Source organism: Diadema antillarum, unplaced genomic scaffold, assembly GCF_040938485.1.
Source record: "Diadema antillarum isolate AM-2024a unplaced genomic scaffold, OU_Dant_1.0 scf00000066, whole genome shotgun sequence".
In the NCBI taxonomy this organism is placed as follows: Eukaryota; Metazoa; Echinodermata; class Echinoidea; order Diadematoida; family Diadematidae; genus Diadema; species Diadema antillarum.
The window spans coordinates 1-102,500 of NW_027270955.1; the positions used below are offsets into that span (position 1 = coordinate 1).

General features: G+C 38.2%; 4 protein-coding genes across 4 annotated transcripts; 3 read left to right on the forward strand and 1 right to left on the reverse strand.

Annotated features, from left to right (window-relative positions):
- Positions 1-3,962: 3,962 nt before the first annotated feature.
- On the reverse strand, positions 3,963-63,521 carry LOC139716568 (ammonium transporter Rh type B-A-like; the record flags this gene model as incomplete). Its single annotated transcript, XM_071628099.1, has 5 exons — positions 63,365-63,521; positions 52,330-52,513; positions 9,516-9,666; positions 6,266-6,410; positions 3,963-4,190 (listed from the first exon to the last, which is right to left on the reverse strand). Coding segments are annotated over exons 1-5 (865 nt in total), but the record flags the coding sequence as incomplete, so codon positions are not given.
- Positions 63,522-71,837: 8,316 nt separating this feature from the next.
- On the forward strand, positions 71,838-73,149 carry LOC139716529 (TLC domain-containing protein 5-like). The gene is made up of 2 exons (XM_071628069.1): positions 71,838-72,090; positions 72,817-73,149. The coding sequence occupies exons 1-2, from the start codon at positions 71,862-71,864 to the stop codon at positions 73,116-73,118; spliced, it is 531 nt and encodes a 176-aa protein (XP_071484170.1). The 5' UTR covers positions 71,838-71,861; the 3' UTR covers positions 73,119-73,149.
- Positions 73,150-75,277: 2,128 nt separating this feature from the next.
- On the forward strand, positions 75,278-75,740 carry LOC139716485 (TLC domain-containing protein 5-like). The gene has a single exon (XM_071628027.1). The coding sequence runs from the start codon at positions 75,278-75,280 to the stop codon at positions 75,659-75,661; it is 384 nt and encodes a 127-aa protein (XP_071484128.1). The 3' UTR covers positions 75,662-75,740.
- An 11,031-nt stretch (positions 75,741-86,771) lies between these two features.
- Positions 86,772-97,016, forward strand: LOC139716486 (uncharacterized). Its single transcript, XM_071628028.1, has 4 exons — positions 86,772-86,841; positions 92,673-93,020; positions 94,404-95,768; positions 95,819-97,016. Exons 2-4 carry the CDS (start codon positions 92,682-92,684, stop codon positions 96,869-96,871), a joined length of 2,757 nt encoding a protein of 918 aa, XP_071484129.1. The 5' UTR covers positions 86,772-86,841; positions 92,673-92,681; the 3' UTR covers positions 96,872-97,016.
- Positions 97,017-102,500: the final 5,484 nt, after the last annotated feature.

Sequence of the window (102,500 nt, forward strand, 5' to 3'; positions counted from 1 at the left end):
GGAATTTTCACGAGTTGATAAACGCAAAGCTGTTTTGAAAGCCCTTTAGGAAAGCCTTTTCGAAAGCCCGAAATTTGTGACGATACAAACAGGTTTCCTAAACAGGTTATCAGAAACCTGTTTGTAAAAGCCTTTCGAAGTTGATAAACGTAAAGCTGTTTTGAAAGCCCTTTAGGTCGCCCTACTGCGGTTACGCAACCATGCGTTTCCACTTTCTGAAAAGACGCGCGCCACGTAAAGTGCACACGAGTACGTGTACACAGGTGTACAGTGTGTCTCTAAAAAAGTAAACCCAACTTCAACGGCAAATTTTCAGAAAACTATGAAATATTTACACATTATTTTTTCATGGTTAGATAGTCCAATAAGTCCTCGATTCAATGTTACCACGTAGGTTATGTAACTCTCATGCATGACTGAGCATGATTCAACTTAGTGAATGGGTGTGAAATCATCACTGTGGCTAGTTCCGTGATCAGCATACTTTCTCACATTATACCAGATGGCTCTTTTTGTTGGAGGCTGCCTGTCGGGGAACTGCACCCGAAAAGCCTCTTGAACTTCCACGAAACTTCTTGTTTCCTGGTATCGAGTTACCAGGAACACTCTCTGCTCAATTGTCAACTGTACCGTGTTTGGAAAGCATGTGGAGTGTGAATGTGTCAGGAACAACCTTTGCTGAAGTTGTTAAAGTAATCATAGGCCTAACATGTGACAAAACTTTAACTTCAAATATGCCCTTCATGCATGACAATAGCAAGAAATAACTTGTCACAGTGATGATTTCACACCCATTCACTAAGTTGAATCATGCTCAGTCATGCATGAGAATTACATAACCTACGTGGTATCATTGAAAAGAGGACTTATTGGACTATCTAACCATGAAAAAATAATGTGCAAATATTTTATAGTCTTCTGAAAATTTGCTGTTGAAGTTGGGTTTACTTTTTTTAGAGACACCCTGTATACATACAGCTGTGTGTAATGCACCCATATGCCTGGAACAAGGAGGTGTTTCTCTCACTAACAAGGTTTGAGAAATAAGCCCTTTTTACACGTGTGTTTCTTAACCCCGGACTTTCTCTGACCCAGGACTATCGTTAGTCCCGTACCAATTTTTTCAGCTTTTTACACTCGCCAATTAGTCCCATACCATCTCTTGTCCGGGGCTAATGAGAAAACTGACCTTTTTACACTCGTATTTCTTAGCCCCGGACTTTCCAAACCACATGAATATTCATGATTACGCTGTGTACTGTATACGTACACACACGCACCGGCAGCACTTGATTACCTCGTTTCTGATTGGTCAGTGGGGGTCGGACTTCGTCTCCGTCGCTTAGCCCAGGATTATTTTTTTCGTTCTGTTTACACTCACTTGCTTGGCACCGCAATTGCGGTGCTAACCCTGCTATTTTGCAGGGCCAGATAGTACCGGACGTACTATCGGTGGGGCTAGCCCACTTTGGCAAAAACGAGTGTAAACAGAAAGTGGGCTAAGGATAGTCCCGTACCAACGGTGGGGCTAAGGGGGGGGGGGCCTTAGCCCCACCGTTGGTAAGGGGGGGGGGGGCCTTAGCCCCACCGTTGGTACGGGACTAAGCAAAAAATTTACAAGTGTAAAAAGCCCTTATAGAGTAACAACAGTCTCATTCCCTTTGATCCCATGTCTCATGCCGCCACTCAGAAATATTTGAAGTATGTGCTAAACTGGAGCTGCCTCACAGATAGGAAGACAATTGATTCATGTGGCATTGTATCACGACTCGTCACTCTCAAAGGAAGATTATGTCTTTATGATGGTAATTGCTTTTCGCCGTCCCTTCTTAGAAAACAAGCGGCACATTAATAGTACAGGCAGTCAGGGCTTTGGAAAGGGCTCTCGAAAGGCTATGGAAAGGGCTTTCGAAAGGGCTATCGAAAGCCGTTTAAACAGGGGAAGTTGATAAACGCAGCCGACGAAACCAAGGCTGCGTTTATCAACTCCTTTTCTCGGCAGAAACAGGTTATCCAAACAGCTTTCAAGGAATTTGTACGAGTTGATAAACGCAAAGCTGTTTTGAAAGCCCTTTAGGAAAGCCTTTTACGAAAGGGTGCGTTTATCAACTCTCCTTTCTCGGCAGAAACAGGTTATCCAAACAGCTTCCAAGGAATTTTCACGAGTTGATAAACGCAAAGCTGTTTTGAAAGCCCTTTAGGAAAGCCTTTTCGAAAGCCCGAAATTTGTGACGATCCAAACAGGTTTCCTAAACAGGTTATCAGAAACCTGTTTGTAAAAGCCTTTCGAAGTTGGGTGCGTTTATCAACTCCTTTTCTCGGCAGAAACAGGTTATCCAAACAGCTTTCAAGGAATTTTTACGAGTTGATAAACGCAAAGCTGTTTTGATAGCCCTTTAGGAAAGCCTTTTACGAAAGGGTGCGTTTATCAACTCTCCTTTCTCGGCAGAAACAGGTTATCCAAACAGCTTTCAAGGAATTTTCACGAGTTGATAAACGCAAAGCTGTTTTGAAAGCCCGAAATTTGTGACGATCCAAACAGATTTCCTAAACAGGTTATCAGAAACCTGTTTGTAAAAGCCTTTCGAAGTTGATAAACGCAAAGCTGTTTTGAAAGCCCTTTAGGTCGCCCTATACTGCGGTTGCGTAACCATGCGTTTCCAGTTTCTGAAAAGACGCGCGCCACGTAAAGTGCACACGAGTACGTGTACACAGGTGTATACATACAGCTGTGTGTAATGCATGCATATGCTTGAACAAGGAGATGTTTCTCTCACCAACAAGGTTTGAGAAATAAAGTAACAACAGTCTCATTCCCTTCGATCCCATGTCTCATGCCGCTACTCAGAAATATTTGAAGTATGTGCTAAACTGGAGCTGCCTCACAGATAGGAAGACAATTGATTCATGTGGCATTCGACTCCTCACTCTCAAAGGAAGATATGTCTTTATGATGGTAATTGCTTTTCGCCGTCCCTTCTTAGAAAGCAAGCGGCACATTAATAGTACAGGCAGTCAGGGCTTTGGAAAGGGCTTTGGAAAGGGCTATGGAAAGGGCTATGGAAAGGGCTATGGAAAGTTGATAAACGCAGCCGACGAAAACAAGCGGCACATTAATAGTACAGGGAGTGGACAGGGCTTTCGAAAGGGCTATGGAAAGGGCTATCGAAAGGGCTATCGAAAGGGCTTTCGAAGGTCGTTTAAACTGGGGAAAGTTGATAAACGCAGCCCAAGTGGCACATTGATAGTACAGGGAGTGGACAGGGCTTCCGAAAGGGCTATGGAAAGGGCTATGGAAAGGGCTATGGAAAGGGCTTTCGAAAGTCGTTTAAACAGGGGAAAGTTGATAAACGCAGCCTTAGACAGTGAGCACTGATGCAAGTAATTCAGGCTGGGGAGCCTTTTGTGAGAATGACGGCTCCTTTGTTCAAGCTAGGTGGTCGCAAGACGAATCACTTTTGCATATTAATGTGCTTGAATTCCTCGCAGTATATTGAGGAATCCAAGCGCTCTGTGATGTAACTACCAATACACACATTCACGTGAAATCGGATAGTAACAAAACAGTGGTTTACGTGAACAAGATGGGAGGAAATACCCCAAATCTAGAGTACATCGCAAGGGAAATTTGGTCGTGGTGCCTTAGTAGGAATGTTTGGCTGTCGGCCTCTTACATACCAGGCATTCATAACATTGAGGCCGACACTCTGTCTCGAAAGGACATGAACAAAGAACTTAGCCTTCGACCACATATTTTTACGACAGTTCTGTCTATTTAAAGTCATTTACACCTGATGTTGATTTGTTCGCTAGTAGACACAATGCCAAATTGCAGATGTTCGTGTCATGGAAACGCGATCCACTTTCATGCGCTGTTAACGCATTTTCTTTATCATGGAGTTCGCTAACCCCATATATATTTCCACCTATTTGCATTCTTTCTAGAGTCCTGCACAAGTTACACCAGGACAGCTGCCAGATGGTGCTGCTCATCGCTCCATTGTGGAGAGCCCAGCCCTGGTACCCCATCCTCCTCGAGTCATTAATAGCCCCGCCCATTCTCCTCCCACGGGGGTGTCTAGAGCCCCTCCCCACGACGTTGCCAGACGTCAGGCTAGTCGCCTGGACCATCTCGGCGAACAATGGGAAGCAGACGGCTTTTCGGAGGACGCTAGACGTCTTCTCTCCCGCTCATGGAGGGAAATACCAACAAACAGTATGAGTCTGCTTGGTCCCAATGGCTACATTTTTGTAATAGACGATCGTTTGATCCGTTTAACCCAACTATAGTTCATGTTGTTAATTTTTTGTCTTCCCAAAGTTTGGGGAAGAGCTATTCTACAGTGAACTGTTATCGCTCAGCGCTATCATCTGCGCTACCACCTATTAATGGTTATTCTGTTGGAAAGCATCCGCTTATCATACGATTGATGAAGGGAATATTTAATGAGAAACCTCCGAAACCGAGGTACACGAGCACTTGGGATGTTTCCAAGGTTTTGGACTATTTAAGTTCCTTAGATGTTAATGAAAATCTCGATTTACTCCAGTTGAGTGAAAAGCTTATTTCTCTTACTGCACTTGTTTCAGCTCAAAGAGTTCAGACGTTAGGTCTTCTTGATACATCGTACATGACTGTAAATGATGAATGTGCAAGCTAGTTTTCAAATTATGGGTTTGTTAGAGACAACGTCACCCAAGGCGAATATCGCTTCCCAGTCGGTTGAATTACCAGCTTACACTCCAAATGAAAAAATTTGCGTTTTGTGTACTCTAAAGGAATATCTCAGACGAACGGAAGTGGCTCGTCAGGCTAATAAGGAGACAAAGCTTTTTCTTTCGACGAGGAAGACACGCAACAAGGCGTCGAATGCCACAATAGCAAGATGGTTAAAGAATGTAACGACCAGTCAACGCTAAATCTCCAGTTGCTATTGTCAGCAAAGCTTTACAGCACAAGTCCTTGTGAAATTTAGAACATGACCACATATAAGCCATGCAAATAATCATGATAATAGTTTCATATCCTGTCCTAATTCATCCCCAAGGCTTTAAACAAAGATTCTTAAACTGATGTGGTGGTTTTACCAACAAACTCTCAAATGATTCATTTTTACAAGTGAAAAAAAAATATATATATGAAGAGTTTGTTTGCAAAAATCGATAAGTCCATATTTGTCAAATGGAGATATTAGCGATTAAAGGTCAAGAAAAATAAAGAGAATAATAAGAAAATTTTTGCTTCTTTTGACCATAACTTCAAAAAATATACCTTTATATGTAGTGACCAATATATCATTTGAAAGGTATCATTTTGTACGTTATGACAGAGACCGTACTTCAAAATCTTCAAAAATGGACTTATTGGTTTTCGCAAACAAACTCTTCATATGTATACATAAGTTCTCATTGGCAGTGTACAAACAAATGGACATTACTCCACAAAGTTTTTTTTGTAAAGCAAGAGTGTTCTTCAATCCAAGCTCTGTCACTGAAACATTGGTCCTCGTTTGCAAACAGTAGTCTAGATCAAATCCATGGTCCAAATATTGTCGTGGAATAAAGTACATAGCAAGTACTCTAGGCATCTAGAATGATATTTGCCTAAAGTTAACACACTTGCATAGTAACAAGTCAAAGGAATGTGGGTTTTTTTTCCATCACAAAAAAATCAGCAGAACAAGTACTCTGTGAAATTCACTTTCGATTTGCTTCGTTTCTACACTATCTGACATCAACAACTGATATAAAGGTCCCATATATTATCTGAACCTTTGGTGTTGTGTTTGAGAGGCCAGGTGTCACCCAATGTACCACAGTGCTAATTTGGAATGTCCCATTGTCACTGGAGTGACAAGACCGTGTAATTCAAATTTTAGTGATAATCATTTTTTTTTAAATCAATCATCAGATATATGTCCTGCCCAAATTCTAGCTGCCTTACCCCAAAAATAAAGACACCACAGCATGTCAAGAATTGTAAAGACAATCCCATTTGGTACAGTGCTTTGGCTACTTTGCATGTTTTTTGTTTGCTTGTTTGTTTTCACTTTGTTCTGTTTTTTTGTTTGTTCTTATTTGTTTATTTGTTTTTTGTTGTTTTGTCCTCCTGAACACATGACATTTTAGAGATACAATGTTTTGTCCCCCAACAGTGCTAAAACTAGGCTTGGATATAAAAACATGACAACATATGTCATCATAATGAAACGTGAGACAAAAAAAAAACAGTCGACTTGTGAAACAGAGGAGGACCAAAACCCACCAATCATGGAGAAGAGATCGGAGGTGTATGAAGCGCCCTCTTTAGGGTGGTCCTTGGCAGCCTTGGAGGATACGACGCAGGAGGCAGCGATACCGAAGTAGGCACCAAAAGTGTGCACATACATGGAGCCTCCAATGTCCACAGTCTGGGAGAGGAGATTAAGGTGTAAGCAAATACTAATATCATCAACATATCAAACAGATATATTTCAAGAGCTGGATTATTACATCAGTCTGTGAAAGAGATTTGAAGGAAACGTCCATATTGATATTATGTCGCTTTGTATAAAAACAGAAAAATCAGAGAAGTGTAGATCAGTAATAAAAATTTGGGGGAAAAAATCAAGCGCACAAAAGAAAGTTCTGAATTAAACAACATTATATGAGAATGATAAATTGTGTGACACAGGGTGTAAACTGCACCTCTCCATTTGTTTTGTACACAGAATTTCACTAATTGTGATTTTTGTCTCAAATATTTTGGCACAAACATGATAGGTAATATGAATCCATGTACGAGGACATGCAAAAATGTATCACTCTTGATATAGAAAAGAACAGACAAATCTCATTTGAAAAAAAAAAATGTCTTGTGAAAATACTGAAAATTAGTGAATGGACAACTGCTCAACAAATATGTCAAACAGCACTTTCGATGTGTCTTGCTCTCTAAACTTTAGAATTTCATAATTAATATCAGGATGATATTCCCCTTTATATAGATTGACATGTATATACACAATAATGCTACTTCTCTGATTTTCCTGTTTTCATACAAAGCAACATGATACTGGGAAGGGATTCCCTTTAAACTGACATATGAGTATATGAATATAAGAACGACCCAAGTCCAATTTTTGGCCAAATTCAGTTTTTCATGGGAAATTGTAGCTTATTCATGGACTCATCTTGTGTGTAAATGATAAATCCTAATTACCCCCGGAAGTACCTGAAATGAATGAGTTAAATCTTATATTAATGTAAGAATGAAGGACTTGGGTCATTCTTACATTCATATAATAGCGCCCTCTCTCATTATTCTCCCATCTCTATAGCAGAATAACATGTATATGAATCAAAGAACGACCCAAGTCCATATGAATCAAAGAACGACCCAAGTCCACCACACAAAATGGCCTCTCCATAATTAATGTAAATGTTAATTGTCATAATAATACATGTTCTAATTTGTATATACAATGTTGCCTTCCCATCACAGATAAATAGAATATTATTGGACAAATAAAAAAGATATGAAGTTTTTTTTAGTTTACTCGAAATGATCCTCCATGGACTTGGGTCGTTCTTATATTCATATACTCATATATACCCAGTGATGCACCTAGAAGGTCAATTGTTCAAAAAACTTTGAGCCTGCCTGTGAAAGAGCTGACCCTCCATGGCAGTACTGAACCACTTCTTAGGAGTCTCCAAGGGGCAATTGTGCTTTACAAAAGAAAAAAAACCACCCAAGGTTACATGGTTGCTATTCCATAGAAAATGAGGCTTTTTCAGCATGATAAGAAGGAGTAGACACATTCATTTGTGATTTATTTTGTCACAAGGAAAAAGAATTCTTCATCTATTCATTTAAAGGCTTTTTCTTTTCAAGGGGGAGAAAGTGATGAATAAAGATAAGGCTTGTTGGAGTAATTTGGCCATGGATAGTTCTCCTTACTGAAAGTGATTGTGGAGACCTTGCAAAACATCCATTGTTTTGCTGATCACCAAGAGAAAGGTTACATGCAAGGGAACTGCATATGTGTCTATACATGTGACCAGGAAGGTCCTTCTTCTCACCTCCCTGATGTGACCAACCTATGCTGGACAGTATCAACTGTTCAGGAACAAACTTTTATAACTTTGAGAGAAAAAAAAAGTTCAACGAAATCAAGATCATGCAACTAGAATTGTATGCATGTTGATACATGATCAAATATCACAATGTATAATGCCAATGTATGATATGATTTAAATTGTAACCAATGAAAATTTTAACACATTTCCACAACAACCTTTGATATTGCCTCAGAACCAGAAAATAAAATTTTGGACACACTGTGAATGTGGAATATGATAACACAGAGTGGAAATATTCCTGCAAGTTTTAAGCTCTGCATATCAAACTAGGGTGAAAATAAAGGAGTGCAAATATTTTTGGGGAAACATTGATATATGAACAACAGAACTTGATCTTATCTGCAAAGCTGTAAGCATGTGATTTTCCCCGAAATTGGCCAAGTGCATCAAAATTAATCATGCAAACATTTGCACTTTCACAGTACAGTACTTTGATTTACTCTCAACTAATTATTACTCATGTATGACATCACTTTATCAGAGCGTAACTGTAGTCACTGTATGGGTGTGTAGAAGGCAATGAGTGATGCTGGCAGTGAGACATAGAGTGAAATATAAACTGTTATAATATATGAAGAGTTTGAGCACAAGCTTAGTTAACTCTATTTCCGTCGATTTGAAGTATTTCGATTTAAATGTTATAAAAAAAAGACAACAATATGAAAATATAGGATCTTTTTGGAAACATTACTTCAAAAATACTCTTTGCTATGTAACAAGTGAGGCATCAGTGGAAAGATTTTATTTTGCCCTATCTGATATGGACTAAATTTGAATTGCTTGAACTGGCGCTTAATCTGTTTCGAAATCAAACGCTTCATGTACATTCATACAGATACCAGTTACGTTCAGACGACAAGCCCTAACCTCGAGGTTATAGGCTCTTGCCCCCTAACTTCGACATGTGTCCACAGACGAATCTTAACCTCGAGGTTACGAAACCTTGAGGTGAAATTCCTGCCCCTTTGAGTGCGTTGATTTTTGTGTCAACATGGTGCCTAACTACGAGTGGGGACCTTTGGGGACCTCCGCGGCTTGTGGTTAGAGCGCAAACCATAAGATTTCTTGTGACTCCTAACATCGAGCTAACCTCAAGGTTAGCTAACTACGAGTGCATTTTCACAGTCCCTAACTACAAGCTTAACTTTGAGGATTCCTAACCTCGGGGTTAAGGCTTGTCGTCTGAACGTAACTATTGATAGATTACAAATAGTTTTGATGAAATATTTACAATTCAATTCATCCATCTGTTGTTGTTTTTTTTTATTCATCGAGAGATATTTACACAGTGTGAGAACTTCACTTTAACTCAAAATAGAGATTGGGGAAGCAGAAAGTTTCTGGGGTGAGTAAAACTGGCAGGGAAAAGGGAAAATATCGTTCCGTCTTACCCCAAGTATATTTACGCCAATGTGCTCATTGCCGATGGCGCAGATGACCTCAAAGAAAGCCATGATGATCAGCTGTAGCGGTGACGCTTTTCCAAGGAGGGCGCCGAAGGAAATCAAGATGGCCGCCGATGTGAAGTCCGCAAAGAGCATCCTGAATGAAAAGAAATCAAGAAACAAAAAAAAAAAAGAAAAATGAGGGATATCTTATATAATGAACACTCTTCTCTTCTCTTCTCTTTTTCATATATTTTACATGCATATGCTATGATACGAAAGTTGATTAGGTTCAAGATTCAAAGTTATTTTCATTTCCATAACATAATCAGAGACAGTATATACAATGAATATATAAGCAGAACATATTTGTAATAATTGCAAAAACATAAATAGGTGCCATGGGCCAGTACTCTGTGGCACAAAAGAACATTTGAACTTCACTAAGCTGTTCCTGTTATTGATGATGTCATATGGGAGACTTATACTGCTGCTCACTGGCACTGGTTTGATGGTCTGGGACCAGTAAAAATCAGTTTTGGACCAGTAACTTTTTTTCAGGAATGGACCAAGTAAAAAAATGATACATTGGTGTGGTTTTAGTAATAAAGGGTTGAATTTTTTCAAAATTTGATTTAATGCTAAAATATTGAGGTGGAACACCTTAAAGGGATCGTATAGTTTTGGTTGAGACCTAATTTCAGGTTTCTAACATTTTTTTTGGTAAGATAATAAGAAACATCCTATGAAATATGAAAGAGCATGTAATTCTATGAGGAAATTCAACATTTATTTTATGAAAATTGGTTTTGAAACGGCTGAGATATCCAAAACAGAGTGATTATAATAAGTGTGGGACCTACACTTTATTACGATTGCTTTGTTTTACTTTGTTTATGGATGTTTCAAGGACTCCAATGCTGATTTTCATCAAATAAACTTTGAATTCCTCTGAAAATGGTATGCTATGCTCTGTACTATTTGACAGGTGTTTTCTTGGTATGTCACAAAAAGATAAAAGCCCATTTCTCATCTGCAGCAATACTGCACTATCCCTTTAACCCTTATTTCTTTATAGGGTACTGTCCTTTTTCACGGGGGGCACTTTATGAGTGTAATATATTTTCTGACGATAAATGCTTCAGGCAGGTATTGAACCCAGACCCTTGTGTATGCAAGTCTAGTGCATAAACCACGAGACCAAAATCACCCCCCCCCCCCAACAAACAAACATAAATTGGAGCACAAAGCTTCTACTTTTCTTGATTGCATGCATTCAAGGGGAATAGACATCTTGTCAGACTGACATAAATTTGTAGCTTAAAGGCATAATTTACCATTTGCAGATGAAACAAGAACCCAGCACTAGTGCTTCAAAATAGTTCTAGAATGTGAGTTAGGGATAGAAACAACCAACGTAAAAATTTGAACCAGTACATTCGATGTTAAGTATTGTTCAATATACAAAATGTGAACAACAGTTATAATAAAAATGTTTCCAGACTAGACCGTCTACAGTTATGGATTAATGATAAAAATAGTGATATCTCCTTTTGTAACATTTGAGGCTTTATTGCAAAAATTGTATATGGTATGATGTTTTGTGATACAACTGACCTACACATATGGATCAAAAGTTATATCTTGAACATTTTTTTAAATCACTGCTCCCAAAGGTAAACAGGTCCTTTAAAAATCCAACAACCCTGCTTAAAACACCCAATAACATACACCAGTCATGAAAGTTGTGACACCTTTTTTTGTTGTTTTTTTTGGGGGGGTGGGGGTTGCATTTTTGTGTGTGTGTATGTGTGTGTGTGTGTGTGTGTGTGTATGTGTTACAAAGCAAGAGAGGCAATGGAATATATCTAGTTAGCTGCAAGCTTAGCAACTGACCCAAGGAAATAGGCCATTATTACAATATAATGCATCAAAAGTTGACATACCTTTCCTATTTTTTTTTTAGTTCCAGGCCCAAAACCAAACCCAGATATGTCAACCACTGTACTCAAAAGCCCTCTGCAAAAGTTATTAACCTACATACAAAAGCTCACAAGAAATTGAATGCAGGGCGTGCTCTCCTTTTTTTTTTTTGATACTTTGTTCTTGTTTGCGAGGAATTTGTATCACACTCCTTTTCATTGCAGTGGTCTTTTTTATCATTTTTTGTTAGTTCTTTTTATATCTAAATCACTATATTCCATTTTCGCATCATTATATACTCTGTCACACTGTAGTTCCCACACCAGCTCAATCCAATTGGTTTCTGCAGTACTATGAGCTGTTTGAGCCGTCACGGCTTACTGATACAGAGATAACAATGGCAATTTACTGATCCACCTCCTGCACACTCACTGGTGCATTGAGGTCATTTCATTTACCAGGACGTCGATCGAAAGGTAAACTGCGTGAGCACAATATTGTGTTTATTTCTGCATAACGCCATCAAACCATTCAAGATGCATCAATACAGTGCCACACTGCAGAACACAGGTTCTAATTGACTTCTACTTCCTTGGTTAACTAATTAAAGTCTGCATTGTAGCAAAGAACAAGAGAAGCAAGCGGAGGATTGCGAGGGGATTCATTTCATTTCATTTTTTTCCACATTTCATTTATTTCCACTTTAAAAGCAGCAATCATTACAGTCTCGAGTCATTGTATAAACATATTCATTGTGGGGGACCAATAAAACTAAAAGCCTTTCAGGCTTGTTGGGAATAGGCTTCAAAGTAAATACAAGACTTTCTCAACTTAAAATATACATGTACAAAATATATAAAACACAGATGGTATACAATTAAAACAGGTTGAAGAAGGAAAAGAATAAAGAGTAAATTACTGGCAGAATATACAAAACTCTGTTGCTATCAAATACAGAAAGTGCTTCTAAAGCTGTTTCTAAACTGCTGCAAAAATTTGCAGTTTTTCAGTTCATTTTGGTAAAGTATTCCACAAAATGGGATTGAGACAAAGTTGAAGTGATTAGGGAAAGGAAAGACCCTACCTCTGGGTCTATCATGGGGACCAGTCTAACTTCCTAAATCATTGATAATGCCTTCAAAGTAGGGCCTGCAAAAAAAAATAAAAATATCTGTAGAACAAAAGAAACTTGCTGGTCCCAAGGACTTTACTATGGTATGATGGGACTTGGCTGTAAAAATAGAGCACAGGTTAGGCTATGCCATGGATCAGGAATAGTAATGACAATAGTAGATTTTACAAGGCCCTAGTACTAACGTGCTCTGCTTTTAACAGCTCTCTTTGCTGAAGACTGCCACCAAGTACTAAAACAGCATGAGTGCCTTGACTGAAGACTAACACACTTCAGGGGTTGAAAAAAATATAACGACTATAGCAACCCTTTACTTTGCAATAATGTTATAATCTATTTTCCCCTCCTTGTCTGAGCATGTGTCATACTATAGATTTCATTTTGTTTGCCAAGGAGGTCCTATTGTTTAAGAGAATTTAAAGCGACCAAAGCCAGAGAGGAGTGACAAAAAGCAAAAAAAAAAAAATGACAATCAGCAATTTACTGATGAATAGAAGAAAATATGACTCATTAAACACTAACATGTGCAAATCATGAATTCATCTTCAATGGGCCTGCAGATGTTTGTGTGCCACTGGTGCATGAGACATCCAGTGTTCCACAATATCAAAGAGCTAACAGCTAGGTCTTGATGAGTGGGTGTCAGTTTGTCTCTCTGTGTGACGGAACAATTAGGTTTACTTCAACAAATAATCACAATCTTGTACTCGCCTCTGTCATAAGACCTTTTATGGGGTCAATTCACAAGCTTTTTTTTTTAATAATGCATCCTAAAAGTTTACAACACTGATTCAACAAATAGTGATACACCTGGGATTCTCTTGTATTATGCCTGTTTATTTATCAAAATTCATTACATTTTTTCCTTATTTACATCAATATAGGGTGATTTGTCCATCAATGCCTGCTTATTTGTTTCAAATGAGTGGCAAAATTGACTGAACTGAGGTAAGCCAGACTGAGCTAATGATATTGTGAGAGTCACTGTTCTACAGGTCATCCCCCTACATGCTGTGCCCGTGATGTTTTCACCCATTTCAAATTGAGGTCCACTCAGTGCACTCCCTGTATCAAAATTCTTCATATAATCAGTCCTATAAGGATGTCTCACTACTGTGCATGTTGTGGGCAATGCCTATTTTCAAATCGTTTGGTTCATACAGAAAAACAAGCACAGCTCCAATTCTTGAAACCTTTTAAGCCATAGCCTTTGAAAATATACAGCACAACATGACTGCCTGAAGGCACTCAACTTTGCAATGCCCCCGGCACAACAGGTTATTCTTCACCAGCTTTTAGATTAAGACACGCCCCCTAGAGCATGATTGGTTAAACCTTTGAACACACCCAGCAAACACCTCACTATACTCTAACCAATCAGAGAGAGAGGTAACCCTAATCCCAAAGCCCTGAGGCTAACATTCCTCTCATAGCAGGGAAGACAGTGGTTGCTGGGGGGGGGGGGGGGGAGGAGAGGGAAGGACTGAAAAAATTAGAAATGGGTAGAGAGAGATAGGAAAAGAGAGGAGAGGGAAGAGGAGAAGAGATAAATAAGAGTCAAATAGATAGATAGATATAGATAAATAGATAGATAGATAGATAGATAGATAGATAGATAGATAGATAGATAGATGGATGGATAGATTAATAGATAGATAAGATTATAGGTAGATATAGACATAGATAGATTGATAGATGGAGAGAGAGATAGAGAGAGATAGATAGATAGATAGATAGATAGATAGATAGGGAGGGAGGGAAAGAGAAAGAGGGAGAGATAGGGAAATGGAAGGAGGAAGACTTGTTTCTTGCCTTATCAGTAACTGGTCTGGTAATGCTCATGTTTTCTAATTTTGCTCATAGACAGAATTGAAACTAAAGACCTATTAGGGTGTATTCAGACCTGCTATCAACAATATGAGACATATCATTTATTGTGACAGAAATGTAGGCCTATAAACATTTGTAAAGAAACAGCTAGGTAGGTAAATAGATAAGTAGAAAATGGATATATAGATAGATGGATAGATGGGATAGAAAAACAAATACATAGGCCTATATACATACATAGGCCTACATACATGCATACACACGTGCAAAGATATGCAGATAGGTAGATAGACAGAAAGAACACATGGAGATATTACACTAGTAAAATATGCACATTTATAACATCATATCAGATTTGAGAGATGGGTGTATCAGAAAACATATCAACAGAGCAAATAACATTAAACATCAAGATATAGGCCTAATATAATATTAGAACCACCATGAAACATACATATTCCCTGCCTGTCTATCCATACCGAGTTACTCTCTTAGCTCAGAAATGCATCATAAAATTTCTGCTCCCCACAACAGATTAATAGTCTTTTCTGTGCAATGCAGAAACCCTTACATCCCTCTACACTTTATACACCAGCATCCGTGCAAGGTCACAGAGTTTGTCAAGACCCGCCCCCTTCTCGCATGATTGGTCAAACCCCTGACACACCTTATCTAGAATTGACCAATCACAGAGAGGCAAGAGCAAAGAACATGGGAAGCCATGCAGGTGGCATTCCTTCCATTCCACGGGACCCACTACTTTTGCCTCTAGCTATTTGATCGTATGCTGATATACCATCACATATTATATTGTGTATCCAATGGACAGAATAATTCTCCCATATCCCTTGAACATTTCCTATAGAAGACCACTGCAGCACTGAGTTGATGACAAATACAAAGTGTGGCTGCATGCCAAAACCAAATTTATACAGCGTTTGCCATAAACTTGACAGTATTCAATCTGATTCACCAACTGGCATGAGGCAGTTTTGGAATGCGTCTCCTCTTGATAGCTTTTGTGTGTTTCTCGCTGAATTTTGCCTCCCAAAGCTCTCCCCAAAGATCCTGATATATAACATTAGTTACGTTCAGACGGGAGCCCTTAACTTCGAAGTTAGGAAACTTCGAGGTTAGAGCTTGTAGTTAGGGACCGTGAAGACGCACTCGTAGTTAGCAAACCTCGAGGTTTGCTCGATGTTTCGAGCCACGAGAAATCTTATGGTTAGCGCTCTAACCACGAGCCGCGGGGGGTCTCCACTCGTAGTTACGCACCGTGTGGACACAAAAAACAACGAACTCGAAGTTAAGAGTGACCTCGCCGTAAACCCCAGCCCCCCACAATTTCCCTCTGCTTCCGGGTCAACCTCCCAAACGTACACCACAAATACACTACACGTGAAAAACCTATGACGCACGACACAACAACATCATCTTTTCTTCCCATGCGCTTGATCTCTGAAACTGAACACGTCGAACTCGCTACTGTATTCTATATTCTTCTCCGACGCTAAAAAAAATGTTTTCGACGAATATCTTCATAAAGGCATAAAGTCATCAGTGCAGTGCTATCTCTGCATACCATGACAGAGAAAAAGAGTACCTGTAAGCGAGTCCGACAGGGTTGGACTAAAGAATAAATAGACGCCTTGTTAGCAGTGTGGGGTGAAACTTCCGGTTTTGTGGTTTTAACATCGACCCACTCGTAGTTACGGGGGGCAGAAGCTTAACAACGAGGTTTCGTAACCTCGAGGTTAAGATTCGTCGTGTGGACACACGTCGTAGTTAGGGGGCAAGAGCTAAACCTCGAGGTTTCCTAACCTCGAGGTTAGGGCCTGCCGTCTGAACGTAACTATTGAAGGATTAATTTTTTTTTTCTCTGATACCAAACATTTTACCAGGCTGTCAGTCAATGGTGTTTTCTCTCAATGTCATATATGCGAAGTAAACAAAAAGCTGGCATTTTCCATCTAGCTTTGGAGTTGCTCACTAGCAACTGTTAGCAAAATGGCCATGAAAAAGAGACTGGTAATAACTATAAAGTTGACCCTTTTATCCCTGAGGTGTCCTCGAAGACTGCCAGACTGCCTATGGCCTCCCCTGGCCCTGCATATATGCCTGCTTCCATACATAAAGCTTACAAAAAGCTAACTTCCCTCGATCTCCTCTGTAATCTAATGCTAATGACATGTACAGGCTACCTACTCATACAAAATACCGTGAAACCTATGGGTACCTCCACTAGTAGAGCTGGACATAACATGAAACCTCTGTGTACTGATAGCGAAGGGTTAGCTAGCTATAACATCTTGAGAACAGTCATAATCTTTCAATATTTCTTTTCTGCCCTGGAATATGAATGAAAAGAGGCAGCATGTGTCTGCTGCCTGAAGAATAACAGAACTCAGAACTGTTGTAACCACGTTACTACCAATTCGGACATATTCACATATAAATCCTGAGACCATTGGTCTGACAGGATTATACCAGGGCTGCCAGCTCTCACTCATTGAGAGTGAGACTCACTCATTCTAGTCCTTTCTCACTCTAAAACTTAATTTCATTTGCATGCATTTTTATTGATCTCACTCATTTTGACTCCTAAATTATAGCGTTGGCCTATGGGAGTCTCACTCTCAACTAGTTTCCAGTGTTGGCAGCCCTGTTATACCTGGCAAGATGTGGTCATAGATAGGGGTGCCAATGGTACCATAACTTTTTAGGGTAAAAAACCAACTGGAGGGAGGAAGGCTATGTCTTTTGCCTTGTCAGTAACTGGTGAAAGAAGACTTGCTCATGTTTGCTAAATCTTTGATCCCGTAGACTGATAAATCTCCCTATTGTTCGGTGGCTCCTTGCTAACTGAAGGTAGTATCACAGTCGACCCCTCACTAGAGACAGATATCTTCCATTCACTCTGCTGTGTGGACTGTGCGAACTATATGCGAGTTCAGTGATTCGAACGCGACTGCTGTTTGAAAGTGAGCAAAGTTTGAATGCTGTTTTACCCAATAAAGCATCCAAAATGGTGTAGAACATTAAAGGACAAGTTCACCTTCATAAACATAAGGATTGAGAGAATGCAACAATATTAGTAGAACACGTCAGTGAAAGTTTGAGGAAAATTGGACAATGGATGCAAAAGTTATGAATTTTTAAAATTTTTGTGTTGGAACCGCTGGATGAGGAGACTACTACAGCTTGTGAGTCATATGCATACAACAGTATAAAGAAAATGTAAAGAAAATTCAACATATTTTCACTTTTTTCGCATAATAAAAGAACACTTGACTTGACTCTTTCTAAAGGCAGGGGGAATAATATTACCCATAACATTTGTCGGTAACGAGTCGGGGGAATGTGTACTTTTTTCAACAGATGAAATTTTGCGAAATTCTCTTTATATTTTCCTTATATTGTTGTACGCATGTGACATCTAAGTTATTCACACACTGCAGTAGTCTTCTCATCCAGCGGTTACTGCACAAAAACTTCAAAAATTCATAACTTTTGAACGGATTGTCCAATTTTCCTCAAACTTTCAATGATGTGTTCTACTAATATTGCTACATTCTCTGAATCCTTATGTTTATAAAGGTGAACTTGTCCTTTAACATCAAAAACTTTGTGTGTGTGTGTGTGTGAGGCAGCCAAAGGAAATCTTAACTCATTGATTACTAGTACAGAGTATACTCGTGTAGGTGTCTATGGGAAATGTGTGTTTTAGCAAAATCAGCCCATCCTCAATGGGTTAATACTTTAATATATTTCAATCTGCTCATGCACTTACCTACAACTGCAAAGTTCCAAGCTATTACATTTGTATGTACATGGGATTCATTTCATTATCTTTGCAAATCATAAAAACTAAACATTTGATGTGAGTTAGACAAAACTACTCATGTAGAACAAAGCCCACAAGCCTCACTGCAAGGCCATTGTCTTATGAGACAAAAGCAGTGATAGGGGAGATCACACACATGTTATTCACTGAGCTATTTCAGTTCAACAGTGGCACTTAGGCAAACAAAGCAAGCTAGAAGACACGCCAGCTAGGCCCTGATATAGCAAACAAGGTGCAGCAAAGCAGTAATGCATTCACCCATGTTGCACATAAATATTTGGTAGAGTGAGTGTTTATCACAGTAAAGCAGTAAATACATTCACCCACATTGCACAACTCTATTTGGTAGAGTGAGTGTTTATTGCAGTAAAGCAGTATCAAAATGCATTCACCCATATTGCACATCACTATTTGGTAGAGTGAGTGTTAAAAGCAACGTTTACCAGTGCATTCACCAATGTTTTAATCTACAGAAAGAAACAGAAAATGAAAAATTGCTGTATATTTGAAGATGGCTGTTACTTACTTTGCAATATAGGCCTATTGTCCTTTCAACTTAAACCAACTTAGATATGAGTGTTTAATAGACTATCATACTTATTCTTTCATATTCCATGTCATATTACTGTCCACAGCACACACCTGCACAAGTTCAGACAAACTGCTTAAATTCTCTAATGAATATAACTTTAATTACAAATAAATACATGAATACATAAAACTAGAAATGTCGCTACAGCGACTGGTTATACCCCCGTCAAACAACATTTCATAAGCTTTGGTCAAAACAACATTTCATAAGCTTTGGTCAAAAAACTGAGGAAGTAGTTAAATCCGCAAGATCTTTCCTTGATCTTCTGCCATTAATATGCTGTTACCATGGCAACGTACTTTCGGGTACTGTCGAAAAATGCGTCTTGCACATCTACAACCAAAGGCACACGTCTGTACCAAGTTTCATGGAAATTGGGCAAAAACTGAGGAAGTAGTTTGCAACACAAAATTTTCCATCATTTTGGCTCATAATATGTGAGCTGTTACCATGGCAACATACTTTTTGTCACTGTCAAGAAATGTGTCATGCTGACCTATATCCTAAGACAAACATTCAATATGAATTCCATGAGAATTGGAAGAACACTGATGAAGCAGTTTTGCCATGAAGCATTTTGCCCTATATTTTACCAATAACATGCCGTTACCATGGCAACGCACTTTTTGCCACTGCGGAAATATGTGTCTTGCACATTAACATATTCAGATGAACATCTGTACCTAATTTCATAAAAATTGATCAAAAACTGTGGGAGGAGTTCGCGACGCAAGATTTGTACCCATTTTTGCCCATAATATGCCGTTACCATGGCAACGTAATTTTGGGTACTGTCAAAAAATATGTCTTGCACATCTACAACCCAAGGCACACATCTGTGCCAAGTTTTATGGGAATCGGTTGAAAACTGAGGAAGTAGTTCGCGACGCAAGATTTGTACCCATTTTTGCCCATAACATGCCGTTACCATGGCAACGTACTTTTGGGTACTGTCAAAAAATACGTCTTGCACATCTACAACCCAAGGCACACATCTGTGCCAAGTTTTATGGGAATCGGTTGAAAACTGAGGAAGTAGTTCGCGACGCAAGATTTGCAACGGACCGACCGCCCGACCGACCGCCCGACCGCCCGACCGCCCGACCGCCCGACCGACCGCCCGACCGACCGTCCGCTGATTCCTATATACCCCCTTCAAACTTCGTTTGGCGGGGGTATAATAAAATTTCATGTACATGTAGGCCTACACTTCTTTTTATGTCTGTATGTAGCAATACTGACTAGAATACAGGCTATTACTCATCATTATGTGTAGGCCTAATTGTTTCACTGTAAGCATGATTTCCACATTGATATCATGTTTTATTCATGAGTGAAAGAAATTGGAATAGGCCCTACAGAATATGAAGAAAATATGTGTGTGTGTGTGTGAATGTATGTATTTGTGTCAATAACTTTGGGTTTATGTTTTTAGTAGGGCTGTAGGGCATATTGTTCAGAAAGATGTGCAGTGGTTATTGGTAAGTCACCCCCATATTCATAACAAGCATACACATACACACACCACCAACACAACCCCCACTAACACCAACACCAACACCAACACACACGCAACAACCACGCACCCCTGTCGTGCCCCTCTATGCCTTTATTGTAAGTCACACTCTATAAATCACCTTGTAATATCCATTCTCCTGCACCTGTCATCTCTGAAGTACAGGCCCTAACTTGACCCTTGACATCACAAAAGCAGGTTAACCCTTTCCCCCCTAGATTGTCATTTTCCCCATTGACTTCATGTAGGATGTCCCAGGTTGTCACAGTCAATTGGCTTCCAGCATGAAAGGTAAAAGCTCAAGAGATAAGCAGCAAAAGGGGAGGGGCTGCAGTGTTTTCGAAGCCATAATTGTTGCTCTTTTGTGCTTATTGCAAAGAATGTAATGGTCAAACTTGGCAAAAAATTCCAATACCATTTGAATTTGCTTTTCTCTCCCCTCCCCCTCCCCATCCTCCATTTTGTCTGGACTTAGTTATTGTATGGACTGTGTAGAGCTGATAAGAAAAAAAAAATAGCTCAGCTTGTAAATCTAGACAGACTCCAGGAACTGAAGAGCAGAGGTTTTGTGGAAATAGTAGATGGGATTTGCACTTATCCCATCCAGACTAATAATAAGCTGAAGCCAGGTAAATGAACACTGTTAAGTTGGTGACTTTTGGGCTTTAAGACTACCAGAAGCAGAAATTCTATAAGCTGAATTCCGGCACCCCCATCCCTAACCCTATGTATCCCCTGCCAGTCAAGAATACTAAGATCTTTAGACATACACTGTGAAGTTTCAGATGAAACTCCCATTCAATCTGTTTGCCAACTTCAAGACTCGCACAAAATATTTCAGAGAACTGTTGTTTTTTTCCCCACTCCTCCACCCTCTCCCTCTCTGCTTCCTATACTGTCAGAGTACACACTTCTTGTTGGTGGGTCACACAACGTATTTACAATTTTATGCAGAACTTTGGTGGTTTGCTTTGAGACACTGACGTCTTCTGTGGAGAGAAAGCCTTTTAAAAAATCTAGAATCCTAGGCCATTCTTGAGCAAAATCTTGGAAAAATATCCCTTAAATTGTATCGAGAAACTTGACGAAGAAGATGCCTAAAAGGGAGAAAATTTTTGAGTCCCATCATGGTTGTGAGAACCATAGCACGTGATATGGTGGCATTTAAAAAGATCAAAACATTCCTGGTCATTTTCCAAACTTGTTAACATTTATTCCTAGTGCTTTGACTTTGGATCACTTCACTGCTGTAAAATTCTCTCTCTCTCTCTTCCCTATCTCTCTATATATTTTCTCTATCTTTCCCTATCCATCTACAGTATCTATCAATCTATCAACAAACATAACTGTCCACTTTATCTACTTTTCTATCTATCTATCAATCTATCTGTCTACTCATCTATCTATCTATCTATCTACCTACCTATACCTATCTACTTATCTATCTATCTATCCATCTATCTATCTATCTATCTATCTATCTATCTATCTATCTATCTATCTATCTATCTATCAATCTATATATCTATCTATCTATCTACATGTATCTATCTATCTATCTATCTATCTATCTATCTATCTATCTATCTATCTATCTATCTATCTATCTATCTATCTACATGTATCTATCTATCTATCTATCTATCTATCTATCCATCTATCTATCTATCCAACCTATCTATCTGTCTATTTACCTACCTAGCTATATATCTCCCTACATCTTTCTACATGCCTATCTATCTATATCTACTTATCACAAACACTCTTTCCCCCTGTTCTGGATGAGTTGTGGCTCATTTTTTTCTTCATGAACGTGCTTTGCCATGGGCAATTAGGACCTATGTGGATGACGAGATAGGTTTAAGGGCTTTTTACACTTGTGTTTCTTAACCCCGGACTTTCTCTGACCCAGGACTATCGTTAGTCCCGTACCAATTTTTTCAGCTTTTTACACTCGCCAATTAGTCCCGTACTATCTCTTGTCCAGGGCTAAGGAGAAAACTGACCTTTTTACACTCGTATTTCTTAGCCCCGGACTTTCCAAACCACATGAATATTCATAATTACGCTGCGTACTGTACACGTACACGCACGCACCGGCAGCACTTGATTACCTCGTTTCCGATTGGTCAGTGAGGGTCGGACTTCGTCTCCGTCGCTTAGCCCAGGATTATTTTTTCGTTCTGTTTACACTCACTTGCTTGGCACCGCAATTGCGGTGCTAACCCCTGCTATTTTGCAGGGCCAGATAGTACGGTATTATCGGTGGGGCTAGCCCACTTTGGCAAAAACGAGTGTAAACAGAAAGTGGGCTAAGGATAGTCCCGTACCAACGGTGGGGCTAAGGCCCCCCCTTAGCCCCACCGTTGGTCCGGGGCTAAGCAAAAATTTACAAGTGTAAAAAGCCCTTTAGTGGAATATTTTGTTGTCTTGACGCTACAAATTACCCCCTGGAAAGAATTCTTTCCCAGAAGGAAATACAATTGTATTCTGATATCTTCACACACAACAAACATCAACAAGAAAGACCATTTGAACAGAACTTTTCAACAAGTACAGATATAAACACAACACAGTAATGGAAGACAACTTCAAATATGTTTACAGACCACTTTATCTCTCTCTACAGTTTTCTGGACTCTGGAAGACCTTTGTTTGGTTTGTGTTTACTTTCACTTGGATGGCTCTTACTCCTTTCTGGAGAAATCTAGAGCCAACTTCAAAAGCCCTCTTCAAACTTTTCGAAAGAGACGTTGACAATGGCATTTGAATATTTCTGATTTCCTTTCTAGAAAGCGTTCTCCACCAATATGTCATTGACTTTTTAAAGTTCTGTACGTACTTCTGAACACTGCCATACTGTAAAAGCACAAATTTTCTTGGGCATGTAACTTTCATAATTTTTGCAAGGGGCTAAGATTCAGGAAAAGTGAAATGCAAGCAAAAATATTTGTGTGCAGTGGAAGTTTGGTGTTTAGTCATCAGGCCGGGGAAAATAGCATACTAATTATAGATTCTGTTTGCAATTCATTTTGCTGTTGGTTTAAAAATTGTTAAAGTCTTTGAATTTTGGGGTAGGCCTTTTACTCTGCATAAAAAGGCCCCATTTGAGAGTGTTTCCATTGGATATGAATGGTTTAGCAGTTTTTGCGGTTTTGCAGACATATGATTTTGCAGACTAGAAACAATTTGAAATTATGCCTTTTCATATAGAGTAATAATACCCCTCAAAAAAATTTTTAAAAAGCTGCACAAGTGTGCTTCAAACCAACAACTTTAAAGGAATCTAGAGAAGAAGTAGGCCTACATTAAAGAAATACTTTACCATTTGCAAATGAAACAAAAACCCAGCATTAGTGCTTTATAATAGTTCTAAAATGTAGTGAGTTAGGGACAGAAACAACCACTGTAAAAATTTGAATCCGTATTTGATGTTAAAGGGACTGTACAGTACTGGTTGAGGTAGGGACTCATGTTTTGAACATTCCTAAGTGACATAATGAAAAGCCTCTTATGAAATATAAAAGAGCATGTAATTTTAAGAAGGATTCAACGTTTATTTGACGAAAATTGGTTTTCAAATGGCTGAGATATCCAAAAAAGTGCTAATAATAAAAGGCGACATGCCCCAACTTTATTAGCATCTCTTTGTTTCATCTTGTTTTTGGATATCACAGCCATTTCAAAACCGATTTTCATCGAATAAACTTTTGATACCCCTTAGAACTGCATGCTCTTTGACATCTCATAGAGTGGTTTCTGAATATCTCACAAAACGTTAAAAGCTAAATCTTCACCTCGACCAGAACTGTACACACCCTTTAAGTATTTCTAATACACAAAATGTGAACCGGATAGTTATATTAAGAATGCTTCCAGACTAAACTGTCTACAGTTATGGTTTATTGAGAAAAATACTGATTTATATCTCCTTATATTCTAGGCTTTATTGCAAAAATTTCATATGGTAGGATGTTTTATGATATAACAGACCTACACATATGAATCAAATGTGACAAACATTTTCAAAATCACTGCTCCCAAAGGTAAACTGGACCTTTAAATTTTGCACCTTTGGGATGACCTTGGAGAAATTCATGAGTCTATCAAATGTTAACCGAACTAAATCATTACATAGTAATCACATAGGGGGAGGGCAACACTTATCAGTATGTTACAAGACAAGTGGCTTATAATTGTTCTGCAGTGTTTGCCAGCTGCGTCATAAGGACGTAAGTACGGATAAACATTTGGTATCTAACTTCGAGGTTTTCTTGTGTTTGTTTTGGTTTTAAGCATTAAACAACGATTCCGAGTGCCAATAGAATTAAGGCATATTAATGCAAACTATCCCATGTACCATATGTGTAAATACTTGACGATAAGTATTTGCTGACTCTAAAGGTATATGTTAAAGACACATTTGACTTCAACTAAATTCATCACCATACCATAGTCACTGGGTCACACTGTGCATTTTAAACAGCTTAGACAGGAAAGGGCAGAAAATGTTGAATCTGTTATTTGGAGTAATAAGAGTGTTTTCTTTTTCATCAGACATAATATGAGGTTTGGATCACAATTTGGAATACAAAAATCTGTAATGCCTGCTGTACAACCTGCATCCTTCAATTTCAAATTCAAATCTAAATTCAAATAATCATATTTCCATATACAGTAATACAAGGTGAAACATTCTTTTACAGCAATTCAGTTCAACTCCATCTAAATAATTTTCCCCTCTCCCTCTGACCAGAATGTTTGAAAATATATAGAAAATACTGTCAAAACTTTCATTTTGAAATGGTAAGTTTTGAGCCATTCAGATTTCTTGTGCTACGTTATAGTGATTTATCACCGCATATAGGCCTACATGATTATGCTCGTTATTTGATACAGACAAACAATATCAAACATCGAGCCAGCACACATAAGGCATGTTATGTTGACTATTCACGGGCAGACAGACAAGCAATCAAACAAACATCACACTAACTGTACAGCTGTCAGACCTCCTCAGAGCTTCCAGTGTAGAGGAATCAACTTCACAGAATAAGCATGAATAGACAGTCTTTGGGGGCAGTGACAAGCACACAAAGAGTTCTTATGATAAATGATTCAACCTTAGCACATGTTTTTTTTTTTCATCTTTTGAACACAATGCTATTCAGAGGGAAGATTATTTTGTGAAGAAAGGATTGGAAAGGCATACAAGTGACATTTTTTTTTTGGGGGGGGGGGAGGAAACAAAACATGATAAAGAGCATTCTCCTTAGAGCATTTGAAATACATTTCTATTCTTTTCTTCAGATTTGGGAGGTAAAAAAAAAAACATGTTTGTGGAGACAATGCAGCAGGATAAATGGAGGGGAATACAACATTTTTTTTTTCAGAATAAGAAGTTGCAAGGGAGAGAAGGGGGATAGGCTCTTTCAATACAGCACAATTTACTTTTAAACAGTGGATCCGTGGTTACTGCTCTGTTGATGACACTCTTATCTTTAAATTCCCCCTTATATTCTTGATTGAGGTCCATTCTGTATGTATTCTGGAGTACCACCAACTATCACTTTCATGGACATCATTCTTTGTTATCTTTAAATTCCACTTATTTTTTTAGATATCTTATTTGTGCATATAGTCACAGGAAAACCTTAATCATACACTTCCTGCTCACAATCTGTCTTTTAACTCTTCATTCCCACAAACAGTATGTTCATGCACAAAGTCAATAGCATTCTAAGACGGCAGGACTGAAAGGGTTTAACAGCTTTCTTGGCTATCATTTTCATCTCCATGACTCCAAACTTCACAAATTACATAATAATTGACTCTTAAACTCATCGATTAAATCATGGGACAATTATCACTGCAGAATTGATCACCTTGTTTCCACTAGATTGCCACTCTGAAATTTACTACATAAAGATATCGCAGAAAAAAACAAACTAGATAGTGCTGGTTATAGTGCCAAATCTGCACAATATCAGAATAAAGGAATTGAAATAATTTGCAAATTACGAACAAAATTGTTATCTTAATTTTCTACATGTCAGGTGCCTTTCTATGTTTTTGCCATTGAATAAGATGGAATTACAGGTAATCAGGGGGGCGTTTCATCAACGAGTTCGTCGGAGATTTCACCGACAAATTTGCTATCAGCCAATCAGACGCAAGGATTTCATTAGCTTTTAACAGTTGTCAGTATAAATCCTTGCGTCTGATTGGCTGATGGCAAATTTGTCGGTGAAAACTCCGACGAACTCGTTGATGAAACGCCCCCCTGGACTCAAATAAGAAATAAGCTTTTCACTCAACTGCCTGAAATGTCATGCAAACCAGCCAACTCTCCTTTTTCTGTTTTAGAAGAGCAGGATGTGTGTCCTCAAACTGACTGTTCATGAATAGAGATTACATAAGCATTTTAATCACTATTGCATCACAGTGGCCTTTGGGTAAGATGATTGCACTGACAAGCCTCAGTGAGTTTTTGTTTTGTTTTGTTTTTATTTCCACAAAATATACCAAGTGTTGAAAAGAGATCATTTTAAAGGGACAAATCACATTTGGCCTTCCAACTGCCAGCTCTTAAAACCAGCAATATTGGTAACATTTCAAGCTTTTATTTTGTTGTTGTATTTTTTTCTGACAAACTGTTGCAAGCTACTTAAATCCTTGCATCTGATTGGCTGACTCAAGCAAAACTGGCAGAAAAAAAAATGTATGACCAAACACATGATGAAATGCCCCCAAACCCCCCCCCCCCTTATCAAAATTACTTTGACACTAAACAGAAAGTAAGGTATTAAAAGTGAAAATAAGATAGATGTAAAATAAGATGATATTTATCCAGACTGAGCTTACCCAATCTATCTACTCAAGTTGTATTGAATACAGGATGGAATTGAACTGTAAAGTGTGTGTATGGGTGTGTGTGTGTGTGTGGGGGGGGGGGGGGGGGTTGAGATTTGACCAAAACTTGATAATGCAATTATCATCTCCCCATCTAACCTGTATATCACATGTTTTGTGTCCTCTAGCCAGCACCACTGTCCCATATAAATACATGCAAGAACTGCAAAGTCTTCCCAACCTTGTGCATCACAAAAGGCTAAGTTCACAGATGAGCGACTCACGCCTCTCGCCATGTGATGATGGGACCGGATACAATGACGATGCCTTGGGCTATCGAGCCTCCATCACGCCCAAAACACAGAGGCACGTGACGGCATCACTGTGAATTTGGATTTTATCTACTCCTGTCAGCTTCCATAATCCCTCGCATACACTAAGCCACAACAGTCCATTGCCCTTGATCAACAAAAGTGTCTCAGTTTTGTTGTTGCTGAGCATTGTACAGCCATACCAAAGTGCACAAACATTGCATCCACAAGTCTTATTTCAAATCCAGTATCACTGGGTTTTTTGTTTGGTTTTTTTTTTGGTTCTGTTTTCTGAAGAATCCTAAACATTCTGAAGAAGATACTTGTCACGCAAACAACAGTTCCACTTGCCATTCTTCTCTACTGTTCTCGGCAAAGTGTTGACGCACACTCCATCGCCATGTGACTTTGAGGGTTGAAAGCTTTGAAAAAAAAAATCTGAAAAATGGTGCGATCATAACCCCCTCCCAGGAAAACTTCTGTGACAACCTCAAGTTTCTTTTACAGTATGCAAGAAAGGGATAAAGATTTACAATGGTAAGGAGAAAAAACAAACCACAGTGTAGGATATTCTCTCCATACTTGGTAATTTTACTATGCTTGTCTCTGACAATGAACATTTGCACATGAAAAAAGGGTTTTCACAAGTTCTTCACAAGTTCCAAGAGCTCAATCGTAAGAATATTCAGAGAACTTGGCCATTGAGTATTGAAGAGAGCCATTTCAGGTGGCACACAACATGCATGATGAATTTGTCATCTCTATCATGTGAATTCCATGTGAATTCCATGTGGCTTGCAGAGAACTCAGCTCTTGTTTTGCTTACAAATGTCACTCTGCTGGAATCCTTAAACATGTAGGCCTAACTCATGATTCTGTCCAATGCATACTGTGGCTAACTTACAGTCTGGGAGCCATTTCATGAAGTCAGCACATAAAACTCTTTCCACAACTCTCAGAGAATGGCTTAAGTCACTTATGTGAAGCAGCTGCTATGAGAGACTTTCAAATTAAGTCAAATCTGTGTCATGAAGTCTCTCATAAGTGTGTCTTATGAGCAATAAGTTTCTCATAAGACTTTAATGAAATGGTCCCCAGGAGTGACAGACTTCACATCATCCAAAGACGAAGAAAATGAATCAATTTCTTCAGCAAATTTTGAGAGAAATCTCAATTTGGTTCAGTTTGTTTGGTACTTTTTTTTTTCGGAGGAAAACATAAAATGAGGCAAGAATCAAGTCAAAAGACACCACTGCTCATATGACCAAAATTAGATATTCCATAAATGCAAAGGGAAACCTTACATGCTAACATGTAGGCTTACCTGTCCACATCTGCTTTATTAGATCTGTCAGTAACTTTTCAGGATTAAGGATTATATGTAAACGTCTTAAGAAGCAAAACCTCTATCCTTTTGTGACTCTGGGATGGGATGAGAAGGACTTTCGTTCCAGGAATGCAGAAAATTTGATTGTTCACTTCATACTTTGGATTACTCACTTGAATTAATTCATTTGGGAGATACTCTAAAAGTGGATAAATTTACGGCCGAGTAAGACAATTTTCACATATTTCTAATCCCATGGAATCAAGACATCAAATAATGGAACACATGGCAAGCAAAAATATTTGCCTGCTTTTATGTTTGTGGTAGTTTCTGGTTGCACAAAGTGTGTAAAAAAAAATCCACCTTTACATTAAGGTGAGAAACATTCATGCAGAAGTTGACAACTTCGTGAAACCAGCTCTGATGTCTCCTGGACTTTAGATAAGAACAATGGATTAAAAATACTTGCACACTATAGCTCCATATGGGATTGTAGAGGAAGCAGAAATATCATGAAATGCCCTCATAATTCTCATCCCCTGAAAAAGTGCACAAACAGGACATTTGACACCTTAGATTCAATTTACTCTGTTCTAATATGTGCATGAGAGAGGTGTGAAACTTCACCTAGGGTGCCTTCCATGTCCCCCATCCCCCACCCCCTACCCCCAAATATCATCCAACAGGTGCACGCAGTGTGTGGCAGTGGTCCCGCCTACAACGATACAAAATAGGAGCACATTAGAATGTCATAACTCTGTATGGCACGGCCAAAGTAAGAGGCATAGGGCCTACATTTGTCATGTTGACAAGTCTTCTTGCCAGACATCAGAATATTAACAGAAAATGATATGACATGTCGACATCACACAAACTTCTGCCACTTTGCTGGTCATGTGCCATTATTAGAAATTCTTCTTCAGGTTAGTTTCGTCAAGAAAAGAATTGAATGTATGACTCCCTCACTTCCTAAAGATAAATACAGTAACATATCCCAGGATTCTTTGCACCACATCTGTGATTACCTAGATTACAGCAATAAAGTCACAAGTGCATCTTCCTATCAAAAAAAAATCTACACATCTTAGGTAGATGAACCATTAGTCCAATGTGATGCCTACTTCCCACTTCAGAATAAGAAAGGACTAATTTTCCATTCAGAAGTCATAAAACTAAAAATCTGTGCATTTCTTGTGTGTGTGTGTTTAATTATGTATGATGAGAAGTTCTGTTTTGGTCAGAATTGTTCCACCTTCCACCAGGATTAAATGCTTTAACTGCCTAAGTCAAAAAAGGAGAAACCAATTCTATAAACTAAGATCTACCCACAGCGCTGCCAAGTTGGGTCTTTTATGACTTGGGTTGACTGTTGGCACGAAATCAGACTGTATTATGAGTGTAACCAGAAACTCACTGACGTAACCCCCCTGGAAGGAATAAAAAAATTGGAGAGAAAGCACGCCATTGCAGGGGGCTGTTTTGTCAGCCAATGTTCCCCAGGTTTGCCCTCTGTGCCTTTTGAAAAGTTTACTACCATACTCCTTAGAATAGGGTAACTGAGAACACGCAATTATCACTGCTTCATTATCAGTGGTATCAAAACTACAAATCTGATGTGTGTCATAACTATTTTCTGCATATCAGACTATTTAAGCAGCAAATAATACCTCATATTATTTCTGCCACACATCACATGATTCTACATCCAAAGTACGATGAAAGGATCAAAGAAGATTTTCCAGTCCTGTTCATCTGATGGAACAATACTGCAGACTCCTTTTCTCTTCAACTAAGAGCTTTTGAAGCTCTACTTTTGTTTGGAACATGGAACTTACATTAAAAGAGCAAGACATCGAACAAGCTAGGCCCCAGGTAGACAAAAGTCATGAATGATATGAGAACGCCGAGCTTGATTGGATTATCTCCATGTCAGGTTTGATTTGTGGAATGGCGGCTCCTTTGCATGTGTGCGCCACAATGGATCGTAAAATATCATGCTTGTTAACTGTATTGTTAGGTCAAACCAAGCCTATGCCATATGCAAGAAATCATGAAAACAATTCATACTGATGCGTGCTGGAGTGTAGTCCTCTTCAGGGCCCTGGTTTCATAAAACCTGTTTATCAATATAACAAGTCACGATAGTTGTTATAAGCTACTGAAATCCTTGCATCTGATTGGATGAGAGCAAATTTGTCAAAGAAATGTGGCAGTTGTCACTGATGACAAGTTTCATAAAACGAGACACAGAACGTGCATCTCTTGGTTTGCAGAGGTTAACCCGTTTAGGACGAGTCCCGAATATACTTGGGAGGTGTCTATGGGAAATGCGCGTTGCAGCAAAATTATACCGTCCTCAATGGGTTAAGAATGGCATCTCCGAATGTGTACAGGTGGATGAATTATGAAATTGGTATCATTACCCAACGGGCCATGAACAGAGTATAGCTCAAACCCCTCTGACTGGATGCATGGTGGTATGTTTCAACTGGAAATGCACTATACAACTGAAATTTTATATTTTGAAATAACAACATGCATATACACAAGAGGACAATTTCAAATCCCAACAAACAAAGATTCCCTTTAAAAAAAAATAAATAAAAAAAAAACTTTTCATATTTATCACCATACTATCAAAAGTTTGCACTCTTTTACAGCCAAAACATTGACGCTTTGTGATGAATTATCCAGCTGTACCAGCACAAATCTAGGGTAGTCAAGCATTTAATGTCAAAAGTCTACTTGCACCATTTATTTCTATCTTGGATATGTACATTGGCACAGGGAGGGGTTAACCATCCACCCCAATCCCCAGCTCCATAGCAACTGCATAGGAACAAATGACTTAAAGGACCTTTCACGATACCAATATAACACTCCAGTTGTATCCATAGTTTTTGTGGCCCGGGTTATGATTCTGTTTGTGACTGATATGATTATTAACGGTAGTTATCTTTGTATTTTTGTACAGTTGGACTGACAGGCTAAAAAGACAAAGTAAAAAGGGGCATCCTGCTACCATTAAGAAGACAGGAAACAAATTTCACATTTATGAACAAACAGTTTCCCTATGTTTGTCTTTTATTCACTGTGCTTATTACCAAAATTTGCTGATATTTTACAACTATGATACAGGTATGCAATACTATCAACCAAAAATCAAATTTACCCCTCTGAGAAATTCAGGAATTTATTTTTATTATTTCCTTAGATTTCAAGATATGGACATCATTCTATTTCATACTGGAAATCTTATAAAATTATATAATAGCATTTCTTTTTCAACGGAAGCGTGATAAAACTATCACATGGTCAATTTTCATCCATGGTCTTACATGCTTGTAAATATGTTGAATATGTTAACAAATATTTTGACATGCCTGGGTGAGCTGCTGTCAAAAGGATCCTATTTCATTCTGTTTACCTCCACACTATCCCTGAATGACCCTAATTGTATTTTGTTGAAATACCTTCTTCTTTTTTCTCTCTCTCTTGTATTCAAACATTTTACTTGCAAAAAATGAAAAGTGTGAGGAGAGATCTAGAAAGCAATTTGAATAAAATCTGGAGTTAATTTCCAACAGAGTTCAGTCTTTCATTAAGATAAATATGCTCAATTGTTGAATTATTGACAAACATATTATGCAAGTTATAATTGCAACAAAACTAGTCACAAAAGGCATTCTTACCATGGACTGCAGGAGTTATTTAATGCATAAAAAGGCAACAAAATATCATTAATGCGTATCATGTTCACAATGTATCTGTAGGTTAAGTCGTGTATTAACTATCTAATGTACATGTATACAGTGAGTTGCCTTGGTACCAGCACATAAAATTTCATCTATATGAAAACAGGAATAACTTTCACTTCAGGTAGAGAAGAGGAAATTCCCCTTGAGACACAACTGTAGAGACATAGGCCTATAGATTGTACATGGAAAATATCTGCCTGGAAAAAGTGATGTCTGTTCATTATCAATCTGTAAAAGACAAGATGGTTGGTTAAAGGGATGGTACAGTATTGGTGGAAATGAGAATTGGGCTTTTAACTTTTTGCAAAATACCAAGAAAACACTTATGAAATAGTACACAGCATACTATTTTAAGAGGAATTCAAAGTTTATTTGATGAAAATTGGGTTTGGAGTGATTGAAACATCCAAAAACAAAGTGGGTCCCACATTTTATTAGAATTGCTCTGTTTTGGATATCTCAGCCATTTCAAAACCAATTTTCATAAAATAAACGTTGAATTCCTCATGGAATTACATGCTCTTTCATATTTCATGAAAGAGGTTTCTTATTATCTCACCAAAAAAATGTTAGAAACCTGAAATTAGGTCTCAATCAAAACTATATGATCCCTTTAACCCATATTTAGCTTAACTGTTATAGTGCTGTTGATCTCCAATGAGTACCAGTTGGTAGAATTGTGTGTGTATTTGGGGCGGACCACTCTACTTGAAAAAGTGAAGTGGGTGCGGTGTCTAGCTGCCAAGCTGCTAAATTTCTCACTTCAAGCTCTTGAATGGGGAGACACTCTGACTGTTTCCTATGTGGCAGATATCACACAACCTAGCTGCCTTTCATCAAGAAGCCTGGATGATTTGTTTCCTTTTTTCAGCACGAGATACAAAAATGCTATCAGTTAGAAGGCCATTCATCTTCCTGTTACTTATGAATGCAGATGTGGTAGGATCAAATGGATAATATTTGCACATTTCAGCAGCGGAAATAAACAACAGGATGAACCCCCCCCCCCCCCCTCCCCAACCTTAAAAAAATGCTCACACAGACAGACAGACACACACACACCCACACACACACATACAGACATAAATATACATGTATTCCCAACTCATTGTCGGTTGAAAAGGCATTTAAACATGAAAGGAATTGTTTGCACACTTTAGAGATGCTTCTGGTTCTATAAAAGCTGGCTGTCGTTGTCGCATGATAGGATCTTTGTAGCAGCTCTTTTCAAGCTTGCACCAGACACATGAGTGAATGCATGGGTGATTCCGTAAGCTGAAGGCAAGGTATCATAATTTTTTAACATGACTCCCATGCTTAAAGGACTAGTTCACCTTCATATACATGCGGATTGAGTGAATGCAACAATATTAGTAGAACACATCAGTGAAAGTTTGGGGAAAATCGGACAATCCGTTCAAAAGTTATGAATTCTTAAAGTATCTGCGTAGTCACTGCTGGATGAGAAGACTACTACAGTGTATGATGTCATATGCGTACAACCATAAAAGAAAATAAAAAGAGAATTTCACAAAACTTTATTTTTTTAATAAAGTGCAGATTTCTTCGACTTATAACTGACATATGTTAAGGGTAATATTATTCTCCCTGCCTTCTGAAAGAGAGAAGTCAAGTGTTCTTTTGTTATGCGAGAAAAGTGAAAATATGTTGAATTTTCTTAATTCTTTCTTTATATCGTTGTACTCATGTGACATCACAAGCTATAGTAGTCTTCTCATCCAGCCTTGAGTGAGCAGAAACTTCAAAAATTCATAACTTTTGAACGGATTGTCCGATTTTCCTCAAACTCTCAATGATGTGCTCTACTAATATCGCTGCATTCACTCAACCCACATGTCTATGAAGGTGAACTTGTCCTTTAATATTAAAGACATCATTTACCATTTGCACATGAAACAAAAAACCAGCATTAGAGCTTCAAAATAATTCTAAAATGTGAGTTAGGGATAGAAACAACCAATGTAAAAATTTTAACCAGTATAATCAATGTCAAGTATTGTTAAATACCAGTATACAAAACGTGAGCAATAGTTATAAAAAAAATGTTTTCAGACTCAACCGTCTACAGTTATGGTTTAATGAGAAAAATAGTGATATCTCCTTATATTTTAGGCTTTATTGCAAAAATTATATATGGTAGGATGTTTGTTGATACACCTGACCTATACATAATGCATCAAAATTGATATCTTGAACATTTTTTAAATCACTGCTCCCAAAGGTAACAGAACGTTTCACCCTTACTGTGCTTTCTTTGCCAATCACCACACACACTTGAGCGCTTGCCAATCAGCACTAATGTCTGAAAAACTAGTTGTTAATGAATACAGATGACCAAATCCCCCTTAAATCCATATTGTGTCACCAAAACATCCTGTCGGACTGATGAGACACATTGCTACATCTAATGAGCTCCCTAACTTTACGACTATACATTGGTCAAGTTTAAAAGAATTGCTGAATGTTGATGATAATGAAACTTACCAAGTTAACCTGAGTGGCTAAACACACGAAGGGGTCACAAAACTGAAGAAATAAAAGAAATGTCTACTGGTAAGTCTTATGCGAAGATATCATTTTCCTATCCCTTCATAATCATAGTTGTCTTCTCTCATCTGTTCAAGTGAGCAAAACTTGAAACATTGCTTGCAAGGTTTGTAGTCAATTTGTTATCTGCATTTCATTCTACAAGAAGCAAAAATGAACACGTAAAAGGAACAACATGAAGGAAATATTGTAAGGATGTCCATGCAGCTAACTGTTGGAGCCCAAGCGGCCTTGCATGAAGCTTTGCATGGTAAGGTAAATGAGGGAGAAAAGTGTGCGGTGGCACCGTGTGTATGCAGTCCTTGTATGGATCGTTCACCTTTCTTCCTCAAAATGGCCTTTTTTGACAATTGAGTTTGGAAGAATAAACTCATACTGTAGGGCTTACATTTTTTTTTTTAATTTAAAGTGCATGAACACTGTGGAAAAAAAAAATTATAAATTTGGCAGTCCAATACAGGGGTTGTTCCAGTAATTCCGTAAAGAGGGGGCAGGTGCATGCAACCCCGCACCATTTTTTTCTTTTTATTTCTTTTGTTTTAGCAAAATAAAGGGGGCGCATGCCCGGTGCACTCCCCCTGGATCCGCCACTGCAATACTCAGATATTATTTCGTCATGACATCTTTGATACAATAAACAAAGCATAATTCTGAATGTTTGTAGAAAGTACTGGTATGTAAGGGCCTAATGGAAATGGCAAGGACGTTTTAAAACCATATGTTTGAGTATCTATGATGAAAGAGAATGGTGACTTGTTGGGAAGTACTGTGAGTATTTACATAGCGATGGGTTCCTCGAGGTCAACTCCGTGAGCATATTTGATGAGACATTTTTTCTGGCTTTTTTAAAGAAATCTCACTGAACCATTTGAAAATATAGATTTGCGCCAAAGCAACAGTAGGAAAAACTTCAGGGAAAAATAGACCATGATAATTTGTAATCCCTAACCCCAATCCCAGTCAGATAGGCCTACTGTTAATGTCTTCACTTTCTTAAACAAAAGAGCAAAAACCTTATCCGTTGTAATGTAAATGGATTAAAATGTTTCAAAAAATATGGCAGAAAGCCAAAAGGGAGTTAGGCCTACTCAAGCATTTCATGTAAGATGCACAGACAGGTGGCATTTCAAGTCTTACACTGTTTGTATAAGTAGGCACATTTTCATCACAGCCTTTATATTTTTAGCCCCACAATTTCCATTTAGAATGCACTCCTCTTATAAGAAACCATACCTGTGTAAGTTCTACCAGGTATAGGCCTACCCACTGTACGTTCACATCTGGCCCTAAAAGGCTACGCACGCACAGCACAGTTTTTCTCAACCCCAGCTTAGACTGGAGTTGTTTTCGCCTCATTGAGGACTACATTGACTGCCATATTTCACACAAAGTCCATCCTCTAAAATCAAACGAGACGTTTCAAGGCTTAGAAAGTCTGTAGTTTTCCTTTTATAGGAAGTTTTTCAAAGTGTTTTCGAAACCAACCTTCACTATTCTCTACTAGAACACATGACTGTTAAAATTTATGCTGCTGTTTGCTTATCTTCCCTCCCTTCTGAAAACAAATGCCCAAATCATACAGGTGGAAAATATGAGGGGTCAAACGTGATGCGACAGCTATGGACCAGACCACAGGGCGAGGGAATCCAATGATCCCACGAGCTCTTACTTTTAATGTTCTCTTGCAATTTCGAACAACCACCTCCACTGACAAAAAACTTTTTGTGAGTCGATTAACACACGAGTACGAGTACGGTATGACTTCAGTCCCTTGCCATCTCAATAGAATGTAGGGATGAGCATGAAGAACCCAAACCCAAAGAGCAATGTGGATTGAGTGAAAGCAGCAACATTAGGACAGATCAGTGAAAGTTTGAGGAAAATCAGACAATTTTATAAAATGTTGGTGTTGGAACCGCTGGATGAGCAGGAGACTACCAAGTACTAGTATACCAATTTTAAAAGTCTTAAAAGTCTTCTTCTTCTTCTTCTTCTTCTTCTTCTTCTTCTTCTTCTTCTTCTTCATCTTCATCTTCTTCTTCTTTCTTCTTCTTTTTTTTTCTTCTTCTTCTTCTTCTTTTTCTTTTTCTTCTTCTTCTATCTTCTTCTTCTTCTTCTTCTTCTCCTTCTTCTTCTTCTTCTTCTTGGTCTTCTTCATCTTCTTCTTCTTCTTCTTCTTCTTCTTCTTCTTCTATCTTCTTCTTCTTCTTCCTCTTCTTCTTCTTCTTCTCCTCCTCTTTCCTCTTCCTCTTCGTCTTCTCCTCTCTCCTCTTTCCTCAGATCTTCTTGCCTTCTTCTGCTTCAGCTTCTTCTATTTCAGTGAATCTTCAGTGGATCAAAGCACACTTGTTCACACGTGCATGGATAGATACTTGTTGATAACCTGCCCACTGCATGTACCCAGTCATGATGAGCATCGGATGCACCACTGAAATAAGCAAACCGACAACAATGAAGCGCAAAGAAGTATAAAAAAGGAATGTCATTAATTCCACTCTGATACATGGAAGTCTGTCTATAGAGCTACTCAGGTGTTATCGCACAGCGAAGTAAATCTGTCCTATCTGAAGGCATTAAAAGTCATACCAAGTCTGTCGTGACCATGCCAGCACTTTTTGCGCTTCCCCGTCTTTTACGCAAGCGGGGAAAATTGATGGTGGCTCTTTTCAGCAGTACTTTGCAACACCTTACTGTAACCTGAAGATCGCGTCTAGCATTATTTTCACACCACAAGTAGATTTGTCCGGCAGTAATCAATCGCATTATGCAAAAAAAATAGAAAAGTGAGCCTACTCCCTCTCTTGTCATGCATGGGAGACTAGTTCAGACTGACGACAGTAAAAGTAAGGAGGTTTAAAAACCAAGGAAAAGGAAAGTTAAACTTCTGGTGGCACTAAAAATGTCTGGTGGCACAAAGGGAGGTGGTTACAAAAAGAAAAGGAAAACTTTGATGCTACTAATGTCTATAAGTAAGGGGGCACTGAAGCATATAGTGGCTAAGACTCCTGAATTTCTATCAGAGGTACCAGTTCGAATCCCGTCAAGTGCCTACGTCCTTGGACAAGTTATTTCATACCATCATTTCCCTATCTACCCAGGTGTAATAAATGGGTAGTAGCTGGCAATCCTGGCAGGGTCATGATAATGGCAAGGTCCTCTGGTAGATCAGTGGCAACACTAAGAGGCTACCCTGGATAAAGACTATCATATTCTGTAATAATACCATCATTATTATAAGGCTGCAGTTAAAAAAAAAAGAGCGGTGTTGGTGTGGATTTCTTTCAGCTGCAATACATGCAGTATTGAAATGGAGCAATGAACAAGCTCGGAAAATAACTCCAGTGATCTAATATGATGCCAGGGAGCTTCAAACAACCTTGCCTACCTGCACGCCCTAAGCATTATAAATCACTTTTGTGGGAATGGAATAGATGGGGGCACCAACCTTACAAGCTCAAGGGGGTCAAATTTAATACCCCTTTCACACCAAACTGCTCTAGACGTCACCTGAGTGCACTCTAGAAGGACGTCTGGGTATGATTTGCTAATTAAACGCAGGGTGCGGGCAGAGCAGCGTTTCATACCAGAGGCTAGTCTGGATTGCACTCGGGTGAGCTCGACACACATTGTCTTTTAAAATGACAGTCTCTTCCTGCGGTATATTACACCCTTAAAATAAAGTCAATATATCGATCAGGGCTTATAAGATTAAAAGGTCAAGATCACACTTCTTAATTAATTATCATAGACCATTAATATTGTCATCACTGATTTTATCGTTATTACCTGCATACACATTGCATGCATGCATACTGTACAGTAAATTGTGTGTACACATTAGACTAATACGCGATGTCAAAATGTAATCGTCACATATCTGAATTCATGAGATGTTGCAGATTTCTTTTCATTCAAGTTTGAAACCTGTTGTGATAGAAAAGGGCTTTGAAATAAATATGACCAACAAAATGAAACGCCTAATAGCTGGATGATTCAGTTTCTCTTTATCAACAAATATTCCATCTCGGTAAATTGAATAAAACAGTTCAACAGACAAACCTTGTATGCAGGGATATTTTTCGCTGGAGAGCACAGTAAACTAATCTGGGCATGAAATTTATTTTTCAACACATATTTCTACATCCTTTGTTTGTGTGTTTGTTTGTGGGAGGGGAGGGACTGAAGATAATAAGATGCAAGAACACTGATAAAAAAGAAACAGATCTGTTACAAGGCCAGTATCTTATATGATTGAGGGTTGAAGCTATATGAATCAAAAGCAGTTAAAAGAGCATCACCACCACGCACACCTCCTGATAAAAAGGTTTGTGACAGCAGACACAATATTCGACATAAAGGCCCATTCCTCCCCCACATTCTATCCTCTTTCTCTCTCCTCATCCTAACACCCCCCCCCCCTCTCTCTCTCTCTCTTTCCGTCCCTTTCTCCCCTGGAAATAGGCCTACGTAGCATTAAATTGGTCACATGGTTTGTACACGTGTTCTCAAACACTTTATGTTTGATAGGTTTCCTTTCTTTCAATGTTTTTTACTCTCTTTTTCTCCCTCCTTTCAAGCACATGAGTCTTACCAGTGTCCTTGATTGGTTTTAGGGGAATAGAAAATGGGTCCGTCCTTCAGCATGTTATCATTCTTGGGAGAGAGGAAATATAATGGCTGTGTGATTAGAGTCCCATTTAAATACACTGCATTCTGAGAGTCATTACAGGATTAGAATGTCTTAAAATGATTTATGCAGTGCATTCAGTAACACAGTGGTAGTCCTGCTGATCATTCAAAATGGATGAGCTAGGGTAACTGCAGTAGTAGAAGGTTGCAAGTTGCGAAAAAGACCGTCCACTCAAATTTGCGAAAGTTTCATGCTGCTTTCGGTTTCTGGTTACACAGTAATTGGACTCTGTAGGCATGATAGGGTTGCATGCTTGGTGGGAGTTTACAAAGGTTGCTGTAGTGATTGTCTATTGCAGATTGCAGTCAGCTTCGAAACTCATTTCAGCCGCATGTGTTAGCGATAAAACATGATAGCACATGGAACATTTTCGCCTTCTTACAGTGTGCACAAACTTCATTGTGTCACTCGGAAAAGTGATCAGATAAAGCTTTTAAAAAGAAACAAATTCCAAAAGTTCCAGAAGTTGATGGGCCCATGATCCACATAATTAAGCCTTTACGCTACCCTCAGCAGAGGAATATGACAACGCCTGACACGCTTGAAAGAAGATCAGGAACAAAAGAAATAAGCACTAACATTTCATGATCTAGACATTTGCTGATTCCATTCAACGACAGCTATCCGTCTGAGATGTAAGGTGAAAAAGTGAACAGAATTCATCAAATTAAAGTCCGGCACAACTTGTATCCATGTGTTTGTTGGTTTGTTTGTTTTTAAAGTTTGTAGCATTGATTATAGGCCTATTTAGTCTGGCTGAGCTCCCATTCATAACAATTACAGTCACAGGTTTTGCCTGTTGATGTTTTTTTTTTCCCCCCAAAAGTTAAGCTTCACATCCTGTCATGCCAAATAATAGGAATTTTCACTGCGGCTCAACAAAAGCTGAGGGAATGTCATTTGTGTGAATGTGTGTTTATGTGTGATGTGAAAGAAAGAAAAGAAGAAAGAGATAGATCAAAAGATAGATAGATAGATGGATAGATAGATAGATAAAGAGAGATAGATAGATAAAGAGAGATAGATAGATAGATAAAGAGAGATAGATAGAAAGATAAATAGATAGATAGATGGACAGATAGATAGATAAAGAGAGATATATAGATAGATATTGATAGACTGATAGATAGACAGATAGATAAATAGAGACAGATAGATAAATAAATAGACTGATAGATAGATAGATAAATAGAGACAGATAGATAGATAAAGAGAGAGAGAGATAGATAGATAGAGTAAGACAGATAGATAGATAAAGAGAGAGAGAGACAGATAGATAGATAGAGAGAGATAAATTAAGAGAGATAGATAGATAAATAGACTGATAGATAGACAGATAGATGAATAGAATAGAGACAGGTAGATAGATAATATATATATATATATATAGATAGGTAGAGTAAGACAGATAGATAGATAAAGAGAGAGAGAGAGAGACAGAGAGAGACAGAGAGAGAGAGATAGATAGATAATTAGGCGTAGAGAGATTCTTTTCATTGCTATAGGCCCTACCTATGAAATGCTCACAGCTTTGTAGCATGCCAAAGGACTGCTGAGTACATGTGATCTGAACAATCTCAAAGCATAACATTTATCTATTGGCTTCCACTCTCATGCTCAGTCAACCCACACAATTAAGCTGCTATTTAAAGACTGCTCCTTTAAAGAGCAGCAATCTTAGAAAGCAGCTTGTTTGTTGTTATTGTCATGTCATTCTGAAAGCTACCAAAAAAAAAAGAGAACACAATTAAATGTGTTTTCCATCACTGTGGTCTACTTTGTTGTTAAAGAGCGATGTATAGACGAATGACCTCAGTTTATAGTATTCTGGGGACCCTTTTTTTTCAAATTGCTGTGATCGATGAATGTACCAGGATTTCTAGCAATTACACATGCCAACAGATAGTAAAAAATAATCACATTATATATTAGGGGAGAGGAGAACCTATAGGAAAGGATCTTAATTGTCAACATCAAAACAAACTGTGAACCTTAGGGTTAGCATTTGAAGAGTTTGTTTGCAAAAACCGATAAGTCCATTTTTGAAGATTTTGAATTACGGTCTCTGTCATAAAGAACAAAATAATACCTTTAAAATGATATATTGGTCATTACATATACAGGTACATTTTTGAAGTTATGGTCAAAAGAAGCAAAAATTTTCTTAATATTCTCTTAATTTTTCTTGACCTTTAATCGCAAATATCTCCATACGGCAAATATGGACTTATCGGTTTTTGCGAACAAACTCTTCATTTTCTTTACTTGGAGTTACAAGGTAGCCATGGTACCTAGTGATTGTTTTAATTGCTTTAGATCCCACACTATATCAAGCATTCACTTGTAAAATTTGACAGACGTTTCTGAAGTACAGCATTGAGTTGCCTGCCAATCTTGGAACAGAGAAAATTAATAGACAAAGCAAAAAGGAAGCTTTAAAAAAGAAAACAAAATTTCTTAAAACTTTCACTTGTGTAGAAAACCTTCCACAGCTCGCAAATATATGGTGTACAAGCAAAGTGCATCCCATCAGTGACCTAGCTGGATTCACACAGTATTGAAGTGTCAAAGGTCATGGGCTGAATTGCCTCTGACTGACCTGGGACTGAAGAAATGTGATCATGTTGACTGAGTATTGCCCAAGGGAATGGGAATGCAATTACCTCACATCGATCACAATACCATTCATTGACTTTATGTCACATAAGATGCATACAAACAGTCTGGTATGATTGGCGATAAAGTTGTTTGAAATGAACATGAAATGAACATATGAGATATGTCATTGTACCTGCACCTGTTCTCTGCAATGTACACCCACCCCCTCCCCATTCTTCTTTGGTCAATATATCAATTGATTGTGCATGTGTGAGAGAGTGTGTGTGTGTGTGTGTGTGTGTGTGTGCATTTGTGTGTGTGTTTTTGTTTAAGTGTTTTCAATAGCTATGTCCATTTCACTCTCCTCGGAATGTGTATTATGCAAATAACAGGTGGGGGAAGCTAATGCAATGACCATGAATTTGAGAGCCAGATAAGAGGGGAAAAGAGGAAAACAATTTTGATTTATGAGTGCAACAACCACTGGGTTTGTGAACTTGTTCCTCGACCGAGAATTTCTTTTTGAATCACAAGTCAGGGATAAATTCCCAGTTTGTCGGCAATAAAGAACAGTTGGACTCTTTCAATGAGAACATTATGAATGTAAAACTGCATACAACACGTCATCATGCTCCGCTGGTCTACATTGAAATTTTACAGGCCTATATGTTAAACAAACACCTTAAACAGTCCTGTGCAAGCCCCCCATTCCCAACTCCACCCCGCCCCCATTTCCATCTCCACCCCATTCCCCTCCCCTCCCTCCTTTTTTTTTTTTGCAATGAAGATGAAATCATATTAGAACTTCTATACTTATGGCAACATTATACCTTGAGCTCTACGATGAAGTCTTGCAAGTGGGTTTAATATGGTTTGATGGTAAATATTTGTGATTTTTTTTTTGGTCATTAAAAGAAACTCATCCATCATATTCAACAGAAGCAGTACAAGGACTTTTGATCTAAATAAGGAAAATATGGCAACTACAAAACTCAAACATTTTACATCAATTCATCTTCCTTGTTTTCTGTGCGCCAGAAATGTCATACTACCAATACCTACTGGTACACCTGCAATCTGACATTACCTCAAGTAAGCTCCTATCACATCTAAAAAGGTGTTTTACCATGTGCTTTATACCCCTCTTCACATGTAAAAATTAACATAGTATTTCTTACATTACATTACTTAAGTTGTTGGTTTCTTTTTACCTTTGTGCAGCCTGATCACGACTTTGATGTCACTGTAACCTTTCCAGTACAAGGGACTTTGGACAGCATGTACAATGCAATGGATTTTGTTGTGTGAATCAGTACTCAATTAAGCACACAAAGGGTTTAATTTCTTAGAAGTTTCCAAGCATTTATAAGATGGCATAGTACATTAATAAATATAGTCTGGAAGGGAGACTTGCTCTAAAAGTGATAAAAACTCTAGATGATATTTGACTATCTGCCCCATGAATTCAGCTCTAAGCTTCGACAGTCTTGTTTGTGATTCATTCTTTCTCAGAGGCTACATTTTAACCTGTTAACAAGTATACTCAGGCAGGAGTCTATGGAAAATGAGTGTTGTAGCAAAATCAGTTCGTCCTCAACAGGTTAAGTAAAAAAAAAAAAAAAAACTAGAAATGTCGCTATGGCGACTGGTATGCCTCCGCCATAATGCATGATTCTCCTAATAGGTCTAGATAGTACATGTGGACAAAGTGTGATTACATTTTCACAAAATTGGCAAAATATTGAAATGACAAGTTTGTCACAAATGTGTTGAATGTTCACCTTCCTTGACCTAGGTTTAATTGGATGAATAGGAGAGCATGTATTTGGTGATTTAAGGACTTTAACTTGACTTTGACCCATTCATACATTTATGCATTGAGTAATTTTCAAGGTACCGGTATGGAGAAAAAGTGCAATTTCTGTATTGAATAGTAAATTGTTACCATTTTCATCTGGCCTTTGACCCTAAAATTCATAAGATAATCACTTTCAGGTAGAGCATGCATAAATATGTAGTAAGTTTCAAGATAACTTGAGCCACTTCCATGATATGGAGGAATAAGTTAGTTCAGCACTTTCACATGATCTTTGACCTTTTGACCTTTGAGGCAAAAAAAAAAGAGAAAAAGAGAAAAAAAAAACTTTCCAGACAATTTCTATTAGGTTACACATGCATACACCAAGTGTAAAAAAAATAAATCATGCCGGCATTGCATGACCATGAGGGGAAAAGTAAAAGTTTGAAGTGTTGCACTTGACCTTTGACCCCTGACCTTTGACCCCATGAACCCTACATTCTCTAGATAATCACTGCCAGTCAGTACATGTATATACTATGTTCCATGAAGATACCTTGAACAATTTTCCAAGGAATGGAGAAATAAAAGAAGTTTGGATATTTTTTACTTGACCTTTTGACCTTTGACCTTTGACCTCATGACCAAAACTTTCACCAGAGAATCTTAATCGGGTAATACATGTATACAATAAGATTCAAGAAAATATCTTCAGGCATTGCATAGATATGGAGGGAATAGTGATATTTTAGGTATTTGACCTTGACCTTTTGACCTTTGACCTTGAGCATGTGCACCCAAAAGTTGATAGGCACAACTTCACCCCCTAATACACATACATGCCAAGTTTCATTAGGATACCTCAACAGGTTTTGATAGTTACTTTGTCTACAAAATTCATTACGGACGGACGGACAACCCGAAAACGCCTCCGGAACTACTTCATGGCGGAGGCATAAAAATGGGTATGGTAAAAGGTAATGAAAACTCCAAATAACCTTTGACTTCCTTGCCCATGAATTCAGCCCTAAAGTTCCTGTTTTAGTTTCATTCTATTTCTTTCACACAGGCTACATTGTATGAAAAAAATGGGTGTGGCTAATAAATTGGCATAAGCAGTGTCATCTTTCCATCCAACTAAACTGGCCCAGACAGGACCCCTACCAGTGGTGACTGGAAATGAAGACCTCCTCGGAAGGAATGTCATACACCAGTGATGCATTCTAACAGGTCCACCATATCACATTTCCATCCCTAATAGAGATCTCATCCTGTGTCACGTTTCCATGGCGATAGGCATCTTTATCGCCTATCATCTCAAATATCTACTAAGCGGTACCCTCCTCCACTGGAACACTTTTACAGGGGGTGGGTTATAAAAGTTGACAAAGACCAGGTTGTGGAATCTCTCCCTGCTCAAAGGGGGTGTGAGATTTCATAAATCAGTCGAATGCATTCTAAGCCCCCCCCCCCCCCCCCCCCCAAGACTAGCCTCTTTCTAGCCTCATACATCTTTTCACTGGCTCCCCAGGCAGCATATATTTGGCTATGATAAAAAAACAGGACACATACATCAATAACAACAAACAGACAAACAAACAAACACAAAGAAATTATGATCGTACAGACTCAGAGTAATTAGATTACCATATCACTTATGAAATATAAGTAAAGGGGATATTCCTTCACTCGAGAAGGCTGATGCGAGAAAGAAAGTGGACCTTAGACTTAAAAAACTAAAAATCCAAAAGACTCACAAAACGTCATACAGTAAAAGATCATCATTGTCAAGCACTGTGTATTAAATCTGTTAAGTTCATCTACTGCAGTAACTAAGAGGAAGGGCCATAAATTCAGACAAAAGTTCTAGACAAAGGAAAAGAAAAGGAATTCTTTCCACTACTCAATTGCACAGTAATTTATCTGACTGTGGCCAGACTAAAAGAATTGTCTTTAAAAGTTTATGTACCAATGCCTTAGGTATGTAAGACAGAGGTTCAATGATTTACTGCTCAAAGGATCAAACGTCATATCTACCAGCATTTTAATAGCTTTGTGATATAAGCTACTATCACATGATGCAGCAAGAATTTAAAAAAGCATGATATATCGTCAGTCACAAAATCTTGCTACTTTTGGGAAGAGTACCCGCTGGACAATTTACAGTTTACAACAGTAAATTTACAATTTACTGTTGTATTACAAATTCTGCTCCATAACTGAATCAGTGAATCAGATCTAAAATGGCCCTATACTACCATCATATGTAATCCATTGGATATGTAGGAAGGATATGAATTGTGGTCCTTGCGTATCATTTCACAAAAACTATTTATGATATTAGTTGATTTCATCTGTTTCTGTTTTGTTGTCTCTTTTTTTCCCCATCTGTACTTCTCTTGCTTTGCAATTATTAAAATAGGCCTAACCTGTACCGGGTCAATGCTGGGGTGTAACGAAAATTGCAGATCCGTTTGGAAGAGCAATGGTTAAATTGAAGCTAGGCTAACCTTAGTAGTATTGCAGATGTTTTCTTCTTCACCATGCATGCAGTGAAGCAAATATAATCAAAGGTACATATATATGCTAGTGCCTGTATTCAGAAAGAATTGCTACAGTAGACCTACTAGACAGGGCAGAGCCAGGCAAAAACTGCCTTTTTTTCCAGTCAAGGTTTTCTCACTTGATTCTGGTACTTTAGACCATACTTAACAAAATAAGCTTCTGCGCCATCTTGAAATCTGTCCCGAATCCAAGATGGCCGCCCAAAATCCAAAATGGCCGCCAGAGGACCTAAAAAGTGCCTTCTGTGGTTAAGATTTGTCCGGGGATGGGTTTTTTTAAAACTCTATTTGATGATAAATGGTAAGAGAAATAAGATTCAGTGGATTAAAATTAGAATCAGTTTCTTTTTTATTGCGAAAATCCATCATGGCCGCCAGACGCAGCTCCCGAAATTAATAAATGTCATAATAACCGGAGGGCCAAACCCTAAAAACTCGCTTACTTAATGAGTGAGTTCCACTCTCTCTACAAACTAAGTAGACCATGCTTATTTTCAAATTTCTATTGTAACAAACAACATACCACTGGTCTACCTCAAAAAATTTGTTGCGAAAGCCTCCAAATCCAAAATGGCGTCCAAGATGGCCGCCATATTTACTGAATTTGCTATTTGAAAGATAGAATTTGATAGAAACATCAGATTTCAACAAATGTGATGTCATATGAAAGAAAATTGAATTTCCTACAAGTTGATACCATTTTTGTGGGAGATTGTGATAACTGGATTGAGATTTTAAGGAAAAATACTCATTTTTTGATATTTTTCTGAAAAAAGGAAAATCATGAAAATGCTTGATTCAGCATAAATCAAAAAAAGACTGAAGGATTATCTTGAAACATTTTTAAGAATTTTGTTTAACATATAATTAATATTTGGAGAAAATTAGGGGTCAGTACCATATGCGGTTCAGGAGTTATAATGTCTTAAACTTGAAAACTCACTATAACAAAGGTAAAAATTTCCACTTCAGCTGTGACAAGACCTTGTTTATCGTAAAGAGAGTCTGCATGCGCCAAGACTACTACACGCACCACTGGCACTGACGCTTGTAGCAGTGCCAGTGGTGTGTGTAGTAGTCTTAGTGTGTGCAGACTTTTTTGACAAACAAGAGTTTGTGCCTGCAAACTAACTTTTCATACCAAGTGGTAGCTCAGGTGACGCCGATCGCTATCATTTCAAAGTAGATTGTTCTGGAGCAGATGAGATGAAGCAAAAAATGTCTTTCAAATAGAGGTAGAAGCTTGAAACAACCATGCTATAGAAAGTTTAAAACAAATTTTGGATCAATCACTCAAAAACTTCAAGATTGCAGGCCATCAAAGCTGACATAGTTTATTGCGCCAAATTAAATGTATTATTTTGATTTTGGTACAATTTTGTCTGTTGTGCTAGCTATTTATAGTTTTAATATATTTTGAACATTTATAGTGCTATTTCAAACCGTCATGGGTTTTTATGGAGATATTTTTAAAACCAGTGATATTCTACTCCGAAAAAAAAAAATCGAGTTGAAGTTTCATTTTTGAAGGAGTTAATAATGGAAATCAGTAAATTTAAAGTAAAATTGGAGTGAATTTTGAGTGAAAATTTTCATTTTCACTCATTTTAGAGTGACCTTAGGGATCACTCGTCACTCTTTGAGTGATCCCTGAGATCACTCTATAAAAGGAATGAAAATGAACATTTCCACTCTCGAGTGATCCTGATATCTAAAATGTGAAAGCATCTACCAATGGCATTAGTTCAATTCAATTTTGACACTATAACCCACATGAAATCAGCCTAAAACGATGTAAGAAAAATCTATTTACAGTGAATACACTTTCAGCATGCTTATTTGTAAATTCAATTCAATTCAATTCAATTCAATGTTTTATTTCATTTTTCGACAAGAACATATAAACATCACTTCTTTTTGGTAACAGAAAATCAGGTGCTCAAAACTATGTAGGATGAAAAGAATACAATAATTGTAGCACCTTACAATCATTACAGATTATCATAAAACTTGAGTGATTTGAAGTAAGTAAACATTGTGGATAATTCGAAAAATGGAGGGACCCACTAAAAAAGACAAGTCTTGTAGAATGTGGGCCCCTCAGAAATGTGAATATACAGCATGAATAATCATTTTGGACAGTGTTATTTGAACAATATACTGAAAAGTAATTTCGCACAACACATTTAAAAGCAACTTTGAGAAATTGCCGCCATGTCGGATTTTTCGGGGGGGGGGGGGGGGATGCTCGGATCAGAAGGGCTTTCAAGGACATGTACGGATCAGATATTATTACACATATGCCATCATCATTCACGTTTCTACTACAGCAGAGTAACATACAAGTACAAAAGCATATCTTTGGTACAGAAGCATTTCTTTTTTAAAATCAAAGATCGGGCCTTACCGAAACACTAAAATTAGCTCCACCCCCCCCCCCCCCAAAAAAAAAATGAATAAATAAATAAATAAATAAATAAATAAACCCTCAATATGGTTTAATCAAGGACAATATATATGATAGACAGCAATACAAGAAATTCTAAAAATATATCAAATTATTAATCAAGATTTGACTCTGACACAACACACTAAAGGTATTGTTTACCATTGGAAGAGATATCACGTTCGATTTATATGTGCAGGTTAGTTGTATCACAAAACATTGTACCATGTAAAAAAAAATATATATATATATATATATATATAATGAAGCCTAAAACATACGGAGATATCACCATTTCTTTTCAAGAAACCACAACATTGATAACTGTTGACAGCTTAGTATAAAAAACTAGAAATGTCGCTACGGCGACTGGTATGCCTCCGCCATAATGCATGGTTCTCCTAATAGGTCTATAGTACAATGTCTTGACAATGTGTGATGACAGTTTCACACAATTGGCAAAATATTAAAATGACAGGTTTGCCACAAATGTGCTGAATGTTCACTTTCCTAGAACTAGGTTCAAATGGATGAATGATTAAAACGTCAGAGTGCAGGTATTTGGGGAACTGATGATTTTTACTTGACTTTTGACCCTTTTATAAGTTTATGCATTGAGTAATTTTCAAGGTATTGAGAAAAAGTATAATTTCAGTATCAAATGGTAAAATAGCATTATCTAAACGTGTCCTTTGACCTTTGACCTCACAGTTCCAAAGAGAATCACTGTCAGGTAGAACATGCACAAATATCTAAGTTCCATGATGATACCTTGAGTTACTTTCGAGATATGGAGGAAAAAGTGCAATCAAGCACTTTCACTTGACCTTTGACCTTTTGACTTTTGACCTTTTGGCAAAAACTTCCCACAGAATATATATTTGGTAATACATGCATACATCAAGTTAAAAAAAAAACCAAACCTTCAGGCATTGCATAAATATAAGTAGTGATATTTTGAGGAATTGACCTTGAACTTTGACCCCCTGACCTTTGACCCATGACCCCCAACTTTCCTAGATAATCACTGCCCATCGGTACAAGCATATATATACTAAGTTCCATGAAGATACCTGTAACCATTTGCGAGATATGGAGAAAAACATGAAATTTCAACCTTTTTTTTCACAAAATAACCTGTGACCTTTGACCTTTGAACCCATGACCCTAAAATCCAAACAAAATATTATCCCCCAGGATATACCCTCATACCAAGTTTGATGTAAAACCACCACACGGTTCTTGAGATATCGACAAAAACAAAACGGGACGGACGTCCGGACGTACGTACGGACGGACGGACAGACGACCCGAAAACATAATGCCTCCGGCCACTTCGTTGGCGGAGGCATAAAAACATATCAGAACAATCTACTTTGAAATAATAACGATCAGCGTCACCCGAGCTACCACTTGGTATGAAAAGTTAGTTTGCAGGCACAAACTCTTGTTTGTCAAAAAAAGTCTGCGCGCACCAAGACTACTACACGCACCACTGGCACTGCTGCAAGCGTCAGTGCAAGTGGTGCGTGTAGTAGTCTTGGCGCGTGCAGACTCTCTTTACGACAAACAAGGTCTTGTCACAGCTTAAGTGGAAATTTTTACACAGTGAGTTTTCAAGTTTGAGACATTATAACTCCTGAACCGCAAATGGTACTGACCCTTAATTTTCTCCAAATATTAATCATATGTTAAGCAACATTCTTAACAACGTTCCAAGATAATCCTTCAGTCTTTTTCTGATTTATGCTGCATCAAGCATTTTCATGATTTTCCTTTTTTCAGAAAAATATCAAAAAATGAGTATTTTTCCTTTATATCTCAATTCAGTTATCACAATCGCCCACAAAAATGGTATCAACTTGTAGGAAATTTAATTCTCTTTCATATGACATCACATTTGTTGAAATCTGATGCTTCTATCAAATTCTATCTTTCAAATAGCAAATTCAGTAAATATGGCAGCCATCTTGGACGCCATTTTGGATTTGGAGGCTTTCGCAACAAATTCTTTTGAGGTAGACCAGTGGAATGTTGTTTGTTACAATAAAAATTTGAAAATAAGCATGGTCTACTTAGTTTGTAGAGAGAGTGGAACTCACTTGTTAAGTAAGCAAGTTTTTAGGGTTTGGCCCTCCGGTTATTATGACATTTATTAATTTCGGGAGCTGCGTCTGGCGGCCATGATGGATTTTCGCAATAAAAAAGAAACTGATTCTAATTTAAATTCACTGAATCTTATTCCTCTTACCATTTATCATCAAATAGAGTTAAAAAAACCCATCCCCAGACAAATCTTAACCACAGAAGGCACTTTTTAGGTCCTCTGGCGGCCATTTTGGATATTTGGCGGCCATCTTGGATTTGGGACAGATTTCAAGATGGCGCAGAAGCTTATTTTGTTAAGTATGGTCTAAAGTACCAGAATCAAGTGAGAAAACCTTGACTGGAAAAAAAGGCAGTTTTTGCCTGGCTCTGCCCTGTCTATACTGCATGCCCATTAAAAAGCATGTATTGTTCTTCGCCACGCATGCAGTGAATCGAATGCATTCTCACTCCGCATAACACTTAGACGATCAAGTTGATCAATGGGTCACAACATTCATCATAGTGAGTAGCATGTGGTTACTTGTTAGAATCATTTTATTATATTTGAGAAGAATCTTCTGTACCCCCCCCCCCCACGAGTATTAATAGTCATTATTTTTGTTTATTCTTTATTTTGGTCTTTAGTTGTACCCGTGCTCTTCATCCTGTTCTTCACACTTATAGGCTGTTTGAAGGGACCTACACTCAACAAGCTTTGCTTTTTAGTAGGTTCCATCGTATTTCTCTATAGCATTCTTTTACTTTGATTGAAAATGACACATCGCTGCTATGTACTATGCTTGTATTAAGTATACATCCAGGCTGGACATTCTGTATTACCATATTTTGTTATATCTAATGTATTTTCCATCGAGAAATACGAAAATAAAATTGAAATTGAAATTGAAATTGAAATCATGCAAAGCTTTCAGCAAAAAAAAAAAAAGAAAGAAAAAAAAAGGATGGGGCTGTTGTCAACTCACGTCTGAATGTTGACATAGATCTCTCCGTGCTCCAGCTCCAGAAAGCCACGGTACAGGGTGGACCACTGGATCACAAACGCGGCCAGAAGGAAGTTGAAGCCGACGCTACCGTATCCGTAGCGTTTCAGGAACGTCATCAGAAAGCCAAAACCGATGAACATCATGACATGGACATCTTGGAAGACTGCATGGAATGTGAAGAAAATGATAAAGTAGTAATAATGGTAATGATGGTAATAACATTTATAATAATAATAATAATAATAATAATAATAATAATAATAATAATAATAATAATAATAATGATAATAATAATAATAATAATAATAATAATAATAATAATAATAATGATAATAATAATAATAATGATAATAATAATAATAACAATATCAATAATAACATTAATGATAATAATAATATTAATGGTATTTATAATAATAATAATAATAATAATAATAATAACATTAACAATGATAATAACATTAATAACGATAATAATTATAATAATAATTACAAAAAACACTAACAATAATCAATCATGCTAATAATAATGAAATGAAAATAAAAGAATACAATAAATCTTTTATTCCTTTCAGAAAAAAATGAAATTTTGTGGAGCTAAACATGAATTTCATATATCTCTCTTCTTCTCTTTCTTTCTCACCATCAATCTTAGGCCTTGTTATATATTATCTCTCTTTCATTCTGTCTGTCTGCTGGAACTTGCTTTCACTCCATCTGTATTATCTATAATTATATCTCTCTTTCTCTCGGGCTGTATTCCCCACTGAGGCATATTTTAAAACACAACTGTGGCTCCAGCATGTCAAAATCTGGTGATGATAAACAAACCAATGTCACCCACTACAGCATGGGTTCAAAGTTTCTTTCTCATGTAAAATTAATTCCTATGTACGACATCTGCCATGGTTGGAAAAAAAAAACACTTTTTTTAAAATATAATTTCTGCCTGATAGATACAGACAAAGGTTTCTTTTTAAGGTCATCCTTGTTTAGACATGGATGGCTGTCCTGTATAGAGCCAGTCAGATCAAGAGGATAATTCACAAAGTTTATTTCAGCATATTACTTTATTAGCATTAAGTTTAAACAATAATAACATTTGATTTGCTTATAACATTGCTTGATTTGATCTCAGCATTGCCCGGGGCAAATCATTGTTCAAACTTCAATAGGGCCACCAGCTATTGTTTGTTTTTTCCTTCCATAACAACAACAACAACAACAACATTCCAGCGGCTATGTAAAATCGGAGGTCAATGCCCTTTCAAACATTTCTGACATCCCTTTGAGTTTCACATAGCTTGACACCAGCTCCACCCTTAACCTTTCTTCCAAGTTTGGTGTAATCAGATTTTCATGCACTTCAACTCTATACTCCCAAGAGCCTTCATCTCAAGCGTTCTTTCATCCCACTCTACCTCGACTGGCCTCAAACTATTCCCCACTGATGTAGGCGAAACAAACAAGAAATATGGTGGTATGTATCAAAATTGCTGGTCTCTTCTTGTGAGATGATAAATTTGTTTTTCTTCTCACACATTTTTCTTTTCTTTGGTATTTGATATCCTAGCAGTCCACTCACTTTTGGTAGAACTGAGGTTAGAATGTTAAGCTGGTGTAGCATGCCCCCCTCATGGCCGCGGAGGAGAAAAGTCTCCCAAGTCATGTCACGCTTAATTCGTCACAAACTCTATCAGAAATATGGCATTTTCGTTTTAACTGTCTGCCCCACCGTACGAAAACTTTTGGAGGAACCAAGATATCAAAGATTAGATGGACAATTGGGTTGGGCAGTTCATAGGGGCACAGAGAGAGGGGAACATATCTCCTGTAACTACCAATTTCACCTCTTACAAAATTTCTAGCCAAAAGATGGTAGGCCTATAGGCCTACTGCTATGTATAGTATAAGCATTTCTGAAAAAAAGAAAGAAATATGCCATTTCTGTTAATCTACTAATCAATTTATCCACCAAACCATCCACTGGAAAGTATTGTTGAAAGTTTGCAGATGTCTTGAAACCTCCAATAATTCTTCAATGTCTCTTGCAATAAGACACTACTATTAAAACTTCAAAATGTTCTCTGGTTCTGTTATATGAAAAACTCTTTCTTCTCTGTCTTTCTTTATTTCTCTCTTGCCCTTTCCCTGTAAATCTTTTTATTTTTATCTTTACTTGGACAATAATTTTCAGTCAAGCTTTAGATCTTCTTCTCTGCTATCTATCTAGCCTTGATCTAAAAAAAGAAAAAGAAAGAGAAAATAGATTGGCCTAATGACAACACATTTACATTACAGTTGGAAAAAAAAAGCTTTGCATCAGTTACAGCTCTATAACTACAAGTCATTAAACCATAACACATCAGTAGCCTACAGAATTGGTCCCGAGGTGTGTCAGGGAAATGAGTCAGTAAACCCCATATTATTGTGCTATGTAAGACTGTTGGTAACATAAAAGCCTTATACTTGGATGCATAATGCCACAAAGAAGGGGGGAATGGCCTGTGCAAATCTATGGTTTTGTCTCATTTTCAGTGCACGTTACCTCCCGGCTTTTTTTTTTTTTTTTCAGGTGTTTTTCCACATCGGGAATCTCCCTCTTACCAATAAGGGATGTACAGTCAAACCTGTCAATAACGGCCACCTATGGGAGATGAAAAGAGCGACCATTATGAAAAGAGTGACCATTATAGATGGCCGCTACAGACATGGTCTTTAACGTGGCTTTTCTCTCTTGGGGAATTTTCATAAGTGTTCGTAGGCTTACATGAAAAGTGGCCGTAGCGAGTCCGTATAGGTACGTACAGTAGCCACCTGTCTACAGGTGGCCACTGTAGACAGGGTGCCGCTAGGCCTAAGGCAGGTTTGCTGTTCCCGCACAGACCGTACGATCGATTACACGTGAATGCAGTGCCATGCATATTTATGGCACCTGGGTCTAAACAGGTTGGAACATTGCGGGCGTTGATCCATAAACTTAAAGCATATGGAGCCCTAGGAACCAAAAAGCCAAAAATGTTCGAAAATTGTTTGTTATTATTCTTTAATCAACAAAAACGTACATTATCTAATACAAAGCCGGAAGCTCACCTTTCCAAGTTACCCGAACGCTGAACGCCATGACAACACCGTGGTAATGATTCGCCTAGTCACGTGATATTAATACTGATAGTAGACCATAGAGCTGTATTATAATATGTAAATACAGCTCTTTGTAGTAGACCCACTTTTGCCCAGACCTATCAAAACTACCTCGTACCTGTACATCGAATTCACATCATCAGAACAAATCTAAAATCAAGGGGATGGCTACAGTAACCGATCAGTGGGAATCAGTGGGAATACTGGGGATCATTGTTCCAATCCTTGTGGGATTCATTTAAGAGTACATTATATATCTATTGTTGTGTGAAAATTATTTGCTTCAGAATGGTCTCATATTCAAGTAATGTGCAGTTTATTGTTAACGATCGCTCCGTCACTGTACAGGCATGCTAACCTGGAAACATTGAACTGCACATAATTTGAATATAGAGACCATTCTGAAGCAAATGATTTTCACACTAGAATAGATATATAATGTACTCTTAAATGAATCCCAAAAGGATTGGAACAATCATCTCCCAGCATTCCCACTGATTCCCACTGATCTCCTACTAGCCACCCCCCCCCCCCCCCCTCTGCCCATACTCCCCCCCCCCAAAAAAAAAAAGAAGGATTAAAAAAAAAAAAAAACCAAGACAGACGTAGGTAGCGCACGTTTCGTTTCCAGACATGTGCGCATGATCAGTCTAGATATCAAGACTTCTCATACTTTGTTGTTAAAATCCTATAAACTATTCTTGTTGTATGGCTGCTCCAGAATGTTTTAAGCCTAAAAATTAATTTCCCAGTTATCATAATTGCTTGTGTGGAAATCGTCAGGTCAGTATTGTGCGCCCCAGCCTCCCTTCCTTAACAAAAGAAAGTATTTTATCAGACAAACCAAACAACGTCGAAACTTCTCTTAATTGTGAACTGACCCTAACCTCCAAGCCAAGCCCCATAGATCTTTTATGCTTGCATGACGGCAAACACGGTGAGATATTATCAACAACTGTTTGCATTTCAACCAAACTTGAGCAGTTTGCTCATGCGATCACCACGTATGACTCCCTCATAATTTGAAAACCTTGGTGCTTCATATAATGGTGTATATATATAAATCAAATTAACAATGATTGCATACTTGGGTTCTGATGCACATGGCTGGTCACAACTATAATTTGGGGCTTCATGCATTCATAATTAGTGTGCCATATTATGGTCGCCCATCACACAAAAAGGAAGTAATAATGGTGTAGGCCTAATATATATAGACAAATATTCGTAATAATGACAATTTATGAATAATTGATAACAACTATACATTTTGCTTGTTTGCTTGTTTGTTTTTATTGTTCCATATTCAACGTTTCTACAAATAAACCATAAACGTAACAAAAACATTGAACAGGTGAATTGTCCAATACAGCAATAAGACAACTGGACATGTGAAATATTGGGAATCTGCATATAGAAGCATTGTTTGTATGGTGTAGATTCCCAGATGCTGACATTTAAAGATGAATTCTTACATGAAATTTACAATTAAAAGGAATGACAATTTATAAAGTAGGGAAATACAGCCGTCGAAAAATTAAAAGAAAAATCTTTATTCATAAAGAATTAGGCATATATGAATAATATTGATTACTAGCTATTACCACTATATGAGAAGGGCACTAAAGACAAACTTGATTTATGCGAACATATTTCAATCCAATTCTGATTCACAGCATGAAAAGCAATTGAATGACCGTGTGAGCATAAAAATAACAAGTGCATGTAGATTTATCTAACACTAAACTAAACATACGGACATTATTCAAATAATAAATAAAACATAATATAATGGCAGTCGTTATTATCTAAAACATAATGTGGGTATGATTAAATCAAGACAAAGCAAGGAAATTTGTAGGGGAAATCAGTATACAAGTTATGTTTTATAGACTATAAAGGGAAATGTGTCATGCAATTCAAGGTCTTTTGTTGTTCAAAATAACTATATAGGCCTATAACTTAGCAGTGAATGACAGATAATGTCAATTATAGAATCTTGGTTTGGATTTATTTTTCTTTCTTTTTTTAGGACGTGTCCAAGTAAATCTAAAGAAAAATAGTAGAAAAACAGTTTTGAAAAATAATTATGGCACATATTTAAATATTATTTTGGCCACATAAGTAATGATCAGAGGGTGCTATGAATCAATACAAGTCTATATGACTTTCCATTGCAAAGCTTAGATTATCAGCACCAAAGCTGATGTGTTAATCATGATAAATCAAAAAGCCTGGGAGGAAGACTATTATACAGGAATCGGAGGAATCGGTCTAGTAGATAGCGAAGCTTGCCGAGGACCTGATATGACAGGTCATTGTACTTATCTCCCCTGGGAACGTGCCTTGTAATCGCACCGACATTCCACGCCATCTCTTTTTACGGCGTTAGGAAAAGAAAGAAACAAGAAGGGAAAAAACACACACACACACACACACACACACAAACGCACATTTAATGCACCTAATAAATACCAGGGAGGTTTTCTTACGGACACGTACATCCCTGTAATACCGGGTCAGATTTACATGGAGGGTATCTCTGCATGATTTCACAATTAAAGTGTGGAAGAAAACATCACTGGGGTCAAAAGGGACCATTTTCCCTTTTCTGTTTCTCGCATGACTTCATGTTTCTTTTGTGTTAAATGTCTCAGGATAAAGCGTGATATCTTGATTCAGCCATTTTTTTTTTTTAATGTGGAGGCCCTATGCAATACATATTATACCGTCTTCTTTTCTTTAATCCCTCGCAGTCGCTCTGTTGTCTTGCTAATGACTTTCAAATTTGTCTTCCTTTTGTTGTTGATTAACCTTCGGTATGTATGTGTAGGCCCTAAATGAAGAGTTTGATTTTTAAAACTGGTTCAGATGTTCAAACATCTTAAAATAAATCAAGTCAATCACCAGCATCAAGAGCAAAATAAAACCTTTTCAGTAGTACATCACTTGCTACATAACAAGGAGTATAGGCTTGACGTCATTATTACGAATATCCCATACTATTTTCTTATCATTTTCCTCGTTTTTAGTAGCGCTGTAGTTGCAAATATCTAGAATGAACATGAATGCAGTTAACTCATTTTGCGATCAAATTGTTCATAATCACAATAGAGAGAGACTTCTGTATCTCACCTTATTTCAGTATATTGTGAAAACGACTGGCTGACGGCTTAAACAGTACCAAAGTGCAATAAAAAGTCTATGCACTCTGACGTGGCAACCCTATCTCAAAGTTCACGCATTGTATTCTACTGTAGGCCTATTTGTCATCCAAGGTTTTCACGATTTCAAGCTTTGCTCTTTGTTTCAACCCATGCAAACCCATAAAACATTCAAAAATAGATTTTTTTTATTACTCATTAACAATGATAAGCCTGTATTGAATTAGAATAGTTTTTTATTACCAAGTGAATACACATATATTACAAAGTAAGTATAACGAAGTAAATATGTACCCTACTTTTATAATATTTTGTGCACAGGCCTATAGGCCCCCTATATGTATTTTATTTGCAAAACTATGTTTATAAAATGGTTACAGAAAAAAATAAATGAAATGAAATCAAATTGAACTAAATTCACGGGTGAAACCCACCCTATTAAACTACTTCTCGACAAGCGAGCGTGCTGTCCCACTTCAAGCATGCTATTAATTTCAACTTTATGATATAGAGCCTTTCGGCATGTCATACGTCTAGAGTAAGGCTGTTGTTTTACCATTTACACTTCAAGACATTCGGTATGAGCGGCTGGCAGAGTTTGATGATTTTTTCCCTGTATGTGCTTTTTGACAATTTTCTTTAAATAACACAAAACAAAAATAAAACAAATACAAAAACAAAACAAAACAATAACAACTAAGCCAAACGGGGATTCCAGGCATAGCTTCGTTATTTTGTTTCAAACAGGCTCTTGGGATGTTCCCAAATGAAGATGATACCAGCGAGTTTCCTTAGAATAGAGAAAAAGCAGATTGCTTTCTCGAATCGTTTTTAGATAACAACATCCAAGATAAATATTAAAAAAAAAAAAAATTGCTATAATGCCTTGCCATTTCATCCGTGTGTCATGGGTATGGGCTGTCATTTTCTCTTCGAGAAAATCTTGTTGTAGCGAAAAAAAAAAAATGAAATGTTACAAAAATACTTACTTAATAGTATCCATTGCTTCCCGGTCGATTGCGTTATAGAGATCAATTCATTAAAGCAAATCACTCAAGAAAACGATTAAAAAAACAAAACAAAACGATGAACTAAAAGAAGAAATGTGCATCCTCCTTTCGTCCAAACGTCAGGTAAGACATTAGTCCCTGGCTCCACCCCACTACCATCCCCACCCCCACCACCCCGCCTATTCCCCCTCACCCAATTGTCTGGGAGAACGCCACGAACATAGGGCCTACGGGTGACTGATTTACTATGACCAGGGAGGTGTTCCAACTCCCTGCTCCGAGGGAAGCCATCTCCCTCTTCCACCTCCCTGCTATGACAGAACAGCATGCGCTTCTACACGTGCGTCCATTAAGAAGTGAATGCGATGACCTCCTGCAGCCTTCCACCTGCACACGAGACGCGCGGTCATGAATGCGTGTGGGGTGTCGCGTCGCATGACCAAAACTTGCAGCCAATCACAGCCCAAGCCTCTACAATTGCGCGCCAAGGTGCCATGGCTACGGGTGTGACAGGTGGCCCGACCCCTGATGCGTTCTCGGAGAGGAAAAAGCGAAAGAATGTGAGCGCTACTTTGTCAGTTTAACGATACCTCACAAACATATTTATTTTTGATGTAAATTTCTTGGCGCCAAATTGTTTTGTACCAGTCTCTCTTCAGGTCATAAAACAGAAAGGATGGTCTGAGAGAAAAGTGGTGTTGTGTTGTGTAATTGTGTTAAACATGGAAAACTGCGTGAAGCGTATAAAGACACCAATGTTATCTTACGAATATTCCCGCCCCCATTTTCAGTTGTTTCTTTATAATGACTTAAAGTCTACCCCAGTTTGTACTTCCCCTAAATATGCATGTTAAAACGGATTATTGGTTGTTGGAATATAGGCCAATTACCGTCAAGACAGCAGACTATTATCTCGGAGTGGTATATAGATCGAAAGGAATGTGGATGCTATTTGTCGGTGTTGTGGGGTCAACAGTAGGCCTACCTATTAAACGAGAATAAATTTATTTCTAATGTAAATTTCTTGGCGCCATATAGATAGATAGACAGATATACAAATTGATAGATGAATATGTAGATAGAGACAGACAGACAGACAGACAGCAAGGAGAGAGAGGTCAAAACAAAAAAGCAAAGATATACACTTATTTTCGTACAAGAACATGTGTGGTTATCGTCCGGTCCTTGCACTCTTCAGTCCTGCGCAGAACAGAATAAGATTGAGACGCACATATTAATTCTCTGAGAAACCCATTTTCAATTCAACATCTATGGACATGTCTCTTGGCACCAAAAATGCCGCTTGGGAAAAGAACGCAAGGAAATCTCTGTTTAAAGTTTTGCTTGGAATCAAGGTAACTTGTATGTTGCTGATGAGCAATACTGACTATACCGAAGATACGCGTATTAATGCTTTGTACGCGCAGTAATACAGGGACTAAAATTATACAATGCCATGCACTGGTCGCATGTTCTTCACTAATAAAGCTATTACTCCAATATCAATAATCAACTATAAATACCAGCTGGAGAGGTTGTTGATGGCTGCCAGATAACTGAGAGAGAGATATTGGTTTGTGTTTGTTTGTGTGTGTGTGTGTGTGTGTGTGTGTGTGTGTGTGTGTGTGTGTGTGTGTTTTATTCGCGTGTGTGACTCGATTTTGACCTGCCTTTCACAGTCAGTGCCTCTGCCAACTATCAGGTAGCGTCGCCTGGGCTTGTTTTCTTATCAGTTTAAACCGACAACTATATTTACACTCGAGTTCAACTTCCAATAAAAAAAGAAGCAAAGAAGGGTAATGAGTTTACGGTAATCTTTGCGTGAGACGCATACTCGTCTCCGTCATGTATTTATAGGCAGGACAAGAACAAACATTACAAAAATGTTGACTGTGCACTACTTGATCCGACTCTAATAAAATCGGACATTTTCGGACAAAAAGAATTCATTAATTTCATTTATATTCTTTTTCTTCTTTGTCTCTTTTTTTTTGTGTGTTCTATTTCTTTCCGTTCCCTCCGTTCTACGTGTGCTTTCTTTCCTAATTCTATAGGGTCAGAGGAAATCGATACCTTGATCACTTTGAAGCATTTTAATGATATTGATTTCGGTATAGTATACATCATGTTTTAAACATACTTTTGGATTTGTGTGTCAATCCCATCTGCTATCATGGTGTAGTTTTCCTCTCGAGCAAAAACATGATTATTCTTCCACATCACTGCTTACTCGATTTACTACCCACTTGATGTTTGTTGACATGTCATCGAATATGAAGTAAAACTTTAGCTATACGTTAAGTTTCAGAACAATGCTGTGTCTCTTGTTTCAGAATTTCGATCACTATAATATTGGCCTTCAAACGAATAACATTGTTGTCATGCAAATCGCTTGAAGTCGTACGTGCGTGGCATTTAACTCACTGCGGAGGTTCAAGGACTTGAGGGGGCAGTAGGCCTTGTAGACAAGGTAAAATATCTTGCACATTCTCAAAACATAGACCTCAACATTCTCCGTGATCGATGGTTCCTTTCTGATGCCAAAAGCTCCTTACTTATTCGGACTCTTAAATGGTCTTCACTGATACCAGCTCAGTGAGTTTCACCTATCAAATTATAGATCAACCGTCCCGTACACAGGGTCTCTGAATTACAGCCCCCTAGTTTTCGTCTATATGTTCGCATTATCACAATCATCAAAGTCGTCATCGTAGTTATCCTGCACGTAATAAATAAATCACCATAGATGAATATTATCAGCAGTAGTAGTCTGGTAGTAGATGTCATATCAGTTAAGAGTACAGTACATTTAATTTTGTCTGAACTACCCCGTCTTTAATCATACCATATTCATAATTGTACAATAATTATTGTTGTAAGTTCTTTTTTTCACTCTCAACAACTCGCACAGTTCAGTGAAGTAATTATCCGTGGAGTTAGTCAGGCTCGTCAATGATTGGCATCTCACGCCAAAGCGGCATATCATCAGCAATAAACAGTTTATTTTTAGAAGAGGGGGTGGTAGCTCATGCGAGTAGAGATTCAATAATGTATTGCACGACTGTATAGGAGTATATGTAAATGAAATTGCCCCAGTTTTTGTAGTATATCTGCTTACATGCACTCAAAAGTGTCATTACAAGTTGGACTTTGATTGAGCGTTAACTGAGCTTAAGCTCCTTGGTTTAAAGAAGCCGCCGATTGCTGGTGACGCTATACAGGATTCTGCTCATGATAAACTCATCAGTGACAAAATGCCGTAATTTGGATGATATAAATACATTAAGAAATATTATACATAATAGATATACATATAAATCAATACAATAATCATATTGCATTATTTGCAGAATCTTCTTCTTTGCACTCCTGTCGGTTGCTTTCCATCTCACTTAACATCTATTCATTCAGTTCCTTTCCAACCCCCCTTTCCTGTCCTCCATCACACCCACCCCTTCCCTATCAAGGACCAATGCAATCCCCCCACCTGTTTTGCTCCCTTTCTACTAATTCTACTGTACATATAATACATGCATGTGTACTTTTTATCAAGGAGCATTATTATTGAAGATCTGCTTTGTTGAAAATAAAAGTGCTTGCTTTCGTCTACACTCTAATTGTATAGCTTGTGCAGTTTGCAGGGTTACTCTAACAAACCAATATAATGACTGATGGTAATTATTATCATGTACTCACGCCCGTAGTATTTGTCCACGGAATAGAAATCTTCGTCGTCCTTGGCGCCTGGAGCGGCGACGTGGGGATCATAGCGCACGAAGACCGCGAACAGGATGACGAAAAGGATCTCGAAGATCAGCAGCACCGCTGTCAGTTTACCCCGAAAGAAACCCATCTCGATGTCGATAACGTCGTCGATGTCGAACTCTCAGAACAAGTTATAGTGTGGTATTTTTTTAATATTATTGTTGTTGTTTGTAACAGTGTAAATAGTCCTGTGCATACGATGGCGATGTTCGGCGATTGCTCTGCAACTGCTTTGTGAAATGTTTGGGACTGCACTTAGCAGCGCTTCAAGCCGGTCAGCTTTACCGAAACAAGTTCTTTGGACGAGACCGGGGATTTGGTACTATACTGATAACAACCGTGTTTACTCGAGGTCAATATCTGGTTGAAGTTCACTTTGATGGATTAATCGGCCTGCGGCTGTAAATACACGAAGAAGGTGAATCCTGCAAACAGTGTTCTAGAAGTTTGAGGGTGAGATCAGGGGTGTCTCAAAACATCAGACTCTGAACTACCAGTAAAACGGTATGCTCGTAGTAAGCAGGGTATTTAAACGACCTATCGGCTGGGATACTGTCGTGGATTGATGGGGATAAACAAGAGATTTGTTCACTTATATACCACAGAGTACATTCCTGTGAAATACATTTAGAATGTGCACGGCTATCAATGACGGAAGTACTAGTAGGCGTGGCTTTCGGGTTGAGGACCGCCCTTATCACGAGGCTGAGAGGACAATGCACGCGTGCAAAAGTTTCTCCTCGTCTCATGAATATTCATAAGAGCAACCATCGCGTCTTAACCTAGTGTTTCCCATGAGCTGCAGCTGTAGACCACACTATTTCAGACTAATATTGCTGGATCAAGACCATACCAGTTTATTTTTCATAAGCGGTTTACCTCTGAAATTTACGCTTTACTTGCCTCTTTCCAATTCTGTTGTTTGTTTGTTTTTCTTTTTGAAAGGGGGGGGGGGGGTTATCACCTCTCTTTCGTAAATTAAATCGAAGTTTTTGTTTTGTTATTGTTTCTTAAGGGGACCATTCACATGATTAGCTAAAACCCACCGTGGGTTGCACTTTCGAGCATACATTCTAATTAAAAATTTTTATTTCATCGTTCCGAAACTCTTTCTACTATAATATGTGGTTGGTTTGATAAGATATACGGGTATTTTCACAACAACCAGAAAATCGTCTGGAGGTCCGGTTCAAATCATTGTTGCCATTCGACAATATTATCATTCTCACAGACGTGATTTTATCGTAAATAGTTTCATGTTTTGCCAACAAGTACAATGTATTGCTATTTCTGATGTTTAACATTGTGTTTAACGTTTGTTACGTCTTCCATGCCCCAGGGACGGTCAGTACAATATAGAGATTTAAAGTTCAATATCATCGTCGTTATCATTGTCATTTGCCCTTTTCAGGAGAATCCCTTCTATTGATTGAAGAGTTTTATCGCTTAACTAGCTAACCCCCAATCTTGCCAGGTTGAGATATTTGGATTAATAAAGCTCCTAAAAAAAAAACAAAGAAAATAATAAGATCAAACAAGATATTGTAATCATAACTTCTAGAATATTCCTTGTTATGTCACAAGTGAGATATTACCGGAAAGGTTTAATTTTGCTCTATCTGATGATAATAGACTTACTTTGAAATGTTTAAAAATGGCACGCAACTCATTTTGCAATAAAACTCTTCAATTATTAGCGGTACGTCACTCCAGAGTGGGGGCGAGATGGGAGAGAAAAAGTTAGAATAATAAGGGATGGGGGGGGGGGTAGAGGCAGCAGCGATTGAGAACGTAATCTAGATTATTGGTACACCAAGGATTGTACTAGCACATTATTTTGGCTCCACTGAACTCTTTTGAAAGGTCGCTGATCTCCATGGGTTGAGAGGATGAGCGCCCTCTATTGACAGATGACAGGATGTATTATAACTTAAGGCGTGATAAGGGGAATGATTCCTTGGTCTCTTATATAGAATAAGATGTGTATTCCTTGTATCTGTGGTGTGCGTGTATGTACATGTACATGTATTGCATGTATTTTTTCCAAGCCGCCATGAAAGATTGAGCAATATATACTGAATCAGGGAGATGAAAGTATCCATACCCGAATGAATGTTGCACGTAATTTACATAAACAAGAGGGAGTATACATGTATTATCTTTATTGAACGTACGTGGTATTGGCATGGTTGTTGTCGTTGTTGTTGTTGTTGTTGTCACCGTCAGCGCCACGTTTTCAATAGTGGGGGGGGGGGGAGGGCACTTCCGGCGGGGACTAATCGGCTGATAAGCCCCCACCCCCCACCCCCACCCCAAAAGAAAAAAAAAATGGGGGGGGGGGAGGGAGGTCAGTAACGATAATCGAACCTGGGTGAAGACGCGCTACCGACTGAGCCAAATCATCGCTCTTTTGAAAGGGACTGTACAGTACTGGTTGAGGTGGGGATTCAGGTTTATAACAGTCCTAAGTGAGATAATGAGAAACCTCTTATGAAATATGAAAGAGCATGTAATTCTAAGAAGGATACAACGTTTATTTGATGGAAATTGGTTTTGAAATGGCTGAAATATCCAAAACAGAGCGATTCTAATAAAGTGTGGGACCCGCTTTGTTTTTCTTTGTTTTTGGATGTTTCAGTCATTCCAAACCCGATTTTCATCAAATAAACTTTGAATTCCTCTTAAAATGGCATGCTCTGTACTATTTCATGAGCGTTTTCTTGGTATCTGGCAGAAATTTTAAAGCCCAAGCCTCATCTCCACCAATACTGTACCATCCCTTGAATGTAACAATAGTATAACGTTGTTGTCATCAGTTTCATTAATAGATGTTTTATTACCATTAATTGATATATCCAATATAGTACTAAGTATACTGATGAAAATTCTGGTATTTTCACAGATGAACCTATTTTATCGAGTGTTCTTCTTGTCCGTGAAGCTATTGTATTTATTTCCTCATTATTGATTGATATCATTGTTGTCAACATCATTAATTTAGCTACTGCCATGCAGTTACGTGAAATGATGAACACCGGAATTTTCTTATCAAAATGTTATAATAAAGTCACTGAGGTGTTCATTCTGCTACAATTATCTGTCACCGATCATCACTACTATGACATAACAGTGTCACCATTGTATCTTATACTACCTTTTGCTGTAACGCATTCAGCATCAATACCATCACTTTTTTAATAATACATACATATTTTTCCTTTGCCAGTGAATCAAGAAAATGATACTCCTTAGGAAAATGCAATTGAAATAATGGTTATTTGTTTCTGCTCGAGCATTTCAGTTATGGTGCCGATATAGGCCTATATATAGGTCAGTGAATATTAGCCTCTATAAAAACAAATCAAACAGCTAAAAATGAAATCAAATTGATGAAAATAAATGAGAAGACAAGATAAATTGTTCGCAATGCCATTTTCCAAAGGGAGATGACATGATCAACGATGAACACTTACCAGGACAGAGTGGATCTGTGAGAACTGCATGCGCGAGTTTAACTTTGGAACCGTTTAAACCCATCTCTCCTCTCGTGGGTTTTATAAGTATTTCCAAAACAAATGAGAGCAGTCAATACGGGGATTCTCACCGATCCACGAATTAGGCATGTGTATCATTCGTTTTTATAAAATGGCCCCCTAAATTCATGAAATTCAACCTTTTTGCCCATCATGCGTCCGGTACACCTACAATAATGTACAGCACTATACAATATACAATGCTTGAGCAATGCTTTCGGATTTTACCAGACGCATGGCCATGGCTCAGTGTGGATCAGTAAAATCCAATGCATGACAATAAATTGACCAATCAGATTGCAGAGATTCTACAATCCATTTTTATGATGCATTATGATTATATCTTCTTTTTTATATTTTTTTCTTTCTTTCTTTCTTTCTTTCTTTCTTTCTTCTTCTTCTTCTTCTTCTTCCTCCTCCTCCTCCTCCTCCTCCTCCACCTCCGCTTCTTCCTTCCCTTCCCTTCCTCCTCATCATCATCTCTTCACTTCATACTTTATCACCAGCGTTATCTTCCACTCCATGTGCAAGTCAGTCTTTCTTCTTCTTGCTCCTCCTTTTCTTTTGCGCTACTCATTTTTCTTCTCCTTTAAAGGACAAGTTCACCTTCATAGACATGTGGGTTGAGTGAATGCAGCAATATTAGTAGAACACATCAGTGAGAGTTTGAGCAAAATCGGACAATCCGTTCAAAAGTTATGAATTTTTGAAATTTCTACTCAGTCACGGCCGGATGAAGAGACTACTATAGGTTGTGATGTCACATGAGTACAACGATAATAAAGAAAGAATAAAGAAAATTTAACATATTTCCTTTTTTCTCGCATAAGGAAAAGAATACTTGACTTCTCTCTTTCAGAAGGCAGGGGGAATAATATTACCCTTAACATACGTCAGTAGCAAGTCGAAGAAATGTGCACTTTATTCAAAAAGTAAAGTTTTGTGAAATTCTCTTTTTATTTTCCTTATATAGTTGTACGCATGTGACATCATACACTGTAGTAGTCTTCTCTTCCAGTATAGACTGCGCAGATACTTAAAATATTCATAACTTTTGAAGGATTGTCCAATTTTCCTCAAACTTTCACTGATGTGTTCTACTAATATTGCTGCATTCTCTCAATCCTTATGTGTATGAAGGTGGACTTGTCCTTTAAAGGACGTAAAAGCCTTACTTCTACTCCTCTCCCTATTTTGCATTCTGTATAGATGTAGTAAGAAATAGAATGTACCTGCTTGAATGTACTTGATTTTCATAATTGTAATGTGGTCCATTTATTTGGGGGTGGGGGTCAAAAGACGATTTGACACCGATGTCTGTGCCATTGAACGGAATGATTATGAATTACATGAATGAAAAGAAATTTGCCGGATACATGCAACATTTTGTACGAATGTCATGAATGTTTCTCTAGAGGGAGACATACCAGATATCAGTACGTGATGACCGCACCCTGGCCTTGTGCAGCTATCTATGCACCTGCGATGCTGCAGCAGGTGCTGCTGCCGCAGCTCTTCCAGTCCAGTTTGAGACCAGTCCTGTGATAAACGCTGCGCGCAACGACCTCGCTCGTTTATTAGGAACGTTTCTCTCACAATGCAATGATTCTGCTGGTAGCAAAGTCTAAGTGTTGTCCACTAGAGGAACACACAGCTGGATACAGGTTTGGTTTGGTTTAGTTTGGTTTATTTCTGCATTTTCTTTCCCCAAATACAATTGCAAATGAAAACAGAGTGATACAGAGTATGCAAAAAAAAAAAAAAAGAAAGAAAGAAAGAAAGAGTTTAACATACAAATCAATACAAAAATATCATTTTCGTAACAACATCAGTATGTAGTGACATATGAATCAAAATAACATATTAAGGCATACTGTATCTATGAACAAAGGAGAAATCAATACAGGGGACCGTCATCATAAGCAGAGCTTGACGTGGATGAGGCCCTATCTATATATGTAATACGAATATGATACAGCACCAATTATAAATGTACTCATAAAACTCTTAATCTTGATACACGAAACACATTTTGCTAAAAAAAAAACAACAACAGAAAAGAAAAACCGTGACTTGGTACTGTTGCTGTATAGGCCTATAGAACCTGCAGCACGAACATCATAGGCGTACTTTCCCCTTCATTTCTACTTTTCAATCAATCAATCAATCGGTCGATCAATCAATCAATCAATCAATCAATCAATCAATCAATTAATCAATCAATCCATCCATCCATCCATCCATAAATCAATCAATCAATCAACCGATCAATCAATCAATCAACCAATTATTGACAATCAATCAATAATCTATGTATCTGTCCATTTACCTACTTTTCTATGTATCTCACATCATCTACTTACTTATCTAGGGCCTATCTATCTATCTATCTATCTATCTATCTATCTATCTATCTATCTATCTATCTATCTATCTATCTATCTATCTATCTATCTATCTATCTATCTATCTATCTATCTATCTATCTATCTATCTATCTATCAAGTTGGCTATATCTACCCCGGACCCTTCCCCGCGAAGTATACCCTAGCAAATACTGACCCTAACCTATAACCGTAACCGTAACCCTAACCCTTACCCTAATATTTTGCTCTAACCCTACACTAAGCAGTGTTCATCCGGGGGAGGGGGTACTGAGTAATTGCCCTTGGGGCTGGTACGGGCAAAATGAAACTTTGAGTACTTTAAAAGTACTTTTACTCTCTCTCTCTCTCTCTCTTAAATCAAAACATTCACTGCCTTGTGTACTGCCCATCACAAATCATCAACTTTAGTATTTCTAGACTCTATTTGTCAATTTAGCGAGCTGCTTAAAGCATCTTTTCCACTTTATTGGTCTAAACCAGGGAAGAGCTCATCTCTCTCCCTATTATCAACTCGATGTCCAGTATGTAACCACTGAGCTTTTCCCCCATATCTCTTTCTGTAACTGACCATTGCAGTTCTCTGAATAGACGTGATTTCCCAGTCGTTTGAAGCAAAAATTCAACAAGCTGCGACAGAAGCCCGAATAGGCCTACTCGTGAAATCCTGCACAGACAGGGGTGTGACAGTTACAGCTTCAACATAAAGAGTGATAGTTCATGCTGTTTTCACACATTGGTGAGTATTGACTTCAAATTTGAGTGCACTTTTCAATTCATACCATGATGTTTTGGGCCGTATTATGTCATGAGAGGATAAGGCAGGGAATCTTCCATACAGCTTGGTCCCATACCTTCAAAATTATGTTGCACTGTATCTAACCGCGGCGCGGCGCGCTGTCAGTGTCAGTGTCAGTGCTGTGAATTTGATAGTGAGGTGCCCGTACCTCGTCAGGGGCCCGAATATCGTCACCTTGTTACAAGCGCACTTAACAAAATTTATGCTTGGGACTTGTGTTCAGTACGCTTGAAACTTGGTAGGCAGGGTTACCACAACCAAACTGGTCCAAAGTAACGAACTGTGGTGAAAACCGGTTAACCGAACAGTTTTTTTGCGAAAATCTTGAATTTATGCCATTATGGAATAGAGAATCCTGGTTACGACATACTAATTACTATCATTACGGTCACCTGCACGCATCTTTTATGTGCTTGTCTATGGGAGCATCACGGTCACCCGCACACGTCTTTTACGTGCTTTGTCTATGGGAGCACGGGTGATGAGTTGCGGGCCCCTTCCTTAGCGCACAACTATTCCGCATTGTTCACGTTTGAGGAAGATAGCTGCAAATTTCCTGTATCGATCAGTGAACTTGTGGTTCTATTGGAATCATCAACATTTTTCCTGTATGTTAGTGGGATTTCAGAGAATTTCAGTCACGAAATGTGATTCAAACATGCATAAACATTAACTATGACGAGGTGCAGGTCACTCATCTATTAAATAAACTGTGACCAGCCTGAACGCGAAGTGTTCGTGCTGCGCATTGTAGGATTTGCGATCTGGTACTGGGTAGTATTGTGGCTAAATTACAACTTTTAAATACAAAAAAATGCGTCAATCTGAATACATACCGAATAGACTTACTGTAGTCCAATTATTGACAACAGGTTAACCACTACGGAGTTTAATACGGGTACGGGGAACGTTTGGTTCTGCTTTGCTTGGTTTGTAAGTTATGGCCTAAAGTTAGTCTATTTCTATTCAAATCGATGACTAAAATGATTTGGTCAGGACAGGAGGGATCTGCGAGAATGACAACTGCCCTGTAGGATTTTTTTTGTGTGTGTTAAAAGAAATGAAAAGAAAAATATATACATCTATGATAGGGAGGGGGACACGTGCACCCCCTTTAATTTTGTAAAGGCGCCTCCTTCCCTCTGCAGAATTCCTGGATCCACCCCTGGCCCTGTTGCCTATACATAGCTATAGTATAGCTACACTTATACCCAGGCGCAGGCAGGCCCATGGATGATATTATGATAACTATATTAAGATGGATGTTGCTAAACACAGGGTTTCAACCCTCTGAATTCAGTTCCAGATTCTGTTACATTTGAAGTTGGCTAGATCATTGCTAGGTGGCATGGTGTCAAATGTAAAATTGATAGGTTCATACTTCCAAAGCTTGTCCGGACCGATTAAAAAACTGTAGACACATTCTGTGTTTGATATGGTCTGTCACTCTCAGTTAAATGTACTCCTGAGTAAGATGCTAAGATAATTTTATGAATGAAATCTTTTAATAGAGTACCATGGTAGTTTATTTTATGGAAGGGTACATGAAGACATGAGTGAAGTTGAATCAAGGTTGTGAACAACTGTTAGAACAGAAATAGTTGTGCACTTCGTAGAGCCCGTGTCCCTTTGCTACACTTTAATATCATGCGGTCATTTGTGTAATGTTTGTCCAGATCCTTCCAGTCACCTGACGTAAACAGCCAGTTGAAATGGGCTTCCTACAGCGCTTGGACGAATCCCTGGACATCAATGTCCCCCTGGCTGTGGTGGCCAGTTTCTTCTGCTGGTTGTCCCTCTACTGCATCCTCTGCCTTGCCAACTCCAAGCGCAGCTATGAGTGGCACTGCCGCGTGGTGACCGGTGTCCACGCCCTGGTCATATCCGTGATGAGTTACACCTTTGGAATGTACTACAACCCCTGGTTCATCACTAATCCAGGTCAGTGTGAAAGCAGACAAGGGAAAGTACGTAAAGGCAGCTGTTAAACATGTTTTGAATATCTTACTTGACCATTTCAAAGCATAGACTAAATGTATCAGGCACAATTACCATTTACATTTGAAACAGTGATCTACTCACGTGCAGGTTTACTAGAATGACAAACAGCATGAAACTGTCATTAAAAGAAATCAAATAGTACTGTATTGACAAGACTCAGTTAATCTACTCATTTGTTGTCCTTCTTATATTTCTTACAATATTATATTTAATGTAAAGCATAGTGGAAAATATAAAAGATCACTTCAGCATTGTCTTTAATGTGCGTGAGCCGTTTTAGAGGTACCCTACTGATGATTGGTTTTTGTTGGTAAGCTGGATTGTGATCTCCACTAGGTTGTTGTTGGTTTTTTTTAAAGAGTTAAGAAAGTTCTGTGCCATTGGCAATCATATGACCTTCGTTGAGGTTTGTACTCTCTGAGTGCTTCTAATTAAACGCAAGTGCTCTCCCAGAGACCTCTCTAATAACCCAATACAACATATCATACAGTGATCATCATTATCTTGTCGTTTTGATTGATACAAAAAATGATGCGGGTGGTGATGGTTTGACCATTTGTGTGCATTGAGTACCGATCAACACAGAAATCCCTTGTAGCATTGAACATGCCATCCAAAGTCACTGGCACAGATGGGGTTAAAGTTTGCTCCAATGTGATATGGCAGGCGGCAGAAATAACAACCTTGAGATCCTGACCCTGGTCATCTGCCTCGGCTACTTCCTCTTCGACATCTGCTGGTGCGTCTGGTTCCGGGAGGACGGCTTCATGATCGTGCATCACTTCCTCACCATCGTCTGCATCACGATCTCGCTCCTCCTGGACGTCTCGGGAACGGAGGTCGGGGCGGCCATCTTTGGAGCGGAGGCCAGTAATCCCATGCTACAGGTGCGTGAGAGATTTTCTTGGTGTCATTTTTGTTTGCAAAAATGGAAGGAAACGGGTAATGTAAAATTTTCAGGCAGCTGAGGAAAGATGGGGAAGACAAATGTGACCCGCTACAACAAAAGGATCCAAAAGTCGGGGGAGGACAATTTTCTAAAAATGACATGTCATTATTCCCCTACTCTTCCACTTTAATTTCATATATAACATGACTCATAAAAGTACTCGGTTATGGAGGTATTGATGATTTTATACATGCATGTCGAGTGGTTTAGGAAACCAGTGTTTCGAGAAAACTGCCTTCAATGTTTTCCTTCTGACGCTATCATTACCAAGGGGAGGCAAGACAGTTTTCTCCACTTGACAATAGAACGTATGCTCCTAGCAACCTCCGCAATGTTCATTCAAGCTTAGCCCCAGCGGTTTACGCATGACCTATCAGTAACCAGGATACCATGCACAGACCAGTAAGATCACTCCCTCATTGCCAGGGGTGGAGTCTAGCTGCGGCACTAGATCCAAATCTTTGGACATGTTTCTGTTCCATTCAAAGTTGGAAAATCATGACCAAGAAAAATGCTAATTTTGTGCCTTTCCTGTGATCATTTAGCTTTGGAATTGCGGCAGATGATAGATGATACATTAGACTACAAAATTTGGCTTTTAAAACAGAAATCCAATCGTTTGGCTGATTTTGATGATCTGACTTCAAACTTGATTTTCTCGGCTCAGGCGTCAGCGACCTCAGGATACTTTTGTTGCAGCAGGTCACAAATGGTGATGACTCAAATACTCGTATTTCTCTCACCATAAATGAAGTTACGTTGTAGAAGGTACTATTTCTTTATGCCCTCCTGTATTGAATATATTGCAGTACAGCTGTATTTACCACTTATCATTATAGTGTGTTCTAAACTTTGGTGTGTAATACGTACTGGTACAATACCTGAATGCCATGAAATATTGGCATCACTGTGTGCTGTTTAATGCCAAAGGTTATTTGACGGCTTGATCGATCAATGCAGGCATAGAGTACAAACATGGATTTTGCTGGTACATGATGTGTACATTCTACTAGAGTGTAGGTTGATGATTTCTCCAAATGGTTGGCCAATAAGGCTTGACAGCACTAGTGTGGTTAGTACATATCATTGATGTGTAATTTATGCTTATTGTTTATAGGTATGTATTTCCTGCCATGCTTTTCAAGTTTGTTGGTGTGATATTGTATGGCAGCTGTTCATATGAATACTTTCCACCTATTTGTGGTGTTATTAACATCAACATCAAAATTGATGAATTCATAATTTCTGAGAAAGCAGAGAAACAAAAGTGATGGATCAATAATTCTTTGTTTGTTGGTGTTTTTTTTTTGAGGTCATATGACAGTATGAGTGTGTGCAAGTCATTTGTCATAGCCCTCAATAGTTACGTTCAGACGACAAGCCTTAACCTCGAGGCTAGGAAACCTCGAGGTTAGAGCTTGTAGTTAGGGACCGTGAAGATGCACTCGTAGTTAGCTAACCTCGAGGTTAGCTCGATGTTAAGAGCCACGAGGAATCTTATGGTTAGCGCTCTAACCATGAGCCGCGGGGGGTCCCCACTCGTAGTTAAGCAACGTGTGGACACAAAAATCAACGCACTCAAAGGGGCAGGAATTTAACCTCGAGGTTTCGTAACCTCGAGGTTAAGATTCGTCGTGTGGACACACGTCGTAGTTAGGGGACAAGAGCTTAACCTCGAGGTTTCCTAACCTCGAGGTTTCCTAACCTCGAGGTTAGGGCTTGTCGTCTGAACATAACTATTGCGTAACTAAAAGGGCTGTGATTGGACTTTGACACATGTTAATGCAAGGTGTCAGTCACTTTGACAAAAACTTAACAGATGTGGAGGCTTGAGGGTAGGGTCAAATTAATGGCAGAAACTGCCATGTCATTTTTGTTCTGCATATACACAGAAATCTGTGAATATTTCCTCCAGTTGTGTTTGTAGCAGCTTTCATTTATTTTTATCTATTTATTCATTTGTGTATTTATTTATTTATTTATTTATTTAATTATTTATTTATTTATTTATTTATTCCTTCATTTATTCATTCATTCATTCATTCAGTCATTCATTCATTCATTCATTCATCTATGTATTTCTTTATTTTTGAGAGGGGTTGCTTTGACTTGTGTAAAAGACCTTTGTTTGGTATGATTTCTGATTTGAACAACTGTTTTTTCCAGCTACGCTATTTAATGCGGGAGGCTGGCTACATGAAGAACCTTGCCTACGAACTGAACGACCTTCTCTTCATGGGCACCTTCACGTTTTGCCGCATGGGGATCGGCACCTACGCCCTCTACAACTACGTCCAGCACCCTGCCCCCCTGCTGATCTTCAAGATTGGCTCATGCGGGCTCTACCTGGTCAGCCTGATCTTCATGCACAGTATAGCGCGCTTTGCCTGGCGGAAGTACAGCCGGATGTACCGCTCCCTGCGGGCGGGATGTGGTCCGTGGGGACTGGAGAATGGCAAGACCAATGGGGACGTCGCCGCGGCAACAGCCACACCCACAGCCACACCCGGCAACAACGAGAACGGCCATATATCAGCGGGACACCACGAACACAAGGAATAGATGCAAACTCCAATAGGGTCTAAAGTGTGATTGAGTGTATGTAGGTCAGATGTTGAGAGAAAGAAAGAAAGAGAGAGAGAGAGAGAGAGGGAGAGAGAGAGAGTGAGAGAGAGAGGGAGAGAGAACAAGACAGAAAGAGAGAAACTGTTGTTCCAGTTTGAAATACATGTACAACATTTGGTAGATACTTATAATCTGGATACCAGGGAACTTGAGTCAGGTAGAAATGGTAGAATTATCTATATTAGACACATCCCTATGAACTTGTCATATACTGTAAAAGTGGAAATTTTTGAAGTGCGGAAATTTTTGTGCATTTTGCAAAACCAGCACGCAAATTATGAAAACACATGAACATTTTTGCATATCTTATGTTCCACTAATGACTGTCTTGATTCTGTGGAATTAAAAATGTGCAAAATTCATCTTACCCAGCCGAGCGCAAAAATTTCTTGTGTGACAATATCCACTTTTACAATATATATGATATATATATTTTTCATTCGGCCTATCATCTTGACTCTATGTATCACTGTGTGAAGTAAGCTAAAATTATCTCTCTGTTTCTTTCCTTCTTTCTGTGCCAATAATGCCTCCTACATTTATTATAAAATAGAGCGATGAAAAACTTAGCAATTAAAGAAACTTCGCGAATTGATCTTGATGCTCACTCTTGGCCATGAAGGTACTTGTGTGGGCGTGATCTTCACCTCTCATAAAACCTTTGTCCCCTAAGGTTGAGACTTACATCAGAGTTTTATTATCAATGAGTTGTCCAATACAGTGGACTCTCGTTATAACGAAGTCCTCGGGACTGGCAGTTTTCTTTCGTTATATCAAAATTTTGTTTTAACTTAACAAATAAACAGTAGAAAAACATAGAGTGGATACTGTTGCGGCCTGAATTTTTACTTCGTTTAACCGGAATTTTGTTATGACCGTGTTCGTTATAATGGGAAGGCGTTGTATTGATCGGTCTCTTGCCATATTTATTATCAGTGGACAACACATGTGGCTATTTCTAGAAACAAAATTATAAGCAAGGAAAGAAATCCAAAAGATCAATTGAAGAAACATGTTAAGTTTTTAGATATTATTCACAGTGGTGATGTGATTCTAATGTGGAATTCATAGAAAGATATATGTAGGGCAGCCTGTTACATGTAGGCATGATTGGTCGAGAAATACAGTTTCATGGTAGTGCAATGTCTAGACTGTCTTTACTCTCTTTCGACAATCTATGGTTGTACGCATTCTTATCCTTTTGTATCGCAGGGCTGTGCAGTAAGCTATGTTTTTTCTACTGGTCCGACTTGTCTTATTGGACCAGTAGGTACCCAGTTTTTTCCATTTTTTACAGGTCCATTCATAGAAATGTTACTGGTCTGACAGTGATTTTTACTGGTCCAGGACTGTTGGACCACTGCCAGTGTGCAGCGTTGTGTATCGCATCAGCTACCATCTCATGTTCTATGTAACTTCGCTTTCCCTGTTCTCTTTGTGTACCTCAAAATCTGCTTGGTAGCTTGGCGCATTTATTTCCCTGTGCTTCTTTTTGTTTGTGCTGCTCTAATATTCAACTCGTACTCCTCACTCAGCTAATGTGCAATTTCATGCCAAAAGACAAACTAACTTGTAGTACTACAGAGCCAAAATTTATTTTGCTTGTATAGTTCTGGGTACTCAAAGATTTACTGTCATTCTCTTGTGTTGTACTAGCCCTTGTGTCAAATGTGCAGAGTAACTAATTTCTGTGACCTAATCTCATTCTTGGATATTATATAAAGCAGGGCTCGACACTAACGGTGGCCCGGTGGCCCGGGGCCACCAGAAATGAAAGTCGGGCCACCAAATTTCAAAAAAGGGCAAATTTGGTGGCCCGCCTCGGGCCACCAAAATTTTTTGAAAAGTATGTCAATAAATTCGTAACTTTTTGCGCCGGAAATTAGCAGTTAAATTTGTTTAAAGGATGGATGAAAAGAACTGAATGAGTGCCTGAGAGTGAGTGTTGCAAGTTTGTTGAAGTTTATTTATGAGTAGATATGTCCAACTTCTAATTCTTAATATCATAAAACTTAAATATTTGACCAATTTAAAAAAAAAGGACTTCTAATTTTTTTTATTGTTTTTTTTTCGGGACACCAAATTTTTCTCTCGGGCCACCAAAAATGTGAAATTTAGAATTTGGTGGCCCCATCGGGCCACCAAACAAAAAAGTTAGTGTCGAGCCATGTATAAAGTGATGCTGTTGTTGTTATTTGGTAGGTAGATTAAGAGTTTGTTTATCATATACAGTAAAACCAGAAACATTCGCGGCATGAAACTTTCACAAATTGCCGACCATGATGATGTACAGCATTGTACTGGCATTCAATGCATTGTGCAGACAAAGACTTTTGTGTGCCTCTTACTTTAGCAAATCTTGGTTCCTTGCATTATTCTCAAAAGTTTCATGCAGCTGAAAATTTCTGGTCTTTCGTTATTGTCTTTCACGAAGGGGAGTGAAAGTCAGTGGCATATAAAAGTAAATCCCTTTACACATGACTGACCTAAACTTATGATTGAAACACAAAATGCCTCTTTTATAGTTTGTGTCTGGTTGCCTGGTGATTATGACCTCCCATAGGTGAGGATTAGGGTAGGTTTCTTGGAAACTACTATTTGTTTGTTCCACCCCAACCCCCCCCCCCCCCCCCCCAAAAAAAAAAAAAAAAAAAAAAAAAAAAAAAAAAAGTATTATTACACATGTCTGTTGCAGGGAAGGTAAAAATACTATTTTTTCCACCAAAAATATGCCTTCTCAGCCCTTGGAAAATGCAGTGTTGACTACAAAGGTTGGCACCTCTGCATACCTAATGTGCAACTGGTGTGATTTTGAAAGATTGTTTTGTGTAGCAAAGATGTATGGTCAATATAGCATACTTCCAAGCATGCCTGGCAGTGTGATGTGATGCGTTAGTTCCATGGTATTGTATTTACGAACATTGTTTTATAGTGTAAGAATTCATAATTGAATCGAAAGACTGAGTATTACATATTGGTATTAAGAGAAACATAGACCAATAATGGATTTCTGATGTGATATATGCATTTGAAATACAAGGCATGTCCATGGAACACAAAAGTGGGCCATTTCTTCCACATTTTGCAGATTGAACATAACAAATATTTGTTGATTCAGGTACCAGTATAGTGCACTCCCGTTATAACGAAATGCTCGGGACCGGCAGTTTTCTTTCGTTATAACCGAACAAATACAATATGTAACAAAAACAAGGAAACCACGCATATATCATATTCTGTTTGTTGAATACTCATCTTACACTGTGCAGATATGTGAATCGGAATGGTACACTGTACCTTTTAAATTTCTTTTGGATGTTACCTTAAAGAGAGCATAAAATTGACAGAAACTGTGTGTGACACACGGAGCGAACACACCGTGATGTAAAGCGTTCGCCCATGCTTGTTCCGCTACGAATTTTCGAAAGCGAACCGCATTTCGTTATAACGGAGCACATTTCTTTTGTTTTTCTTTGTCCGTGGGGCTCGGAAAAGACTTCGTTGTAACGAAAATTTCGCTGTAACCGTGTTCGTTATAAGCGAATTTTGTACCATAGACATTAATGGCGATGATTTTGGGACCAGAAGTTGTACTTCGTTATAACGAAATTTCGTTATAACCGTGTTCGTTGTAACGGGAGTGCACTGTATTTGATATCAATGATAATGGATATGGCCGTTCTTGTCCCTAAACACAAACCGCACATATTGAAAAAAAGCCGGCCACCAGGAGATTGTGCTGTCAAGAACAATTGAACAATTCAAAACTTTGTGGTAATGTGCTTTGATAAAGAGAAACAAAACAAATGCAAAAAATGTACCAAAAGGTGTACAAATTGTAAGCATTCTTTGGCTGCGAAATTCTGACAGAAGTTGATACCAAAATATCTAGCCTTTTATGTTTTGATGGACATTGAGTCTCTTTACATTTCAGTCAAATTACCTTATTTTCCAGTTTTCTGGGAGGTTTTGTTTTGTTTGTTTGTTTTTGGTCAGCTTTGCATGGTTAGAGGTCATGTATGAAGAAACATTTGACTTTGATATCGATATTGATATTGATATTGATATTGATATTGATATTGATATTGATATTGATATTGATATTGATATTGATGTTGATATTGATATTGATATTGATATTGATATTGATATTGATGTTGATGTTGATGTTGATGTTGATGTTGATGTTGATGTTGATATTGCTATTGATATTGATATTGATATTGATATTGATATTGATATTGATATTGATGTTGATGTTGATGTTGATGTTGATGTTGATGTTGATGTTGATGTTGATATTGATATTGATATTGATATTGATATTGAAGTCACAAAGATTAAGCAGCTGGAGAATAGATATATATTTCTTTTGATTATATTTTTAAATCCAGGTGGAATGATAAGCCGTTCTCTCTATTTTCCTCCTTTGTTTTCTACCAGAGTTAAGCTTTTGTAATTACATTTCGAGAGTAATGGTTTGTGTAACATTATCTGGTATTGTAATGATGCTTGTTTGCTTTCAGTACCTCTTTTCTGTGAACCAAGCGCGGGTTATGTAAGTACCTGCTGGTCAACCACCCTTTTTGTGTCAGCTTTGTGTTGTTTTCTGTGAGTTCTTTTGCTAGGTTGGTGAAATAGATATCTTTGTATGTGTGTGTAGATGTACGGAAAGCCATGTGAAGTGATGGTCATGAAAATCTCCTCTTTCCTTGTTGAATTGTGTGAGAACAAAACAAAGCTACCTTCGGACATGTACAGTAAGTGAGCAAAGATACATATACTACTGAATGCATTGTCGTTTTTTGTTTGTTTGTTTGTTTTACTGCACTACGGAGATGTGCTCTGTATTAAGTTCTCATTTGACTAAATGGAAAGAGCCAGGATAAACACTCTTTGACCAGTCATAAAAAGTGACAACAACAAAGTAAAATAGTTGCTGACTTTGAAGAATTAATGATTCATTCACTTTTTAATGATTTACTTATCTGCTTCTTTTAAAAAGAAAATGTGTACTTATTTCATTAATGAAGTACTTTATTTCAACTATTTGATTTATTAATCTTTTATTGAATAATTTATTTAATTACTGATATATTTGATCATTTATCCATTTATGGTTACAGGAAGTAAAAAAGAACGAACCACACGAGCCTCTAAAATATATATTCCATAACCTTACATGTCCCATAAGTCAGCTGTGCATTGTGTATGTTTGAATACAACTGTTGCCACCAAAGTGTTTTATGCTATGTGAGGTAGACTTGCATGCTTGTAGACTGGTACTACTTGTACTTGCTTGATAATAAGCTGTTATGCCTGTACTTGACTTGTATATTTTGATGTTTTTTCATGAAGCATGTCTGGTGAGTAGTCTATGTATAAATTGCTATGTATTTTTACAGTGTAAAGTGTGTAGTGCCCCTGCTTTGCTATGCCTCCATCTTACTGAAATGATAACTGTTGTAGACTATTCCATTGTATTGTGTGGGGGAGATGGTGCTATGAGTATGGGCTTTGTGTGTTTAGTGCATCAAATCCTGGAGTAATTTTGTGACAGATACTTTTATCTCGCTCCTCCTCAAATTGGCAACTCTTTGAATTTTAATGTATATTCTGTATTGGAGAATGGTTAGATCAAGCTGGTTACATTCATGAAATTTGCCCAAAAATGCATAAACTTGCCAATGTGAGATAAATGTCGGTTCAATCTCCGTATATGTGTTGCGAATTTAAGGATCAATTACATGCTTTTAAACAATATAAAAAATAGACAAAGGGATGTTCAGGAGAATAAGACTCAGATGGCATATTATTTTATTTTACCTCGATATATAAGCAAGCAAGGAAGGATACAACTTGCAATGAAAAGATACAGCATTATAACCGCACTGATGTGTTATTTAGAACTTCATGGGTTTGGTCATAAGTAGTAGCTAATGCTAGGTTTTGGATTTCATGAGACTTTTGACCTTTTGATTGTAGGAAAAGTTACAAAGTGAACCAATTCAGGTCCTTTTTGATAGGTTTGCTCCTATTTATGGGACTATATTTTATTTCATGTTATTCTCTTAGGTAAACCTGTGGTCAGGTACTGGTAGTGAAAAACTTGATGCGAACTCACACAATAGAATAAATTCTTCTGCTTCCAGTGAACTAGAGAGAAGTGGGGATCAACAGAATTATGTTTTGAGCTAAATGTAACCTTGTCATTACCAATGGCTACTTGTTTGTGCACTGTTTTAATGGCATTTTGAGATGTTGGTGTTGAGAGAGTTACAAGGTAAATGTAGTATGTGTTCACTCCAAAACGAGTCTGACTTTATGAATAGTCCCACATGCAGTGTTCTATTGTATGTTACATATCATATATATCTCTCTCACAAGGTAACCCTGTGTTGTTGTTGTTTTTTCTGCTCTATCAAACTTGTTGCCACATCAATTCTCTCAAAATAAGACACCTCAAAGTTATTGTGTTCTACATTATTTATTTCTGTAATGGGCAAATATGAAATCATGTCACATCCCAGATATAATAACAAGGAAATGCATACCATGTTAAGAATATAATGAGTGAAGTGCTATTTTGCCTTCACTGCCAGCATGTGTGATGATATTTTTTGTTTAAATTATTTAATAGGCAATGGAAGGAATTGTGTATGCTGGTGATAAAGAACAATTTTATATGTAATAAGTGCATACTTCAGTGCTATTCACAATTTGTTGATGCATTAGAGTAGCAGATGACATTAAAATGCAAAATACAACCCTTTGTGAGTTGACAAAAAAAAAAGAGGCAAAACACACACAACATTTACAGCCCATAGGGCATGTTCTCCCATTCAGTGCATATTATTGTTATTTCTTTTTAATGAATAATTACACAGTCCCTTTTTCCCTGTCTTGTTGCTTGCATTTTAACCTAATTGTCCATCATTTCTGGCAGCTGTTGAAAATTACATTAGACTCATAGACCAAAGTATTATTTGGACCATATGCTATGTTACCTGATACTATGCTTTTTTTTTTTACTATGTATTAATGTTTTGTAGTCTAGTTTTTGCTTTGTATTCTGGCAAACTAAGTGGGCCCCTAATCAAATTGGGTGGTTTGATAGTAGTAAAAATTGAAATTGGAAAGAAGAAACAAAATCAGAAGTATTCAAGGGGGACATGTGTGCAGAGACAAACTTATGAAAAACGAAATGAAAACAGAATGGGTATTGATTGTGCCAATGTCAGTTATTAAAGTTTGTCCTCATTCACAAGACATGATGCACATCAGAATTGCCATCATACTTTTGTACCCATGCATGAGCTAGGAAAATCTATGTTTGTCCACCTGCCCTCATTACACAAGAATGCAAACACTATTCAAAATTACGGGTTACGGTATACAAACCCTCTCCAGAAAACACCTATTATGAAACATAGTGTTTAAGAGTTTGTGGAGTTGGTGAGGCAAGTATAATATTTTGAGAACAAGCAGGAATAGAATAATATTATGTCCAATTTGAAACCTTTAGACATACATGTACAGACTTGTCATTGGTATTCTAAACTATGAGAGTTAAATAAGATATATTTCTATCCCTCTCTGTTGTGATGAAGAACTCATTTCTCAATTTTTTATTATCAATAGTGCCGTTATGGTCTGATTAAGATGGGTCTCTGTCAAACTTCAACGTTTCAAATCAGCCCCTCCTCCTTGACTGAATGCCTTATACGAACAGTTAATTACGTGGTGTGAAATGGAGCAGTGTAGTCCCAGCAACTAGTGTAGATGTTGTCTTGAAACTTCACATTCTAATTGTCATCTCACTCTATACTGTTTGATGAAGTTTATGGCATGTCCTTTCTAGACTACAGGGATCCTGCTAACCCCAGTCTACCCTGTAGCAAATGATTGATGCGTAATTAATTTCTGGGGAGTAGAATGAACATTTAAACCTGTTATGAAATTTGCCTGAGTCTTAAGGCCTTGTTTGTGTAATACAAACGCACTGTTTGTGATGGTGGAAATGACATGCACACTTATTGGTGTGATTGTTTGGTGAATGCTTTATTACAGTGTACAACTATGAAATATTTTTTGTGTAATCATTGAGAGTATGTGGTGACCATGATAAATTATCGGAGGAATTTTTGAAAGTACACAATTTTTGTAGTGCTGGTGTATTCATTCCTGTATTATGAGTACCTAGGTACTTAATGTTTTTTTTTTTTTTGTATTCATTGATATGTCCTTTTCAAGACGTCCTAATATCTTCATTAGAATTGATCAATTTGGCAATTGGAAGTAACATGTTCTACAGCTTTTTTTTTGTTTTGTTTTGCCTGAAACTTTATTATCTTTTGCTATTAGTTGGACTGAGGTATGATAATTACAACATCTGAGTGTTCTTGCCAATCTTCAAGTAATAAGGTAAAGTTTAGATGTATCACTTTATTAAATGGCGATTAAAAAGCAGGAAAAAAAATCCCCAAAAACAAAACAAAGAAAACCCTTAAAGAAACAAATAAAACAGAACAAAACAAATAAAAACAAAAAAAAAAAAAAAAAACAAAATAAAACAACAAAAACCTTGGCAAATCAACCTAAATGCTTCATTGGCACATTGAAGGTTATGTCTACTTTAATTTTGTTTTTGAAACTTTTACAGGTGTGTTCTCCGTGATGTCATTCATAAAGATCTAACACAATTCATATTCCCTCCCCCCCCCCCCCCCCCCCCCCCCCCACACACACACATACACATCAGAACATACTGCACAACACATGCTTGGATTCACAGTTGGGAACATGGTAATCCTATTTCACTGTAGGCTATTGGCTGTGCATTTTGATTTTACCTTGCCAACCTTTCCAGAGTTGGCAAAAACAACTGTAAGCCCTAATCTTGACATTTGACCCCATGCTGTTCAAACAATATGAGTGAGTAGAAACGTGTTGGATTGATATCACTGAAACACCTGGGAATATCATTCTAACAAGCCGTGCCTTTGATTTGTTTCACATACCACATTGTTTCCACATTTACCAGTGCCTTCTGCACTTCCTTGATACCAGTAGTGTGTATGAGTTTACTGTTATTTCTCATTCATGTACTGTTGTAGTTCTAGTGGAAAGAATAATCTCGACACTTTTAGTAACTGATCTGCTCCTTTGCACAGGCCATGTTGTATTTCCCTTTCATGTTACTGTAAAAGTGGTTTCTTTTGCGGTGGTTTTATTTTCGCGCTTTGAGGTTGAACCGCGAATTTAACATCACATGAAAATGTTTTGAACTCGTCGCTTGTACAACGCTATCATTACCGACCGCGAATTTAAACACACGCGAAAAAGTGCGCACCGATGGAAACCGCGAAAGTTTCTGTACGCGAATGCCATTGACTTGAAAAAAAAAAATGTTGAAATATGATTATTATCATAGGTTCTCATACACACCATTCTGTCTTTTTTCAGTGAATTACAATACATTTGATGAGTGACAAATATCTGTTGTATTGGTAATCCTATGAAATGTTAGATTAAATCATACCTTCATGAATATCACGCTGCAAAATCAAAATCAGAGGTACATTTGTTTTAAGATGAAGACTTTTTTTCGTAGTCATTATTAAGTGTGGTATGAAATAGTTATTCATTATATCAGTGATTTGGTTGTATCTGGTAGATTTGAGGAGTTTTTTTAATAGGTTATAGAAAAGTAATATATGAAGAGTTTGTTTGCAAAAGCCGATAAGTCCATATTTGCCAAATGGAGATATTTGGGATTAAAGGTCAAGGAAAATAAAGACAATGATAACAAAATTTTAGCTTCTTTTGACCAAAACTTCAAAAATGTACCTTTATATGTAGTGACTAATATATCATTTAAAAGGTATTATTTTGTACTTTATGACAGAGACCGTACTTCAAAATCTTCAAAAATGGACTTATCGGTTTTTGCAAACAAACTCTTCATATCTTTTTTTTAATAAATGGTACGCAGTATGTCTTTATTATGTTGAAATTTTCCAATACAAGTGATAGAAGCCTTTTGATTATGTCATCAGCTTCTAGCTACGCGGTGCCTATAGCGCTTTAAAGCGCATAAGCAAACCTCAAATGCGCAGATTGAACTCGGGCCCAAATTTATTGACCCTATTAGGAAAAAGATGAAGAATCCCTCAGTCAAAGATCCGTAAAAATTTCCGGATCACTACCAAAATTAAATCATATCTCTTCCTTGTGTCATTCAACTTTTCCTGCAAGTTTCGTTCAAATCCATGTAGGGCCTACAACTTTTTGAGTTTTTTTGTTTTTTGTTTTTGTTTTGGGGTTTTTTGCAAACAGACTAACCTCTTCCTTCCTTGGAGGTATCAAACAAACAAAAAAAAAAACCAACCAACGCCGATGAAAACATAACCTCCTTCCTTGGTGGAGTTAAAAAAGAAAAGAAAAGAAAGGAAAAGACACGCGAGCAATCCAGCTCGCAGCCTAGTTTTTCAGTGTCGTAGTTGGTTAAAAAGCTACGCCCTCTCCTGTCCTAAAGCTGGATAGTTTCTATTCTAGTTGTTGATCAGTGGTTGTTGGTTTCTGCACACGGCACCAAAGAGTATAGCGCACGACACTAGATAAGACTCCGCATTCGAACCACTCCACGGTATCGTGCTCCTTTGCTCTTCGCACTGCTTTCCGTACAGATATTTTCGCAACTGGTGATTTCGGAGACTCATTCACTTTTATTTTTTTCGTGATCCAGCCCGATTTCTATAATGGATGTCATTGATGCACTACTGCCTGTCCGATAAAAATATTTCCGCGCATTGTTCAATTTGCAGCCCAACAGCGATTGGCGAAATTCACGAAAATTAAACCCACGCGAAAATAACGGTGTAAGAGAAATTAATACGCCCTCTGCTGCTCTGATGTTGGAGAGTTTCCATTCCAGTTGTTGGTTCTCTGCACACGGTACCAAAGAGTTATAGCACACGACACTCTACTAGATACGGCTCTTCACATCATCCGAATTGATGCCGAAAAAGCACGGTATGGTATCGTGTAGTACGCTCTGTGTTAATTCTGAAGATCGGAAGGCCTGGTATGTTCTACGAAACGGCCTTAAATCACAGGTAAGATAACTAGAGCTTCTTCTTTTTCCTGTTTGGTACAGTCCACCGCTGGCGTATTATCGTACCTTGGGGTGCTTATTAAGTGCTGGCTTGATATACTTTCTAATTCCTAACTTGTTAATGTTAGATCGGTCGACGGTCTGAACCTTGTCTTGTCGGGTGTTCCGCGGAGACTGCATCTACAATGTGCGTCTGCCTTCACAGAATGAAAAAAAAAAATAACTGGTTCTTCGATGTCTATTTGTAACTTATGGTAGGATATGTACCACATGCTTAGCGAGGTCTAATCAGTTGAATTAAACCTCGCTTACAGATTTCTAGGCTGATACCGCTATGCTAAACCTACTGTACAAGTTGCTTCCTACAAATGTTACAAAACAAAACAGGCAGTAAAGCTCCCCCATGGGAGCGGGAGCTAAATGATCGAGTAAGTGTACGCCGCCCCTAACGTTAGAGGGGCTCTAACTAATAACGTTAGATCTCTGTCAAGTCGCCAGACGCTAGACGTCTAGAACCTAGGCTATACATACCCGTTGCGTCAGGGATACGCAGAGACTTGTCTACAGACACATGTGGCTTCATGGAATCCTCTCGACTCCGTCCGACGGCCGACGGAGGAGGAACGTAAAAAAACAAAAAGAAAAGAAAAAAACAAACAAAACAAAAACAAACAAACTGAACAAAAGATGACCCTGGTCGGACAAATTTCCAGATTTGTCTGCCTAAACATTAAAACTTAAAGTAAAGGCAGTGAAAGTTATTGATGGGAATAATCAAGAGCGGATGAAGAATTTTGTCTGTAAAGCCAAATAAAGGGGTGGGGCGCAAGTGCCACAAGCAAAGAAAAAAAAAAAAGAATGGTCTTCATCAGGGCCAATATTCTGGTGCCACTATGTACCTAGAAACTTCTCTTCTATCGAAAAAAAAAAGGGGGTGGGCTCATGCGTGTCCCCTTTCATTTTTCTTTTTTTTTTTAAGGAAAAATTAAAGTTTGTAAGATTAACAATTGTTAGAGGGTCAAAGGTCATACCGTAATGGTTAACAGGTTAAAATGGTAGCAACTAACATATATACTGATTTCAATTTCATGCAGGAATTATATTTTTTTCTTCTCTCTCTGTGCAGTAGGACCATCTCATTTCTATACCTTAACCCTAAAACAAATAGGGGGGGGGGGGGGATGGGGGCTGAATCAACCCCCCTTCCAGACATTTTCCATGACTATTCCGCCGCGCAAAATTTTTTTGTTTACTGTCAAGTCTCGGGCATCTTATTATGACACCATTTTCACGAAAATGGGGCATACCGTTAGACACTGCACGACCTTAATATACAGACTGTAGGGCCTACAAGGTCTTGTACGTGCATACTTTGTACATGCTTGTCAGACCGAAAATGGCTCAAGAATATGATTAAATTTGTGTACAAAGTCTATGCAAATAGAGTTTTCTCGCCCTATTCAAAAAGATGATTATTTTCACATTTATTGGCTGAAATCAATTTTTTGCATTTAAATATCATGCTTGTAATTGGTTTTGCCATAAAGTTTGCGAAAAAACACAAAATAAACATGAAATGTAAAACAGAAATACATAAGAATATATCATAAAACAATAGGGCCTACAATACATAAGAAATTAATTTTGATACCAGATTTTTTCAAAGTGCTTCATCAGTGTATATTGTTAGAAATCTTACAAAGAATGTTACCACCAAAAATTAGGATTCTAGGAGCTTTATTTTCTGATTTAGAGCAAAATGTATGATTTGTATGCATATTGCAGATGAAGACAGCTAGCCAAAGTGTACTACTGGCATTTAATAATCAATTAATAAACCCAGCGCAAAAATCTAATGGAAATGAATTTTTTTTTTTTGTTGTTTTTAGTTTGTCCTTCTAGGGGTGCTTCTTTCATTTCAACCTCAAAATAGTGTGTGCAGGAATTGTGATTGAATATTTCTGTCTTTGGAATATTACACGTGTATGTACCGTACCACTTACTGTACGTGCTGTCTCACAGTTCAGCGACTTGCTCATGAATCCAGTTGAAATCAAATTAATGCAATCTACAATGACTTACCTTGACCAGTATTTTTTCTACAAACCATGATATGCTCACTGCCAGTGCAGTACATTGTAGCTCGATCTTGCTCACCGGCTTGGTTGGATAAGGCAAATTAGTTTGTCAGCATATAGAAAGGTTTTTGAGATCGACTGACTGACCATCAAGCAAGAAAAGATATTTTTCTTTCTGTTTGATGTGCATGTTTGTGTTTAACTATTTCATAACTCTTGATGTTGACCTTCTGAAGGTAAAGAGAGAGAGAGAGTGAGTGAATGAGAAATAATGGAAATTTACAGTCAATCTTGCTAACCTGGCATACAGTGTAAGTTGAATAATCGCCTAAGTCGAAGGTCTTTTCAAGTCCTCTTTTTATATTCTATTGATTCTAATCCCTCATAAGTCAAATTAAAAGTTGAAGCTATTTTTTCAGTTCAAATAAATTTGACTTTTTAAATGCAAAGTTGACTTTGACAGAAAATGTACAAATGCTTGAGATCTGATGTCAGCAATTTATAGCTGTTTTGCTTTTCTAATAAAATGATATAATCCCCCCAAAGTTGCAAAGCCCCATTGGTTTCATTCAACCTGCATCAGAAATGGCCTTTTGTAATGTTGGATATCAAGAGGGAGGGAAGGTGCAAGTTTATTTTTTGCCTTCACCCGAAGGGTGCCGGAGGCACAATGTTTTCAGGTCGTCCGTCCGTCCGTCTGTACGTGCATTTGTCTCCATTTTTGTTTATATGCGATAACTTGAGTGATATTGAGTGGGATTTTGCCAAACTTGGTCCAAGTACCCTTTTGGGCAATTACTTAATTATATTTTGGGCGAAATCTGCCAAAGGCCAAAGGTCAAGGTCTAATCATGAATTTGTACAAGTATCCGTTTACGTTTACGCAATAACTCAAGAATGGATTACAGTGTAAGCAAATTTCACCAAACTTTGTCCAAAGATGACGTATGATTGGGCAATTCCTTGATTAGTTTTTGAGTGAAATTGGCCAGAGGTCAAAGGTCAAAAGTCAAGATGAAATCCTAAAATTTAATCCGTTTACGCGATAAACTCAAGACTGGATGAAGCAAATTTCACCAAATTTGGTCCGATGATGACCTACACATTGTATGATGGAGCAGTTTTAAAAGTAGTTTTTGAGCAAAATCGGCAAGAGGCCAAAGGACAAAGGTCAAGGTCATGGTCAAGTGCTCAAAAGGTCACTATTTTCCCTGTATCTTTGCAATGCCTGAAGGTGTTTTCCTGAAACTTACTGTCCAATAAAGATTCTCTAGTGAGAGTTTCTGACTGGTTATGAGGTCAAAGGTCAAGTGAAAATGCTAAAATTTCACTTTTTTCTCCATATATCGCAAATGGTTCAAGGTTTTTTCATAAAACATACAAATCCATGTACACTGTAGTACATCGAATATGCATGTACTGACTGGCAGTGATTACAACGTATCTAGGGGATTTGGGGTTCATGGGTCAAAGGTCAAGGGTCAAAGGTAGAGGTCAACTCCTCAAGATTTCATTTTTTCCTCATAATTCATGCAATGTCGGCAGGATTTTTCTTGAATCGAGTTGGATGCGTATTACCGGTACTCAATAGAGATTCTCTGGGAAGTTTTTGGCCAAAAAAGGTCAAAGGTCAGTGAAAGTGCTAAATTTTCACGTCTTCCATATCTCGGAAGTGGCTCAGGTTATCATTATGAAAGTATGCCTTATTTATGCAAGATTCTGTTTTGTTTTGTTTTTAAATAGGGTCATACAATTTTGTAGGGTCAAAGGTCAAGGGTGAAAGGCCAAGTTAAAATGCTAACAATTTACTATTTAATACAGAAATTACACTTTTTCTCCACACCTTAAAAATTACTCAATGCATGAACTCATAGACAATGTAAAAGAGTCAAAAGTCAAATAAAAGTCCTCAAATCCCCATACATGCTCTCTTTTACAAAATGTGGCCATTCATTCAATTAAACCTAGTTCATAAGGAAAGTGAAAACTGAACACATTATGGTAAACATGTCAGTTTAATATTTTGCCAATAAAAGGTAGGCCTATTGATCTACAGTCAACCTTGCTTAAGTTGACCTCGCATTCAAAAGTCTGATAATTACCAAAGTCAGAGGTCTTTTGAAGGTTTTTTTCTCTTCATATTCTATTGAGATTTTAATCCCTCAATAAGTCAAATTTTCTCTGAATCAAAATTTCTTCAGTTCAATGTAGATTCGATTTAAAGGTGAGGTTGACTACAGTGGAAACTCGATATAACGAGATGGTCGGGACCGAGTCGTTTTCCTCGTTATAGCCGATATCTCGTTATATCAGTAGGCATAAAAGAAAGCATAACATAAAGACATGAATTTGCACATGTGGGACTACCCATCATATTTCAATCAATACTGATAACTTGATATTGCGTGTGAGGGAATTACTCACCTTTATGGGTAAGAAGATGTTTTTCGCCAATGAAATCCAATATCAAGAATATGTTTCTTATTAATTGTAGGTGTTTGAATTTGTAAATTTATATCGCCTAGCTTGCGATTGTGTCAAGATCGTCTGTGGATTGGTACACGTGTATGTGGTTATGGTATGGGTGTGTGTTGTGTGGAAAGATTGAATTATGGTCTGCACAATGTTGTGTGAGTATGTGACACATTCTGTATGTACTGTACATAATGACTGCGTGTGTGTGAAGATGGGGATTTCCCTACGTAGAAAGCCAATCACAGCATCAGATTGCCTCACACCTGCTAAACGTCATGATGATGTCATGTATAATATACATATGGCCGTCCCACCACATTTTCTGCATGTATCATTGTGCGCGCACACACACACTTACAGGTAAAACATGCAGTGCTAGCTGGAGTGCACTGAAGAAAATAAGTATAGTATGTGTGTACAAGCCAATTTTTGGCGCATCGAGCTTTACAATCTCGGAAGATGATCGCACAGGCGACCTAAAGCTTTACCGAAGACATTTTGCTTTACCTCGTTATAACAGGTTTGATTGGCTATGTTTTTCTTTGTTTGGAAGTCACAAAATTTATCTCGTTATAGCAGTTATTTCGTTATAGCCGATCTCGCTATAAGAGTAGCATTTTACATAGACTTGTGTGGAAGGGAAATTGGGACCGGGAAAATTTTCTCGTAATAGCCGATATCTCGTTATAGCAGTGTTCGTTATACCGAGTTTCCCCTGTATATTTACCTCAGTGAGACTTTCAGGCAAAGGCACCATAAGATTTCAAGGGGAAAGTGCCAATTTATACCAATTGCCTCTCAATGTTCATATGTCTTGGTTTACTCTCTATGTGCCCACATTCTTTGCTGAACTTGGCAAGCTTTTTCATACAGTGCACTCAGTAGTCCACTGACATACACTGTACATGTACCTACAGTATACTGTAGTTGTACAGTTGCTGTGCCCACTCAGGTGCAGAAATGTACCACAATCCAGCAGGAAGGCCATGGTGACTTAGGAGTAAGGGGATTAGGGTAGGAGATCTCTGTTCCATGGTAAAATGTGAGTTTTTATCTTTAGACATTTGTGCCAGTCAGCCAAGAGAGCACTCCAGAGGCATGGCAATTGGTTAACAAGCACAGTAAGGCTAAATCAATGAAAAGCACATTGAGGGCTAATCATGCAAGTGGATATGAGTCTGTTGCACCCGACCGTGTACATTGCACTGTGTATCCTACAACTATTACGCCGCACATGAATGACAAGTTCCTTATTTTTCATGTGCAATTCATCCAGCAGGTCCATGCCATGGCGTCGTCTCCGCAATATGACCACCTCGCTTCTCCACTGACCAACGGAGATGCCTCCCATGGCAATACAACAGGGAACCCTCCAGTCCAGCGTCAGCAGGGTGGGGGAAAGGCGTATGGAAGCGGGCCGCCCAACAAGAAAAGCCTCGAAAACACGGTCATCTCCATCTTCCGCAAGAACAAGCTCATGCGGGTGGTAATGGGGGAAGACGTTCCTTTCATGTGTGCACGCTGTGGACTGGCCTTCACTCACACCGAACCCCTGAGGGAGCATGCCCGTGTCCACCATTTCTACGTCGAGCCGAGCGTCATGTTACGTGATGGACAATGTCCACAGGTGACTTCTTGTTATGCAAGCTTTTTAAGTCGCAGTGCTTTAACTCTCACTAGGCTGGCATTTTTGGGGGTAAATGCTAAATCTGCATTTTCACTGGCAAATAGTTGGAAAGGGTATTCCACAGCAAAGAGGAAACATTTCTAGTACTTATGATTACCACGCACAAGAGGCGTTAAAGAACAAGTTCATCTTGATGTGGATTGAGTGGATGCAGTAATATAGCACATCAGTGAAAGTTTGAGGAAAATGTCACTTGTGATTTTTACAAATAATCTTTTTTTTTTTAATTTTTATGATTCCCCTGTCATTAAGCGTTGCCGGGGGCATTACATTTTTGGGTTGTCAGTCTGTCCATTTGTCTGTTTGTATGTCCGCCCTCCTGTCCATCCATAAAAAATATTGTGGACAGATTAGCTATTCAAAAATTCAGCTATTTTTTGCCAATTACGTGAAACTGTGGTCACACATTGTCAAGATATACAAAATGTACTATAGACCTATTGGGAGAATCATGCATTTTGATGCAGGCATACCAGTTGCCCTAGCAACATTTCATATTTTCCCCCGACTTATTAGTGACATTTGTTAAGGGTGATTTTATCCCCCTTCCTTCTAAAAGAGGCAAGTCAAGTGTTATTTTATAATGAGAGGAAATTTACGATGTGTACACGTTGAATTTTCTTCATATCGTTCAAATGCATGTGACATTACAAACTGTAGTATCCCTCTCAACCAGCGATGGTATCTTTGAAACATCCAAAAATTGTAACTTTTGAACAGATTGTTCAATTTTGCTCACCGTTTCACTGATGCATAGTACTAGAATGACTGCATTCACTCTCATAATTAATCCACACATTTTGTTAAGGTGTCCTTTAAGACCGTACTTCAGTGAGGTCCATACTATGTCTTTTATTACTCTCTTCTTTATGTTTAGAACCATACTTATTAATAGCTTTCAGCTGAGTCGCTTGCTAAAAACCAGACATCAAAGTGAAAGAAATTTTTATGTAGAATATTTTGGATTTCTTTTTTTTTTGCTGATTGGTCTTAACATAATAGCCCGATAATAATGAAGATCTCAAAACCACATGAAATGAGGTGCTAGGCAATCTAGTTCTTTGTAAAAGGGATGGTACAGTGTCAGTTGAGGTGGGGCATCAGGTTTTCAGTGTTTTTGATAGAAGATGATTTTTTTTTTTTAGATAATGAGAAGCCTCATATGAAATATGAAAGGGTATAAAATTCCAAGAGGAATTCAAAGCTTATTTGATGAAAATTATTTTGAAATGGCTGAGATATCGAAGTTTGATTTTACTTTGTTTTTCAATCTCATTTCAAATCTGATAATTTTACTGATTGTACTCTACTATCTTCTTCCAGATGATGATGAAGAGGATCTTCAAACCTTCCAAGACAAAGCAAACTGCAGCTGTGCAAAGAGAGACAAATGGTGATATGCGAGATGAACCACTGGTGAGAGAATCAGACAAGCAGGTGAACGGAGATTCCAAGCGTGGGACATCAGCCGGTGTAGAAAACGGCTCGCGAAGCACGCCGTCTACATCAACCCATGATGATGATGACAGTGCAGGTTGCGTAAGCAGTGGGGATGACAGTATTTCCGACGACAGCGATGCGGGGGGAAAAGCAGAGAGTAGGGATTTCAAGTCTTTTAAAAATAAGACATCAATAACTGTAAGAGTTCCAAAACGTAGTCTGGATGACGAGCGCCCCAGTGAGCAGAACCACTCCAGTGAACAGAACCACTCTGGCCACGCCAGGAAGCGCAAGAAACGCGACAGAGGAGGCTATCCTTGCCGCTTTTGTGGAAAGGGTTTCAAACGTGCTTCTCAGCGCAGAACACATACGCAGGAAGTCCACAAGGTGTTCAACACCAAAGAGGAAGTTGTGGAGTTTCAGAAGAAGGTGCAAGAGTTGTCCACAGGGTCAGACGCTGGAGGCCAGAGTTCGCAAACCTTACGCCCTCTCAAGTGTCCGCACTGTCCGATCTACTTCACTTTTGAGTCGAGTTTGGAGCGACACATTCAGAGCCACTGTGGCACTCATGGCATCAAGTGTGATATTTGTAAAGAGGGGATCCGGCTCTGGAATGAGGGGAAGAACCTTGAAATTAGTGGTCTCTTGAAGAAGTACAAAGCTGAACTTGCAGAGCAGGTAACAAGGGAGGGCCAAGAATTGCCTGGGGAATTGGAATCTGATCTGCTACCAAAAGCTGTAGACGACTCTTCGGTGGAAGAAGGAAAGGCAGGTGCAGAGGCAAGTAATACGAGCAATGGCACCGAGGCAAGTAATATGAACAATGGCATAGAGACGAGAAATCAAGAAATCCTGCGCCTCTCATTGGAGAAGGCTGGAAGATTAAGTGGAAATGCTTGCATCATTGACTGCATTGAGTGTGGCGAGAGATTCTACTTGCGCCACCACCTCTGCAACCACTACAAGACCCACAAAATCTTCAACTGCAAGAGCTGTCCTGAGTCCTTTCCCACCATGATTGCCCTTGGTGATCACTATGCCAAGGTTCATAAGGAGGGATTTGTCCAATGCTTCTTTTGCCCGATGCGTTTCTTCTCTCCTGGCAAGAGCACGTACCACATGCTAGGTCATCTCGGCATCTTTCAGTGCATTTGCTGTGGCTTTACCTGTATGTCAAAGCAGTCACTGGAAAAGCACATTGAATCCCATTCTTTTGAGGAAGATCATGCAAAGCCTCCTGAAGCACCTGTAGGCATTCAGTACTCTTCCCTCAAACCCTTTCCTTGTAACTGGTAAAGGACGAAAAAGCACTGCCCCATCTTGAAAGAAGCCAAGTCAAGGGGCCGAGTCTGCCACGAGCTTCATGTAAGCATTGCCATAGAACCTTCGGTCGAGTCGGCAACTTGAAGAAGCATGTTTTATTTTCACATCCTAGTGAAGCTTCGCCCGAAGACGTTGACAACTCATTCATATGCGACCAGTGCGGAGAGCTCTTTCTCTCATTGCACAGCCTTATAATTCACCAAGAAGTCCACAAGGATAGAAAAATTTGCTGCACCAAGGGTGGTTGCTATGCCAAGTTCAGATCAGACCGTGGCCTGCAGTTACACTTGCAGCAGCACAAAGAGGTCGCGTTTAAGGGGACCACATGCCGAAGTGTTAGGTGCATTACATGTGGAAAGAAGTTCAGAACGGAAAGAAACTTGGAGCGGCACATGCTACTGCACGAGGGCAAAAACCCTGACAAATGCCGTTTCTGCGATAAGATCATTCTGAACACCACAGCGTTGTGGTACCATGAGCAGCAGGTGCACACAGACGAGAAAAACCATGAATGCCCCCACTGCAAGAAGCGATACGCCTGCCCAAGCACCCTTAAGGTCCATCTTTTGACCCACTCTGAGGACAAACCTTTTGTGTGTGAACATTGCGGTGTAGCCTTCAGTGATGTCTGGCGGCTGCGTGCCCACCTCCGAATCCATACTAAGCCCTTCAAGTGCGAGCAGTGCGGTGAAGGGTTCGCTCAGAGAGGTGGTAGGCGCAACCACCTCCGCAGGGCCCATGGTGTCTATGAGCCGGTGACACGGAAGTACCAGGGATGCTCTTGGAGCAGAGTAAACGCTGACCAACAGGAGTCAACAGACATTGACCAGCACGAGTCCAGGGTCAGCTTTGGCCAGGGAGGGGAGGACCAGCAGGAGGAGATGGAGCACACAGAGTCTCTACAGCCCCCAGTCGACATTTTGGAAGCCAGGGGAACTGGAGAGAACAACACGACTTTGGGCGAATATGATGAGGCAACCAGCATCATGTTGCAGCTTGTTGAAGAGTGCAAGGTGCAGCAGCTATAATGATAGTTTGCTCTGCTCCAGGCTGAGGACATGTAGTGGGAGTAGCAATATCCCACATGAGTGCAATGATGGGCTAGGAAAATTCCAAGACTGTGCTGGGTGCTAATGTTTAACATTGTATGAAGTGGAATTTTGCTCGAGATTCCTGCCATGAATGTCTTTGTGTACAAAAGTTTTTCTTGTGAGATGATGTAAAATGCTGTCATTGTATGAGAGGCCTAATAAGAGCCATCCTTGTGGCAGCTTCTGATGACCCCTCATATATAGGTCCGCTACTGTAAACCCAGAAATTTTCACAGTACGTTAACTTTCGTGTATTTCGCGTTACTTCTGACTAGCGCGAATTCTAAAACCCACAAAAATATCATCCCAATTTTCTCTGCACATTGTGAACCTGTTGACACTTGCACAGCGTGAATTCAACAACCTGTGAAAATACTTTTGAGCCGCTCAGCGTGAAAAATTAAACCTGCGAAAATATTGACTTTTACAGTATTAGGTCACACAAATAATGAACTAAATTTTGTATACATGTATAAAGAAGGTCATAATAAGGAATTTGTGTCCTGGACCTCCACTTAAGTGAGTATGACTTTGTCAAGCGGAGATGTAGATGCCAATTTGACCAAAAATATTTGTCACTCAACATTTGTCACTGTAAAAAGTAAAAGAAGATTTACTAGCAATTGAATGTAATGTGCTTTAATTAATACACCTGTATGAATATACAATACATGTGAGTTTACTGGTACTATAGTATAACTATTATATGAAGAAATGAAAGTGCCACCACTTTCTTATTATTGAATAAATTACACTTTCACCGAACCGTTCACAGTGACGGGCAACCCAACAGACTCATATTCAACGAAGTTGTCCATGTTTATGTCAATCTTTATCTGCTTTCTTCTGTCTTGATGGTAATTCACAACAGCAGATTTTAATCTATTGTAACACGACATGGATTAACTGGCACCATCCACCCCCCCCCCCCCAAAAAAAAGAACACTGTAGAAACCCAGGTCATTACATAAAATGTAAGATATGAATGATCCCTAAATACAGTTATAAAGAAATCTAATAGTCACAACAAAAGTACAAATATTCAAGCCCCAAAATTTCAGTACACTGCATCATCTTTCTGTTTTTTAACGGGAGTAACCTGTACACATTCAGCTGGTACAAGCTCTTATGTAATAGCCACTGTACAGTTTTGCTTTCTTCAAGGGTGTGTACAGTTCTGGTCGAGATGAGGATTTAGCTTTTAACGTTTTGCGAGATATTCAGAAACCTCTCTATGAGATGTCAAAGAGCATGCAGTTCTAAGGGGTATCAAAGGTTTATTCGATGAAAATCGGTTTTGAAATGGCTGAGATATCCAAAAACAAGGTAAAACAAAGAGATACTAATAAAGTTGGGGCATGTCGCCTTTTATTATTAGCACTTTTTTGGATATCTCAGCCATTTGAAAACCAATTTTCATCAAATAAACGTTGAATCCTTCTGTAAATTACGTGCTCTTTCATATTTCATAAGAGGCTTTTCATTATCTCCATTAGGAATGTTCAAAACATGAATCCCCACCTCAACCAGTACTGTACAGTCCCTTTAATTATTGTGGCACCAGGTTTGTTTAGGTGAATTGATAGCATACCCCCCCCCCCCCCCCCATATTGAAAAGGAGTACTTTTCATACCCCATGTAGTTGTTAGCCGCTCAATAAGATATCACAATCAACTGCCTAAAAGTTGAAGTTCTATTAGTCAAATAATCACCTAAGTTGAATTAGGTAATCGCTTAAAGGGTGTGTACAGTTTTGGTCGAGGTGAAGATTTAGCTTTTAACGTTTTGTGAGATATTCAGAAACCACTCTATGAGATGTCAAAGAGCATGCAGTTCTAAGGGGTATCAAAAGTTCATTCGATGAAAATCGGTTTTGAAATGGCTGAGATATCCAAAAACAAAGTGAAACAAAGAGATACTAATAAAGTTGGGGCATGTCGCCTTTTATTATTAGCACTTTTTTGGATATCTCAGCCATTTGAAAATCAATTTTCATCAAATAAACGTTTAATCCATCTTAAAATTACATGCTCTTTCATATTTCATAAGAGGCTTTTCATTATCTCACTTAGGAATGTTCAAAACATGAATCCCTACCTCATCCAGTACTGTACAGTCCCTTTAAGGTCACTGTATAAACGGGCTCACATTCCTATATTTTCTTTTAGTTTTTACCCCTCCTAAGTCGACATGTATTGTAATGTGACTTTTTTGTTTGTTGGAAAAACATGTGTTTCTTGTTTTGCTTCGTTTTTAGTTTCTTATTTGGTCTATTTTTTGTAAGGCGTGAGTAAAAAAAAAAGCTTACCAGTCATGTGCGCGTGAAAAACACCCCCAAGGGGTGAATCTCGTGTCTGGTAATTATATGAGACTTGGTAGGTCCGTGATAAAGCATATACAGTGCACTCCCGTTATGATGAACACGGTTATAACAAAGTAAAAATTCAGGTCACAACATTATCCACTCTATGTATTTTTATTGTTTATTTGTTCGGTTATAACAAATTTTTGATATAGCGAAAGAAAACTGCTGGTCCCGAGGACTTCGTTTTAATGGGAGGCCACTGTATGCTCTAGAGTGTATGATTTATTTGTGCCTGGGTATTTGATATGTCTGGGCCCTGTTGCATTAAAAAAAAAAATGCAATCAAGCATTAGTCAGAAAATCAAACGTTAGTCTGTTATGAGCCAATCAGAACCGAGAATTCACAGACTTTATCTTTTGATTTTATGATTTGTGTTTGATCTCATTGTCGGCTTTTAATCAACAGGTCCCTGTTGAATTTTTCCCAGAATCCACCTTTTCCAAATGACCTCTAGAAAGTGCTGATTGCACACATGTCTTTACTGAAGAAATGGAAAAATGTCCACGTTTTTAGATTCAGTCTACTTGTAGAAGGGGATATCTATGAGATACATATATATTACTGCAACCCTTTGATTGCCCACTAGAAATTTTATGTGGACCGTGTATGTGGACCGTGTTTGTTTAATAGGAACAAGGATGACAACTGGGATGTCACAGTACAGACATACAGCAGTCATAATTACAGTAGTTGTCGCAAACTGGATTTGGGCATGAACAATGAAAATGAAGGGAATATGGTGGGCCTGTTTGTAGTTCATGTTTATTGTGTTTGTATTTTTAAAGTAATGTAAATATTTCAATGTGACGTGCATTCAATTTTGTAAATGTGTTTGACAGTTATCTGAGAATTTGACAAATTTGTGATCAAAGACTCGGTCTGATCTCATAGTAATACCGGGTAGTATGGGGATTCATGGATGGCCTGATTTAATCGCTGCCCACCGGGGATACACTTGAAAAACTGCAAATAACACATGGTCTGTCTGCGAATATGTGCATCGAATCCTGGGCTCATCGCTAATGATTGACTCTTGTCAAGAGTCTTCCACAGTGTGTATACTTGCATAGAGATCAGTGATAAAGCTGTACGTAATTTGTTACAGGGATTCTCAAATACAAATTGTATTTCTGAGCTGGGCCAGCCTTTCCACTCCATGGTATCCCTTACTATCAGGGGACCGTTTCATGAAACTTTTTGTCAGTGATTTACACTGACAACTGTTAAAAGCTACTGAAATCCTTGCGTCTGATTGGCTGATAGCAAATTTGTCGGTGAAAACCTCCGACCATCAACAAGTTCGTCGGAGGTTTTCACCGACAAATTTGCTATCAGCCAATCAGACGCAAGGATTTCAGTAGCTTTTAACAGTTGTCAGTGTAAATCACTGACAAAAAGTTTCATGAAACGGTCCCAGGTCTGTAAGTCTTCTTATGATCAACTGTCAAACCTGACAGTGGACATGCTACAATGTGGACAATTTAATACTGTACTGTGTTTTGATTACGGGGAAAGGTGGAATAGAGAATAGTTTGTCGATGGTCAAGGTTATACATGTACCTGTATGAGATTAAAGTGATGAATGAATGTGTTCATGTGATAGGGGATCATTTTGGTATTGTTCTCTTTCGGGCAGAATAATATGGAAAATATTTCTCGTCTGCCCACAGGAGAAACTTTAATGATTAAAAAAAAAAAGAAAAAAGAAAAAGATGGCAGATGACACCAAATGGTAAAACAATGACTGTAAAAACTTAATTACTGGAATAATAAATGTTTGTATTCTTACAGTGCCAGAAACTGAGAGACTGATAATAAATTGTGAGTACAATGTACTCAAAGAAATGTGAATTTGGGCAGGAATGATTTTTTTTTTTTTTTAAAGGACAAGTCCACCTTCATATACATAAGGATTGAGAGAATGCAGCAATATTAGTAGAACACATCAGTGAAAGTTTGTGGAAAATTGGACACTCCGTTCAAAAGATACAAATATTTTAAGTATCTGTGCAGTCACTGCTGGAAGAGAAGACTACTACAGTATATGATGTCACATGCGTACAATTATACAAGGAAAATAAAAAGGGAATTTCACAAAACTTTACTTTGTGAATAAAGTGCACATTTCTTCGACTTGCTACTGACGTATGTTAAGAGTAATATTATTCCCCCTGCCTTCTGAAAGAGAGAAGTCGAGTGTTCTTTTGTTATGCGAGAAAAATGGAAATATGTTGAATTTTCATTATTCTTTCTTTATATCATTGTACTCATGTGACATCACAAGCTATAGAAGTCTTTTCATTCAGCCGTGACTGAGCAGAAACTTCAAAAATTCATAACTTTTTAATGGATTGTCTGATTTTAGGGATTATTTCAACAAGTAACGAGATTTTGCTCAAACTCTCACTGATGTGTTCTATATTGCTGCATTCACTCAACCCACATGTCTATGAAGGTGACTTGTCCTTTAATGCTGAACATGCTTTATGTGCAGAGAGGTCTCTTCCCACCTCCCTGGTACATGTGTTTACAAAATGGAGAATGCAAGTGTGTGTTTGCATGGCACTCATACTGTGGTCTAATTTGATGCTATTCTCTCTCCAAAAAAAAGAAAAAAAAAAGATTGAAAATGTTTACTTATGAAGGAGTGAATAACAGAAAAGAGTGAGTTTCAAGTGAAAATGAAGTGAATTTGAGTGAAAATGTTCATTTTCACTTCACTAATTTGGGAGTGACCTCAGGATCACTCTAAAATATTTTGAGTGTTTGAACAAACAACATGAGAATCATCCTAGGTTTCTGACTACTGTATATAAGGGTACATAAATTTAGAAACATGGAGAGTGCAGGTCACGCCCATTATTGTAACGGAATGTCCCCCCAAAACGGGCACAATTTTGTGATTATGTGTACATTTCCTATGGAAAACAGGTGCTCTGTCATGAAGGTCATGAAAACCTGATTATTTTTACAATTAATCACTTTCATTGATTAGTTGTGTGCTAATTATGGTAGAAAAGTGGTCAGTGACAATTTCCAATAGAAAAACAAAGAAAAAACAAAAGTTGAAAAAGTTGAAAAACAGAGAAATACATAAGAAATTGTAAAAAAACAATAGAATACATTAAATTTCACCTAGAACAGCCACTTTTCGTTCCTGTTAACATCTTGATGTTTTGGTATGTCATGAGGATCCTGAA

Excerpts from the sequence above, each read along its gene's own strand:
- LOC139716486 (XM_071628028.1), top strand. The coding sequence starts at position 92,682 with ATGGCGTCGTCTCCGCAATATGACCACCTCGCTTCTCCACTGACCAAC. Across the intron at positions 93,021-94,403 it reads GTGATGGACAATGTCCACAG|ATGATGATGAAGAGGATCTT; the intron begins GTGACTTCTTGT and ends ATCTTCTTCCAG. Across the intron at positions 95,769-95,818 it reads CAAAGCCTCCTGAAGCACCT|GACGAAAAAGCACTGCCCCA; the intron begins GTAGGCATTCAG and ends TAACTGGTAAAG.
- LOC139716529 (XM_071628069.1), top strand. The coding sequence starts at position 71,862 with ATGGGCTTCCTACAGCGCTTGGACGAATCCCTGGACATCAATGTCCCC. Across the intron at positions 72,091-72,816 it reads CTGGTTCATCACTAATCCAG|GCGGCAGAAATAACAACCTT; the intron begins GTCAGTGTGAAA and ends GTGATATGGCAG.
- LOC139716485 (XM_071628027.1), top strand. The coding sequence starts at position 75,278 with ATGCGGGAGGCTGGCTACATGAAGAACCTTGCCTACGAACTGAACGAC.